At 36.2% G+C, this 121896-nt stretch overlaps 2 protein-coding genes across 3 annotated transcripts; both read right to left on the bottom strand.

Moving 5' to 3' along the window:
- Positions 1 to 2572: 2572 nt before the first annotated feature.
- Positions 2573 to 70470, bottom strand: AdoR (Adenosine receptor). The gene is made up of 2 exons (XM_090164959.1): positions 69687 to 70470; positions 2573 to 4012 (listed from the first exon to the last, which is right to left on the bottom strand). Exons 1-2 carry the CDS (start codon positions 70290 to 70292, stop codon positions 2600 to 2602), a joined length of 2019 nt encoding a protein of 672 aa, XP_090021085.1. The 5' UTR covers positions 70293 to 70470; the 3' UTR covers positions 2573 to 2599.
- Positions 70471 to 97384: 26914 nt separating this feature from the next.
- On the bottom strand, positions 97385 to 113762 carry LOC149958443 (uncharacterized). 2 transcript variants are annotated; one of them, XM_090165849.1, is made up of 13 exons: positions 113639 to 113762; positions 113079 to 113230; positions 112855 to 113014; positions 107003 to 107563; positions 105691 to 105760; positions 102926 to 102969; positions 100105 to 100158; positions 99671 to 99783; positions 99481 to 99610; positions 99133 to 99303; positions 98654 to 98920; positions 97681 to 97759; positions 97385 to 97610 (listed from the first exon to the last, which is right to left on the bottom strand). In XM_090165849.1, exons 1-13 carry the CDS (start codon positions 113649 to 113651, stop codon positions 97571 to 97573), a joined length of 1854 nt encoding a protein of 617 aa, XP_090021975.1. In that variant the 5' UTR covers positions 113652 to 113762; the 3' UTR covers positions 97385 to 97570. The 2 variants fall into 2 exon arrangements, with proteins under 2 accessions (XP_090021975.1, XP_090021976.1); XM_090165850.1 differs by lacking the exon at positions 107003 to 107563.
- Positions 113763 to 121896: the final 8134 nt, after the last annotated feature.

Genomic DNA, 121896 nt, shown 5'->3' with positions numbered 1-121896 from the left:
AGGGAAATTGGACCATGGTGCCCACGTATCGTCTCAACATGATAATTAACTTCTTGATAATACCGACAATGGAAATGCTTTGGATAAATTTAAAAATACGAAATCTTACTCCAACAATTTCCATATTTCTTTGGTAAACTGGTCAATGTTTAAATACGTACGGTAGGTTAATATTTATGAGATATTTAAATAGTGGTATGCATAGTTTTATCCAGTGGCTGAAATCTCAATTACATTAAGTACGACAGTTAACCACTAAACACGCATATTGGAAGCACAAAGATCTTTCATGGATGAGTTCAGTTACATTCAGTACGTTACATAACAATACCATTAAGATTTGATTGGAGCATATTCATCAGAGCCAACATTTTAGCCCAACTGTCAAAACCTTTGATCAACACAGTTGGCCAACCATATAAATGAAAATCTTGTTGGGCTTGACAAACTTTTATAATATTTTTTAATATTCTTCATATTTCAGTTTAAAAATATTAATTAAAATTGATAAACATTGACATTAATGAAGTTCATTAAAATTAATGAATATTAAAATTGATTATCATTAAAATTGATTATCATTAAAATTGATTATCATTAAAATTGATTATCATTAAAATTGATTATCATTAAAATTGATTATCATTAAAATTGATTATCATTAAAATTGATTATCATTAAAATTGATTATCATTAAAATTGATTATCATTAAAATTGATTATCATTAAAATTGATTATCATTAAAATTGATTATCATTAAAATTGATTATCATTAAAATTGATTATCATTAAAATTGATTATCATTAAAATTGATTATCATTAAAATTGATTATCATTAAAATTGATTATCATTAAAATTGATTATCATTAAAATTGATTATCATTAAAATTGATTATCATTAAAATTGATTATCATTAAAATTGATTATCATTAAAATTGATTATCATTAAAATTGATTATCATTAAAATTGATTATCATTAAAATTGATTATCATTAAAATTGATTATCATTAAAATTGATTATCATTAAAATTGATTATCATTAAAATTGATTATCATTAAAATTGATTATCATTAAAATTGATTATCATTAAAATTGATTATCATTAAAATTGATTATCATTAAAATTGATTATCATTAAAATTGATTATCATTAAAATTGATTATCATTAAAATTGATTATCATTAAAATTGATTATCATTAAAATTGATTATCATTAAAATTGATTATCATTAAAATTGATTATCATTAAAATTGATTATCATTAAAATTGATTATCATTAAAATTGATTATCATTAAAATTGATTATCATTAAAATTGATTATCATTAAAATTGATTATCATTAAAATTGATTATCATTAAAATTGATTATCATTAAAATTGATTATCATTAAAATTGATTATCATTAAAATTGATTATCATTAAAATTGATTATCATTAAAATTGATTATCATTAAAATTGATTATCATTAAAATTGATTATCATTAAAATTGATAATCATTAAAATTGATTATCATTAAAATTGATTATCATTAAAATTGATTATCATTAAAATTGATTATCATTAAAATTGATTATCATTAAAATTGATAATCATTAAAATTGATAATCATTGAAATGGATGAACATTAAAATTAATGAACATTGAAATTAATGAACATTGAAATTAATGAACATTGAAATTAATGAACATTGAAATTAATAAACATTTAGGTTAATAAATATTTAAGTTAATAAACATCAAAATTAATTAAAATTATACTTAATATTATAAATAAAATGATTCAATATTAATATTAAAGGGTCACTGAATCATTTCAAATATTCGGCCCGAATTTTAGGTAACTCCTCCCCATACGTACCTCGTGATAGCATAATTTGGCAGTTTTTTAGTCCTATTTCCGAAATTCAAACGCGTTTGTAAGCCTTTACAATATTAATATTGGGTGGATTATCACCATGTGTTTTACAAACTTTGTTTCAAAAACTGTGTTGACCAAGAAAGTGGGGCTAGTATGTTAGCTTAAGCGAATAGTCTTTACCCTTTACGTACAGTAATAAATTCATTGTTTGAATCATATTGATGCTACCATAAAAATCACAATAAAATCCAAGCTTAAAGTTCATATCTACTGACATCAAATTAAACTAAAACATCAAGACCAGCTTGGTTTAAGTAAATCTACTGCCCATCAGAAATTAATTTAAAATTCACAACAATGATGACAAAAGCGACATAAGACAAAAAATGTGTGTCAGTATGGTATAATGTTTAATGAGAGTTTGTCGCGAAGTAAAAAGAGGGAGTGGGAGAGGGGGTTGAAAATACGTCATCAAAATTTGAAATTTTCTCCACTTCAGCGCCGCCGAGTGAGGCGTTTTAGAACGTATGTCTACGGGAAAATCGCGGCAGACCATAGACTAAATATAAAGTTGCTAGTACTATTCCAACTAGTAGTTTATGTAGTCTATTGTGAGACTAGCTCTCAGTAAATATTTTAACGGGCGCAAAGGTAGAGTTGACACACGTTTGGGTCTTATGTCACTTTTGATGATGATTAAATCAAAGTTTGACCTTGAAATTTTGCGTTTAAACTGAAATGTCGTTACATTGAGATTCTTCAGTCGTTACGTAATTGGAACTAAATACCTGATGGGGGGTTATTTCAACCGTAGGAGAGATCAACGAATCATCGTTAAGGTCATTGGTAGATGCGTTCTGATTGGTTGGAAGATTCTTCCATAGTTCGTCCACGGATAATATTAAGCTTCGTTTGGGGGAACTTCCCACTACAATATTTCGCGAATTTGCAATTGGCTCAACCGAAGTCGAAGAACCATCGTGATTGGTTGGATTAGAGATCATAGGACCAATCCCGGATAAGTGAGAATCTAGACTCAACGAATGAGCGATCCTTTCCCTTACTTTTAACGCGGGCAGCCTTCCATTTGGTCTTCGAACCACCGAATTCGCGTCAAAACTAATCGAATGCGTAAATCTCCTGCGGTATTTAGGCGGATCGTTGTTGATTGGCTCGGACGTTGGCCCCCAATCAACGTCGCGGCTTCCGAACAGAGCGTCCTGATTGGCTGACAGGTCGCGGGGCGAATAAGCATCCAAACTTAGAGAATGCAAGTACTTTTTAGAAACTTTATCTCCGTAAAGATTTTCCGCGTACATGTTTCTGTCCTCCGCGATTGGTCTAGACGTTGACGAATCAACATCAAGGTCACCGATTGGCGAATTCTGATTCGTCGATTCGAAACCTTCGTCCAAATCGTCCCTGACAAAGGCCTTATTGACCAACTCATATTGCAGCCGATCGCAATCGAAAAAGGGGTCTTTCGCAACCGGAAATACGTCGGAATTCTTCCTGACGTCACCGGAAGTGGACACGATCTCCGCCCCCTCCGGAACTTCGGATAATCTCGGAACTCGTTCTTTGGGCTTACTACTTCCGGTCGTCACCGTTTGCGGTTGCGAGGAAGTGTTAATGTTCCCGTTGGCCTTCACCAAATGACCCGAAAGCGAGTTTAGCTCGAAACCACGCCCTCTGACCTTGGGTTTGACCCTGAATACGTGTTTCTTCAACGCGTCCCTGAACTCCCGCATATGATAGGCGTAGAGAAAAGGGTTAATAGCCGAATTAGCGTGAGACAGGACGATGAAACAGTCAGTGACGATCTGCGGCAAGGTGCAGATCTTGCAGAACGCCTGGACGCAGTTGACGGTGTAGAGAGGAACCCAGCACACCATGAAGACGAGGACGATGATGAACAGCGTCTTGGCCTTCTTCACTTCCCTTTTCGAGGTGGTGCGCACGTGTTTGTGAAGGTGTCCGCCGTTGGGATTGGCGCAGATGGGCGGCAGAGTCCGGATGGAGCTGTTGAGGCTGCCACTGACGCTGCGGTGGCCAGACCGAGAGCCGCACCGATTCAAAGTGGTGACGCTGCCGTTGTTCGAGTGGTTCAGTTGGTTCTCTATCATGGCGATTTGACGAAGCTGAAATCAGAACAACATGAGATATTAAACCACCGGTTTTCCCTAACCAAATTTCCAAATATTCCCTGACCATTTTTGTAGAATAAATGAAAGGTTTGAGGTAAAAATCTTGAAAGATTTTCTTTAAAAAATTTATTTGCCTGATTTCTTTGGGGTCATTTTAAAATTCCCTTACTTTTTGGGACCATTTTCAAAATCCTTGACTTTTCCCTGACATTTTGGAATTATTTTAAAAATCCTGGACTTTTCCCTGACATTTTGGAATCATTTTAAAAATCCTGGACTTTTCCCTGACATTTTGGAATCATATTCAAATTCCCTGAATTTTCCCTGACCTTTTGGAAATATTTTCAAATTCTCGTGACTTTTCCAGGTCGTGTACGAACCCTGAAGTGATTATTTAAAAAAAAAACAATAGTTTTTTTTAATTACCTATAATTATTCCAAAATGTTTGTACATTTTCTAACCGAAATGATTACATTTCTAAAACATTTAAAAGATGACCACATTTCCTATATTTTCAATACCTTGCTATAAATTTCTTAGGTTGTCTCATGTAGTATAACCCGAAAACATTCCGTCGTCGTGTACCCTTATTCATCCTATATTTCACTTTATTTTAGTTACTGTTTTTCGATAAGAATCCTTTTTTTTGCCGGGAGGAGTGGCTCACTCCTGGAATCCCAGGCGTCCGGGAGGCAGAGTTTGTGGATGGCCGTGTGAGGACGACCACTAATCACGGGTGGTTGTCATACTTCCGCCACGGGTGTCCCAACCCTATCCCCAAGTATCCCCCCGTTGGCGTGGCCGTAACACATATCTCGCACCTGATTAATTAAATGGACGAGCGAACTGTATTGTCCCACCCGTTACAATGGCTCATAACGAGCAAAAAAAAAACTTATTTTTGCTTATTGTTTTTAATGTATTTTCCTTTAATTCGCTTAAAAATTTCCTATTTTTTCTATAAAATTTTGGAGGCATTTTCCTGCTCACAAAATCAAAAATGAAACTAAACTGAAACTTTGTTTTGGTGAGACTTGTAAGAAACGAAACCCAAACTAAAACTTTGTTCTGGTCACGTGTATTAATACTCGTATTAATTTTTAGTTGATTGGTAATATGTATGCACGGTTAAAAAAAATAGATTTAAAGTAAAATAAAGCAGTGTTTAAAAAAACCTGATTTAGATAAAAAAAAAACCTTAAAGGGAATATAACCTGCAAGCAATCTTTATGGAAGACCCCTTCAATGTTTCAAATTTCGCTGTACAGTGGCGCCAAACATTTTTAAAGCGAAAGGCAAGAGCGGTCAGAGCTGCAAGCGTTGGTGTTCCACACCAAATACCTGAGGTTATATTCCCTTTAAGTTTATATAACGCTGGATAAATTAGAGCAGACGAAATTATACCAGGAATTCATACCTCGAACTTGGAATGGTTATCAGGCCGTATTCCCTATGGTAAGATCTCGGGGACCGTTTTCAGTGACGTGTATGTGAAAAAAAAAATCGCCCCCTCGCACGCTTCTCCCCTCTTTAGAAGTTTTTACCCCGCGCAACCTCCCGTTTTTACAACTGTAGGTTTTTGTTGTTCGACTCCCTGGCCATTTCGAAATATAGGGTTTGAAACCCCACCATTGATAGCGACGGGTCAGCTCGCTCTCCCGACCTCTCCATGTGGAAGGATTAAGTCCGGCATTGTTAGCGCTGTCAAAATTGTCAGCAGTGACAATGCCCTTGAGAACCGCGAAGTCCGAATTACGAGGTGACCGTCGCTATCAATACGGGGATAGCGAAGGGAAAAGCAAAAAGATGTTTGAACCCTTTTTCGACACTGGGGGATGAAATTATCTTAAACTAGGATTTAATACCATTGAAAATCGTATGAGAAAACACGTATGCTCTGACGTCAAAATGATGGAAAAAAACGGTCCCCTAGATAGAGACGGAAATCGTCCGAGATAACCATTCCAAGTTAGAGGTATGAATTCCTGATTATACGATATGAAGACTCTTATTGGTTAATAACGACATAGTGCGTTTCTGCAAATTTCCGACGGTCGTTAATGCGTTTCTGCGGCTTATATTTTCGAAACTTTTCAATTTTAATGCGTTTTTGCATTTTCACATCTCGGAAACTAGATCCGACTAGATCAGATAGAAAAAAAACAGACTTCAAATTTAGAATCAGCGCCCTAAAATTAGTACGATGAGCATTCAAAAGTCAAAAATGGTCGATAATGCCAAGGAGCTATCCTCCTTGATAATGCTTTTCTGAAAGGTCGGGCAGTGCAACATGTTCGTCATCAGTGGAATCTCCTCCTGGGGCGAAACGGACGACATCTAACGACAGCTAATTGAACTAATATGGTTTTTAGAGCAAAAATACGATATTACATAGATTAAATAATTAAATAAAGTAACATCTTATATAATACTACATTTATATTTAAATATTAGGATATTATTGAAATAATTAGGGTGAAAATAATCAGGGTTGGCAAGAGCCAGCCAGACTGGATTAAACCACCCTGGTTTAAGCCGGATTTAACCACCAAATAAAATCCATGGTTAAAACCACTTTTTTTATTAAAAAAATATTGAGAAATTAATTAGAAACATTGACAAAACTTAACCTTCACTTTTTGTCGCGAGTAATGAGAGCTAACATATAAGCAATTAGGGTATCTTAAAATTAATTTTGCGCGTGAAAATACGCTGCCATGTTAGGGTATAAAAGCGGGTAAATAAGTCTGCTATACCTCACAATGTAAAGGTACTGTCACGCGCAAAAACGTAATTTTTAAATCGGGAAATTTGAGCAATGAGGGCTTGATATAAGCAATTTGATCATTATTTATTAATGGTTTTAAATGGTTTAAACCACCGGTTACAGCCGGATTTAACCATACTGGATTTTTCAATTTTAAAAAAAGCCGGTTTTTTGCCAAACCTGAAAATAATTATATTGGTACTATAAAATAAATATTCAGCCCGTATGATTACAAATCACAGCCGTTGCTCCGAAATAAAGGTACCGTTTTGACGAAGGCTATGTAGTTGAAGGTACCATTATAGATGGCGCAATACCGTGCAATCACGATTTCTCCCTGTCTCGAAACTGACGTACAAGTTGCATAAAAAAATAGGAGTGCACCGACCTCTCACTAAATAAATCCTGTTGCCAATAAAAACCTTCCTTTAGTTTCTACATAAACTAGAAAATAAATCTGAAATAGTTTGTACTGCAAAATAGCTCTATAATATAAAAGTGGTAGTTTTGTCAGCAAATTGATTCGCGCAATTTTGCACGCGGTCTCTTAAAGGCCTAGGTTTTCTTCTGCCTCTCCCCCTTTAAATTTGGCCAACATATTCAGCGGTTGGCCTACCACCAGGGTATTTGTACTCCACTAAGTTAATTTAAAGGGTGACAGGCAGAAGAAAACCTAGGCCTTTAAAGGCTTAGTATTTCTTCTGCCTGTTTTCCTTTAAGTTTTCTTCCCGCCGCGCAAATATCCTGGTGGTAGGCCAACGTGTTTTGCGGTTGGCCTACCACCAGGATATTTGCGCGGCGGGAAGAAAACTTAAAGGAAAACAGGCAGAAGAAATACTAGGACTTTAAATAACAATTAAACTAACATCAACCGTTACTTTGGCAGTAATTCAAACTCCTTGTTACGACGACTATATGAAGAATATTTTTAGTCCGACTATGTTGAAGGAGGCGCTTCAATTTCAAAATTGCTCGGTGTCACGTGTAAATTGGAACGCACTACGGCTTTAAAATTGAACACTTGGGAATTAATCAAAACATAAGTAACATAATAACAATAAGTATGACACTTCCTATTGCTATAATGCTAATTTTCTAACCGAACCTTTTTTCGGCACTGATACTCTCTTCCAGCTGTGACTTGGACTCGCGACTGACCGTTTTGGATGACTACTTTTTGATCAAAATTTAGGCCTCATATCGGAGAGCACGTTCTGGAGTCGCGAGGGGCCTTGAAAAAAAACATGAGTTCGTGGCGCCGAGAAAAACGTTTTGAATTTTTATCATTTTAGCCTAATATTCCGCCTATCTATCGGAAACCAAATGTTTCGGCTTAGCGGAAGTCTCGCGTATTTTAGACACTAGAGGGCTCTGTGCTGATAAAACATCTTGATTACGCAATAACTATGAAAATCAGTTTGGTTGTAAATCTCGTTAATTGTCATAGTTATTGTTATTATGTTACTTATGATGAAACTGATATAAAATTAAAATTAAACACTTAAGAATTAAATTTTAATTAAATTAAAATTAAAAATCGGACTAAAACGTTTTATTCATCTGTTCCGTGGATGACAATAATGCAGTCAAGCCTATGGCCGAATTCATGAGCTCACTTTAGTGGGAGAGAAGAGAAGACATGGTAGAAGTAGGGAAAAACAGAAAACAAGAACCCCACGTTATTGATAGAAATGCCTATTCAGACGAAATCCACACGAGTATACTAGGAGAGACAACAAAATAAAATTTTGTATTTAGACAATGCTAAAGGCGCGTTTTAGTAGTGTAAAAAAATTACAGAAATAGGAACGGTAAGCTACATGAGAGCAAAAGTCAAGCGGGTCTAAAACTTTATTTCATTTGGTTTGTTTTATATGTAGAATAATTGCAATACTAATCTGACAATGAAAGTAAATTATAATAAAATGAAGGTTAAAGCAAGGTTATTCAATTTTAGGAGGTCAAACTTGTTTTATCGTTATTGCAACGGATTACTATCTTGGTTACCTATTAGGTCAGGGTTGCCACGAAATTTTCAGATTCAAATTCCCTGACTATTCCCTGTTTTCCCTGACCATTTTAAGAGATTTTCCCTGACTTATTAAAGCCAAATTTTTTCTTTTATATTTTACTTTTATCAGAAGTTAATAAATTTAGATGGCCTTATATTTCAGTAAAAAGGTTATTGCAATGTTGAAAAAATTAGCCAAACTTTCAAGGAAATAAATGATAATCGTGGAATTCGTCATACATCTAGAGTTAAATTACCTCCAAAAGTGCCCAGATAAAATTGAATTCCCTGACTTTTCCCTGTATTTTTACCAATTCTTAAAATTCCCTGACATTTCCCTGACTTTTTAGGCCCATTTTTAAATTCCCTGACTTTTCCCTGATTTCCCTGACGCGTGGCAACCCTGTAGGTGGTTTCTTTTCGCCCGTTCTCGGACTAAAAGTGTACTCTTTTTACCCTAAATCGTTTTATTCGTCTGTTCGGGGGATGACAATTGACGGATTTGGAAATGACGTTTTAGCGCGCGACACTACATGTACATGTCTTGGGCACACAGCCTTCTTTGCGTGCTTTTTTGACCATAACATGTAGAGGTATTTTCACGCGCGAAATGAATTTTAAAAGCCGTCAATTACTCCGGCCCATAAACTATTTTACTCCTTCTGAAAAGGAGGTGTAAAGGAGTTAATCGGATTTGGTCGTCTGCTAGCCAGAATAGGGACAAGGCAGTTGGGGGAGGTAGAACGTCACTACGCTCTATCTCACATTCCTGAAAATCCACCCACTGGGGGGAAAGCGCGCGAAATTAGCTATAACGGTACGATGTCGTGACGTTTCCCTCCCTCAAAATGGCGTCAAGTGCCTTGTCCCTATGTATCTGCTGAAAAGGCCACAGGCAGCCATTTTGGAAAATCGTTTTTACTCCGACTCAAACTATTCGCCACCACCGAATCGGAGTAAAATGACGTCATAGCCTTACTCTTCTTCCCTACTCCGAAATCCCGGAACAAGCGAAAATAAACCACATTTATTTCCATAAAATAAAACAATGAAAACAATGAAAGAATAGCTCTTTATATAAAATACGAGAAGTCACGTGATGACGTTAGATTCATCGTGCAGTTAAAGTTGAGAGCGCGCGCATATTTTTGATTTTGTTGAGCTCGCGCGAAAACGCACGAGAACCTCTACACTGAAATATTAGGAAGCGCGCGCTCCAAAAAATAACACTTTTTATACATGTAGGCGTATATATTTTTTTATAGAAAGAGTTGTTAAAAGTATTAAATGTTTTTTTCCGCGTCACGAGCTTAAGATTATTAGCATATGTAACATAATTACTCATAAGTATGGTACTAGCTCTATTTCTTCACTAACGGTTTAATTCACAGGTATTTCGTCATTTGTACCGTACGTAATATTTGACGTCATCGAATCTCAAATGCCGATTATGCCGTCCACAATTAGCTTTACACAATGTCATGCTCTACGTCTGATAAACCGACGGCCATTATTTTAGTAAACAAACCGGTTTGAGCAACCAAGGCTTAGGAGCTAAAATGAACTACAAAATAGTGTCAAGTTCTGTCAATGTAATTAATTTGCAAATTAATGAAGTTCTCGGAGACTCACGTTCTAAAATAAATGTGCATTGTCAAATAAAAGAAGCAGGTTTATTGGAAAAAATAGTTGAAATTCAGGTTGAGCTTTTCTGGCGCATCTACAAGGTTGGAGTCTTTGCAGATTCTTTTGAGCCTAGGCCTAACTCTTCTAGGCTTGGTATGGGTTTTAATTACGCTGGTGGAATATCCCACTTCGACGACTTGTTCCATTTTCGGAAAGCGATCTCTGAACCTTATCTTTTTCTAAACTACTCATTATTTAACTTCATACGCACAAACTGAGTGAGTTTATAAATTTCAATAAAGCTTCATTGGGCTGACTAAAATTCCTTCTCGATTTAGAGGTTTTCCATTGGCTGAAATAAATAGGTTAGTAGCCAATAGTGTGACTCCCAAAATTACTAGGATGAATAAAAAAGTTAAAATCTAACATAGTCCACCTTTTTACTGGTTCGTGGTGAAACAAACCGTTCGTGAAGATTTTTGAATGGAATAAAGGTACAGTGCCATACTTATGAGTATTTATGTTACATATGTTATTTGTACTTAATTGGCACGCGCATTTGGCACGTGGACTTCAAATTTCAAAATCTTTATCTCTATCTTCAATAACTATATAGCTAGTGACCAAAACCATTTTCGGTTGCCATGGCAAATCGAATGGGTAGTGCAACGTTTCCTTTTGGGAAATTTAAAATCTCATATAGGTCTACATTACGGCCGACTTTGAACAAAATCGGCCATAAACACCTCGGGTACTCTCCTTGTTAGTTGAGTCGGAAATAATAAGAATGGACTGCAATACTGTAGGCTATTCACCTCCGCGTTCATATGTTCCAGTCACGTTTTTAATCTTCGCCTAGCAGGGCTCACCGCGTAAATAGAAAACAAGCGCTTCATCCTTCAGAAATGGACGATTACTAAAAAACCCCTATTGCCTACTTTTAATAGTAACGTTTTGTATTACAATTATTTCTGTAGGATCTCGTTATATAGATAATTAATTTATCTCTACTTAGGGATAATGAATATCCATGACTAGGCCCACCCCCGCCGCCACAAGGGGGGAAGGAAATCTGGCACCGGTAGACATCAGTTTTTAATTTAGTTTAATATCAATATAATTCATAAGTGTTTCATTTTAATTTAATATCAATTTAATTCTTAAGCTTAAAATTTTAATTTAATATCAAATTAACTCTTAAATGTTAATTTTAATTTAATATCAATTTAATTCTTAAGCTTAAAATTTTAATTTAATATCAAATTAACTCTTAAATGTTAATTTTAATTTAATATCAAATTAACTCTTAAGTATTTAATTTTAATTTAATATCAAATTAACTCTTAAATGTTTAATTTTAATTTAATATCAATTTAACTCTTAATTTTTTTATTTTAATTTAATATCAATTTAATTCTTAAGTGTTTCATTTTAATTTAATATCAATTTAACTCTTAAGTATTTAATTTTAATTTAATATCAATTTAATCCCTAAGCGTTTAATTTTAATTTAATATCAATTTAATCCCTAAGCGCTTAATTTTAATTTAATATCCATTTAATCCCTAAACGCTTAATTTTAATTTAATATCAATTTAATCCCTAAGCGCTTAATTTTAATTTAATTCACGCGTTGAATTTTAATTTAATTCACGTGTTTAATTTTAATTTAATTCACGTGTTTAATTTTAATTTATTTGAATTTTAATTTAATTAACGTGTTTAATTTTAATTTAATTCACGTGTTTAATTTTAATTTAATGCACGTGTTTAATTATAATTTAATTCATGTGTTTAATTTTAATTTAATTCATGTGTTTAATTTTAATTTAATTCGTGTGATTAATATTAATTTAATTAATGTGTTTAATTTAATTAATGTGTTTAATTTAATTAATGTGTTTAATCTAATTCATGTGTTTAATCTAATTAATGTGTTTAATTTTATTCATGTGTTTAATTTTATTCATGTATTTAATTTTATTCATGTATTTAATTTTATTCATGTATTTAATTTTATTCATGTATTTAATTTTATTCATGTGTTTAATATTAATTTTATTCATGTGTTAAATATTAATTTAATTCGTGTTGAATTTTAATTTAATTCACGTGTTTAAATTTAATTTAATTCATGTGATTAATATTAATTTAATTCATGTGATTAATATTAATTTAATTCATGTGATTAATATTCATTTAATTCATGTGATTAATATTCATTTAATTCATGTGATTAATATTAATTTAATTCATGTGATTAATATTCATTTAATTCATGTGATTAATATTCATTTAATTCATGTGATTAATATTCATTTAATTCATGTGATTAATATTAATTTAATTCATGTAATTAATATTAATTTAATTCATGTAATTAATATTAATTTAATTCATGTGATTAATATTAATTTAATTCATGTGTTTAATCAAATAGCGGCTCAAACCGGTCTCGGACCTTCTTTTCCCCCGTGTGGACGCTCCCTTTTTATCGCGTTCCGAAAACGGGATAAAAGCGAGTTACTGTGGAAACGGCTTAATTTTCAAAAAAATTAGACGAAAATGCCTCTTTCTTTAAATTTGCAAACAATATATTAGACAAATCACGAAATTAAACTTTTTTTATTTTTTTCGGAAAAATACGGAAAGTTTTCCGAAAAAAAAAGGACTCTGCCTGTGACAAACCCCAATAATACGATACAACATGACATACTTATATTTATTACGTTACTTATGGTACATCCTAAGGAAAAACTCTGCTTGAACTGTCTCTGCATGTGGCAGACTGAATGTAATGAAATGGTTGGACATTCGTTTAACAAAAGATGATGTCCCTGTGACGAACGAAAATCGATTAGGCTGACGAGTCAAAAAGTTACTTCCAGGAAAAATCAATATTGAAACGTCTACTTGTTGATTCAGGCCGGACCTTCGCGGCCATTATAGCGTATTAACACGACCCGGGAACTTTCTATTTTAGTTTCTAGACACTTCGGACCTAGTTTCGAGGTCGCCTCTAATAAGCTGGCCGATTAATGGCGCCATCTAGCGAGCGTAATTGGAAATTCGACGGGAAATTGGAGAGAAGTTTAATTTGCGAAGCTATTTGTTTAAGAAAGAGTAGATTCTTGTCTTTATAGACTCACAAGGAGATATCCCGAATTGTAACCCACCGATTTTGTTCCAACTCGGGGGATTGGTAGACCTTCATGTTACTTCAAAAATCCTAAAGGGAATTTATTCAATGGGCAACCGTTTTGCCATGGCAACGAAGGATGTTTTTGACAACAACAAATGGAAATTTTTCCATTGAAAATAACATGGGATTCTGACCGAATCCTAGGACCCCCCCCCCCCCCTTTGAAAAATTGTAACAAATTTCAAAATTTCGAAAATGCCAAAAATAGAAAAAAATAGATAAAAATTTACCAAAAAAACAAGGTCTACCAATCCCCCGAGTTTGAACAAAATCGGTGGGTTACACCTCGGGTCGTCTCCTTGTTAAAGCTTTGGAAATATAGCGCCATCTGTCTTTATAACCATCAACTAAATATGTGAAGAAATTCGGTTGATCTTTCAGCTGTTGTGGAGATAAAATTTTCATTTATTCAATTTAAAACTCAATCGGTAGGCGGCGATACTAATGACCAAAATTTAAACTACGCACGAAGCCTATTGCGTACGAAATAAGGGATTCGCCATTGTAGACGTGACGTAAAAACGTTGGACGTCACGCGCGTATTCATTAAAATGTCATTGTTCCTAGTCCCGGCGGATACTGGTCTCGACGCGATACTTAAATCAAATGTAGATGGCTCTGGAGGTCAGTTGGCTGAGCGGCAGACAGAAAAAGTAAAGTAATTTATCAGCGTAGATCGATTTACGGCCGCGAAATTAAACCAAGCCAATTCCGTGACGTACAATCGAGACTATTATTTTTTCCCCAACTCACGAGTCCTACTGCACCAGAAGTGGCTGTCTGTCTATCGCACGGAATTAATTTAATTCTTGTAAGGCGATTCTGGGGGGAATGGAATGCGCTTTCAGATTGTTTCCAAGCGCCATCTATCAACTGGCGTCGCAATCCATTATTTTTAGACACGCGGGAAATGTAGGATGTTAATTTATTACAGAGCTCTAGCCAAGGCCTAGCGTTGACAAGAAATGTCGATAAAACCTTTGATTGTTTGGATTCAACAACGAAAACCACCACGGTAGATGTTTGCAAATGTAATGAGCAGTGTTGCCAATGTTTAAAAGTCGAAATTCCCGTTGCTGGATAGAAAATTTCCCACCAATTCTCACCGCCCCAACTAAAACTTGTAATTTTAAAAATTAATTGAAAATACAAATATTAAACGTTTTGGTTGTTAGGCCTATACATTTTTCGATTGCGGTATTAGGAATCGCTTCATTTCAATGATTTCTATAAATCCCAAGACTTATGATAATTTTTAGCTTTCTATCGATAGCCAATTTAAAAAAAACACAGAACAAATACCCGCAGACATGAAAATTACCACAAAATCAACGTTTTTGAAAATAAATTACCTTTTCCCCACAGGGCCAAAATGGACCCCAACAATTTCCAACAATATGGGAAATTTCCCACAATCTGACAACGCTGGCAATGAGAACTAGACCGTCAATAGATTGGAAAGAATAGAATTTTCTTACAAAGGTTTTCAAACGTCGCTCAACAAAATATTGACACAAACGTGTGCGGTAAATATTAGGTTTTTCAACTAGTTACGTTGGCGTGAAATTACAAATATATTACCCTAACCAGCAGACTATGCCATTATAAGGAGTATGAACTGCCATATTTCTGGCGAATACAATAATTTTATTTTTATAGTTCTGCCACCAGGTTTAACATAAACTACCGGGTGTAGTTCTGCCACTAGGTTTAACATAAACTACCGGGGTGTAGTTCTGCCACCAGGTTTAACATAAACTACCGGGGTGTAGTTCTGCCACCAAGTTTAACATAAACTACCGGGGTGTAGTTCTGCCCCCAGGTTTAACATAAACTACCGGGGGATTATCGCTAGCTACGTTATAATATATTCGTAGCGCGTGTTAGCAGACGGTTCTTCGACTTAGATACTCTCTTAAACATAATGAACCACTTCCGTTGTAAAGTCAGGCGCCATCTACTAGCAGAAAAGAGAAACGCTTGGTACACAATTCCCTTTCCTACCATTTCTACAAATCGTAAACAATGCATTTACTTTTGAAAAACGATTCTAATTTCCGTTAAAATATCTAATGGTGCCTTTACATATGTAAGGGCCGCTTCAGATGTTTTAACGGAAATTACGAAATACTTTCAAACCACTGTCAAGTTCACTTGACTGCACTATCTCAAGAACAAGGTGGGCATTCGTAGTTAATTATTGGAAAGGCTTATTACATCCAGTCCCGACGTTTAATTGACGAAATAGGCGATAGATGGCGATAATAAAGCGTCGCGTTGTAAATACCAATTAACGCATCACGTGATATCACGCCATGCGTTACGTAATTACGTAGGTAGTGACCAGGGAGTCGAAACCCGCGATTTTTCAACCGTGAAGCAACGTCGTGACGTCGAAGAGAGAGAATTCTGTCCCTTTGACGTCATCGCGCCGCTGTTTGCACGTGCGTGTCGACCCCCTTTTCTGTCAGCCCCCATTCTTCAGCTGGCAACCAGTAATATGGGGAAAATACACCTTTCCAACCACTGCCTTCATTTACTTCTGTCGTAACTAAATAATATATTTTATTATTATACTGCCCATTTTGGGAAGCAAACTTTATCGCCGTACTTAAACCATGATACTTAATACTTATGCTAATAACAATAAAAAAACGGTAGAAAATATTTTGACCTTGGCTTCGAGTAAACTAGCTCTAACATACGATGGATAGATCACTTGTAAAAAAAAGGGTAAGGTTAATAAATAGAACACTAAAATTTCAACAGCCGAGCGGGATAATCTTCAAATAGGAAATGAATGCACGTTGAAATATAAATCACGCACTACGAAAACCGATAAAAATTCTAAACCGGGTTTTAGGCTCGTTTTACAACGCCACCTTACTTCCGACGCAGGAAACGATCGGCCTGCATAATATCTTCCATATTCACGAGGCCATTTCTTAAGAAGCTGACAGGACATTGGTGTACACTTTTAATATCAAGATATATATAATTTCCCTACCCATTCGGTTTTTGTTATAGACGCATTCACATATTGCCTACAGGAAAATATGCAAAAAGGGGCGAAATCCACCCAAGGTACCTTGCTATTTAATAATGTTTGAGGTAGATGGCGACACTATAAAGTTTATGAAAAATAAACTTTTTTAAAAAGTTATTAATTAATTACTAAATTATAGTACTTTAAATTTTAATTAAAAATATATAATTTTTGTAATTTAAGTTATTAATTAATTTTAACAGTAGTTAAAACTCTCCGCCATAGATGGCACTATAATACGATTTTAAACTATCCAATTAGGAGGAGAATTTCGTATTTTAAATCTCGACAATACCGTTCTTCACTAAAAACTGAAAACTTTCAACCAATCGTTGAAAATAAAAATTATGACGTCATACTGCTATCAGAGCGCCATCTACTAACAAATAACGCCATCACCACGTTACCTCGGATGAATTAAAGTCGTCTTTGCCCCTTAAAAATCGTAAATCGATCTATTAGGAGATAAAACTGTGAAATGTATTCTCGAATATTTTCGTTGCAATTTTTTAATTAACCCTCTAGTTACTGTTTTAATAAATCTGAACCTTTAAATCCATTTTCTTATCAGAATGGCATAAAAAATCTGAAACTTGCCTAACCAACTCAAACCGTGCATTTAAATCCATTTTCTTATGAGAAGGGCGTTGGATTCTGTTTTATTTCTTTAAATATGTAATCATTTAAAATCTGTTCAGAGCACGTTTACAATCATGAAATCCCGATTATAAGATTAAATCGTGAAATCCCGATTATAAGATTAAACCGTGAAATCCCGATTATAAGATTAAACCGTGAAATCCCGATTATAAGATTAAACCGTGAAATCCCGATTATAAGATTAAACCGTGAAATCCCGATTATAAGATTAAACCGTGAAATCCCGATTATAAGATTAAACCGTGAAATCCCGATTATAAGATTAAACCGTGAAATCCCGATTATAAGATTAAACCGTGAAATCCCGATTATAAGATTAAACCGTGAAATCCCGATTATAAGATTAAACCGTGAAATCCCGATTATAAGATTAAACCGTGAAATCCCGATTATAAGATTAAACCGTGAAATCCCGATTATAAGATTAAACCGTGAAATCCCGATTATAAGATTAAACCGTGAAATCCCGATTATAAGATTAAACCGTGAAATCCCGATTATAAGATTAAACCGTGAAATCCCGATTATAAGATTAAACCGTGAAATCCCGATTATAAGATTAAACCGTGAAATCCCGATTATAAGATTAAACCGTGAAATCCCGATTATAAGATTAAACCGTGAAATCCCGATTATAAGATTAAACCGTGAAATCCCGATTATAAGATTAAACCGTGAAATCCCGATTATAAGATTAAACCGTGAAATCCCGATTATAAGATTAAACCGTGAAATCCCGATTATAAGATTAAACCGTGAAATCCCGATTATAAGATTAAACCGTGAAATCCCGATTATAAGATTAAACCGTGAAATCCCGATTATAAGATTAAACCGTGAAATCCCGATTATAAGATTAAACCGTGAAATCCCGATTATAAGATTAAACCGTGAAATCCCGATTATAAGATTAAACCGTGAAATCCCGATTATAAGATTAAACCGTGAAATCCCGATTATAAGATTAAACCGTGAAATCCCGATTATAAGATTAAACCGTGAAATCCCGATTATAAGATTAAACCGTGAAATCCCGATTATAAGATTAAACCGTGAAATCCCGATTATAAGATTAAACCGTGAAATCCCGATTATAAGATAAAACCGTGAAATCCCGATTATAAGATTAAACCGTGAAATCCCGATTATAAGATTAAACCGTGAAATCCCGATTATAAGATTAAACCGTGAAATCCCGATTATAAGATTAAACCGTGAAATCCCGATTATAAGATTAAACCGTGAAATCCCGATTATAAGATTAAACCGTGAAATCCCGATTATAAGATTAAACCGTGAAATCCCGATTATAAGATTAAACCGTGAAATCCCGATTATAAGATTAAACCGTGAAATCCCGATTATAAGATTAAACCGTGAAATCCCGATTATAAGATTAAATCGTGAAATCTCGATTATAAGATTAAAAAGTGAGATCCCGATTTTAAGATTAAAAAGTGAGATCCCGATTTTAAGATTAAAAAGTGAGATCCCGATTTTAAGATTAAAAAGTGAGGTCCCGATTTTAAGATTAAAAAGTGAGATCCCGATTTTAAGATTAAAAAGTGAGATCCCGATTTTAAGATTAAAAAGTGAGGTCCCGATTTTAAGATTAAAAAGTGAGGTCCCGATTTTAAGATTAAAAAGTGAGATCCCGAATTTAAGATTAAAAAGTGAGATCCCGAATTTAAGATTAAAAAGTGAGATCCCGATTTTAAGATTAAAAAGTGAGATCCCGATTTTAAGATTAAAAAGTGAGATCCCGATTTTAAGATTAAAAAGTGAGATCCCGATTTTAAGATTAAAAAGTGAGGTCCCGATTTTAAGATTAAAAAGTGAGATCCCGATTTTAAGATTAAAAAGTGAGATCCCGATTTTAAGATTAAAAAGTGAGGTCCCGATTTTAAGATTAAAAAGTGAGATCCCGATTTTAAGATTAAAAAGTGAGATCCCGATTTTAAGATTAAAAAGTGAGGTCCCGATTTTAAGATTAAAAAGTGAGATCCCGATTTTAAGATTAAAAAGTGAGATCCCGATTTTAAGATTAAAAAGTGAGGTCCCGATTTTAAGATTAAAAAGTGAGATCCCGATTTTAAGATTAAAAAGTGAGATCCCGATTTTAAGATTAAAAAGTGAGATCCCGATTTTAAGATTAAAAAGTGAGATCCCAATTTTAAGATTAAAAAGTGAGGTCCCGATTTTAAGATTAAAAAGTGAGGTCCCGATTTTAAGATTAAAAAGTGAGATCTCGATTTTAAGATTAAAAAGTGAGATCCCGATTTTAAGATTAAAAAGTGAGATCCCGATTTTAAGATTAAAAAGTGAGATCCCGATTTTAAGATTAAAAAGTGAGGTCCCGATTTTAAGATTAAAAACTGAGATCCCGATTTTAAGATTAAAAAGTGAGATCCCGATTTTAAGATTAAAAAGTGAGGTCCCGATTTTAAGATTAAAAAGTGAGATCCCGATTTTAAGATTAAAAAGTGAGATCCCGATTTTAAGATTAAAAAGTGAGATCCCGATTTTAAGATTAAAAAGTGAGGTCCCGATTTTAAGATTAAAAAGTGAGATCCCGATTTTAAGATTAAAAAGTGAGATCCCGATTTTAAGATTAAAAAGTGAGATCCCGATTTTAAGATTAAAAAGTGAGATCCCGATTTTAAGATTAAATCGTGAAATCTCGATTATAAAATTAAATGGGAATTTCACAAAGAAACCCCCGCCGTCGTTACAGGAAAGTAACACACGCAGCGCCAAGTCTTGCTTATGGCGTAAGTGTGAACTAATTAAAATATGTTCGAAATCTGTATAACTTTTGTTGGCACGTGTGATCGAACACGCAAAGCCCAACTTTGTCCTTAACAAGGCGCGGTTGTTACACATTCGGAAGTTGGCCGTAGAAAAACCGCGGCAATAAGTATGGAAGCGCAATTTAAGGCCGTAATGTGGAGAAAATACTTTCCCTAAACTAGGTTTTTATGTCGGAAGTAATTCGTCCGGCTCGCTTGTCAAATTTCGTTGGAAAGCGGAAGAGGGTTTCGGGGAATTACCCCCGTTATAAATAATACGAGCGGCGGAATGAGCAGAAACACAACGCCCCTGGAGTGTGTGTTTTCACCGCTCGACACCGTAAGAGAACCAGCTGAACGCCGAAGAGGAAATTGGAGAATTTGGGCCCAGAAGTTGAAGATCGATGACGAATAGAACACTTTTTAAGAAACCTTATCGGTCTCTTTTCACTGTAAGCTAGGAGCGCCTTACATAAGGAGAACGCAACCCGTCAAAACTCGTGCATTTTCTTGCGTACTTTTTCATTGGCTAGACGCTTTAGCGCCTGCTGCCGTCGGAAGGGGAAATTCGAAAATTGTCTTCCCCCCCACCCGTAAAACGTTCAGCGTAAAGGCTCGTGACGCTCGTCCAATGAAATTCGAACACAACCCTTCGTTAGCGTGTTTAAAGGCTAGCTGCGTTCTCCTCGTGTTTGATGCTCCTAGCTGTAAGGATCTCCAATATCTCACAAAAAAATCTACAATCTATATACTCTTTTACGGGGTGTATTTCCCACGCCAACAATCCCCCGCAAGATTATCTACGTGCCGGCTGCCACGGCGTACTACCTTTAACTCTACTCTTCAAGATTGCTTTCCCCCAAACGGGTCCCCTCCCCAGATAGTAAAGGCTATCGAGGCCCCCACGAATGTACGCGCGTAAAATAATCTATAGCTAAACTTTATTTTAGTGTTGTTAATTTTCCGGAGAAATGAAATGCGGAAAAATTTACAGAAAATTTTCCGCAAATCGGAAAACGAAAAATTTTTAACATAAATTACTTATTAAGGGTTTTTAATTTTTTTAAAACTTTTCATCGATGTAAAATGTTCATGTATTTCTGTTAATAGTGTAACATTGTTAATCAGTTTAAAGCTAGTCTAGAGGTTTAGTTTTACTTTTAGATTCGAAAAAATGAGGCGAAAATGCCGCTTTATTTAAATTTGCAAACATATATTAGACTAATCATGGAATGAAAACTTTTTTTTATTTATTTAGGAAAAATACGGAACATTTTTCGACTTACAACACTATTTTATTTATAGTAGTAAATATTACTTCAGTTAACAAGTTGGAAAAACATGTATAATAAATATTTTAAATACTTTTCCGCCATAAATGATTAAACGGCTTATAGGATTAAATTTGAATACTTTTTCTCGTATCGCTTGCATTGTAAATTAAAATTAAATTCGATCCGAGAACGGAAGTATTAAAAAAATTAAAAATATCATAGTGTCCCTAGAAAAATGTCAAAGTAAACCAAATCAATAAAAAATATCCTATTCACATTTTATATTTAGTTAAGTCCAACTGTCCAAACTATATTATTTACATTCGTGTACCTTGCTTTACTATATTAGTATCACTGCCACCATTTGAAAGTTTTAGCCGCAGCAGAACCTAGGAGCAACAAACACAAGGAGAAAGGAGCTAGCCTTTAAACACGCTAACGCAGTGTTGTGTACAAATTTCATTGGACGAGCGTCACGAGCCCTTACGATGAACGTTTTACGGGCGGGGGGAAGACAATTTCCGAATTTTCCCCTTCCGACGGCAGCAGGCGCTAAAGCGTCTAGCCAATGAAAAATGTACACAAGAAAATGCACTTCTTTTGACGGGTTGCGTTCTCCTTGTGTGGGGTGCTGTGTTTGTTGCTCCCAGCAGAAACGAGAATATGGCGCGTAATGAAGTACCAGTACTTACTTACTTTGACATTTCAGTTTCGCTATCGAGATTATTCAAGTCATTGTAAGTCCAAGTATGTAGAAATTTGTGGTAAAAAACACAAAGAAATAAAGACCGAACTAAGGTGATTGGAAATTCAACTTCGAATTAAGTTTTATATAAATTTGATTTGTATCTATTTAAAACATGTGTTCCAATTACAAAACACCTGTGTGGACGTTTAAGCTCATTTTAAAGAAGTCTTAGCCTCATAGGTCTTAGGAAAGAAATTTATATTTAAGGTGCCCCCTTAGGAGTTTGCCGGGCCCTCACAACTGAAAAGTTCTAGCAACAGGCCAGTGGCGTAGCCAGGATTTTGTTTCGTGAAAAAATAAAAATATTTGTACGTACGACCATACGTTTCGGGGGAGGGCATGTGCCCCCTGTGCCCCCCCTGGCTACGCCACTGCAACGGGCCTGCGTAAATGGAATAAAACCTTCTATAAAATCCTCCGTGACTGCTTTCTCCTTATATGAAAATGAATGGACCACTGTTTATCGAAGGTTTTTTCGAAACAGGGAGGCTCACTTATCTGGCAAACCAGCAATCATAGTTCCAGGGTTAAGTATATAGCTATGATTGCGAAACCTTACTTATTTATCGGTTAATGTTTTTAACAACTCATTGTATAAATTGCAATAATTATATTTCATTCATTCTGTTAATATTAGATTAATAATATTGCTATATTTTGAAAATTACCCTTGTCACGTAGGGTACCTTGGCTATATTCAAAATATAGACGTTCTGGTGGGCGCTTCAATAAATTGATACAAAATGGACTAAACACAAGTTGAAATAATAAAGTTGAAGATTAATGTCTATACGAAGAGGCTCTTTACCAGTATAATAAAAACACATTTTATAATAATACTTGACTGATCATTTGATTTATTGCATTTTTAAAGTTAGCTTTCTCGTCACCATCAAAATTACTAGACAGTTACAATATCCTTGTTGATATCAGGTTTTGTAGGCTGATTCAGAGATTTCTCAAGTTGATTTCAAGATTTCTAAATCATTTTTCATTAAAGTGTAGGGGATTTGTACGAATGTCGGACCCATTAGAATTTGAAACCTCCGGGAACATTGTAAAATATCTCCAGTATCATGCCGTATCCCACTTCGATAAATCACTAATTCCGAATGGACGAAAAGCCAAGACATGTCGCAGTTTTCCACAAGAGGAAAAGTGGACGGCCGATCAACAATCTTTATGAATGGTGTAGCGTAAGCGAGACTATTCATTATAGTTAAGTTATCTACGGGTCCGTGTTTGATCAGGTTTTTGGCTTCCTCTCTGTAGTTTTTGATCTTGCAGACTGACACCGCTTTGCTAGCTTCGTTCAATCGCCATTTTTCACCTTGCAGACTGAGACCACTTTGCTAGCTTCGCGTTCACTCACTCTTTATTGACCTTGCAGACTGAACCGCTCCGCATAGGTTCTTAAAGGGAGTAGAACCCCCCTGGTTTGGTAGGGTGCGCCTTAGCTTCTCTCTTTTCTCGCTCATGGCGCTAGTCTAGAACTTGAAACCTTTATTGTTTCATATTTAGTGTTTATTTTTTAAATGCACGCTTATTTACCATATAAACAACAATATCCGCACTATATATTACAGGGTGACCACTGAAAAACCCCAAAAAATTGATAGGAATATAGGAAATTCAACAGTCGATTTATAGGAGAATGTAGGAGTATTATCTTGGATAATATAGGAACATATAGGAAAATTTGCATAAATAAAATTTAAATTGGTTTTAAGCAGATGACGATATTCTTAATTCCATTCAGTGCAGTTCTTTAGAGGAGCAGTTTACATTTTATCAAAGGGATTTAGTACATTGAGCGCCATCTGTATTACGAAAAGCGAACTGGGCACGCGGGAAATTAAAAAAAACCGCGCGAAATACAAAATAATATCTAATTATAGGAAAATATAGGAAAAATGGTTAAACTATAGGAAAATAAAGGAAAGCATTGAAATATAGGAAAAATTAAAAAATAAAGGAAGAATGGTCACCCTGAAATTGATTATTTTCATTATAGTTTGGATATTTATTCAAATATAGTTTCTTAATAATGAGGTACGTGATTTTAGATTCACGAAAGGTCGTTTGTTAATTTGACGATAACTTCAAGCAACGGTCGGCTCTATCATGTAAAGGCTCCTGCTATTTGAGATGACCATGTATCTATTCAATTCTTCGGAAAAAAAGCGACTTTAGTGGAGACCGTGGTGCCATCTAGTTATGGCCAAGGAAGGTAAATACAAAATAGCCAAATGATAACGTCGTCAGAGAGCCATTGTAGAGTATTATAGTTACTAGTTAGACAACGTATACTCTTGTTTAGTATAATTAAGTGTTATTTATGTTACTGAACATAAGCGATCCAATCAACGCGAGGGGTACCTATAAGTACCACCTATTTGATTTCGACGCTAGCGACATCTATTGAAAAAAGAGTTGCTACGCGTCGAGCCGACACTTGCTTTAAATTATAGTAATTTTAACAAACATATTTTGTATGGGATATATAATTCATGGTAAAGTCTACGAAGTAGAGTATAAGTTGTCTAATTATAATACTCTGCAATTGTTCTCTGACGACTTTATTGTCTCGCTATTTTGAATTTTAGCTTCTTTGGCCAATAATAGATGGCACCACACTCTCCACTAAAGTCGCTTTTTCGTAATTCTTTAAAGCAAGAGTCGGATCGACGCGTAGTAACTCTTTTTTCAATAGATGTCGCTAGTGTCGAAATCCAATAGGCAATACCCCTCGCGTTGATTGGATCGTTTGTAAATAATAACATAAATACACAAAATAGTAAACAATATTTTTACACGGGATATATAATTTAGGTTAAAGCCCACTAAATAGAGTAAAAGTTGTCTAACTATAATACTCTAATGACTTTCTGACGACGTTATTATTTGGCTATTTTGAATTTTAGCTTCCTTTTCCATAAATAGATGGCACCACGCTCTCCACTAAAGGAGCGTTTATCGAAAAATCGGATAGAGTCATGGCCATCTCTAATAACAGGGGCCTCTCCATAATACAGGTGGCAATGATAGAGCCGACTGTTGCTTTAAGGAACACTATCACCCGAATGGTGTAATTGGCGAATGCCCCCTAATTTCGCATAAGAACGACTACCCCATAAGTCAACCGTGGCTTGAAAACCTAGTGACAATCAAAGCGAAGAAATCCAATAAAAGCGACACACCATCCTCCTCTGATCCGGCCAATCCCCCCTACGCGCCACCACTCATTGATTTATAGGCACGTGGAAATTGTAACGCAAGGCCTTGGTGGAATAAAATGGCCGCGCTGTTTACGGGGTGCCTATTAAAGAGCAATTTGTTTCCCCGGGCCTTGGTCGTTTATAAGGAAGGACCTTGAAGCGGACTCCCCGATTGCGTGATCTTCGGCCAGCGAATGAGACGGGCCCGTAGCGACACCTAGCGGGGGTTCCATTCGAGTGTCTTCGAACCGTAAAATATTGAGTCGTAACTTCTAATTAAAAGCTGGAAGAACGAGGTGCAACTGCACAAAGGAATCTTATTCATTTAGACTAACAAGCCTGTTTACTACTTATATGATATATGGTCTACGTTATTACAAGGTTGTAGTTCGCAGGTTTTTGGTTAAGATGACGAAATCGTAATTTCTGCGACCTTGAGTTTAAAACATGAAATGTAGAAACGAACAAAAAAATACGGAAAATATTAGAAATCCGGGGAAATACATTCAAAAATCTACAAGTAATCCAGAAATGCACAAGGAATATCAGGAAATCCGGGAAATGCATTCCCAAATCAACAAATATTCCAAAATATCGGGAAATACATTCGAAATCCAGAAATGCATAAGGAAAATCGAGAAATCCGGGGAAATACATTCCAAATCTCCCAGAAATCCACAAGGAAAATCGAGAAATCCGGGGAAATACATTCCAAATCTCCCAGAAATCCACAAGGAAAATCGAGAAATCCGGGGAAATACATTCCAAATCTCCCAGAAATCCACAAGGAAAATCGAGAAATCCGGGGAAATACATTCCAAATCTCCCAGAAATCCACAAGGAAAATCGAGAAATCCGGGGAAATACATTCCAAATCTCCCAGAAATCCACAAGGAAAATCGAGAAATCCGGGGAAATGCATTCCAAATCTCCCAGAAATCCACAAGGAAAATCGAGAAATCCGGGGAAATACATTCCAAATCTCCCAGAAATCCACAAGGAATATCGGGAAATCCGGGGAAATGCATTCCAAATCTCCCAGAAATCCACAAGGAAAATCGAGAAATCCGGGGAAATACATTCCAAATCTCCCAGAAATCCACAAGGAATATCGGGAAATAGTACATTCACAAATCTACAAAAATCCAGAATATCGGTTTTCTTTTCGCGTTTATACTTCGGATTCGGAACCTTTTATAACTTAAAGACGACGCCATATTTCTACTGAGCTAATGTGACACCATAAGTATATAATATTTTTCTATAAGTTTTTCACTTTGGAGCATATTTTACTTAGAGTGACATAATCACAAGAAGAAATTATCCCCCTAGCGAGGCGCTGTCAAAGGCTACGTTAGCAATCGGACGTAAAACGGCGACGAAGCCCGTAATGCAGTCTGACTTTCGAATAGCTCTCAGTAACACTTTTGTTAGTGAACCGCGATAAGGGTTGGCACAATTTTTCCAAGGGTGGACAAAACTAGATTTTTCCGCGGTTTTTCCTGTTAAAAACCGTGTGGAAAATCGTCCTTCCATGGTTTTTCCCTGTAGTGGCAAAATTCAATAAAAAATAAATAATAAAAGCAGTATATTCTTCTATTCTATTCACTCTTCTTCTGGCCTTTTTCATCTCTCCTATTTGCAATGACCAAATTAGTCACTTAAACGCACTCTCGCCAGCTGAATTTTCTCACATAGGTAGCTTTTAGTTCTATTATTAAAAATAGATGGCGATGGAGTCTATCGCGACTCATGCTACGAGCTATTCCAATCTCACTTCAATCTTTATTGCGAAAGTCGAACCTTAGAGTAAAGGTATACGTGGGAAGGAATGAACTATATGCCCCAAAGAGTTAGAAATCAGTCACTCCAGGGGGCTGAAAATCCTCTCTCCGCTACCTTTGGCTGTACAGCGTAGTTAGAGACACCTCCGCTACTCTCATTGCCGCTACTATCTAATGGAAAAAATTGAAAGAAAATAAGTAGTCCCGAACTCGACGCTAACACCAATTTTGAGCTTGCGAGAGTGCGTTTAATAGATATATAAATGATATAAAAACTTGTAGAGGTTAACGATAATAGTTAGTGTATTAGGGAGCTGTTGGCTCGCGTGACTTGCAGGGCTTGCCACCACCCTCCTACGAAATTTACCTCGACCACCTGTTTAAAGGCGTCAAAAGTCGCTAGATGACTTGAGCCTAAACCTCTATCCAAAAATCCCGTTAAATACGCCCCTATAATATACACGAGCGGTCTCAAATCTTTGAATTTCCAAATGATTTTAGAAATCAGAAACTGATTTTCACAATTCAGAGTACAATTTTAGTGTTGATTTTTGAGTTTGGAACTGATTTTCGACGACATTTCAGGACTAAACAATTTTCAAAAAATTTTCAAAAATGTTTAAATTGTTTTTAATAAATAAATATTTACTTACGCAATAATTTCATGTTTTGTTTAATTTAAGAAAAATTAAAACATGTTTAAATTGTTTTTAATAAATAAATAAATAAATACTTACGCAATAATTTAGTGTTTTGTTTTACTAAAAAAACTGATTTACTCTCTTTTACGCCTCAACAAGCCCTTATCACAGAATTAATTTACATTTTTGTAATAATAACGAATCCTTCATTTTTAAATTCTGAAGGTCGTTCCCCTTGGAAACTACTCTTCTGACGTCAGAGCTGAAGTTTTGTAACGTCATCGGGTTAAGATCCACAATGCATTTCGCGAACTCCCGTAGCGACGCTGTTTGTTTTGCAGGGCTATCAGCGCAGTTGCTTAGCTAAATTTTCTCAAAAAATCGACGAATGGACGCTTCAATAAAAGATACTCGGTTTCTACTCCCCTCTCCAAATTCATCTGGGAAGGAACTATTTCCGGTCGGTCGGTTAAACGGTTAGAATGGCTAGCCAAAAAGTCATATTTAAGCCGAGGGAGTCGCGTTTTTGCCCTCATGAGAATTTTGCGTCAGATAAGAAACGCGTCGGCTCACGTGTATAAGGAACATACTAATGTTAATTTTCGATAATATATTTTAAGGTAAAAACATACTAATGTTAATTTTCGATAATATATTTTAAGGTAAAAACATACTAATGTTAATTTTCGATAATATATTTTAAGGTAAAAACATACTAATGTTAATTTTCGATAATATATTTTAAGGTAAAATATATAATGTTACTAAAACTAAGTATAAGAAGATAATATTACTATTATTATCATCCTCTTATGGTATAAATAATTAAAATTATATGTAATATTTTAATAATACCGGGCAATTTTAAAGCTTCTCATGGAGGCAGAGTTAATTCATTTCGTATAAAATTATCTTTCGGAAAAAGATGAAAACTCATTTCTTTAGAAGTAAACGTATTACTTTTGCAGTACGGTATGCAACAAGTGTTTCCTTGTAACTTTTTTGGCATGATAAGGCTTAGCAAAAAACCGAGGTTACGTTCGAGAAAGTTTCCAGCTTTCTAATATTTCAACAAGCACTTTATAAATAATAACTTATGAGTCCTGGCTGCCGGAAATATTACTTCTTGGCAATTTCTGGGAAGGTGTTTTATTTAAGCGCCTATTGGGTTTTTTTACAGATTTTTTTTAATTTAAGATACATAATCAAAAACCTGGCGGCGCGTAAAAATAATCTTCTGTGTACGACCGTAGGAAAATTAACGCATTATTTGTGAAATTCAGTCAAGTAGTTTTTGAATTACACGCGTTAAAGAGATTGCGGACATTTTACAAGATGGCGGAGTATCGTAACCAATTTGGGTCATATGTCCAAATCATAGCACTTTCATCTCGCAGCAAGAGGAGCTGGATTCGATCCCAGCTTGTGGCACTCCGTGAAAACTCGGAACCACTCCTTCCGCGTTGAGTTTGCAAGTTCTCTCCCCACTGGTTTAAGGGGTTTTGTCCCGAGTTCTTCGGTTTCCCCTACCATAAAAACTTGTCAAGGTTAACGGTAACAGTTAAGCCACGTTCGCACTAGAGCCTAAAACCCAGTTTAGGTCGGTTTATATGCCAGTTTTGACCGCCGACGATAATTCTTGGTGCACACGTGCGAAATCGCTTCACCCCGGTTCGCTTATACACCTCTGATATAGTAATATTATTTGACATTATTTAGAATTTTAATCGCATTATTTTTCAAAATACGAGCAATTTAACTTCCCCGCCTTGTCGTTTTGAAAGCGATTCTAAACGAACCGACTTGGACGAGTTGCTTCCCGAACCAACACGAAACGATTTCTCACGTTGGTTTTAAAAACCAGTTATCTAAACAAAGCGAATTTAGGGGTAAGTGTGAACGTAGCTTTAGTGTAGGGAGCAGTTGGCTCGCGTGGCATGCAGGGCTATCCACATTGTAACCCGGCCACCTGAATTAATGGCTTTAAAAGTTGCTGGATGACTTACGTCTAAGTTGGTGCCTAGCTGATTAGTATTATTATTTTACAATAACAAAATAAAGCCGATTTCGGTATATTTACTAATTTCAGGAGTGGCAGTTAAAATTTACTAGTTTTAGTATCAAGGCATTGGCACCACCTATTTATTTATATTTATTATTATTAGGCGAATAACTGTGTAAATACGATATTGAGCGTCGCTAGCAATCCCACTTACGCTCAAACAGTTAACTTATTTCCCCTAATGAAAATCATAAATTATCATATCAGTCAGGTATATCATTGGCTCCCTGCAAATGACGTCTTCCAAACGAATGAAGTACACGCCAATGACGTGTTTCCTGACCCTCACGTCAAATTTCGTGGCCCCGACCAAGGACAGTAGATACAGGGACGAGAAAGCAGGAAACAAAATTCGATTATAAACGTCTTCATATTCACGGGGAGTTAGATGTAAACAAACCACGGCCATTGTTAAGACGTGGTTCACCATGGACAGTATTATTGTAGTTAGTTTTTACCATTTTAAATTAGAAATAAAACTACGAGCGTAAATAAAAAAATGCCCATTTGTTTTGATCACTTAAGCCTCGTCAAGAACCGCTAAAATTAGGTGACCGCCATTTTTTTGTTTACAACTAACTCTCCTCACGTTTAGGTCGTTTTAGGTGATATATTCCAACAGAGGCCGCCAATACACTTCCTCGTCCCTGCATCTACTGTCCTTGCCCCGACGGACGTCTACGTAGCCCTAAAAATAGAGCTTGTGACCCAGCCCACAAATACGAGGAACCGAGATCCCATCTGGGGTGGAGATTCATTCCACGAAGTTGCACGATAAATTCCATAAACTCGATATTGGCTAAATAAAAAGTGCTACTTTCCCAGTATCGCGAACAATTAAGCGGGTTGGAAAACAACGCGGAGCACTCATTGAGATGGAGGATGACGGTGACGTCACTCCCCGGGCGGGTCACGTGGTCCGCGGGCCAATAAAGCGGACGAGAGAACATTTTTTTTTGACGCGGTTTCCACCACAATGTCCTCGAACCATCAGAGCTATTACAACGACTGCAGCAAATGGGTGTCACCCCTTTTCGAAGAACCTTTATTTGCTGTAGACGTTTCTGCGGCGCGAAAACACCTCGTTTGTTTGCTAAACAAGTTGCTGTTGGTGACGTACTGAAAGCTCGACCCTATTGTCGACTTACGTTACTTACGGTGTGGGTTGCGTCATCGTCCTTATCATGTCATACTTACGAGGAGACTACCCGAGGTGATAATCACCGATTTTGTTGAAAATTGGTGGGTGTGTAGAACTTATGGTAATATGAAACTTCACCAAGGGAAAAGTTGCAATGGGCATTAGTTTTGCCATGGCAACCGAAAATGTTTTTGACAACACAGTATGTATATTTTCCCATTGAAAATAACATGGGAATCTGAGCACTTCTAAGGGTCCCCCCCCCCCCCCTGTAAAAAATAATGATAATAATTCTAATTAAAATTATTAATTTTGATCAAATTCAAACAACCTAATTCCGTTTTATTAATTTCGATAAAATTCATTTATTATCGTCGATTCGGCGATTAGTAGGCAAATACAACTTTTTTATCTCCATTTTTACCGATTCTGATCAATTTTTACATATTTTAATCAAATTGACCAAAATTCATCAAAATATCATAAAATTAATTTAATTTGTCAATTTTTATCTATATTTTTTTGTGTGTGTGTGTTTTTCCCCATTGCGCCGAATTCCCATTCGACCGAATTCCGCCAATGTTTTTGATGAAATTAGCCCAAAGGCGGGTTTTGTATTTTTTCTAATCGACCGACGCAATATTCACAATTGAGCGACCGCAAAAATAAAGTTTTTCTTTCTACTCCTTTTGATTTCTCATGGAAGCGTTTTAATATAATTTTAAGTCTGTTGTAGGTTAGGTTAGGTTAGGTTAGGTAAAGTTAGGTAACACTGCATGCTGTTCTGACAGATGCTGAAACGGATAAAACCGAATCCTAAACCCGGAGAATGGGATTCGGCGCAATGGAACAGATTCCCCTTCGCGAGTTAGGGGTTATAGGGAAGAAAACAAGTAGCACCACAAACGGCCATCTTAGGAACTAAAATCCCTTTATGGCAACCAGCTAGGCTCTACAACGTCGATATTTCGAGAGAAAAAAGGTAAATTTACCTCTAAATTTTCAAGATTAAATACAACTATCAATCGTAATAATATATTTATGATATATTGGCATTGAATAGAAAAATTATCCCACGTGGTTCCAAGTTTATAAACGTTCGCGCACGCCTTCTGCGCATTCATCATGCAACGCGCGAAATTCATTTGGGGAAATGCCTAGTTGAGAACATAACCACTAGGAGGGGCATATTTTGAATACCTACCTCTTAATAACGGGTATGTGACCGTCAAATAATAGGCGAAACTATAAAGTAAATTTGGTCTTAACCAACTTGTTAGAATGGGAAAACAAAATCACGTGACTAACATATCACAGCCAACTTCGATTCGGTAACTCGTGTTCATAGTTGACCGTGCAACGGCAAAGAAAAAAATTATTCCTTCCAGATACTGCAGACAGCTAATTAACTTACTTTTCTATTACAAGAAGTTTAAAATAATAATAATAATTGGATAATTTAGATGAATCGATCAAAATTTAAATCGCCATTAGCAAATGAAAATGAAAAAATAGTTCGTATTTCTTAGGATAGATGGCGCTGCAGTTCTCCGCAAAGTCACGTGACTACCATCTTTTCAGCCCCCCTGGACTTTATAGTTTCGCCTATTGGCCTAGACCTTTGCTTATAGGGACCTTATGGCTAGGCCATAAGTTAATGATATCATTAACTTATGGCTAGGCTAATACTTAAAGGCACCACGTTAGGCCTAAGTGAGCTAGCGACTTTTAAGGCCATTAATTCCGGTTGACGGCAGGGCCAGATTAACACTATTGGGGCTTGGATTAATAATAGTAGTTCCTACCTGGATATATCACTTGGAAAGAACCTGACAAGCAAATGACTTTTGCGACAGCAGCGCCGCTTCGGCGAAGTTAACGGAGAATTTCCGAAACTGCCGTAACACGTAGCCTTTTACAAGGCAGAACCCGTAACAAACACTTAGGAAATGCACGCGGAACGCTAGAGTGATATATTCAGGTAGGAACTACTATAATTAATCCAAGATTGGGGTCCCTGTGCAAAGTAGAATTTGGGGTCCATAAAAAAATTTAAAACTTATTTTTTGCCTCTATTAAAGCTAATAAACATACATTGAAATAATAATATTATTAAAAAAAATTAAAAAAACAATAATAGGGACTTGGCAGTGCTACGTCACAGTTTTTTTTTCAATAGTTTTTATCGCGGGGATAAAAATATGACCACAATGGCGGCCATGTCCAAAGCTACGGGTTGCCAAGTCTCTATTAATATCCTCGGGGCCCCCTGTGTCATGGCACACTTGGCACATGCCTAAACACGGCCCTGGTTGACGGGGGTTATAAAGCGTAAGAGAGTGGTGGCCAGCCCTGCATGCCACATAGGAGGATGTCCTCCTAGATACCACGCCACCCAACAATCACTATTACTGTTCACTATTTTAAAGTGCAAAAATTTGATATTTTAATTTTCAGGTCTTTCGTCAGAGATGTAAAATATACTTCTGATTTAAATAGTAGTTGTTAAAATAATAATATTTAACATTCCTGTTTTAGTAATAACGGTTCTACGTGAAAGTATTCCTTTAAAATTCTCGAAGCCAACACGGTTAATCAATAAATTGACATTCCCGTCCACATATTTCCCTCGAAGGAACATTACTTGGCCTCCTGTTATTAACTAGAAAAATTGATTTTTATTCTCAGAAGCGGAACAATTTAGAATAAAAAGATACCGTTCAAAAATACCAGCCAGTCTACCTGTGCATTCTCGCAGCTACCGAATGCCCCAGCTCCGTTATAAACAGGTAATATTTCATTTCTTGACTTAGGTTTTAAGATTTGGATAATTATGTTTTTATTTCTAATTTGGGAAAATGATTAATTTGAAACGATTTTGAGCCATGCTGGCAATCCCCCTCATGCTCCGACAGTAAGCCCTTCCCCCCTAAAAATCGAGGAGCAACAAACACAGCACTGCCCACACAAGGAGAACGCAACCCGTCAAAAGTCGTGCATTTACTTGCGTACATTTTTTATTGGTTAGACCAAGAATGTATTAATTTATACTCAGGGAGAATGAATTTTTAGCGTTTCTCCAATTCCACCCGCTGGGGCCCCCGGTATGCTCCTCCGCTTTAATAAAATCAAATAATTCTGCAATCTCATTGGTTCTTAAATATTACGTTTTTCGACGCGATTAACGCTGCTGCGAGGACGCAAAAAATAAGGCCGCCTCCTTTTTTCCTCCCTTATTGCCTCAACGTGTCCGTCGATAGTCTCGACATATTCATTCTCCCTGAGTATAAATAAATACATTCTTGGTTAGACGAAGTGTTGTAAGTCAGAAAAGTTTCCGAAAATGACCGAGGCCTTTTTTCCATGATTAGTCTATAGTCAGTTGCAGGCTAAGAAAGACAAAATATATAGTACAATCGGCGCAAGGATATCTCAGATCGTTTCCGGTCATTCCACCACGCTATAGACGTTTAAAATTATGTTTTTCTCTTTACTTGCTAACAATAAACCTTTATCGTGATTTTTATAGTAACCTCTTGGGCTACTTAAAATATTTGGAGCTTCCATTATCGAACTTTCTTTAGCAAAATAATTCGGCTGTATTCAGTAATTAAACTCATGACAACATGAACTTAAAAAATAAATTCCAATTTCGGTTCCTAGATGGCGCGAAAAGACGATGAAAATCACGAAATTTGAAATCGACCGTAAAGTGGTCAAATTCAAATTTCGCGCGTTCGACTGGCCGGAAATGGTCTGAAGTATCCTTGCGCCGCCTGTACTATATATTTTGTCTTTCTTAGCCTGCAACTGACTATAATATTATTTGCAAATTTAAATGAAGCGGCTTTTTTTCCTCATTTTTCCGAATCTAAAAGTAAAACTAAACCTCTAGACTAGTTTAAACTGATTAAAAATGTAACTTTATTAATGTTTTGTGGTATATTTACATTTTATATCGATAAAAAGTTAAAAACCTTTAAAAAATAATTAATGTTTAAATTTTTTATTTTTCCGGAAAATTAACAACACTAGTTAGCGCCTGCTGCCGTCGGAAGGGGAAAATTCTGAAATTGTCTTCCCCCCGCCCGTAAAACGTTCAGCGTAAAGGCTCGTCCAATGAAATTTGTACACAACACAGTATTAGCGTGTTTAAAGGCTAGCTGCGTTCTCCTTGTGTTTGTTGCTCCTCGCTGAAAATTAAAAACTGACGTCTTAAATAAAACCTCTTCATGGAAGTCGCCAAGAAATAATATTTCCGAGGCTCAGGACCCGCAAGTTACAGTTTATATAGTGCTTGTTGAGATGATGCAAACTTTCCACCTGTAAACAGAAAGTCGTGTTTTTGCTAAGCCTTAATACAGGGTTGCCACAGTTTTTTCACAATGAAATTCCCTAACTTTTCCAGGTTTTCCCTGACCATCTCTGGAGAATTTCCCTGACTTATTTTGTGCCAAGATTTGGTATTTTTTTAACCTATATTTTAGTAAAGGTTTCCTATTTGCAACCGAAATTAAAATTCCTGACATTTCCATGATTATTATACCCATATTCAAATTCCCTGACTTTTCCATGATTATTATACCCATATTCAAATTCCCCGACTTTTCCATGATTTTTAGACGAATTTTAAAAATTCCCAGACTTTTCCATGATTTTTAGACGAATTTTAAAAATTCCCCGACTTTTCCATGATTTTTAGACGAATTTTAAAAATTCCCCGACTTTTCCATGATTTTTAGACGAATTTTAAAAATTCCCCGACTTTTCCATGATTTTAATACCCATATCCAAATTCCCTGACTTTTCCAGGAATTCTAGGTTTTCCAGGTACCGTGGAAACCCTGTAATATGTCAAAAAAGTTACCTGGTTAAAAGGAAACACTTATTGCATGAAGTACAAGTGAACGGTTTCCATTATTTCAAAAAGGTTTAAATAAACCGTCACTTGTAGTTCCAGGCTCTCGGAAATATTACTTCTTGGCGATTTCCTTGAAGATGTTTTATTTAAGACGTCAATTTTAAATTAAAGCTATCATACCCATAAAGATAAACGTAAAACTACATTCTTTAAGTGTTACCCTATTATCAATTTTATATTAAAGCTATCATATCCATAGAGAATGCAGTTTAACGCTTAATTATCTTTAAAATGTTACCCTATTATCATTTATTTCCATAAAGATTTATCAAAACCATTTAATAATCTTTAGAAATAAATGATGATACTAGTTTTCAGGGTCAAACGACTATATTGATTTCTAATCTTCCTTTTATAGATGTTAATCATTAGAGAATTGAAAACGAGTTTTCATTGTATGAATTTAAAGGAATATTTTCCGAATATTTTAAGATAGATGGTTTCATTCCAATATACAGGGTGAATTTAAAGTTGTAACCGCTTATTTCAGGTGGGTCCGTTTGTGGCATTAAATTAAATTAAATTTACTCAATATTTTCTAGATAAAAATATTATTTTCTAGATAAAAATATTATTTTCTAGATAAAAATATTATTTTCTAGATAAAAATATTATTTTCTAGATAAAAATATTATTTTCTAGATAAAAATATTATTTTCTAGATAAAAATATTATTTTCTAGATAAAAATATTATTTTCTAGATAAAAATATTATTTTCTAGATAAAAATATTATTTTCTAGATAAAAATATTATTTTCTAGATAAAAATATTATTTTCTAGATAAAAATATTATTTTCTAGATAAAAATATTATTTTCTAGATAAAAATATTATTTTCTAGATAAAAATATTATTTTCTAGATAAAAATATTATTTTCTAGATAAAAATATTATTTTCTAGATAAAAATATTATTTTCTAGATAAAAATATTATTTTCTAGATAAAAATATTATTTTCTAGATAAAAATATTATTTTCTAGATAAAAATATTATTTTCTAGATAAAAATATTTTCTAGATAAAAATATTTTCTAGATAAAAATATTTTCTAGATAAAAATATTATTTTCTAGATAAAAATATTATTTTCTAGATAAAAATATTATTTTCTAGATAAAAATATTATTTTCTAGATAAAAATATTATTTTCTAGATAAAAATATTATTTTCTAGATAAAAATATTATTTTCTAGATAAAAATATTATTTTCTAGATAAAAATATTATTTTCTAGATAAAAATATTATTTTCTAGATAAAAATATTATTTTCTAGATAAAAATATTATTTTCTAGATAAAAATATTATTTTCTAGATAAAAATATTATTTTCTAGATAAAAATATTATTTTCTAGATAAAAATATTATTTTCTAGATAAAAATATTATTTTCTAGATAAAAATATTATTTTCTAGATAAAAATATTATTTTCTAGATAAAAATATTATTTTCTAGATAAAAATATTATTTTCTAGATAAAAATATTATTTTCTAGATAAAAATATTATTTTCTAGATAAAAATATTATTTTCTAGATAAAAATATTATTTTCTAGATAAAAATATTATTTTCTAGATAAAAATATTATTTTCTAGATAAAAATATTTAAAAGATGATTAAGTTTAAAAAATATTTCTTTAAGTCTCAGTGCTTTAATTATCAGCCACGAATAGCCGATATATCGGCTGTATCTATATCGGTGCATCCCTACTAATTAATTAGTTAATCGAGAATTTTCTTATTTTTAAAAGTTCTTATTGAAAATATTTTTTTAATACCGGTATTGGCCGATACCGATATTGGAAAAATAGGCCGATATATCGGTGCACCCTTAATACTAATTAACATAGTAAATGACGTCACGTCTGTTGTAACATAAAAAGAAAGCATTAAAAGCGCGTCATCCGCCGGATGGCGCCACGTCTCACCGCGGGGTGGCGCTGGTAACGAACACCCATTCGCCTATAAATTTCGATCGTAAAATAATGTCCCGTAACTCAAATGGCTGTAATCGTAATGAAAGGAATGCTTGTTTTGTAAAAGAGAGCGACAATTAAATCCTTTATGATTTGAAGTGGCGGCGCCACTTACGTTTTGACCTTAAGGAAAGAACTTGGAAATTTTCTTCTCGGGTTACCAATATTCCGCGGAAATTTGCGCGAAATTAATCGCGTCTTAAAAACGTAAAGCTTCAATAACACGGGCGCGCTTCTGTTTATTACAAAGCGTGTGTTGGTTATTAATCGAGTAAGTGTCCTGTTTTTGTCACGCAGCAGCGGCGGCAGAGCCCACGCGATGCTTTTGCCGCTATCAAACAACGTGCTTTACGACTGTTAACTTGTTTAACCGCTTCAAAAAGAAAAGAAAATTTGCGATTTGTAAAACCCATTAAGGTAATTGATTAATCGAAACAGTCAATTGATTAATCGAAACAGTCAATTGATTAATCGAAACAGTCAATTGATTAATCGAAACAGTCAATTGATTAATCGAAACAGTCAATTGATTAATCGAAACAGTCAATTGATTAATCGAAACAGTCAATTGATTAATCGAAACAGTCAATTGATTAATCGAAACAGTCAATTGATTAATCGAAACAGTCAATTGATTAATCGAAACAGTCAATTGATTAATCGAAACAGTCAATTGATTAATCGAAACAGTCAATTGATTAATCGAAACAGTCAATTGATTAATCAAAACAGTCAATTGATTAATCGAAACAGTCAATTGATTAATCGAAACAGTCAATTGATTAATCAAAACAGTCAATTGATTAATCAAAACAGTCAATTGATTAATCGAAACAGTCAATTGATTAATCAAAACAGTCAATTGATTAATCGAAACAGTCAATTGATTAATCGAAACAGTCAATTGATTAATCGAAACAGTCAATTGATTAATCAAAACAGTCAATTGATTAATCGAAACAGTCAATTGATTAATCGAAACAGTCAATTGATTAATCGAAACAATCGAGGAATCGAAACAATCGAGGAATCGAAACAATCGAGGAATCGAAACAATCGAGGAATCGAAACAATCGAGGAATCGAAACAATCGAGGAATCGAAACAATCGATGGCTCGAAACAGTCAATTGATTAATCGAAAAAATCGATGGCTCGAAACAGTCAACTGATTAATCGAAACAATCGATGGCTCGAAACAGTCAACTGATTAATCGAAACAATCGATGGTTCGAAACAGTCAATTGATTAATCGAAACAATCGATGGCTCGAAACGCGCAATCAACGTTTCGAAACAATCAATGAGTGGACGCTCAATCGATGGGTTGAAACGTTCAAACGATGGGTCGAAACAGTCAATTGATTAATCGAAACAATCGATGGCTCGAAACGCGCAATCAACGTTTCGAAACAATCAATGAGTGGACGCTCAATCGATGGGTTGAAACGTTTAAACGATGGGTCGAAACGCTCTATCAATGTTTCGAAACAATCGATATGTCGACGCGCTCAATCGATAGAAGTAAACATTAAGAATTAATAGAATTGTGAATCCATTAATAAAACTGAAAGATGATCGGCAAAAAAGAAGTCGACATGAAAAATCGATTATTGAACTTGCCTACTCAATCAACAAATGAAAAAGTTATAAATTCTTCAATTAATGATGATAAAAAATAATAGAAGTTTATGTTGATTATGATTTTATTATAAATTGATTACAAACAAACTATAAAAAATCGATAAAATAATTGAATTGATAATCGGTTAATAAAATACAAATTTATCGAAAATTGTTTAGCCCTCACTTAATTAATAATAATCAGCTAGGCTAATACCATTAAAAAGACTAGTTAAACCAATTAAACTACAATTCACAAATAATCTCGACAAAAATTAGCAATAGATAGTAAAACATTAACGTAGTTAAAACGTTTTTCTATTAATCGTTTGCCATAATAAGGTATAAACCATTGTAAAGAAATAATATCGAAAAACGTACTATTTATTTTCGATTTTCAATAACCGATCAACGAACTTCGTAGAAATAATCGATCCTAAGAGTTACAGGCTGTCAAATTAAAAAGCATAAAATCCGAGGTTTTACAGCCTGTATTACGACAGGCCAAAAATCGATACAATGACTGTTTTGTTAGAAGGCAAATAAAAACGGTTTTATTCAGGGTCAGTTTCCGAATAAGCCAGAAAGTTCCGAAATTCCGCGGGTCGCATCATCAAATTCCTTTTCATTTCTACGCCATTACCTCGGTGCTATTCAACATTAAAGCGTAACTTTTTTTAAGGTTTCTACCAAGAATGCATTTATACTTGGCCAGAATGATCACGTCAAGACGAATACCAAACCCCCTTTTTGGAGGATATAATGTACTTTTCGTTTGTAAGCTGCGCGGCGCGCGTCATCTATGAGTTTTATCATAAGTTAATGATACCTCTAAGTAGACAAATGGCTATGTTGCCTATGGCGGATATGCTTGTCCAAATCGACCTATGTCTCTCCGTACTGCGTATCAAAGTAGCCTTAACATGCACTTGGAACTTCCGAAGCTGACGTTTCTTTAATCCCGTTTGGTGCAAGGCTAGCTTGAACTTCCCCAAAAGAGATAAATTTCGGTATTCCCTTAGAAAATTCGTTCCCCCCGCAGAGGCAAAAGAACGTTTTTTTTTTGCTATTGGTTTATTTCTCTCAGCCCAATATAGTTTCATTGAAATAAATTATAGTACGCTTGAAAACTAGAGGTAAATTTGAATTTTGTGCGAAATACTTGACTTTAAACTTTTGAACTAAAGATTTTTAATTTTTAACTTCAATAAATAAAGTTCGACCGATTGAAAACTTGTTTAAAAGTCACAGTTTTATCTGGTTTTCAGACGATTTCAATAATTATACTACATTATTGTACACGCAAGCGGAATTATCGAATAATGTGTACTATATTGTACGCCATTGAAAATATCGTACATCCCAAACATTTTCTCGAATTTATCGACTTGTATGATAATTATCGTACGTCTGGCAACGCTGCCTACAACTGACGTCTTCGACCGTGGACCGTCTCGACTAACAAGGAGACATCCCGGGGTGTTTCTCCCCGATTTTGTTCAAACTCGGGGGTTAAGTAGACCTTCATGTACCTTGAAAGCTCCTAAAGGGAAAAGTTTCAATGGCCATTCATTTTGCCATGGCAACCAAAAATGTTTTTCACAACTCAAATTTAAACTTTCTTAATTAATATAACCCAATTTTATCAATTTTATAAAATTTTATCGATTTTATCCAATTTTATCGATTTTACCCATTTGATTTGCCAAATTTTTTTTTAATTTTTTGAAATTGTGATTTTGCCATACTATTTTACGTAGAGAAAGTTTAAATTTGAGTTGTGAAAAACAATTTTGGTTGCCATGGAAAAACGAATGGCCATTGAAAATTTTCCTCTTAGGAGCTTTCAAGGCACATGAAGGTCTACTTAGCCCCCGAGTTTGAAAAAATTTGGGGAGAGTCTCCTCGGGATGTCTCTACGTAAGTTATTCTCACTCAATATAAATATATTCTTGGTTTCCAGCAGCGCTGTGGAGGGGGAGGAGGGAAACCTGTTAAATCCGGTAAATGGCGCGAAAAACGTTACGAGGCGGGAATTCCCCGTCGAGCGTATGCGTAATGGAGACCTTGACTCTACATTCCCAACAGATGTCGCCTCTCAACATTCGACGTCACGGGCTTTCGCTGAGAAAAAGAATGACGAGATGATAGATACGTGCATTTTGCTATTTCGGAATTTCACGCGGCAGTTTTACGCGTGTATGACTGGGAAGGCCACCTATTACTCATAAAATATTCAAGTGTTTGCGACAAATCTAAATAAAACGTTTTTACAATATTCAAATACTAGCTAGGTGTTTTAATTTTGGTTTAGAACTGTACAAATAAAATGAAATATGTTGAAGAAACGCTAACAGGTTAAATAAATTTAAATATTTTAATATATTTTTGGCGTTAAAACTCGCATGTTGGAGAAAATAGCTATGATCTTTATAGTTATAAAAGCTTAGGTTTTAAATATTTTAGTTGCGAATACAGTCTTGCATTTACATTAGGGCGTTTTTAATATTTCAATTTGGGGTACGTAAAAGTTATCTGCGCGAGGGTTGGACATAATTATATTTTTTTAGTAGTCAGCCTGACTTAGTGCTCGGATTTCGATTAATTTTTATCCATGAATAAAATAAGCTCAGCGATATTTAAATAATATTTATTTAAATAACCAATAGTTGAATAAAAATTGTAAAATGTTTAAATAATCGAAAGTGAATAAGCCTATTATTTAAATAAAACAAACAATTATTTAAATAAATGCCACTTTTATTCAAATAAATGCTTGGTTGCGTAAAAAACATAATTAAATAAGTTAAAATGATATTCTTTTTACCAACGTTTTTTAAATAAATTGGAAAATTTGTGGATAATGAATAAACAATTCCGAGCACTAGCCTGACTAGTGAGCCTCCTATCTTAATAGGTCGGTTTACAGGGGCTTCTTTCAATCGAGAGATGGCGCCAATAGTTCCTAAATTGTAGCGAAAACGTACTAGTGGTGCTATCTCAAGAACTTCTGAAATTAAAAACAAAATTCTAACATCGCCCTGCCCCTGTGACTTACTACCCAGTTATACAGCAGTGAACCCACCTATTTATTTTAGTAGTCACTGACTTGTGGGGGCAAAAATGGGGGTATAAAAACAAGAAGGACAGCCAATATATTGCTTTACCCGTCAGAATTAAAATAGGAGTTTATCATCACTTGAGTTGCGTTACTTTGGCCGTTCACAATTTTGAGTCTTTGCCTAGTTTAAAATATGTTCATTGATAATATCAGAGAGGGGGATGTCTATCCGGTGATTGAGAATTTCATTCTCAATCACCGGATAGACACAAAGAGCTTGGCTCCAGCCGTTCACCCGCGCCTATCCCGTTCCTCCCCCACCCGCGCCCCCATCTCAATCACCAGAATTTCTAATCACCAGAATTTCTGCGCCTCTCCCGTTCCTCCCCCACCCGCGCCTCTCCCCCATCTCAATCACCAGAATTTCCAATCACCAGAATTTCTAATCACCAGAATTTCCAATCACCAGAATTTCCAATCACCAGAATTTCTAATCACCAGATTCCCCCGTTCACCGGTTGCTTTCCCCCAAACCCCATTCACTGGATACTTTATCTCTCGTTCACCAGCTCCTTTCCCCCATTGCTTTCACCCCTTCTAATCACCAGTTGCTTTCCCCCATCTCTAGGCAATAAAAACAACCATAATTGTTATCTCTCATACTATCGAACCCAATCGCTAGAAATTGGCTTTTTCCCCATTCGCTATAAATCGCAGCAGTTTGCCAGAATTAGTTTTATCTCTCCGAAATAATTAATGTACCCAAAATTGGACCGCCAGTTTATTATTCTTTTTAGGGGAATCTCTATGGGAGTTTAACATTACAATAAAGCTAAAAGGTCCAGTTTGGGGTACATTTGGTCCGAAATGGGGTACATAGGGCCGAAAATGGTGACTTTGGTCGTTTTTGGGGTACATTTGGTCCATTTTGGTCCATTTTTGGGTACATCCCTGCTTTCCCCCATCCCCATTCTCCAAAATTAGTTTTCCTCGCGCAGATATCTGGAGATTAGATTTTTACCCGTTTGCTTATCGCTTCAGAACTCCTTAATTTTCTAATCTCTAGGCAATAAAAACAAGTTATTTACATTTAATTTTTTATTTTAGAACTTTGTTTTACATGTTGGTAGGTACTATCAGATATTCCATTAGATGGTTATCTTGTACATTACACAATTAAAACAAATTAAAGTAGTTAAGTTTACAGGCATTTAAATGGGGTGAAACGATCTCCTGCAACTTAATTTAATTAAAAGTTCTAACTCACGTATTTGTAGTGTTTAGCAGCAGTATCGTCTTCTTCTTCTTCTTCAGGTACAGGTGAGATGTATTTGTCAGCGACCGTAGTTGCTTTTGGCGTCGGTGGAATGTCCCATTCTAGCGAGATGTACTTTTTTTCCGATGGTGAATTATCCCTCGACGGACAGTGTGGAAAGAATCTGGCATGTTCCCATTCTGGTACGTCTCCTGATTCCCATCCTTCTAATACGCCGTGGCACTTGTAACATCGTACTTCATCGCCCCGCTGAATATAGTAGAATCCAGCCTTCGCTAGTTGCTCCTTAGTAACGTGGGGATTTTTCCAGTGACGAAAAGTTTCAAGTCGATACACTTCGATGTCCATAGCTGATCTAGACCAAATACGTTCTATAGTTTCAAATGATACATTCTCTAAGCCTACATTTACCCCTAAGTCTACTAAACCTAATTTTATCAATATGGTTTAATTTCTACGCTAAAATTCTCAATATAAACGCTTTTTTCAATATGCAAATTGTTTTAAATATGTCTAAAAATATAGTCTATTACAAAGAAAAAAATAGTTACTTACTTACTTTACGGGTAGAAATCCATTGTCGAGCTGTAGAAAAGACTGAGCGATCCGTCAGCAGGTCTTTACTCGTCAATGCGCCGTAGAGAAATGACGCATGGAAAATTAATTTATTCCTATCTTGTTGAGAATAATTCATCACGTGATCTAAACTTCAAATAACCCTCAAATTCTATTGGCTGTCTCTCTCTGACAGTTTAAACTGCCTCTAATGATTGACGACACATATTAACCCACTTGAGTATTTGGAAAAAACCCTTTGCTACTCGAAGGAGAGTTTTGGAAATACCACGTTGACGATATCAAAATCGAGCTCTCACTTGAAAATGTTTACGGAAAACAATCCTCTTGGAAAATTGAGTTACGTAGAAGATTGCTAAAAAATGGCTAAGTGTTAGGTTTTTTTCAATAACGAGTCTTATTTTTACATTTTAAAGTATTTATTAAGAGTGAAAAATCCCATGACTACACTGACGGCATATCTTAAGTGCCGGTGGAAAAAAATCCATTGCTCAAAGTTCAGTTATCTTATTAAACGTGCGCGTGCACAGAAAAATGAACGAGTCACGTGATAGTAACTTAATTTCTACGCTAATCTTACCCCTACTAGGCCTAATTTCTGTCTAATACATTTCCAATATATATATATATAAAAGAATGCCTAAAAATTTCATTTTAAATATAATAAAATAGCCTAGCTGATTATTATTATTATTATTATAACTTACTTTTCAGCGTGACCTTCAATGACTATTCCCAATGCTAAGACTCTTTATTGAGATAACGAAAACTTTTAGTATACTATTAATACCATTTTGCGAACTACAGTGAAAAAAGTTACAATTTTACGGTAGAAACGTTTTCAAAATACCATTCTCATTTTAAACGCTTTTTCAATAACTTAATTGTCTAAAATATATACTCTACAACAAAAACAAAATAGTAAATTACTTTCTACGCTAATCTTGGCCTAAAAAAAAAAAGCAAAATACTAAATTTAATTTTTAACTCTAATTCAGATTCCTACCTGGTAAGCCTAAATTTGATATACTAAGTATAATATGCCTTAAAGTTCAAATACTGTCTAATACAATAAATATTCATGAAAAATTCTTACTTTGTATGTACAATGAACGCTCCAAAAGGCTGAAAATGTAACATGGGACAAGACAGAATTTCTACACAAACCTTTCCGATTGTATCGTCAAATAAAACAAAGTTCAGCTATCTTATCAATGGTACGCGCGCGCTCGCTCGGAAAAATGAACAAGTCACGTGAGAATCGGTACGTCACGAGCCCCTATGCATAAATGTTAGGGCGTCTTACTACCATTAGATCTAATCGCACTAGCACATTCTCGAAAAATAAACCAGTTCTTGGGAATAAGAGACGGTTTTTTTTTATCAAAGATAAGCCAATTTATAGTTTATTGTATGAAAATATTAATTAATTCGGAAATATATTCGATGCTTACTGTTTTTTTTTATAAGAATACGCTGAAATACATTTTCCAATACGTAAAAAATTAAAGCTAGACCTAAAAACCTGTAAAGTGTAAATAGTTAAGACTAAATTTCTAACCCTAACCCATGAAAGTACATTTTCCATAAATCATATCCTAACATGAATGCATTTGTTAAGAATACATGGTTTTTTTTTTTTAAAATACGCTAATTAATTTCGTAAAACAAGCATAGATTTTAGTTAGCCCTTCCTCCAAAATGTCCAATAGAGCTAGTACATTCTCGATAAATATACATGTTCTTGGGGGAATAAGAGACGTTTTTTATCAAAGTAAGCCAAGTTTAAAGCTTATTGTCATTGGTTCCATAACAAAAACCATATTGTAACGTGATAATGGCTGCTCACTAATCCCAATTCCATGTGAAACTCTTCCAGTTTCTTTAAGTTCCTTTTGAGTTACAAAATAGGGTTTTAGAAATAGATTTTTCCTATTTCATTAAATATAAGTATTAAAATTAGAATTGCTTCATTAAATTATGCATTTGTACTGTACTGTACACAATACCTGCATTTGAAATTGTATAACATAAAACACAGTTTTTTAAAAAAAAATATATCAAGGTTTTCAATTCAGTTAAAAATAATTAAATTAGTTGTATTGTGTTTATATTTTTAACTTAATTGCATTGATGTTTTAAAAGCAAACCTCGGGCCTAAGAAACAGGCAAAGTGTAAATTGCTAAGACTAAATTTCTAACTCTAATAATGTGTAAATCAATTATACAATTATCTATTCATAAGTGTTAGAGACTTTATTACAATGAAATAAAACCATGTAGAAATGTATATGTTATAAATTTAAGAAAACTCAAACATTCTGTTTTAAATCAACAATTTTATTATTCTTTCTTATCATTTTTTTTTATATACAACCATTTGTTTTTATATAGATAACCTGAGGACGGCTATAATATGAACATATACCTAAAAAAAATCGGGAATTAAACAAAAACAACCTTAAGTTTACTATTTTTATATATTCACACGTCCTCAATTATGCAAATTTTATATAAACATTTCTACTATACATATTTCATAATTAATATTTACATAAATAATTATTTTTTATATAAAATCGTACAATTCTATCAGAACTTAAACCGGAAGATTCAGGCATATAATTTCCAAAAACACAAACTACATTTGGAGTACTAATATTTATACTCACACAATTATATTTCGTACTAACAATTTCACCATCTTTTAAACTTTCAAATACTGCCAAGTGTTCGTCGCATATTTTTGTACTTCTCAAGGTGTTAAAGAAAAAGTGGTTCACACCAGAGCAAACTTTTTTCAATTGAAAAAGCATTTCACTCCCCGAAACTGTCACTTGCTGACAATGTACAAAATTGGGCTTACGGGATTTCAAGTAATTTAACATCCACGATTTTCCTTCATTTCCATCTTTTCCTATTACAAATATTATTTTTCTGTCTGAGAGAATTAAATGTTCCAATAAACTTTTTTGCCATGGTCTAAGTTCTATATCTTTGTTTATTCGTTTAGGGGTTTTCATTTGTTCCACCCAAGCACTTGTCAAATTTCCAAAGAGATGCGATGGTAGTCCAGATCGAGCAACGGCTTCTGCGCGGATTCGTTGTTTATCAATTTCCGCTTCTACTTTGCCTAAGTTTACTTTGTGTGGGCTTATACTGCAACGTCTAATATGTCGACTCAGTTGTGATTTAAACGATTTATTGCACGTTGTACACGATGTACGTTTACATTTATGGGTTCTTAATCTATAGCTACGTATTCGTTTCTCGCAACTTGGACACTGAATATATTTGTTTCGACCCATTTTGAATATATTCAAAGGAGACAAACACGTACGTTTTACTCGAACCGAGTTTACTCATAAACTGTTATCGATTTTTGTGGGATCTCCGTATATAAAGTATAAAATGTGGGTTCTGAGGGTAGAAATAATATCAGCCCTATTTTGATTTTCTTCCAAATTAAGTGTTTCAGATAACGTTTACTTATTCAACACCTTCATTCCATTTTTTTTACATTAATTTGATATAACCTTGTATCTTCCAACAATTCAGTTTTATGCTATGTACAATTCCCTTATTCATTACATCATTCCAAATTTAGCCTAATTCATACACTGGCGTTGATCTTCTGAAATGGATATTCCAATAAAAACCTTTTCTTATATCATCGCTTCTAATTAATCTGAATGTTGTCAATATAAAAAACATCATATGCTTTATTTAAATATAAAGAATAAACACTGGTTAGGTTAAGGTTAGAGTGAAATGGAATAATTAAGTAAATAAGCATAAATTTTAGATCGCCTTTCCTCCAAAATATCTAATAGCTCTAGTACATTCTCGATAAATATACAAGTTCTTGTGAATAAGAGACGTTTTTTATCAAATAATCATAGACTAAAAACTTTGCTCAACGAAAAACTAAATAACGATAAATAATGTACAATTAATTTATTAAATAACGAGAAAATGTCTTATGGTAATAAAAAAAAATAAAACAAGCGATTAATTAAAAGTAAATTATTATCAATTTGATGATTGTTTAAGGATATCGATTATGATCAATGTTTGTACTACAGTGTTCATATCCGAAATGAAGTTAAATGAAATAATTTCGTAAACAAGCATAAATGTTAGATCGCCCTTCCTCCAAAATGTCCAATAGAGCTAGTACATTCTCGATAAATATACATGTTCTTGGAGGAATAAGAGACGTTTTTTTTTCAAAGTAAGCCAAGTTTAAAGCTTATTGTCATTGGTTCCATAACAAAAACCACATTATAACGTAATAATGGTTACCTCTATCTGTAAACTTATCAAGATAAGAAATGGCATATAACTAGATAATTATGTATTAATTTTTTAATTAGTTAAGAATCATTAATTTTAGTTGGTCTATATTTATTATGCAATAATAAAATATATTTATTTATTTTTCAAATTATTAAGGATATATTTAATCATAGACTAATGTTGACTTATAACCCTAACTTAATAATTTAAGCAATTCTTTCTCTCTCTCTCTCTCTCTCTCTCTCTCTCTCTCTCTCTCTCTCTCTCTCTCTCTCTCTCTCTCTCTCTCTTAAAGAAATCTTATTGTAATAAGCTTAAAAATTTAGGAATAAACTTATATTATAGGATGAAGAAAAGTCAATAGACATTTATTTGTAAATTATTCGCAATTTTATTTATTTATTTATTTATAAAACGAACTACAGTTCGGTCTCTGGGAGGCTTAGGGTAATGACAGTATCCCATGAAATCGAACTCCACGCACTCCTCCTGTCGTCGGCTGCTCTTTAACCCTCTTCTTCCACAGTACGTACAACGAAGATGGGGCGGGAAATCCGTTATCAGATGCCCGGGGATGTGTTTGGAATAGACATTACCATGACGAAAAATTACACTCCTTTGATAATGCTAGCACTCTCTGCCCCAGCAAAGGAAGAGTCCTCCGCCTCTTACAGTCAATTCTTCTGTACATTCGTCACAATGAAAGCAAATCATAGATTCAGTTGTCGTACCGACGTACTCTTCTCCGGATGCCAATTTTATGGAAATATGGTCCATTTACTATACAAATAGAAAAAATAAAATATAGAAAAAAGGCAAATTTTACATATATGGAAATATGGTCCATTTACTATACAAATAGAAAAAAGGCAAATTTTACATAAATTAATTCAAATTTAAATTCATGGTATTAATTTTTAATTCTACCATAAATTATACTGCCAAGAAAAAAGAGAGAGATAAAAGTATATTTACCAAGTTTTGTTTCTACGTTTCTAGAGAGACTAGAAGAATGAATAAATTTGGAGTGCAGTATCGGTTTTTATACTAATTCATAAACACATTTCATAACTTGAGAAATATATTTAAAAAAAGTTTCCAATCATCTCAACACCAATTTTATAAATAAAACAGGAGAAGAGATGTTTTTGTGAATGTTTTTATTTATAAAATTGGTGTTGAGATGATTGGAAACTTTTTTTAAATATATTTCTCAAGTTATGAAATGTGTTTATGAATTAGTATAAAAACCGATACTGCTCTCCAAATTTATTCATTCTTCTAGTCTCTCTAGAAACGTAGAAACAAAACTTGGTAAATATACTTTTATCTCTCTCTTTTTTCTTGGCAGTATAATTTATGGTAGAATTAAAAATTAATACCATGAATTTAAATTTGAATTAATTTATGTAAAATTTGCCTTTTTTCTATTTGTATAGTAAATGGACCATATTTCCATATATGTAAAATTTGCCTTTTTTCTATATTTTATTTTTTCTATTTGTATAGTAAATGGACCATATTTCCATAAAATTGGCATCCGGAGAAGAGTACGTCGGTACGACAACTGAATCTATGATTTGCTTTCATTGTGACGAATGTACAGAAGAATTGACTGTAAGAGGCGGAGGACTCTTCCTTTGCTGGGGCAGAGAGTGCTAGCATTATCAAAGGAGTGTAATTTTTCGTCATGGTAATGTCTATTCCAAACACATCCCCGGGCATCTGATAACGGATTTCCCGCCCCATCTTCGTTGTACGTACTGTGGAAGAAGAGGGTTAAAGAGCAGCCGACGACAGGAGGAGTGCGTGGAGTTCGATTTCATGGGATACTGTCATTACCCTAAGCCTCCCAGAGACCGAACTGTAGTTCGTTTTATAAATAAATAAATAAATAAAATTGCGAATAATTTACAAATAAATGTCTATTGACTTTTCTTCATCCTATAATATAAGTTTATTCCTAAATTTTTAAGCTTATTACAATAAGATTTCTTTAGAGAGAGAGAGAGAGAGAGAGAGAGAGAGAGAGAGAGAGAGAGAGAGAGAGAGAGAGAGAGAGAGAAAGAATTGCTTAAATTATTAAGTTAGGGTTATAAGTCAACATTAGTCTATGATTAAATATATCCTTAATAATTTGAAAAATAAATAAATATATTTTATTATTGCATAATACATATAGACCAACTAAAATTAATGATTCTTAACTAATTAAAAAATTAATACATAATTATCTAGTTATATGCCATTTCTTATCTTGATAAGTTTACAGATAGAGGTAACCATTATTACGTTATAATGTGGTTTTTGTTATGGAACCAATGACAATAAGCTTTAAACTTGGCTTACTTTGAAAAAAAAACGTCTCTTATTCCTCCAAGAACATGTATATTTATCGAGAATGTACTAGCTCTATTGGACATTTTGGAGGAAGGGCGATCTAACATTTATGCTTGTTTACGAAATTATTTCATTTAACTTCATTTCGGATATGAACACTGTAGTACAAACATTGATCATAATCGATATCCTTAAACAATCATCAAATTGATAATAATTTACTTTTAATTAATCGCTTGTTTTATTTTTTTTTATTACCATAAGACATTTTCTCGTTATTTAATAAATTAATTGTACATTATTTATCGTTATTTAGTTTTTCGTTGAGCAAAGTTTTTAGTCTATGATTATTTGATAAAAAACGTCTCTTATTCACAAGAACTTGTATATTTATCGAGAATGTACTAGAGCTATTAGATATTTTGGAGGAAAGGCGATCTAAAATTTATGCTTATTTACTTAATTATTCCATTTCACTCTAACCTTAACCTAACCAGTGTTTATTCTTTATATTTAAATAAAGCATATGATGTTTTTTATATTGACAACATTCAGATTAATTAGAAGCGATGATATAAGAAAAGGTTTTTATTGGAATATCCATTTCAGAAGATCAACGCCAGTGTATGAATTAGGCTAAATTTGGAATGATGTAATGAATAAGGGAATTGTACATAGCATAAAACTGAATTGTTGGAAGATACAAGGTTATATCAAATTAATGTAAAAAAAATGGAATGAAGGTGTTGAATAAGTAAACGTTATCTGAAACACTTAATTTGGAAGAAAATCAAAATAGGGCTGATATTATTTCTACCCTCAGAACCCACATTTTATACTTTATATACGGAGATCCCACAAAAATCGATAACAGTTTATGAGTAAACTCGGTTCGAGTAAAACGTACGTGTTTGTCTCCTTTGAATATATTCAAAATGGGTCGAAACAAATATATTCAGTGTCCAAGTTGCGAGAAACGAATACGTAGCTATAGATTAAGAACCCATAAATGTAAACGTACATCGTGTACAACGTGCAATAAATCGTTTAAATCACAACTGAGTCGACATATTAGACGTTGCAGTATAAGCCCACACAAAGTAAACTTAGGCAAAGTAGAAGCGGAAATTGATAAACAACGAATCCGCGCAGAAGCCGTTGCTCGATCTGGACTACCATCGCATCTCTTTGGAAATTTGACAAGTGCTTGGGTGGAACAAATGAAAACCCCTAAACGAATAAACAAAGATATAGAACTTAGACCATGGCAAAAAAGTTTATTGGAACATTTAATTCTCTCAGACAGAAAAATAATATTTGTAATAGGAAAAGATGGAAATGAAGGAAAATCGTGGATGTTAAATTACTTGAAATCCCGTAAGCCCAATTTTGTACATTGTCAGCAAGTGACAGTTTCGGGGAGTGAAATGCTTTTTCAATTGAAAAAAGTTTGCTCTGGTGTGAACCACTTTTTCTTTAACACCTTGAGAAGTACAAAAATATGCGACGAACACTTGGCAGTATTTGAAAGTTTAAAAGATGGTGAAATTGTTAGTACGAAATATAATTGTGTGAGTATAAATATTAGTACTCCAAATGTAGTTTGTGTTTTTGGAAATTATATGCCTGAATCTTCCGGTTTAAGTTCTGATAGAATTGTACGATTTTATATAAAAAATAATTATTTATGTAAATATTAATTATGAAATATGTATAGTAGAAATGTTTATATAAAATTTGCATAATTGAGGACGTGTGAATATATAAAAATAGTAAACTTAAGGTTGTTTTTGTTTAATTCCCGATTTTTTTTAGGTATATGTTCATATTATAGCCGTCCTCAGGTTATCTATATAAAAACAAATGGTTGTATATAAAAAAAAATGATAAGAAAGAATAATAAAATTGTTGATTTAAAACAGAATGTTTGAGTTTTCTTAAATTTATAACATATACATTTCTACATGGTTTTATTTCATTGTAATAAAGTCTCTAACACTTATGAATAGATAATTGTATAATTGATTTACACATTATTAGAGTTAGAAATTTAGTCTTAGCAATTTACACTTTGCCTGTTTCTTAGGCCCGAGGTTTGCTTTTAAAACATCAATGCAATTAAGTTAAAAATATAAACACAATACAACTAATTTAATTATTTTTAACTGAATTGAAAACCTTGATATATTTTTTTTTTAAAAACTGTGTTTTATGTTATACAATTTCAAATGCAGGTATTGTGTACAGTACAGTACAAATGCATAATTTAATGAAGCAATTCTAATTTTAATACTTATATTTAATGAAATAGGAAAAATCTATTTCTAAAACCCTATTTTGTAACTCAAAAGGAACTTAAAGAAACTGGAAGAGTTTCACATGGAATTGGGATTAGTGAGCAGCCATTATCACGTTACAATATGGTTTTTGTTATGGAACCAATGACAATAAGCTTTAAACTTGGCTTACTTTGATAAAAAACGTCTCTTATTCCCCCAAGAACATGTATATTTATCGAGAATGTACTAGCTCTATTGGACATTTTGGAGGAAGGGCTAACTAAAATCTATGCTTGTTTTACGAAATTAATTAGCGTATTTTAAAAAAAAAAAACCATGTATTCTTAACAAATGCATTCATGTTAGGATATGATTTATGGAAAATGTACTTTCATGGGTTAGGGTTAGAAATTTAGTCTTAACTATTTACACTTTACAGGTTTTTAGGTCTAGCTTTAATTTTTTACGTATTGGAAAATGTATTTCAGCGTATTCTTATAAAAAAAAACAGTAAGCATCGAATATATTTCCGAATTAATTAATATTTTCATACAATAAACTATAAATTGGCTTATCTTTGATAAAAAAAAACCGTCTCTTATTCCCAAGAACTGGTTTATTTTTCGAGAATGTGCTAGTGCGATTAGATCTAATGGTAGTAAGACGCCCTAACATTTATGCATAGGGGCTCGTGACGTACCGATTCTCACGTGACTTGTTCATTTTTCCGAGCGAGCGCGCGCGTACCATTGATAAGATAGCTGAACTTTGTTTTATTTGACGATACAATCGGAAAGGTTTGTGTAGAAATTCTGTCTTGTCCCATGTTACATTTTCAGCCTTTTGGAGCGTTCATTGTACATACAAAGTAAGAATTTTTCATGAATATTTATTGTATTAGACAGTATTTGAACTTTAAGGCATATTATACTTAGTATATCAAATTTAGGCTTACCAGGTAGGAATCTGAATTAGAGTTAAAAATTAAATTTAGTATTTTGCTTTTTTTTTTTAGGCCAAGATTAGCGTAGAAAGTAATTTACTATTTTGTTTTTGTTGTAGAGTATATATTTTAGACAATTAAGTTATTGAAAAAGCGTTTAAAATGAGAATGGTATTTTGAAAACGTTTCTACCGTAAAATTGTAACTTTTTTCACTGTAGTTCGCAAAATGGTATTAATAGTATACTAAAAGTTTTCGTTATCTCAATAAAGAGTCTTAGCATTGGGAATAGTCATTGAAGGTCACGCTGAAAAGTAAGTTATAATAATAATAATAATAATCAGCTAGGCTATTTTATTATATTTAAAATGAAATTTTTAGGCATTCTTTTATATATATATATATTGGAAATGTATTAGACAGAAATTAGGCCTAGTAGGGGTAAGATTAGCGTAGAAATTAAGTTACTATCACGTGACTCGTTCATTTTTCTGTGCACGCGCACGTTTAATAAGATAACTGAACTTTGAGCAATGGATTTTTTTCCACCGGCACTTAAGATATGCCGTCAGTGTAGTCATGGGATTTTTCACTCTTAATAAATACTTTAAAATGTAAAAATAAGACTCGTTATTGAAAAAAACCTAACACTTAGCCATTTTTTAGCAATCTTCTACGTAACTCAATTTTCCAAGAGGATTGTTTTCCGTAAACATTTTCAAGTGAGAGCTCGATTTTGATATCGTCAACGTGGTATTTCCAAAACTCTCCTTCGAGTAGCAAAGGGTTTTTTCCAAATACTCAAGTGGGTTAATATGTGTCGTCAATCATTAGAGGCAGTTTAAACTGTCAGAGAGAGACAGCCAATAGAATTTGAGGGTTATTTGAAGTTTAGATCACGTGATGAATTATTCTCAACAAGATAGGAATAAATTAATTTTCCATGCGTCATTTCTCTACGGCGCATTGACGAGTAAAGACCTGCTGACGGATCGCTCAGTCTTTTCTACAGCTCGACAATGGATTTCTACCCGTAAAGTAAGTAAGTAACTATTTTTTTCTTTGTAATAGACTATATTTTTAGACATATTTAAAACAATTTGCATATTGAAAAAAGCGTTTATATTGAGAATTTTAGCGTAGAAATTAAACCATATTGATAAAATTAGGTTTAGTAGACTTAGGGGTAAATGTAGGCTTAGAGAATGTATCATTTGAAACTATAGAACGTATTTGGTCTAGATCAGCTATGGACATCGAAGTGTATCGACTTGAAACTTTTCGTCACTGGAAAAATCCCCACGTTACTAAGGAGCAACTAGCGAAGGCTGGATTCTACTATATTCAGCGGGGCGATGAAGTACGATGTTACAAGTGCCACGGCGTATTAGAAGGATGGGAATCAGGAGACGTACCAGAATGGGAACATGCCAGATTCTTTCCACACTGTCCGTCGAGGGATAATTCACCATCGGAAAAAAAGTACATCTCGCTAGAATGGGACATTCCACCGACGCCAAAAGCAACTACGGTCGCTGACAAATACATCTCACCTGTACCTGAAGAAGAAGAAGAAGACGATACTGCTGCTAAACACTACAAATACGTGAGTTAGAACTTTTAATTAAATTAAGTTGCAGGAGATCGTTTCACCCCATTTAAATGCCTGTAAACTTAACTACTTTAATTTGTTTTAATTGTGTAATGTACAAGATAACCATCTAATGGAATATCTGATAGTACCTACCAACATGTAAAACAAAGTTCTAAAATAAAAAATTAAATGTAAATAACTTGTTTTTATTGCCTAGAGATTAGAAAATTAAGGAGTTCTGAAGCGATAAGCAAACGGGTAAAAATCTAATCTCCAGATATCTGCGCGAGGAAAACTAATTTTGGAGAATGGGGATGGGGGAAAGCAGGGATGTACCCAAAAATGGACCAAAATGGACCAAATGTACCCCAAAAACGACCAAAGTCACCATTTTCGGCCCTATGTACCCCATTTCGGACCAAATGTACCCCAAACTGGACCTTTTAGCTTTATTGTAATGTTAAACTCCCATAGAGATTCCCCTAAAAAGAATAATAAACTGGCGGTCCAATTTTGGGTACATTAATTATTTCGGAGAGATAAAACTAATTCTGGCAAACTGCTGCGATTTATAGCGAATGGGGAAAAAGCCAATTTCTAGCGATTGGGTTCGATAGTATGAGAGATAACAATTATGGTTGTTTTTATTGCCTAGAGATGGGGGAAAGCAACTGGTGATTAGAAGGGGTGAAAGCAATGGGGGAAAGGAGCTGGTGAACGAGAGATAAAGTATCCAGTGAATGAGGTTTGGGGGAAAGCAACCGGTGAACGGGGGAATCTGGTGATTAGAAATTCTGGTGATTGGAAATTCTGGTGATTGGAAATTCTGGTGATTAGAAATTCTGGTGATTGGAAATTCTGGTGATTGAGATGGGGGAGAGGCGCGGGTGGGGGAGGAACGGGAGAGGCGCAGAAATTCTGGTGATTAGAAATTCTGGTGATTGAGATGGGGGCGCGGGTGGGGGAGGAACGGGATAGGCGCGGGTGAACGGCTGGAGCCAAGCTCTTTGTGTCTATCCGGTGATTGAGAATGAAATTCTCAATCACCGGATAGACATCCCCCTCTCTAATATCATCCAATGACGCGTTCATTTGAGATCGAGATTCTGAATCAGAACTTGTCCGAGGTGCAGCGGACTCTCTGGCCTCTTGCTTTTCTACAATATCTACAAGCGTGTTGTGATTTATTTAAATAAAATGGGATTGATGAATGATGAATTTATGATACGCCATATTACCCATTTTTTATGAATATTTAGATAAATTTTTCACAAGTCAAATTGACTAGTGAGCCCCCAGATTTCGATTAATTTTAGTAGTCAGAGCGTTTATTTTAGTAGTCAAATTCCGTGACTAGTGCCTTATGTCCGACCCGGTCTGCAGCTCCAACTCTTGAACACGCGAGATAAAGTTGACCACGGAAAAACATGGGGTTTCTTGGTTAATACTAACGAATTTAAAAGACTATCCCCTTGCGCTTTATGCATTGTCATCCAGGATGACCACATAATATTTTTAAATCCTTTAAAGGGAATATAACCTCAGGTATATGGTGTGGAACACCAACGTTTGCAACTCTGGCCGCACTTGCCTTTGGCTTTAAAAATGTTTGGCGCCACTGTACAGGGAAATTTGGGTATGCGTGGAATGAAAAAATCATTCACTCATTTCATTTCCCGTCAATACTGCCGTGATTTGCACAAAGGCATTAACGACCATTTTTGACATTTTAATGTTTTAGTTTTATCTGGGTAAGTTGGTGGTGCTGATTCTGAATCTGAAATTAGTTTGTTTCTAGCCCTCTTAGGTTTTAAGATATACGCTTGTCACAAAAGCATTATTTCGGTACTTTCACGGAACTACTTCGCAAATAGGCATTAAGCGCCATCCTTTACTTAGCACAAAAGCATTTTATGGGTTTATACAATCAGTATTAAATGCTTTTGTGCGAATAATTTAAGTAATATGAGATTACCTTTAAATAATTTGCGCAAAAGCATTATTGCCTTTGTGAACATTTAAAACTCAAAAAATACCATGCACATCGGAATTTAACTTAAAAAGCAGGATAAAGGAACCGCTAGTTTCATTTAGGAACTATAAATTTAAAAAGAGCAGAAAAAATACTTCTAGATAGGATATTTTCCAGAACATTCTGAGGGAAAGTTTTTCATTGATAAAAAAAAGCAACAAAACTGAGTTTTTCTTAAAATGACGTTTTGGTCGTTAATGCCTTTGTGCAAATCACGCCAGAATATTGTGGCCTTTATTACCTTCTGTGAGAGGGTTTTAACGCGTAACCTGGTCCTGGTACAGAGCTTAGGAGAATGCACGTTCCTTGGAAGCATTATCCAAATTTTAAAATGTATTTGTGTGGAAGAACTTCTTTGGATAATGAACGGCTTGATCATCTGCTAGAACAGTGTCAATGGAGTGGTAAATAAATTGCTCACCCGGAATTTGTTTCAAGATGTGTGTGTTCACATGGAAAACACTGTCAGCGTAATGCTTTTAACATGTTTCCAGAGATGTGAAGCTTTTAAGCAGGCATTAAGTTCGTCGGCTAGTGTATCCCTTTGAATGACCAGGAGGGTCTGCCTAAAGTCTCCAGACAGTACCACAACGACGGAACCCACAAGACTATTTTTACCTCTTAGATCTTGAAGAGTCCTATCTAGGGCCTCGAGTGCCAACTTATGAACCATCGTACACTCGTCCCAGATACTAATTTGGCATTTTTTGAGAATCCTGTCCATAGATAAAATAACTTCGTATATAGATAGGAAACTTCAATGGGGCAAACTGACTCTCACGAGATTGCCCTGACATCTAGTGACTGCTGTATTGAGAAATTTGAGGTCGGAGTTTTGGGAATAAACGTATTTTGAAAGGTAAATGTCTTCAAATATACTAGAAATAGCCTTAAAAAAAACTTGAAATCTTTACTGAATGCTATTTCTTTAGTGCTATTTTTTTAAATTTGCTCTCAGTTCAAGAAAAAGTACTTTTAATACATATAGCTCGCTTAAGCCTTTGCAATTGGGCAAGGTTCTAGTACGGACTTGGAGTAGTGCGAACTTCACCAAATAATATTATTCGGGTGCCACCACCAGATGTCGGCCAAAATTCTGGCGTCACTTCTACAACATGAAGTTACCTATCTTTATACGAAGTTATTTTATCTATGATCTTGGCTTTAACAGTGCCTTTGCTGATATTGCACGTTGGATTTTCAGCATAGGCTGAATTTAATGGAAGTTGAAACGGAGAATGAGCAGTACGACCACTGGATAAGAGTGTTCCTAATTTTGGCTGAAATTAAATTGGTAAGGAACGTTTTCTCCTGTACTACCAGGGCCATCATGGGAAAAAATCCTGCAGACTCTTCCGAAACTGCGTATAAGACCATCCTGTAGGCGGCTACTACTTGACCCTCAACCAGCCGAGGTTCATGTTGAGAAACGAATGTTTCCAATTCTTCAGCGTCGTAATTGGTTTCTCGCCGAATATCTCGGCATTCAATTGTTGTTTCGTGCGAGGGGTCGGACACTTGCCATTATTTTGTACGGGATTTCGGGATTTCGTAGAGATTTTGGCGATTTAATCATTACTTTTTGAAGTGATTTTGCGATTTCAATGTTAATTTACCATAGACAGAGTTAAAAGATTTTGCGATTTTAGACAAAGTGTACGGGATTTTGGTAAATGTCCGACCCCTCGGTTTCGTGTCTTTGTGGCGATGGAAGACCAAAATGTAGCAGATTTTTCCCGACCATACTTAAACCTTTATCTTCCAATAAAATTAAGGCTTTGTGAAATATTTCCCTCATGAAATCTAACTCGCTAGGTTTATTTTTCCTAGCTCTTATAAGAATCTCTTTGTGTGCCTCCCACAGTTCTATTGAATTTGATATAGCGCAAAAAGCCACGAGAACTGCAAACAATTTCCTTAATTTGAAAGGCGAATCTGCTTCTCTCATGGTAGCATCCCAATAGGCGTCATTTTCTAAGTCCTCTTAGCTGGCAAGCTTCGCAATACGTTGCGCATACTGTCACTTACTGTGTCATAAAGGAGCAACGGACACAAGGAGAACGCAAACCCGTCAAAAGTCGTGCGTACATTTTTCATTGGTTAGACGCCGTCGGAAGGGGAAAATTCGGAAACTGTCTTCCCCCTTTCCGTAAAACGTTCAGTGTAAAGGCTCGTCCAATGAAATTTGTACACAACTCTGCGTTAGCGTGTTTAAAGGATAGCTGCGTTCTCCTTGTGCTTGTTGCTCCTACGTGTCATTAGCGGTTTTAATAGATTATAAATTTAGTACTACATGTAAGCGGTGTACATAATTTAAAGAAGTGGTTAGCCCCTCGAATTTAAATGATGTACAACCTCAAGTAGAAGCATTCGGCGTTAGTGGGGTGTACCTCGCAGTAGAAAAGCATTCGCGCAAAACAGTCTTTCTGGTAAAACTTGAAGAAAGCAGTTTCAGTTGTATTTGGACGGTCTTGAACCCGATCTTGGGCATTGGCTTTTGCGAAATACACCCTTTGACCATTTTCCAAATGGACACTCAAGTGAACCACTGTTGGTAGCGGTTGTGTATGGGGAATCCAAAAATCAGCCATACAGCTTCGTTTCAATTATTATGTAACGGATGGTTCACCAGCCGGGGTGCTTTATCACCTTTTATCCTAACTTTGTAATCATCCGTTGGTATTTCCTCGAGTGCAGTTTTAAAGCTCCTGATATAATTGTTATGTTCATTCAAAAATAATTTCTTTATCTAACAAGGAGACTACCCGAGGTGGTTATCACCGATTTTGTTGAAACTCGGGGGTTCGGTAGACCTTATGGTAGTATGAAAATTGCCAAAGGGAAAAAATGCAATGGGCTTTAGTTTTCCCATGGCAACCCAAAATGTTTTTGACCTCTCCATTTGAAAAAGCATGGGATTTTCTCGGATACCCAAATTTTGTTAAAATTTAAACAAAATTGATCAATTTTACCCCAAATCATTGATCAATTTTACCCAAAATAGGTCAAATTCATCTTTTTGGGTATGTTTTGAAAATTTACTTTTTTCAAATTTTTTAAGTAAAAAAAACCGAGAAAATCCCATGCTTTTTTAAATGGAGATTTTTTTGTTTTGAGAGATCAAAAACATTTTCGGTTGCCATATGGGAAAACTAAAGCCCATTGCAACTTTTCCCTCTGGCAATTTTCATACTACCATAAGGTCTACCTAACCCCCGAGCTTCAACAAAATCGGTGATAACCACCTCGGGTAGTCTCCTTGTAAGTGTAGTATATTGTTTGCCTCTGGTTAATGAAGTTAATCTGAAGAAATTCTGTATCAAGGGGAAGCTAGGATCCAGCGAGGTGGTAAACCTGGCCCTGTACTTTAAAAGCCGGCATAAATCCAGGAGGTCGAATAACTTTTGTCGCGCCAAACGGCGTCATTTGGAAGGTCGAATTATATTTTCTGACGTTCATGAGGAAAGTTTTAGATGGAGTGGTATCACCCATGACGAGGGATTTCAGCGGTTCCCGAAGAACAACACATGCCAGGAGTTTCGACCGTAGGTTTCGCCTTTTCACGTAATTTAAAGATTTCGGACATACCTCCTTGTGAAAATTTTTAATGGATGGAAATAATTTAATTTGTTTGTTAAACTTTTGAGATGATTGAATAAAAGATTTAATTAATTTAGGACTAAGTTTGTTGTCTAGGGAATTTAATTATTTTGGTTATCGTAGTGTCAACATTAATAATAAATTTAATGAAAGCAACTTTGATTAAATCAATCCAGAAGAATTTTAATCGAAATGATAATCATAAAAAAAACAACAACTAAATATTGGCTCTCTGGTGAACATTTAAAAGTTTAGGTATAGACGCATTCACATATTGCCTACAGGGAAATATACAAAAAGGGGTGAAAACCACCCGAGGTACCTTCCTATTTAATAATGTTTGAGGTAGATGGCGACACTATAAAGTTTATGATAATAAACTTTTTTAAAAAGTTATTAATTAATTACTAAATTATAGTACTCCAAATTCTTATTAAAAATATATAATTTTTGTAAATTAAATTAACAATTAATTTTAACAGAAGTTAACACTCTCCGCCATAGACGGCACTATAATACGATTTTTCGCTATCTAATCAGGGAAGTAAATTTTGTATTTTAAATATCGACAAAACCGTTCTAAACTAAAAACTGAAAACTTTCAACCAATCGTTTAAAATCAAAATTATGACGTCATGCTGCTATCAGAGCGCTATCTACTAACAAATAACGCCATTACCACGTTACCTCGGATGAATATTACCCCTGTAAAGTCGTCTTTGCCCCTTAAATATTGTAAATCGATCTATTCCTTACGCAATTTGGTAGTTTGCTGGTTCCGGGCGCCGTCACAGCTAATCGAGGCTTTGTCAAAAAATTTATTTTATATTTTAGTTTTATTAGAAGTTAATAAAATTAATTGGTCTTTTATTTCAGTAAAAAGGTGATTGCAATTTTGAAAAAATTTGCCAAACTTTCAAGGAAATAAATTATAATCATAGAATTTGTCAAAGACCTAGAGTAAAATTACCTTCAACAATTGTCAAAAGAAAATTTAATTCCCTTACTTTTTCGGACGTTTTACAAATTCACAAACGCTCACCAACTCCTGGTCAAGTGACCTAAGTGGTTCTATTGGTTTTAGCACGGTCGGATGGGAAAGTTTGGTTTCAAAACATTGAGCAACACCAGAGGCCCTAGAAAGTTCCGCGGGTGGCACCAGAGAGATTAATCGGGTAAAACCCCAGGGAAAGAGAGAGGCAACACAACAGGGAACGTATATAAAGTTAGAGATAGTTAAATTTGTGGATATAGTGGTATCATATTTATAACGGTACATCCTATAGAAAGCAATGGTACCCCTTCATAATGTCCATCCGCTTGATATTTAAAAGCAGCTTCTCTTAGACAAAGCCCCGTTTTGCATCTTGATATTGCAGTTCTCTCTTGCTGAGATTGTAGTCTAACTTGTCGACCGGGAGGTGTTGCCCGCTACTGCAGTTGTCAGTAAGAAGCATTTGTGTCTCATGCAATCTCAGAACCACTCCTTCCGCGTTGAGTTTGCAAGTTCTCTCCCCACTGGTTAAAGGGATTTCTTCGATTTCACCTTCCATAAAAACTTTCAGAGGTTATGGGGGAAGACTACAGTGGCCATTGTCTACTTTCGCGCTATTTCAAGCTGAACTCTTTTAATTTTGAATTTTAACTTATAAAAGTTATATTTAAGTAAAGAACAGCCTCTTTTTTAGTGACTACAATAATTTTGACATTTTTAAATTTAAAAGTAATTAAGTTATTACGTTTTAATTCGGACCCCCGGAGCTAAACAAGTTGGGCAAACGCCCAAACTACCCTTTAGTTAGGACTAGTGCTCGGATTTCAATTAATTTTTATCCATGAATAAAATAAGCTCGGCGATATTTAAATAATATTTATTTAAATAACCAATAGTTGAATAAAAATTGTAAAATGTTTAAATAATCGAAAGTGAATAAGCCTATTATTTAAATAAAACAAACAATTATTTAAATAAATGCCACTTTTATTCAAATAAATGCTTGGTTGCGTAAAAAACATAATTAAATAAGTTAAAATGATATTCTTTTTACCAACGTTTTTTAAATAAATTGGAAAATTTGTACCAATCTTCAAATGATGCAATCCGTTTAAAATTTGATAAATACTTGACAAAAGCGAAAATAAGAGACTCCCGAACAAAAACTGAAACTTTAGTTCTTTAACCGACCACCAGGGCCGGCCCCTAATTATAAGATTATCAGATTCAATAGTATCTCAACATTGTCATTCTCGCTAAGTAGAAAATACCATTGAGTTGGGAATATTAATCTAGAGGTCCAATAAAAACGTCGGATTTCAGTATTTCGCGAAACAAGTTTTTAAAAATAAGAATACTGTCGTCTGCTCCCATCGGCGTCCCAAATGACGAGAAAACGTTATCATTCTACCCGTGGCGCCGTCTATCTCTCAATGGTTCGTTCAAATAAGACGCGTTTTCAAGCAAAAAGATTTTTTTCCTTCAAAATAATGGATGGCGCCACGGGTCACATGATAACGTTTGCTCGTCATTTTAGAGCAGACGGCACATTCGTATTTTTCAAAAACTTGTTTCGCGGGGAGCAGATTTGATTGGATCTCTAGATTAATATTCCCAACTCAATGGAAAATACATTCTTGGTAATATAAGAAACTACTATGCATAGTAGAAAATATCCTAAATTTCGTACCAATCTTCAAATGATGCAATACGTTTAAAATTTGATAAATACTTGACAAAAGCGAAAATAAGAGACTCCCGAACAAAAACTGAAACTTTAGTTCTTTAACCGACCACCAGGGCCGGCCCCTAATTATAGCGGCCACAGAACACTGTTATAATGTTTCGATGTCTAACGATTTGCACTTAAGATAATTATAACAGATGCCGTCGCTCCCTGGAGGGTGGAGTTGACGGTTCGACCAGCGGCGGCCCCAGTTCTCGTACCCGGGAAACAAGCCGCGCTAGTTGGCGAAGAGGACTCAGTTTCGTAGTTGCTTTTAGGTTAGACTGACTTTAAAAAACAGATTTTTCAAAGGCCGAACGCGAGCCAAGAAATTGAAAAACGGTTTTTTAATTTCCTGAATCACTTTACGTCTAATGAAAATTTACAAGCCATTAAATTGTATATTCCGTGTAGGGCGGCATGAAGTCAATGGCTTGGTGGATGAATATTCAAGATAATGTTTTACGATTTTTCAAGAGTTTCAGTTATAGCGTATTCCATTTGACTGATCTCGAGCACTCTAGATCGCTCTGATCAATATTTTATGTTCCATTAGCGGGCTCGGATCTGCTCCGATCAAGTTTCGCGTGTTCCATTTCGCGATCTCGGCTGCTCCGAGATCGCCCAAAACCGATCTACCGATTTCGACAGATCAACGGATTGAGATCGAGATCGGAGCATATTTTCGGGTGTTCCTTTTAGATTTTTTTGACAAAATGGCAGACCAAGACGCGAAAATTCAAATAACTAGCAGACGAAAAACATCAAAGCGCATGAATATGTAATGGAATGTTCCATTTGCGGTTTTACTCTAGTCGATTGGAGCGAGATCTTTGACGTCAGAGACAGATTCGTTGCGAATCTCGAGCAATCAAATGGAAAACGCTATTAGTGTTGTTAATTTTCCGGAAAAATAAAACGCGGAAAATTTTCCGCAAATCGGAAAAATTAAAGATTGAAATATAAATTACTTTTTAAAGGTTTTTAACTTTTTATCGAAATTAAATATCCGAATTGCGGAAAATTTTCCGCAAATCGGAAAAATAAAAACTTAAAAACCTTAAAAAAGTAATTTGTATTTCAAGTTTTTATTTTTCCGATTTGCGGAAAATTTTCCGCAATTCAGATATTTTATTTCGATAAAAAGTTAAAAACCTTAAAAAATTAATTTGTATTTCAAGTTTTTATTTTTCCGATTTGCGGAAAATTTTCCGCAATTCAGATATTTTATTTCGATAAAAAGTTAAAAACCTTAAAGTAATTTGTATTTCAAGTTTATTTTTCCGATTTGCGGAAAATTTTCCGCAATTCAGATATTTTATTTCGATAAAAAGTTAAAAACCTTTAAAAAGTAATTTATATTACAAGTTTTATTTTTCCGATTTGCGGAAAATTTTCCGCAATTCAGATATTTTATTTCGATAAAAAGTTAAAAACCTTAAAAAAGTAATTTGTATTTCAAGTTTTTATTTTTCCGATTTGCGGAAAATTTTCCGCAATTCAGATATTTTATTTCGATAAAAAGTTAAAAACCTTTAAAAAGTAATTTATATTACAAGTTTTATTTTTCCGATTTGCGGAAAATTTTCCGCATTTCAGATATTTTATTTCGATAAAAAGTGAAAAACCTTAAAGTAATTTGTATTTCAAGTTTTTATTTTTCCGATTTGCGGAAAATTTTCCGCAATTCAGATATTTTATTTCGATAAAAAGTTGAAATACAAATTACTTTTTTAAGGTTTTTAACTTTTTATCGAAATAAAATATCTGAATTGCGGAAAATTTTCCGCAAATCGGAAAAATAAAAACTTGAAATACAAATTACTTTAAGGTTTTTCACTTTTTATCGAAATAAAATATCTGAAATGCGGAAAATTTTCCGCAAATCGGAAAAATAAAAACTTGAAATACAAATTACTTTTTAAAGGTTTTTAACTTTTTATCGAAATTAAATATCCGAATTGCAGAAAATTTTCCGCAAATCGGAAAAATAAAAACTTGAAATACAAATTACTTTTTTAAGGTTTTTCACTTTTTATCGAAATAAAATATCTCAATTGCGGAAAATTTTCCGCAAATCGGAAAAATAAAAACTTGAAACCAATTACTTTTTAAGGGTTTTTAATGTTTTTAACTTTTTATCGTTATAAAATGTCTAATATCAGTAAACATACTACAATCAGTTTAAACTAGTCTAGATGTTTAGTTTTACTTTTAGATTCGAAAAAAAGAGGCGAAAATGCCGCTTTATTGAAATTTGCAAACAATATTAGACAAACCATGGAATGAAAACTTTTTTATTTTTGTCGGAAAAATACGGAAATTTTTCATGGAAAAAGTCCTCGGTCATTTTTCGTGGACAATTTTCCGACTTACAACACTATTTTAAGTACAGGGTGTTCATTATTATTCGCAAATTCCATCTTTTTCGGTGCAAAGGGCGCAAAATTACATTTTTGTTTAATGTGTCGAAGTTTATGGTGAAATTATAAGTAACATAAAAATATAAGTATGTCACTTATTGAATTAAATTTTTATAGGGATGCACCGATATAGATACAGCCGATATATCGGCTATTCGTGGCTGATAATATCGGTGGTAATATTGGACGTTATTAACAAAGTTATCTATCATAACAGTAGTGTATATGATAAAAACATTGTTAAAGACGGTTCAGTTTACTGTCGTACCATATTATCATTTTTCTTGAAAAAAGTTTGTAAGAGCATATTCGAATTATGCTTCTTTGCATTTTACGTGATACATATTTCCTATCACCAATCGAATATCGTTGTTTTTTATTTGTTTACACTCGTAACCTCCGTCTCAAAAAGGTATGATCGAGCTTCTGAAATCTGGCGTACGTGATAAAATATTATCATTAGTTAGCTAATCAAACATTGTCTTATTTTTAAATGGTTTTGTGAAAATATTTTTCTAATACCGGTATCGGCCAATATCGGCTTAAGCGAAGCCGATATTGGCCAATACCGATTTTAGAAAAATAGGCCGATATATCATTGCATTCATTACATTTTTACGATATTATCATTGGTTAGACGCTTTAGCGCCTGCTGCCGTCGGAAGGGAAAATTCGGAAATTGTCTTCCCCCCGCCCGTAAAACGTTCAGCGTAAAGGCTCGTCCAATGAAATTTGTACACAACACTACGTTAGCGTGTTTAAAGGCTAGCTGCGTTCTCATTGCGTTTGTTGCTCCTAGGTGGCAGTGATTAACGTGGTCTTCTTGTTTACTATTTTTCCCCACTTCTAAAATGCTTCCACAGCTCTCCCACTTATGAGAGCTACTGAATTCGTAGATAGGTTTGCTTGCACAATTTCAAGAACAAGTTGGGCAGTCGTAGCGAATTTATGGAAAGGTCTATTACTTTAAACGCTCGAATTCAAGATTTAATTTTTCATTTTTTTGAGTATTATTGAGTTAATTAATCAAACAGACTACTACATTTCTAATGGCAGTAAGAAATTGTTGATTTTTCTTAAATCGAAAATATCAACTTATTTGAGTTAAATCAGATTATTTATAATAATTAATTTTTTATTTTCTTTCTTTAATATCTTTTATGCCATAATTTGCAAATTAAAATTTAAAAGCATCTGAGTAAAATAAAATGGAAAGTCGTTATCCAGTTGGAAGTTACAGAAACTACTTTTGTACATTTTCATAAATATAGTGGAGTATAATTGGTGATTTAAACAGGGTTGCCACAATATTTTCAGATATAAATTCCCTGACCATTTTAAGAGATTTTCCCTGACTCTTTAAAACCAAAATTAGATAATTTTTAAATTATACTTTACTTTTATCAGGAGCTTATAAATTGAAATCAACCTACATTTCAGTACAAAAGTATAATTTGGAACGTTAAAAAAAAATAAGCAAATTTTTAAAGGAACTTAATAATAATCATAGTTAACTATTAAAATGTCAAGATAAAATTAAATTCCCTGACTTTTTACAAATTCTTAAAACTCTCCGACTTTTTAGGCCCATTTTTAACTTTTACCTGACGTGTGGCAACCCTGTTAAATCAGTTCAATATATTTATGATCGGGGCTAAATAAAGTTAAGATTTATATCAATAAAAAATTAATGTCATTTTAAATGGATTAACGTTCATTAAAAATAAAGTTTGGTTGAAAGTTATGGCTTTTTTCAATACTCGTTTTTTATGAATGAATTTAGATTTAAAAATGGAATGGTTCTTAAGATAGCATTCGCAATCTGATACTAACTAGTATCAAATTTCGATTATTTTTATCAAAACGAAAATAGTATTTGATATTGAAGGTAGCATTGAAATCGTTTCGTTTTCTCACCCAAGTACAAAAATAATTATTTTTAAATGGTCTTATATTATTTAATAAAAATTATATTTAATCTAGATTAATTTTAAGTGCCCTATTTAATTGATTGCTCCAAATGTGAATTATTTTAGGGCATTTTGAATCTAATAGGAACGAGACATTCTGTGGTAGAGGTAAAAATAACAATAATTTCTGATAACGTGAAAATTACACGTTTTGTAATCTTTCAAAATGTTTCTCAAGCCCTAGGCTGGAAAGGGGCCCTTGTCAATTTGAAAATTAAAAGCTTGTTTGTGTGACTAAAGTTTAATACTGAAACTTGCCATTCCAATAAAAAACTTTGATGTAGTATTGTCCAGACAAAATAGCGTCGTCGTGTATTCTACTACACACAATAATAATAAGGGTGCCGAAATAAAGAACTTCCAAAAATTGGTTGCAACAATTTTTAAAGGTGGATCATTTCCATAATTAACATTAAGTTTTGGAATATAAATATAAAATTGAAACCAGCAATTTTATTCGCATAGTATTCGTATTCAAAACAATATACAACCCTGAAAAGTCGTTGTTGTTTAGATAACTTTTTTCACATTATAATTGATACCATTACAACTTTGACACTTCACACTTGGTCCGTCAGTAGTTAAACCTCCATACAACCCTACATCGATTGTTCCAACAGTAGTTAAAACTCCATACAACCCTACAACGATAGTTCTGACAGTAATTAAAACCCTTTACAAAATATTACCTTTAATCGTATAATAGTTAAAACTCAATACAACCCTAAACAGTTGGCACTGACAGAAGTTAAATCCCTATACAACCCATTAAATTTGTTCGCGTAGTAGTTAAAACTCTACACTTCTTGGACACTTGACAGTAATTAAACTCCTATTAACTTTGTCCGCTAAATAGTTAAAACTCTACACAATTAAGACGGTTTGTTTTGACAGTAGATAAGCCCACCATAAAACCGAAAAACATTGTTCGCATAGTAGTTAAAACCCACGTAACCTTGAAACTTCATTCGCATTGCAATATCAACCGCATAGAAACTATAAACTTCCTTGTTTAAAAAACCCCCAATTTGTAAAATCCTACTAAAAACGTTACTTAAAACAAGACCAACCTGCTTTAAGACCACCAAGTAGATCCTGATGTAGAAATACGCCATCATAAGCGCCGGGTACACGATCGTGGCGAAGTAAATGAACACCAAAAAGTCGTAGTTCATAATAGGTATGAAAGTACAGTCTTCGCTGTTAGGGCCGGTGTTCGGGCCGTTGTTCCATCCCATCAGGGGCAAAGACCCTATGAAGGCCCCCATGATCCAACACGCCACGATGATGCCGGCGACCGCCCTACCCGACATGAGTCTGTGGTAGGCCAATGGGTGCAAAATTGCCCAATACCTGTCGACGGATACCGCTAACAAATTAAGAATCGAAACGGTACATAAAATCAACAACATTCCTAACATCGCCAAACACGGGGTGAAAGCGTTTTTGGGGTAGCCGTATCTCGTTAAAATCGCCGAAGGTATCCCTACAAGTCCCACTAGCAAATCGGAGACGGCGAGGCTTAGGATGTACAAATTAGTCAGCCGCCGAAGTCTTCTTTCGGCGATAAAAACTATAATCACCAATAAATTGCCGAAAATGGCAATTATTCCCACCGATATTTCCAACGAAGTGTACTCCATTGGAGTTATCGTGGAGTTAAAAGACGCGTGCATTGTCGATATTTTAGATTGTTACCGGCCCGAGAACCATCGACCTTGAAGTTACTAGTTTAACTCGAACGCATTCGCGAGGCATTTGAAAGTTTGATTGTGGAAAACACGCCGACTTGTGACCAAAAAAATGCGAGAAACGCGAAAACACCGGGTACATCGACAGCAGCTGCCGGACTCGCGAAGGTTACGTTAAAAATGATTTCGGAATTCTCGTAGCGCGCGCCTAGTGTTCGGATACCGGCAATACAGACGTGAAAAATAAAAACCGCGCTCCCCGTAGCGCCATCTATATTCATAAAGAGAAACTACGGAGGGAACTCCCACGCTTTGTGGAAAAGGGTTATAATTATCCAAACAATTTGGTTTTCAAGAGAAATTTGAAACTTTCGGGCAATAATTAACGACATTTTACGCGGTAATACGCAATGAATTAATCTCTTTTTAGGAAATCCGAACTTTGGCCACCCGTAATGTAAAAAAAATATATACAATGGCTTTATTGTTTAGGAATTCTGGAATTTTATCAACGTTGATTTTTAGCTTATAACGGTAGAAAATATACATTTTTCACGTTAAATTAGGCATTAATGAGGAAATTAAAATCAAGATTTTGGACGCGATTTTTTCCCCAACATTCACTTCCGACTACGAAAATAGATGGCGCCCCGAGATACCTTTATTTTCCCAGTAACCCAAAGCCGAGTACATATGTCGTGAAGGTTTTTAGGAAAGATTTATTTGTTTAGAAAAAGAATGGCACGCGGATTCAAAGCTCAATTTAACTCTTAAAAACATTTCTATAAATCCCCTGTTCTCTAAATATAAGCTTTTATGGGGAGCAACGTTGAAAACTTTATTGCATAAATAACGGCTCTCGTATGTCGCCCGTTAAATAACTATAAATTCAAATTTTCACGAGTTACATAGAGATGCTTCTACCAACTAAAATAAACAAAATGTAGCTATTTCTTCACGGTGTGAAGGAAACGTTAGATATTCAAATACATTTTATCATGAACGTATTAACTTTCTAGCATTCTATAATCATAAGTAACACATTAACAATAAGTATGACACTTCCTATTGTTTTAAATAGAGCTATTAATTTTCCTAGATTGCGCAATAGCTAAAATAATAATACCCAAGGCACCACCTTAGGCCTAAGTCATTAAGCGACTTTAAAAGCCATTTATTCAGGTGGCCGGCCGGGTTACAATAAGTACGAGGGTGGTGGCAAGCCCTTCATGCCACGCGAGCCTACAGCTCCCTACACTAACTATTACCGTTCACCTCAACAAGTTTTTATGGAAGGGGAAACCGAAAAGCTCGAGGGAAAACCCCTTAAGACAGTGGGGAGATAACTTGTAAACTCAACGCGGAAGGAGTTGATCCGAGATTTGACCCAGTGCCTAAAGCTTTGATCGAACACGGCTCCTCTTGCTGCGAGGTGAAAGTGCTAACCACTCCGCCACCCCATTTTTTATATCATTATAAATCCAAATCAAAGCGAAGTATAAATCTAGTTTTGCCCCGTCGTCAATCCCGCTTTATCACCAAAATTTGCTTGTTCGTAATTTTTTAAAGCAAGAGTCGGCTTCGACCCGTAATAACTCTTTTTTCAATAGATGTCGCTAGCGTCGAAATCCAATAGGCGGTACTTATAGGTACCCCTCGCGTTGATTGGATCGTTTGTAAATTGGTCAATAACATAAATTACAGCAATAATCAACAATATTTTACATGTGATATATAATTAAGGTTAAAGTCCACTAAATGGAGTAAAAGTTGTTTAACTATAATACTCTACAATGACTTTCTCACGACGTTATTATTTGGATATTTTGAATTTTAGCTTCCTTTGTCATAAATAGATGGCAGCACGCTTTCCAGGAAAGTCACGTTTTTCGAAGAATCGGATAGATTCATGGCCATCTCTAATAACAGTGGCCTTTACATATTGTAGGTGTCAATAATAGAGCCGACAGTTGCTTTTTGACACCCATTGACAAGAGAGAAGAATAACGAATTTCCAAAGCCTACAATCCTCCCAAAACGTGCATCAGCGCCGCGAATGATATAAAGTTGAAGCGTCGGTGTGCCAATCAATGTTTAATTAAAATCAAATTTCTTAGCAGAAAGTTTAGCACAGATTGGTATACAAGCCTGTGGCTTTGACTGTACTAAAAAGAGTACGCGTACTGTGTACTACCGAAAGCTGTACTCTCTGTACTCTGTGGTTAGCGTAACTATTTTATACTTGTGCGTTCTTAGATTTACTTTTCTGAAGAATAAACACAGATTGTTTAAAGCAAGTGTCGGCTCGACGTGAAGTAGCTCTTTTTTCAACAGATGTCACTATCATCGACATCAAAACAAGATAGTTAAGCTACATTTTGACCCAAAAGGCGGGTACTTATAGGTACCCCTCGCGTTGATTGGATCGTTTGTAAATTGGTCAATAACATACATTACAGCAATTACAAACAATATTTTTATATGGGATATATAAGTTAGGTTAAATCCCACTAAATAATGTATAAGTTGTTTAAATATAGTACTCTACAATGGCTCTCTGACGACTTTATCATTTGGCTATTTTGTACTTAGCTTCCTTGGGCCATTAATAGATGGCACCACGGTCTCCACTAAAGTCGCTTTTTCCGAAGAATCGGATAGATTCATGGCCATCTCTAATAACAGGGGCCTTTCCATAATACAGGTGGCAATGATATAGCAGCCACTTGCTTTAAGACAAGGCTTACTGGCAACTGGGCCTTTGTAAGACCAATTATGAAGTCACGTATTAATACTCCATAAGATCTTTTTTACACGCGTTCTTGACAAAACATTTAAACTCAAGCTTGGACTTTACAAGGCCTAATGAGATTACGCTTAATCTTTATAGTATGTACCCGAGCTATTCGATTGTTTCGGTGTAGAAATTTTCAGAGTAAATAAATAAATAAATCAGCTAGGCTAATACTCACTTTCTACTCCTTTTCAAAAGTGGGAGTAAAGAGAGCTTACTGATAAAATCGTCTGCTTATCCAGAATGTATCTGGAAAAAAAAGATACAAATAGCTATTTTTACTCTGACTCGAACTATTCGCCACCACAAAATCGGAGTAAAATGACCTCAAAGTGTTACTCTTGTAACCGAACACAGAACACGCGAAAAGTATCCACCTCGTGTTAAATGAAAAGTCCATTTCATTCATTTACCATCCAGCAATTGACAGTTTATTGTAGCCGTATTGTACACAAACTGTTTACTCTAGAACGGGTTTAATAATACCCCTGTAAGGTCACGCGAAGAACGTATTTATTTATAGTTTGGGAGAATGACTATTTGAAGACGATTTTTTGCGTTGCTGGCAATTACACTCACGCTCGTAGAGTAGATCCTTCCCCCTAAACAACAATCATTGGTTCCCTCAGGCTCGTAGAGTAGGATCCTTCCCCCTAAAGAACAATCATTGGTTCGCTCACGCTCGTAGAGTAGGATCCTTCCCCTAAACAACAATCATTGGTTCCCTCACGCTCGTAGAGTAGGATCCTTCCCCTAAACAACAATCATTGGTTCCCTCACGCTCGTAGAGTAGGATCCTTCCCCTAAACAACAAGCATTGGCTCCCTCACGCTCGTAGAGTAGGATCCTTCCCCTAAACAACAAGCATTGGTTCCCTCACGCTCGTAGAGTAGGATCCTTCCCCTAAACAACAATCATTGGTTCCCTCACGCTCGTAGAGTAGGATCCTTCCCCTAAACAACAATCATTGGTTCCCTCACGCTCGTAGAGTAGGATCCTTCCCCTAAACAACAATCATTGGTTCCCTCACGCTCGTAGAGTAGGATCCTTCCCCTAAACAACAATCATTGGTTCCCTCACGCTCGTAGAGTATGATCCTTCCCCTAAACAACCATCATTGGTTCCCTCACGCTCGTAGAGTAGGATCCTTCCCCTAAACAACAATCATTGGTTCCCTCACGCTCGTAGAGTAGGATCCTTCCCCTAAACAACAATCATTGGTTCCCTCACGCTCGTAGAGTAGGATCCTTCCCCTAAACAACAATCATTGGTTCCCTCACGCTCGTAGAGTAGGATCCTTCCCCTAAACAACAATCATTGGTTCCCTCAGGCTCGTAGAGTAGGATCCTTCCCCTAAACAACAATCATTGGTTCCCTTAGGCTCGTAGAGTAGGATCCTTCCCCCTAAACAACAATCATTGGTTCCCTCACGCTCGTAGAGTAGGATCCTTCCCCCTAAACAACAATCATTGGTTCCCTCACGCTCGTAGAGTAGGATCCTTCCCCCTAAACAACAATCATTGGTTCCCTCACGCTCGTAGAGTAGGATCCTTCCCCCTAAACAACAATCATTGGTTCCCTCACGCTCGTAGAGTAGGATCCTTCCCCCTAAACAACAATCATTGGTTCCCTCACGCTCGTAGAGTAGGATCCTTCCCCTAAACAACAATCATTGGTTTCCTCACGCTCGTAGAGTAGGATCCTTCCCCTAAACAACAATCATTGGTTCCCTCACGCTCGTAGAGTAGGATCCTTCCCCCTAAACAACAATCATTGGTTCCCTCACGCTCGTAGAGTAGGATCCTTCCCCCATAAACAACAATCATTGGTTCCCTCACGCTCGTAGAGTAGGATCCTTCCCCCTAAACAACAATCATTGGTTCCCTCACGCTCGTAGAGTAGGATCCTTCCCCCTAAACAACAATCATTGGTTCCCTCACGCTCGTAGAGTAGGATCCTTCCCCCTAAACAACAATCATTGGTTCCCTCACGCTCGTAGAGTAGGATCCTTCCCCCTAAACAACAATCATTGGTTCCCTCACGCTCGTAGAGTAGGATCCTTCCCCCTAAACAACAATCATTGGTTCCCTCACGCTCGTAGAGTAGGATCCTTCCCCCATAAACAACAATCATTGGTTCCCTCACGCTCGTAGAGTAGGATCCTTCCCCCTAAACCACAATCATTGGTTCCCTCACGCTCGTAGAGTAGGATCCTTCCCCCTAAACAACAATCATTGGTTCCCTCACGCTCGTAGAGTAGGATCCTTCCCCCTAAACAACAATCATTGGTTCCCTCACGCTCGTAGAGTAGGATCCTTCCCCCATAAACAACAATCATTGGTTCCCTCACGCTCGTAGAGTAGGATCCTTCCCCCTAAACAACAATCATTGGTTCCCTCACGCTCGTAGAGTAGGATCCTTCCCCCTAAACAACAATCATTGGTTCCCTCACACTCGTAGAGTAGGATCCTTCCCCTAAACAACAATCATTGGTTCCCTCACGCTCGTAGAGTAGGATCCTTCCCCTAAACAACAATCATTGGTTCCCTCACGCTCGTAGAGTATGATCCTTCCCCTAAACAACAATCATTGGTTCCCTCACGCTCGTAGAGTACACGGGCGGATTAGGCCTAACCCTTTCGGCGCCTTTAGGCACAGAAAAATTTGGCGCCCCTTCGCATTGGTCAGCTAAGGAGTGGCGTATCGGTTTTTAATAAATAAATAAATATATTTTAGTTTCCCCAAACCTTTTCGGCGTTATTTTGAGTAGGGGCAAGCCAAGTACATGGACCGTGGGGCTTTATCAGAGTTTTGGCGCCCCTAGAAAAATGGCGCCCTAGGCACGTGCCTACTTTGCCTAATGGTTAATACGCCCCTGGTAGAGTAGGATCCTTCCCCCTAAACAACAATCATTGGTTCCCTCACGCTCGTAGAGTAGGATCCTTCCCCCTAAACAACAATCATTGGTTCCCTCACGCTCGTAGAGTAGGATCCTTCCCCTAAACAACAATCATTGGTTCCCTCACGCTCGTAGAGTAGGATCCTTCCCCTAAACAACAATCATTGGTTCCCTCACGCTCGTAGAGTAGGATCCTTCCCCTAAACAACAATCATTGGTTCCCTCAGGCTCGTAGAGTAGGATCCTTCCCCTAAACAACAATCATTGGTTCCCTTAGGCTCGTAGAGTAGGATCCTTCCCCCTAAACAACAATCATTGGTTCCCTCACGCTCGTAGAGTAGGATCCTTCCCCCTAAACAACAATCATTGGTTCCCTCACGCTCGTAGAGTAGGATCCTTCCCCCTAAACAACAATCATTGGTTCCCTCACGCTCGTAGAGTAGGATCCTTCCCCCTAAACAACAATCATTGGTTCCCTCACGCTCGTAGAGTAGGATCCTTCCCCCTAAACAACAATCATTGGTTCCCTCACGCTCGTAGAGTAGGATCCTTCCCCTAAACAACAATCATTGGTTTCCTCACGCTCGTAGAGTAGGATCCTTCCCCTAAACAACAATCATTGGTTCCCTAACGCTCGTAGAGTAGGATCCTTCCCCCTAAACAACAATCATTGGTTCCCTCACGCTCGTAGAGTAGGATCCTTCCCCCATAAACAACAATCATTGGTTCCCTCACGCTCGTAGAGTAGGATCCTTCCCCCTAAACAACAATCATTGGTTCCCTCACGCTCGTAGAGTAGGATCCTTCCCCCTAAACAACAATCATTGGTTCCCTCACGCTCGTAGAGTAGGATCCTTCCCCCTAAACAACAATCATTGGTTCCCTCACGCTCGTAGAGTAGGATCCTTCCCCCTAAACAACAATCATTGGTTCCCTCACGCTCGTAGAGTAGGATCCTTCCCCCTAAACAACAATCATTGGTTCCCTCACGCTCGTAGAGTAGGATCCTTTCCCCATAAACAACAATCATTGGTTCCCTCACGCTCGTAGAGTAGGATCCTTCCCCCTAAACCACAATCATTGGTTCCCTCACGCTCGTAGAGTAGGATCCTTCCCCCTAAACAACAATCATTGGTTCCCTCACGCTCGTAGAGTAGGATCCTTCCCCCTAAACAACAATCATTGGTTCCCTCACGCTCGTAGAGTAGGATCCTTCCCCCATAAACAACAATCATTGGTTCCCTCACGCTCGTAGAGTAGGATCCTTCCCCCTAAACAACAATCATTGGTTCCCTCACGCTCGTAGAGTAGGATCCTTCCCCCTAAACAACAATCATTGGTTCCCTCACGCTCGTAGAGTAGGATCCTTCCCCCTAAACAACAATCATTGGTTCCCTCACGCTCGTAGAGTAGGATCCTTCCCCCTAAACAACAATCATTGGTTCCCTCACGCTCGTAGAGTAGGATCCTTCCCCTAAACAACAAGCATTGGTTCCCTCACGCTCGTAGAGTACACGGGCGGATTAGGCCTAACCCTTTCGGCGCCTTTAGGCACAGAAAAATTTGGCGCCCCTTCGCATTGGTCAGCTAAGGAGTGGCGTATCGGTTTTTAATAAATAAATAAATATATTTTAGTTTCCCCAAACCTTTTCGGCGTTATTTTGAGTAGGGGCAAGCCAAGTACATGGACCGTGGGGCTTTATCAGAGTTTTGGCGCCCCTAGAAAAATGGCGCCCTAGGCACGTGCCTACTTTGCCTAATGGTTAATACGCCCCTGGTAGAGTAGGATCCTTCCCCCTAAACAACAATCATTGGTTCCCTCACGCTCGTAGAGTAGGATCCTTCCCCCTAAACAACAATCATTGGTTCCCTCACGCTCGTAGAGTAGGATCCTTCCCCCTAAACAACAATCATTGGTTCCCTCACGCTCGTAGAGTAGGATCCTTCCCCTAAACAACAATCATTGGTTCCCTCACGCTCGTAGAGTAGGATCCTTCCCCTAAACAACAATCATTGGTTCCCTCAGGCTCGTAGAGCAGGATCCTTCCCCTAAACAACAATCATTGGTTCCCTTAGGCTCGTAGAGTAGGATCCTTCCCCCTAAACAACAATCATTGGTTCCCTCACGCTCGTAGAGTAGGATCCTTCCCCCTAAACAACAATCATTGGTTCCCTCACGCTCGTAGAGTAGGATCCTTCCCCCTAAACAACAATCATTGGTTCCCTCACGCTCGTAGAGTAGGATCCTTCCCCCTAAACAACAATCATTGGTTCCCTCACGCTCGTAGAGTAGGATCCTTCCCCCTAAACAACAATCATTGGTTCCCTCACGCTCGTAGAGTAGGATCCTTCCCCTAAACAACAATCATTGGTTTCCTCACGCTCGTAGAGTAGGATCCTTCCCCTAAACAACAATCATTGGTTCCCTCACGCTCGTAGAGTAGGATCCTTCCCCCTAAACAACAATCATTGGTTCCCTCACGCTCGTAGAGTAGGATCCTTCCCCCATAAACAACAATCATTGGTTCCCTCACGCTCGTAGAGTAGGATCCTTCCCCCTAAACAACAATCATTGGTTCCCTCACGCTCGTAGAGTAGGATCCTTCCCCCTAAACAACAATCATTGGTTCCCTCACGCTCGTAGAGTAGGATCCTTCCCCCTAAACAACAATCATTGGTTCCCTCACGCTCGTAGAGTAGGATCCTTCCCCCTAAACAACAATCATAAGTTCCCTCACGCTCGTAGAGTAGGATCCTTCCCCCTAAACAACAATCATTGGTTCCCTCACGCTCGTAGAGTAGGATCCTTCCCCCATAAACAACAATCATTGGTTCCCTCACGCTCGTAGAGTAGGATCCTTCCCCCTAAACCACAATCATTGGTTCCCTCACGCTCGTAGAGTAGGATCCTTCCCCCTAAACAACAATCATTGGTTCCCTCACGCTCTTGAGTAGGATCCTTCCCCCTAAACAACAATCATTGGTTCCCTCACGCTCGTAGAGTAGGATCCTTCCCCCATAAACAACAATCATTGGTTCCCTCACGCTCGTAGAGTAGGATCCTTCCCCCTAAACAACAATCATTGGTTCCCTCACGCTCGTAGAGTAGGATCCTTCCCCCTAAACAACAATCATTGGTTCCCTCACGCTCGTAGAGTAGGATCCTTCCCCCTAAACAACAATCATTGGTTCCCTCACGCTCGTAGAGTAGGATCCTTCCCCCTAAACAACAATCATTGGTTCCCTCACACTCGTAGAGTAGGATCCTTCCCCCTAAACAACAATCATTGGTTCCCTCACGCTCGTAGAGTAGGATCCTTCCCCCTAAACAACAATCATTGGTTCCCTCACGCTCGTAGAGTAGGATCCTTCCCCCTAAACAACAATCATTGGTTCCCTCACGCTCGTAGAATAGGATCCTTCCCCCTAAACAACAATCATTGGTTCCCTCACGCTCGTAGAGTAGGATCCTTCCCCCATAAACAACAATCATTGGTTCCCTCACGCTCGTAGAGTAGGATCCTTCCCCCTAAACCACAATCATTGGTTCCCTCACGCTCGTAGAGTAGGATCCTTCCCCCTAAACAACAATCATTGGTTCCCTCACGCTCGTAGAGTAGGATCCTTCCCCCTAAACAACAATCATTGGTTCCCTCACGCTCGTAGAGTACGATCCTTCCCCCATAAACAACAATCATTGGTTCCCTCACGCTCGTAGAGTAGGATCCTTCCCCCTAAACAACAATCATTGGTTCCCTCACGCTCGTAGAGTAGGATCCTTCCCCCTAAACAACAATCATTGGTTCCCTCACGCTCGTAGAGTAGGATCCTTCCCCCTAAACAACAATCATTGGTTCCCTCACGCTCGTAGAGTAGGATCCTTCCCCCTAAACAACAATCATTGGTTCCCTCACGCTCGTAGAGTAGGATCCTTCCCCCTAAACAACAATCATTGGTTCCCTCACGCTCGTAGAGTAGGATCCTTCCCCCTAAACAACAATCATTGGTTCCCTCACGCTCGTAGAGTAGGATCCTTCCCCCTAAACAACAATCATTGGTTCCCTCACGCTCGTAGAGTAGGATCCTTCCCCCTAAACAACAATCATTGGTTCCCTCACGCTCGTAGAGTAGGATCCTTCCCCCATAAACAACAATCATTGGTTCCCTCACGCTCGTAGAGTAGGATCCTTCCCCCTTAACCACAATCATTGGTTCCCTCACGCTCGTAGAGTAGGATCCTTCCCCCTAAACAACAATCATTGGTTCCCTCACGCTCGTAGAGTAGGATCCTTGCCCCTAAACAACAATCATTGGTTCCCTCACGCTCGTAGAGTAGGATCCTTCCCCCATAAACAACAATCATTGGTTCCCTCACGCTCGTAGAGTAGGATCCTTCCCCCTAAACAACAATCATTGGTTCCCTCACGCTCGTAGAGTAGGATCCTTCCCCCTAAACAACAATCATTGGTTCCCTCACGCTCGTAGAGTAGGATCCTTCCCCCTAAACAACAATCATTGGTTCCCTCACGCTCGTAGAGTAGGATCCTTCCCCCTAAACAACAATCATTGGTTCCCTCACGCTCGTAGAGTAGGATCCTTCCCCCTAAACAACAATCATTGGTTCCCTCACGCTCGTAGAGTAGGATCCTTCCCCCTAAACAACAATCATTGGTTCCCTCACGCTCGTAGAGTAGGATCCTTCCCCCTAAACAACAATCATTGGTTCCCTCACGCTCGTAGAGTAGGATCCTTCCCCCTAAACAACAATCATTGGTTCCCTCACGCTCGTAGAGTAGGATCCTTCCGCCATAAACAACAATCATTGGTTCCCTCACGCTCGTAGAGTAGGATCCTTCCCCCTAAACCACAATCATTGGTTCCCTCACGCTCGTAGAGTAGGATCCTTCCCCCTAAACCACAATCATTGGTTCCCTCACGCTCGTAGAGTAGGATCCTTCCCCCTAAACAACAATCATTGGTTCCCTCACGCTCGTAGAGTAGGATCCTTCCCCCTAAACAACAATCATTGGTTCCCTCACGCTCGTAGAGTAGGATCCTTCCCCCTAAACAACAATCATTGGTTCCCTCACGCTCGTAGAGTAGGATCCTTCCCCCTAAACAACAATCATTGGTTCCCTCACGCTCGTAGAGTAGGATCCTTCCCCCTAAACAACAATCATTGGTTCCCTCACGCTCGTAGAGTAGGATCCTTCCCCCTAAACAACAATCATTGGTTCCCTCACGCTCGTAGAGTAGGATCCTTCCCCCTAAACAACAATCATTGGTTCCCTCACGCTCGTAGAGTAGGATCCTTCCCCCTAAACAACAATCATTGGTTCCCTCACGCTCGTAGAGTAGGATCCTTCCCCCTAAACAACAATCATTGGTTCCCTCACGCTCGTAGAGTAGGATCCTTCCCCCTAAACAACAATCATTGGTTCCCTCACGCTCGTAGAGTAGGATCCTTCCCCCTAAACAACAATCATTGGTTCCCTCACGCTCGTAGAGTAGGATCCTTCCCCCTAAACAACAATCATTGGTTCCCTCACGCTCGTAGAGTAGGATCCTTCCCCCTAAACAACAATCATTGGTTCCCTCACGCTCGTAGAGTACGATCCTTCCCCCATAAACAACAATCATTGGTTCCCTCACGCTCGTAGAGTAGGATCCTTCCCCCTAAACAACAATCATTGGTTCCCTCACGCTCGTAGAGTAGGATCCTTCCCCCTAAACAACAATCATTGGTTCCCTCACGCTCGTAGAGTAGGATCCTTCCCCCTAAACAACAATCATTGGTTCCCTCACGCTCGTAGAGTAGGATCCTTCCCCCTAAACAACAATCATTGGTTCCCTCACGCTCGTAGAGTAGGATCCTTCCCCCTAAACAACAATCATTGGTTCCCTCACGCTCGTAGAGTAGGATCCTTCCCCCTAAACAACAATCATTGGTTCCCTCACGCTCGTAGAGTAGGATCCTTCCCCCTAAACAACAATCATTGGTTCCCTCACGCTCGTAGAGTAGGATCCTTCCCCCTAAACAACAATCATTGGTTCCCTCACGCTCGTAGAGTAGGATCCTTCCCCCTAAACAACAATCATTGGTTCCCTCACGCTCGTAGAGTAGGATCCTTCCCCCTAAACAACAATCATTGGTTCCCTCACGCTCGTAGAGTAGGATCCTTCCCCCTAAACAACAATCATTGGTTCCCTCACGCTCGTAGAGTAGGATCCTTCCCCCTAAACAACAATCATTGGTTCCCTCACGCTCGTAGAGTAGGATCCTTCCCCCATAAACAACAATCATTGGTTCCCTCAAACTGACGTCTATCGAAGACCACGCCGGTTACGTTTCACACCCTTTTAGCACAAATCTTATACAAAGGGTAAATTTCGACCATGATGGCCACGGATTAGTCATTCTCCTTAAAGGGAGTATAACCTTTTCAGGAATTTGGGGCAATACATAATTCCCTCCCCTCATTTTTCTAACCACGTGTTATACGAAGTGTGAAATACAGTGGTTTCTAAGGAATTATCCCACCAAAAGTATCCCCTCTTTGGTAATGCTTTAATTTCTCATATCTACTAGAATGCCTTTCGTGAATCTAAAACCACGTACCTCATTATTAAGAATAAATATCCAAACTATAGTGAAAATAATTAATTTATAGCTCGGATATGGTTGTTTATATGTTATTTAAGGGTGCATTTAAAAAATAAACACTAAATAAGAAACAATAAAGGTTTCAGGTGAGGAAACCTCTTCAGGGCGGGCACGCTTCCTCTAATAGAAGAATAGTTGATTTTAAAAAATAAAAAGTGGTTTTTCCCAACTTGTTAAAATGTTGCTCTTGCGTCACAGGACCCAGCTTTATTAGTATATTCTTCGCACGAGCTATTTTCACGCGCACTAGAAAAAGCTATATTTCTTGCAACTGCATGTAGCGCGTGCTCGTAGACTTGTAAAAGAAAGAGACTGTAACGTAAGAGCCACATTTAAACAAAAAGGCCACGTTACTTTATAAAAAGAACTATTGGGTGTTTCTACCATTGAGTTGGGAATATTAATCTAGAGGTCCAAATGAAACGTCGGATTTCAGTATTTCGCGAAACAAGTTTTTAAAAATAAGAATACTGTCGTCTGCTCCCATCGGCGTCCCAAATGACGAGAAAACGTTATCATTCTACCCGTGGCGCCGTCTATCTCTCAATGATTCGTTCAAATAAGACGCGTTTTCAAGCAAAAAGATTTTTTTCTTCAAAATAATGGATGGCGCCACGGGTCATATGATAACGTTTGCTCGTCATTTTAGAGCAGACCACACATTCGTATTTTTCAAAAACTTGTTTCGCGGGGAGCAGATTTGATTGGATCTCTAGATTAATATTCCCAACGCAATGGTTTCTACTATCGTTCTACACTAGCGCCATGAGCGAGAAAAGAGAGAAGCTATGGCGCACCCTACCAAACAAGGAGGGTTCTACTCCCCTTAAATAGAAATAACTGAATTGTTAGTAACGCTTATCTTATTATTAAACGAAGCTGACACTTTCATTGAACGGTTTTCGTGCGGACCGAAAATTGTATTCCTGCATCAAAAGAATTGACTTTTCAAAACGGCAAATACGCATCATAATGACGAAGTTCCAGGCAGTCGCCCATGATCGCACCACGGATTCGTAAATAATTAAACGCTGCAAAGGTTTCGACAATGAACTTGACGCGAGACTACGCAGAAACACGCTTCCGCTGTTTTCGACAATTTGATAACAAAACTATTGTGTTTTTTAATATTTATTGAGTTAACAGTCGAAATAATGTCGAATGTTTAGTTGCTATGAAAGCTATTAAATGTATAATGTTGAATATAAAACACGTGCGTTAAAACGTTAGATTATTTTTTAATATGGTAATTATGTCACTTTTGGTAAAAGTACAATTTCGGGGAACATTTTTAAAACCAAAATAGCGGAATTTGACACGCAAATGGCATTTTTAAGTTCATCTTCATCATCTGAGGAAGAAAAGGAAATAATTGATACCATTTCTCTAATTTCCCGTAATTTTAGAAATGGTATATTAAATTACGAAGCAAATGTAATTAAAAATTATACCCCTTACGAGTTTAAAACATTTTTTCGTGTTAAGCCTCGCGTATTCCAAAGCTTAGCAACCCGTTTCAGTGAATCTGGATACATTTTGGCCATTGAAAGCAGCCTAAGCAGGAACTCAAAAGGAACCTTAAACCTCAACGGGTAATTCATTGATATCAATGGCGGTAATTGGAACAATATTGGTTGGAAATACTATTCCCTTAACAATAATTCAGAAAAACTGCTAAACAAAACGTATTACCCTCTCCAATGATATGATAATTATTGTTTTCAATGTAAATAAAACCATTAACAGTCTTTGGAAAAAATTAATAATTGGTCTCATATAATTAAATTCGTGAAAAACTTCCATGTTTGAGCTATCGCTAGACGCTTCCATGTTTGAGCTATCACTAGACGCTTCCATGTTTGAGCTATCACTAGACGCTTCCATGTTTGAACTATCACTAGACGCTTCCATGTTTGAACTATCACTAGACGCTTCCATGCTTGAGCTTTTGCTAGACGCTTCCATGCTTGAGCTATCGCTAGACGCTTCCATGTTTGAGCTATCGCTAGACGCTTCCATGTTTGACCTATCGCTAGACGCTTCCATGTTTGACCTATCGCTAGACGCTTCCATGTTTGAGCTACGCTAGACGCTTCCATGTTTGAACTATCGCTAGACGCTTCCATGTTTGAGCTATCGCTAGACGCTTCCATGTTTGAACTACGCTAGACGCTTCCATGTTTGAACTACGCTAGACGCTTCCATGTTTGAACTATCGCTAGACGCTTCCGTGCTTGAGCTTTCGCTAGACGCTTCCATGTTTGAACTATCGCTAGACGCTTCCATGCTTGAGCTTTCGCTAGACGCTTCCATGTTTGAACTATCGCTAGACGCTTCCATGTTTGAGCTATCGCTAGACGCTTCCATGTTTGACCTATCGCTAGACGCTTCCATGTTTGAACTACGATAGACGCTTCCATGTTTGAACTATCGCTAGACGCTTCCATGTTTGACCTATCGCTAGACGCTTCCATGTTTGAGCTATCGCTTGACGCTTCCATGTTTGAGCTATCGCTAGACGCTTCCATGTTTGAACTACGCTAGACGCTTCCATGTTTGAGCTACGCTAGACGCTTCCATGTTTGAACTATCGCTAGACGCTTCCATGTTTGAACTATCGCTAGACGCTTCCATGTTTGAGCTATCGCTAGACGCTTTCATGTTTGAGCTTTCGCTAGACGCTTCCATGTTTGAACTATCGCTAGACGCTTCCATGTTTGAGCTATCGCTAGACGCTTCCATGTTTGAGATATCGCTAGACGCTTCCATGTTTGACCTATCGCTAGACGCTTCCATGTTTGAACTACGCTAGACGCTTCCATGTTTGAACTATCGCTAGACGCTTCCACGTTTGACCTATCGCTAGACGCTTCCACGTTTGACCTATCGCTAGACGCTTCCATGTTTGAGCTATCGCTTGACGCTTCCATGTTTGAGCTATCGCTAGACGCTTCCATGTTTGAGCTATCGCTTGACGCTTCCATGTTTGAGCTATCGATAGACGCTCCCATGTTTGAGCTATCGCTAGACGCTTCCATGTTTGAGCTATCGCTAGACGCTTCCATGTTTGAGCTACGCTAGACGCTTCCATGTTTGAACTATCGCTAGACGCTTCCATTACATCAGCCGAATTAGTCGGAGCAGACTACAAATCAGACGCGTTTTTGAGCTATTTACACCGATAACCCCTACTACCTAGGTGGAGTAAAAAGTATAACACCAAACGTCCCACATATACCGAAACTCTACCAATAGTTTACGGTGTAGTGTATTTGGTGTAAAATTGGGACGCGAATAATTTCCAAAAGTGTAAAAAGTATACACTTTTCATCGCGGTGTAAGCGAATAATATTCGCCTTATAATATTTGTTGTAAAACATATATGAAAAATTTATTTTATGTTCTGCTATTTTACTATAAATTATATTCCCAAAAAGAAACAATACCCCAACGAGCCTAACGTCGTTCACTTAAATTGCGCACGGTTTGTATAGTTGGGTGGAAATCGTTCCAATATCAGACACCATGGCGCTGCTCTAAAAGAAACAAGTACGCAACCTAGATTCCAGTCCATTAGTCTATTCGTCTAAGGTTACATGTTTATGGTGTGTGGATTAGTTTACATAGAGCCACACAGCGGCGAACGTGACAACAGGGAACACTTAACAGAGGGAAAGGCAATGACCCGGCGGAGAGCGTCCGAAAATACCTTCTCGCTCGTTTCTAAACGCGCAGGCTTTTTTACCTTTGCGAATGCGCGCGCTTCGAATAAGTTACGTACTTATATTGATAGCGACGGTCACCCCGCAATTCGGACTTCGCGGTACTCAAGGGCATTGTAACTGCTGACAATTTTGACAGCGCCAACAATGGCGGACTTAATCCTTCCACATGGAGAGGTCGGGGGAGCGGGGAACACTTAACACCTGGCGCAGTACGTCACTCGCGCCTGCGCTTTACGGTATAGAGCCTGATATTTGGCGAAACGGGAGAGGGAAAATTCAGCCGGGTTTTTAACGTTGTGCTCCCTCTGTTAAAGGCCTAGGTTTTCTTCTGCCTGTCCCCCTTTAAATTAGGCCAACATGTTCAGCGTTTGGCCTACCACCAGGGTATTTGTACTCCACTAAGTTAATTTAAAGGGTGACAGGCAGAAGAAAACCTAGGCCTTTAAGTGTTCCCTGGTACCAGTTAGCCATAGCGTTTGTTAAACCTGGTGGCAGATATGGTGAGAAGTTGATAAAATTGTGACTTTTTCTTCTTCTAAGCAGCCGATAAATAGCAGACAAAACTGAAAAGTCCAATTTATCATATCTGCCACCAGGTTTAACAAACGCTATGGCTAACTGGTACTAGGTCGGCAGAAGATTTTTCGATTTAGATTATATTAACTTTAAGAAACGTACGCTGAAAAGCTAAATTATCTAGAAAATACTGATCCGTACAAAACTTTAGGTTTACCCCCATTTCGCCCAAAATAGTTATCCCAATTCTAATTTCTCCCAATCCCATTTCTCCCAATTCCCATTTCTCCCAATTCCCATTTCTCCCAATCCTATTTGTCCCAAAATAGTTATCCCAAATCCCATTTGTCCCAAAATTACACTTGGTATAAACATGAATCAAAGTTTTATTTTAATATGCAAGTACATCAAATTTTGCCCATTTCATTTTACATCGAATCCCCATTTTATCGCTTCGAGGAATTCTTCTGGTGTTTTGGATCCTAACCTAACCTAACCTAACGCCAAGTCAATTCACATATTCACAAAACGGTACACTTACTTTGTTTACCGATTCCAAATAATGATTGGGAGAAAGGGGAATCCATATTTTTGGGAATATTGATCGTTGGGAGAAATGGGAATCAATTTTTTTGGGAAACTTGATCGTTGGGAAAAATGGGAATACATATTTTTGGGTTAAATGAACTCCGGTTCGGAGAAATGGAATTGGGACAAATGGGACACCATGTTTTTGGGAGAACTGATAACTTTGGGAGAAGGTAAAATTGGGTTAAATGGGAACATACCAAACTTTACAGCCAAAGTGCGAAAACTTTGACTAAGTTGGCTAAGGCTTAATCAGGGTCGGAAGGTCTCTGGAATTTATCGATGAAATGACCAAAAATGACGCCTTACCGAAACGGTCTAGTCTATCGTCTCCCTATTACTCTGACCCTGAGGAATAGTTAACGGTGTAGAGTAATTTTATCCAAGCGAATAGTTTAATTCAGAGTAGGTGTACACCTTTTGTTTTAGAGCAAGCGATTAGTTTAATTTAGCGTAGAAGGTGTACACCTTTTTGTTCTAGAACAAGCGAATAGTTTAATTTAGCGTAGAAGGTGTACACCTTTTGTTCTAGAACAAACGAATAGTTTAATTTAGCGTAGAAGGTGTACACCTTTGGTTCTTGATCAAGCGAAAAGTATCCACCTATTTAAACAAATTTGCGAGGCGTTATCAAAGGCTACGCGATGACCATAGAGCCTAAAGTCCGGTATAAAGTCTTTGTTGTGAATAGCTCGTAGACAGTATTTTTATTTTGCTTGTGAATAGGTAGCGTCATCCCTATGGAATAATATTTAAGGTTTATGGTAGATTGTAAAGGGCGGGGGGGGGGGGATACGCTCGTAAAATAGTGTACAGTCTTTCTTAGCTTCTCAGCCTCATGGGTACGATCAAGATAGGGGCGTGCCCGAGCTCATTGTATTCATTTTAAAAAACGCGTTTTCGGATTACCGAATAATCAGGCGTCGTCTGCTTAAATTACCTCTAGCTTGGTCACGCCACTAGCTAATAAAATTTTTGTTTGATTACCCATTAAAATGATCTAACAAATAAATTCACTTTTTTAGAAGTTGGAAACCAAACTAATTTTTTGCTTTTTGAAGAATGCAAAATTTACAAAGTTGAACTTTAGATACTGTCACTGGTTAGGTATAAAAAAGATAAAGCAACGTAACGTCGTCATTTTTGAACGAGTTTCGGAGTTTGGTTTGTACTTCATAATCCCATATTTTAGAATTATGCCATGCGTGATAACAAGTTGCCAAACGGGAAAATTAGTCTGGCGCTTAGATCGCCATCTATATTCGTGAAACGAAAGTTTCGTGGGAAACGTTCTTCCAGTGTTCCGAGGTAGCACTTAGGATCTATTATCTGATATTATCAAATTAGAGGAAAATGCCTAATTATTCTATAAAAGATGGCGCAGCGATAGCTTTCGGTGGCGACTCGCGAATCATGCTTAAATATTAAATTCATTAATTTAATGTTAGTAAAATTCAAAAATAAGGCTTTTAAGTTTAACCACTAGACTAGATAGAAAGCTGCATATTCTTACAACAGACACCTACGAATCTAGCGCCGTTACATCACCTAGACTCGTTTCGGTCGTGAATAATTCGGCGCCAGACTTAAAGCAAGTGTCGGCTCGACGTCAAGTAGCTTTTTTTCAACAGATGTCGCTATCGTCGATATCAAAACAAGATAGTTAAGCTATATTTCGACCCAAAATGCGATAATTATAGGTACCCCTCGCGTTGATTGGATCGTTTGTAAATTGGGGTAATTATTTCTAAAATCATCAGACTTTGCTGCATAATTGACGGATTTTGAAATGACGTTTTAGCGCGCGACACTACAGGTACTTGTCTTGGGCACACAGCCTTCTTTGCGTGCTTTTTTGACCATAACATGTAGAGGTATTTTCACGCGCAAAATGAATTTTAAAAGCCGTCAATAGTAACAGATTTTAAAGAGATAATGTCAGCTTCGACAAATTTCGAATTTTGTGATTTAGGGTACATTATAAGATAGATATTTATGTCTAGAATTCTAAAATATATATTTTATGGCACTTAAAACAAATATTTAGTTATGAAAATTAACTTTATAATATTTATATGACAATAAGTTCGCCGAAATTTTACCCATTGTTGACGTCATAAATTGTTGCTGAGATAAAGAAATTTAGAAGGTTTCCTACCTAATTCCTACCGTTCTAGTTTTTGTTAGGATTAAATGCGTGTATAAAATTATGTATTGATTCTTTGGGCACGCGCTTTTAATATTTTAGATGAGTGTGGCTCGCGTGATTTTGCCGTCTCCATTTAATAATAAAAACGCGCGCGATCAATAACATTAACAGTACATCGGAAAATAGCGAAAACCACCAATATTTTTCGAAATCTTATTACATTAACGTTTGTTTTGGAAATGATGTATTGATTTCTGTTTATTGATAATTAAATTTCCTTTTACGTAAAACAATTATATGACTTTATTAAAGGTAGAATTTCGATTCCGATGTCGTATTAGTGTTCACCATAAGAGTTAAAATGATTTTGTAAAATCCTAAAATTAGGCTTAAGATATTAGGCTTGAGAAATTTTTCTCTTATTAGTTTCTCCCTGGAGCACGTCAAAATTCCAAGAATTCTTCCCTTGATAGTGAGAATTCTCACTTCTCAAAATTTTGACGGTCCTTCTCACAGGAGGTGACGTAATATCTTCTCACGAGTTAAAATTACAAATAAAAATGGCAGCTAATATTCTAATAAGTTTACTTGAAAATAAACATTATGAATATAGAATGGTTAGTTAATTTCCTACGAAACCTTTCCTTTCAAATTAAAAATAAAATCTTTCCTTCCTTCATATATTGTCGTGAAATCGTCTAAAAATAATATTTATTGTCAAAGGCTTAGTTTACTAAGTTCGTGGGATTATCGTAACTTCGTAAGCCGCCATCTTTAGAAGAGTCTTTTTACATTTGACGCATTTTAGCGAATTCTCACGGGGAGAAAAATTCTAACGAAGAACTCTTCTCAAGAGAAGAACTCCTTCTCAGAATTTTGACGCGGCCCTGGTTTCCCTCTAAACATTCTCTCTAGGCTCGCTCTAGTAGCAACCAATATAAAAATCTGCCCGCAAATGACGTCAATAATAGGCACCCAAGAAATGCAGTGAAGCCCACCATTCCATCAAGAATGTATTTATTTATAATCCGGGAGAATGAATATGTCGAGACTATCGACGGACACGTTGAGGCCCTAACCCCGTCACGTTAAGGGGGGGATTAAAAAAAGGAGGTGGTCTTATTTTTTGCGTCCTCGCAGCAGCTGCGTTAATCGCGTCGAAAAACGTAATTTTTAAGAACCAATGAGATTGCAGAATTATTTGATTTTATTAAAGCGGAGGAGCATACCGGGGGCCCCAACGGGTGGAATGGACGCTTCAATAAAAGACACTCGGTTTCTACTCCCCTCTCCAAATTCTTCTGGGAAGGAGCTATTTCCGGTCGGTCGGTTAAACGGTTAGAATGGCTAGCCACAAAGTCATATTTTAGCCAATTGGAGACGCGTTTTTGCCCTAAGATAATTTTGCGTCAGATAAGAAACGCGTCGGCTCACGTGTATAAGGAACATAAAAATGTTTATTTTCGATAATATATTTTAAGGTAAAATATATAATGTTTTTAAAACTAAGTATAAGAAGATAATATTATTATTATTATCATCCTCTTATGGTATAAATAATTAAAATTATATGTAATATTTTTATATTACCAGGCAATTTTAAGGCTTCTCATGGAGGCAGAGTTAATTCATTTCGTATAAAATTAACTTTCGGAAAAAGATGAAAACTAATTCCTTTAGAACTAAACGTATTACTTTTGCAGTACGGTATTCAACAAGTGTTTCCTTTTAACCGGGTAACTTTTTTGGCATGTTAAGGCTTAGCAAAAAACCGATGTTACGTTCGAGAAAGTTTCCAGCTTTCTAATATTTCAACAAGCACTATATAAATAGTAACTTATAAGTCCTGGCTGTCGGAAATATTACTTCTTGGCAATTTCTAGGAAGATGTTTTATTTAAGCGCCTATTGGAGAAACGCTAAAAATAATCTCGACATATTCATTCTCCCTGAGTATAAATAAATACATTCTTGCCTCCATTTAAAAACTTCAATTTGCTCGTGAACATTTATTTTTCAAGTAAAATCATCATGACCATTATTATTATCATTATATATTTATATACCTCATGCAAAAATCTAATACACCAAAAATATTCTGACATCACTATCTCTTTAACCAAACTTTTTTATGGGTTCATCTATCTCTACCATGAAGATTCCCGAAGTTTACCGGAAAAAATTTAAAAGTTATGTTATACCGAAATTTGAGTTTTTTTGCCTAATTTTGGTGTATGTTATTGACATTTATTTTAATATTGCGTTCGCTAAAGGTTGGAAGAACGTAAAAAAGGGGGATCTTAAGGTAAAACCGTACGCTGAAACAGAATTCGAAATCTATTTCATTTTATCTGCCATAAATTTTGATATACGAGCCAAAACGTGGGGTGACACAAAATTTTACTCACTATTCGGCACACCTCCAATATCAAGAAGACTTTTTTTCAGTGCATCATCTTATACACAGAAACATCGTTTTGGGCTAAGCATTACTTCTATTTGAAAAAAAATATTACATTTTACTTTTGTTTCGTAGAATTGGTCAAGCAATTGATAAAATCGACAGCACCATATTTCCATCATGAGAAAGTACGTTGCCACAATTTTGGATTGTAAGTTATATTTCGGAATTGTTAGATAAACAAATGAAGAATGCACAGTCATTTAATAGTTTCATTGAAAAAGGCCAAAGCACTGTTCTTAAAAATGGAATAAATTGCAAAGAAATAGTTTAGTTTAACCATTAGTGTTTTTTTATATTACTTCAAAAAAATTGCAATGAATAATTGGTCAAAAATGAGAAAAATGTAATATTATTTTTTATATAGAAATAATGCTTAGACCAAAACGATATTTTACAAGAATGTTTGTGTATAAGATGATGCACTGAAAAAAGTCTTCTTGATATTGGAGGTGTGCCGCCTAGTGAGTAAAATTTTGAGCGTCACCCCACGTTTTGGGATAAAATGAAATAGATTTCGAATTATCTTTCAGCGTACGGTTTTACCTTAAGATCCCCCTTTTTTACGTTCTTCCAACCTTTAGCGAACGCGATATTAAAGTAAATGTCAATAACATACACCAAAATTTCGGAAAAACATAACTTTTAAAATGTTTTCGGTACACTTCGGAAATCTTCATTGCAGAGATAGATGAACCCACAAAAAAGTTTGGTTAAAATCTGTTACTATTATGCAGTAAAGTCTGATGACTTCAGAAATAATTACCAATTGCTCAATAACATACATTACGGCAATTATAAACAATATTTTTCATGGGATATATAATTTAGGTTTCAAAGTCCACTAACAAGGAGACTACCCGAGGTGTTACACACCGATTTTGTTCAAACTCGGGGGATTGGTAAACCTTCATGTACCTTGAAAAATCCTAAAGGGATTTTATTCAATGGGCAACGGTTTTGCCATAGCAACGAAAAATATTTGATCAATTTTTAAAAATAAATTCACAGGGAAATCGGTCAAAATCCAATGTTATTTTATGTTGTCAAAAACATTTTTCGTTCCCTTTAGGATTTTTCAAGGTACATGAATGCCTACCAATCCCCCGAGTTTGAACAAAATCGGTGTGTAACACCTCGGGTAGTCTCCTTGTAAGTAGAGTATAAGTTGTCTAAATACAGGGTCTTTTTTTTTGCTCGGAAAAGTGTTTTTTTTCAAAAACTATTTATAGTACCGATTTCAAATTTGGAAGGTCAATTCTCTATACCGGGGGACATCAGTTTGAGAAATTTGAGCGTTTTCGGTAATGTTTTTCACCAATTTTGAAAAATTATTTTTCGACCACTAGGTGCGAGATAAAAAATTTCTATTATAAAGTTGTAGGCCGTCATCGAAAACCCTTAAAAATTGTTCACTCGACGAAAAACAATTTATTTATCAGTGAAAATTCGAGCTTGAAAAATTTACAAGTTGGTGAAGCCAAATTATGATTGTTTGAAACGATAATTGAAACCGAATTACCTAATCCAGTTGAAACTTTGGTTAAAAAAACGACCGGATTTAAAAAACACGAGGCTATAGGTCAATCCTAAACATGCATTGGGTATTTAAAGGAAAACTTTGGGAGATTATTATCAGTGTTTGATAATATTTCGAACAATGCCTCGTTATTCAGTAGCTGAGCGTACCGAGATAGTTGCCATTTACTATGGAGAAGCAGCGCAAAACCTTAGAAGAGTGACTGAAATCTTCGCAGAAAGACATCCAAATGGAGCACCATCTGTAAATACAGTAAGACGAGCAATTCACGATTTCAATCAATTTGGTAACTTGCAACCTAGGTTTCGCGGATTGGGTCAACCGGATTTAGACTTCGAGAACAATGTACTCGCGTACTTTGTGGCATATCCTCGTCACAGTTGCGCTAACGCCGCTGCTGATTTGGGTTGTTCTGCAAATCGTGTGTGGAAAATTCTTCGTAAGAATCGCTATCACCCATACAGAGCTACGCTCCACCAAAGACTAATTGACGGAGACCATCAAAGACGTTATGAATTTAGCAACTGGTTACTAAATGCTGTCCAAGAAGATAGACAATTTTTGCGCCATGTTTTGTTCTCCGACGAAGCGTCATTTTCTAGAGATGGGCCCTTTAATCATCAAAACAGCCATCTTTGGTCTGACATCAACCCACATTGGGGTTTTGAATATCATCACCAGGTTCAATTTGAACGGGTCAATGTTTGGGTTGGACTTGTTGGAAACCGTTTGATTGGTCCCTTTTTCCTGCCGACGAACCTCAACGGCCAAAGGTATTTACATTTTCTACAGAACGAACTGAGTGACGCAATCGACGACCTTCCATTGGTTGTGGTTTCAGCAAGATGGCGCAACTCCGCATTTTCCCCGGCAAGTAACTGAGCACCTCAACAACGAGTTTCCTGAAAGGTGGATAGGGAGAAATGGTCCAGTGCATTGGCCAGCAAGGTCACCTGACCTAACACCGCTGGATTATTTTCTCTGGGGATTCGTTAAAGCAAAGGTATACGCCACGCCCATTGAAACTAAGGAGGAACTCATTAGACGAATAATCAGTGCTTGCCGAGACGTCACACCAGAAATGGTAGAGAAAGCGTTTGAGAACTTAATTGTCCGCGCACAAACCTGTGTTGCAGCCAATGGTGATATTATTGAAAATGTTTTGTAAAAATTTATGTGAATAAAATATCTGCATTTAAAAACCAAACGTGTACATTTTTTAAGTGTGAAAACTCTACTACGTTTGTATTAGACTTGTTCCTTTTTCAATTATCGTTTCAAACAATCGTAATTTGGCTTCACCAACTTGTAAATTTTTCAAGCTCGAATTTTCACTGATAAATAAGTTGTTTTTCGTCGAGTGAACAATTTTTAAGGGTTTTCGATGACGGCCTACAACTTTATAATAGAAAATTTTTATCTCGCACCTAGTGGTCGAAAAATAATTTTTCAAAATTGGTGAAAAACATTACCGAAAACGCTCAAATTTCTCAAACTGATGTCCCCCGGTATAGAGAATTGACCTTCCAAATTTGAAATCGGTACTATAAATAGTTTTTGAAAAAAAAACACTTTTCCGAGCAAAAAAAAAGACCCTGTATAATACTCTACAATGGCTCTCTGACGACGTTATCATTTGGCTGTTTAAAATTTTAGCTACTTTGGTTGAGGTTAGAGGTAACAAATACTTTTTTTACTTTTTTATTTCAGGATTGATAAAGTGGGATACACTTATTGTGCTCCTGAGTACGCACAACAGGTAGTCTATAGGGAAAGTAGAAATACAAACAAAAATACAAATTAGGAGACTTAAGGGAGAATTTACACACACACTATGGAAAGTTAATGAATTGAAAAGTGACACTCAAGGGTATTTACAAAGAGTGGATGGAGGTAACCAAAAAAATATATACAGAAGTATTATAATAAGGCGGAGTAGACTAAAAAGTCCAGCCACAAAACTTGTCCAGACGGGATTTAAAAGCACAGACCGAGGATTTAGCTTTTACAATAGAGGGAAGCTCGTTCCAGTCATTAATCACACGCTGCGTGAAAAAGACGATTTTGGTTAGACTTTTGCATCTGGTTTTGAACAGAGTTGGAGCTTTACGGCCAGTCCCGAGACAAGTTTTGTAGCTTTCTGCTGTACCCGCTTGAGTCTCTCAACATCTTTAACTAGGTGAGGGGACCAGATACTTGAGCAGTAATCAAGGTGGGGACGGACGTAGGTACTATATAATATCTTAAAAGATTTGGCACAGCAGGAGTTCATACCTCTACTTAGAATGCTTATCGCGTCAGATTTTCATCTCGATGTGGTTGACGGTTTTTTTTTATGTCACTATGTTAACTTAACAACAATGTGAGATGGAAGCGCGCGCAGAGGGAATTTTTTTATCTCGTAGGCGGGGCCAAAGCCGTCAGAATGATATTACCATACGCGATACGCCAGGATAAGAATTCCAAGTACAGGTATGGATTCCTGGTAATAGTTAGTATAGGGTGCTGTTGGCTAGCGTGGCATGAAGGGCTTGCCACCACCCTTCTACGCATTGTAACCCGGCCACCTGAATTTATGGCTTCGTCGCCGTTTTGCGTCCGCTTGCTCTCGTGTCACCATAGAGGGTAGAAGGGGAGGAGCAAGGCATTTTTGGAATTCTCGGATTTTGACTCGAAATTTTTTCCTCTTAACATCCGGTTTCCTACTATTGGTCTATTCTATAAGGAAATAAGCCGCGGGCATATTCCGGAAGTTCCGGGGGAAATTTTAAAGCGAGAACTCTTCGGGAGAGCCTTCTACTCCTCCCCTTCTACCCTCTATGGTGTCACACATAGCCTTTGTCAGCGCCTCGCTAGGTGGAGATTTTCTTCTTGTGATGACGTCACTTCGTTACTAGCTCTCAGTAATATATTCTCCAAATTGACAAACTTATGGAACAATATTATAGACTTATGGTAATACCCAAAATATCTTAACATGGCATATCCCACACCTTATCTAACAATAATCAAGATATAACGTAGCATACGCGGTGGGCTAAAACGAACGCCGAAATTATCCAACGCCCTGTAGGTTTCCAAAGCCGAAGATCAAATATTTGGAGACATGGCGCTTTTATTCCGAATCTATAATTGGCACGAAATTCAAACATCACAGTAGCGCGTATACCGGTTGTATTGACCAGAAGTCGCACTTAAAATGTTCTTAATGCTACCATAAACGTAGTTCAGAAATTATCATCACCAACAAACTATAATTTTCAAGTATATCGGCCTTAATTTAAAAAAGTATGTAGATATAAAAATCGAAAATCGGCAAATGACCAACTTGTGTGCTCCAGATCTCCCAATTCATAACGGGCTACCGAGGGCATAATATATTCTTTCGATTGAGATATCACTGGCCCTTCTAAGCCTAATTCGTTTAGTTATGTGGATTACGGTGGCGGCATCGGCTACACCATACGTGAACCCAGTACACAACAGCCTACCAAATTACTTATTTCAATTGAATAACAATAAAGGAAGGCATTGAAAATAAGCAGCTTCTTAGGCTATTGTTCAATATAAATTAAAGTTTGATCAAATTTATTTAGTAATTATTTAAAAATTAAATAGCTTAGGGATAAATTTAGTACTAACGGAGTAATTTTCTAGTACTCGAATGAGCCCAATTTTCATAACCCCAAAAACTAGAACTCGCACACCACTAATGTTGCTACTTAATAAAACTACAAAGATGTACAAAAAATTCTACAATGACATTTATTTGTACAATAAAATGATTTACACCATTGAAGGCTTGCGCAGGCTTTTGAACATGATGAGATAAAATAAAATTACACAAAATGGGGTGGTCTTCAAAAATTGATGACAGAATGTACAAAAACAACTTATCATTCCACGTTCGCGATGTGATTGGAATTCCTTAATAAGGTCGTGACCTTCGGTCACCTCCTCTATCACCACTGAAATATAAGATAAATATTTCTAAACCTGTATTTCATTCAAATATAAATTGGTACAATTGTAACTTACCCTCTCATTCCACCTCCGCGTCCAGGACCACCTCGTCCTCCTCCTCCACCAAAGCCTCCACGTCCGCCTCTTCCTCCACCTTAAAGTAAAACCAAGTTTTAAAGATAAGATACAAGATTTCCCCACCAAATTCCATAGGCCACAGCCACCTAGGAGCAACAAACACAACACCCCACACAAGGAGAACGCAACCCGTCAAAAGTCGTGGATTTTCTTGCGTACATTTTTCATTGGCTAGACGCTTTAGCGCCTGCTGCCGTGCATGCCGTCGGAAGGGGAAAATTCGGAAATTGTCTTCCCCCCGCCCGTAAAACGTTCAGCGAAAAGGCTCGTGACGCTCGTCCAATGAAATTCGTACACAACCCTTCGTTAGCGTGTTTAAAGGCTAGCTGCGTTCTCCTTGTGTTTGTTGCTCCTAGCAGCCACTAACCAATACTTTAGGATTGTAGGCTTTCAAACTAAAGAATTATGATAAAGTAAAATTTCGAGGTAATGTCGGATATCTGATAAGACACAGGGTTACCACAGTTTTTTCACCATCAAATTCAGACTTTTCCCCAACCTATATTTAAGCAAGTTTCCTATTTGCAACCGAAATTAAATTCCCCCCGACATTAACCTAATTTTTAAAATTTAGACTTATAGACCATTTTTAAGATTTCCAAACTTTTCCCTGATTTTTAGACAATTTTTAATATTCCCCTACTTTTATACCCATATTCAAATTCCCTGGCAACCGTGGACAAAAATAGCTTCAGACTTAACTATACAATTCATTTAAGTTAATTCTATATTAATAAAAATTAAAGCCAAAGCAACCAATGTAATTAAAATTGACATTCAATCTTAAGGAAAACTCCTACTCATGGTATGTCTCTACTAAAATTTGGCACATTCTACTAAAGAGCTCTATTGTGATTAACACTCTAAGATTCCTTATAATGTTATTTAGTTTAAACATAATTTAACGTACCTCTGTCACCACCACCACGTCCACCTCTCATTCCTCCTCCACGGCCTCCGCCTCTCATACCATCCATTCCACGATCATCTCCACCACCCAGACCTTCTGGTTTTGGAGCTTTGCAGCGGTTGCAAGCTTGCCTCCATGAAAAATTATTGTTTCCACATTCGGGGTTGGGGCATTTCCAGTCGCCTTCACGGCCTGGTCCTCCAGGAGGACCTCCACCGCCGCCGCCGCCCATTCCTCCTCCGCCTCCCATGCTACCTCCTCGGCCACCTTAAAATTATTATAATTTCTTAAGTTTTGGAGAAAAGAAAAAATAATTGTTGGAAAGCTACTTTCACTAATCTTGAACATAATTCAAGACAAGTACTTGGATACTAGCCATTTCGATCTACTTTCCCTTTGTCAAGAGACAGCCAATGTAGCGTATGCTTTGGCTACTCCCAAAGATGAGAAAGAATAAGACCAATTAAATATTTTAGTACCTCTCATTCCGCCGCCGCCGCCTCCTCCTCCTCCACCGCTGCCACGTGGACCACCTCGTCCATAACCGCCACCGCCACCACCGCCGCCCCCGCCACTGCTACCTCCGTCTTGTGATGATACTTTCCGCTGCGCCAATTGCACAGATATTTTTCCACCATTGAAATCTTTACCTATAAATAATAATATTGGAAAATGCAAACTTGAACTTAATGTACATAAGCTTTGTGATGTAATGCCTTAATTCTAAAACTTGGGTTTTGTTTTTGAACAAAATGCAAAAAAATATAAGCCTGAAATGGCCACCAAGTCCAAAGATTAAAATTGGTTTTAATATCAAGGTCTCGCACCGTCAAACCAATCAATTGCCGACATGGCAGTTGGAGGGTCATCGTAAGTAACTGTGGCTTCGCCTTTCCCTTTGCCACTGTTTTTGTCACGATAAATCCAAATTTTCTGTTTGTTGTGTTTTTTGTCAATCTAAAAATGTGCAAAAAAAGTTTTAAAAACCAAAAGGTAGCACATTAAATACTAACTTACCTTAATGACACCAATGGATCCAAAATGTTGAGCAATTTCTTGTTCCGTTACTTCTTCAGGTAATCCAGTCACAAAAATGGTATCAGCAATTTCTTCACCATATTGTGCCTGGCCTGCAAAACATTCAACATTTATTAATATTAAAATGAAATTTTTTTTAACCATCTCAAGGTATTACACACTATACCAAATCTATCAATATTTTAAATTACTAGATTAAGAAATATTGCAATAAAATTTATAAAGGGCTAATAAATATTAAAAAAAATGATAATTATTTTAGCATTAATACTTATCATTAAATATCTTACTTTCAAAGAAATAAGCCATAAATACTAAATTTAAATCACATTACAAAATGAAAACCAGTTTAAAACCTTTAGGACTTGGAAACCATTTATTAAAATTGAAACAAATATGAGAAAGAAACTTACGCCCACCGCCATATCCACCTCCACCACCCTGAGAGTATCCACCTCCTCGTCCACCTAATTAAAATCGAAGGTAACAATTTAGATTTAAGTCAAATCAAGTTCCCATCTTTCACCTAACACCCTTTTTAATCCCCATTAAACCTCGAAACCTTCAATTGTTAAATGACTCTTAACAGTGTCATTATTATAGACACAATTGATACCCTGATACTTATTTCTTAACACTAAGTTGTAGGAAAAACCCATAAATTTTACTCAGGGGGAAGTGTTTACTAGAACACTGGAAAACCCTTATCACTACCCGACAATTTGTTACGATATGGCTTAGAGCTTGGTTGCATTTCTATTAACCTTTACAACTTTATGCACTACGGGCACAAATAATATTACAAAAACCATGACTTCATATTACAAAAATCTTCCAAGGATTTGCTGCACCATATTTTTCCACCAACTTCCAAAACAGGGATTGAAGATAAATTTGAATATTTACACACAAGGTGACAACAACATTTAGTTCTCATATCATTAGAACTTTTTTTTACGATAATATATTCAAGATGAAATGAAAATTCCTCATTGCATTCAGCACATAACACAGGTTTTTAAACTCAATAACTGCCATTTGCAACGATGATTTCTTAAACATAGAAACCTCTTGTTTAACCCAATTGGACTTATTTAAGCTAAATAATTCCTTGAATCTTGATAGTGGCGGTTTGTACACCTTGTATTTTTAAGCGCATCATAGCAAAACCACTTGTACTTTTTCTACAAGCAAGGAAATACCAAGATGATTTTTTTTCATTTCTTGAAGTACCATGATCTCTCAAGATGCAGTTGATGAAACCCCATGATTATGAATGATCTGTGTTGGGGTACCAGCAGTAAAACACAGCTTCAATCATGTATTTATTATTAGAATAAATTCATGATTCAATTCACTGCAAACTTCAAATATTTTTTTAGTCATTTTAATTGATTTTTTGGGTGAAGTGTAGTACAGCGGTCTCATCGAATTTGATATTAATTTTGGTTGCGCCTGATAGACCTTGTCACGTAGATGTCGAGGGTATTTTTTATTTTGGCCGCAAATGATTATTTAATTGTTTAACTTAATTTTTTTAATTTTAAAAATTTCTCATTTTCATTGAATTTAATATTAATTTTGGTTGCGCCTGATAGACCTTTCTTTTGTTTAATTTTCATAAATTTACAGTTGTAAGACTCTGGTACCTCCGCAAGTACTCTTTAAATGTCTTCAAACACACTGATACCAAAGTTCCCAAATCCAATCACGAGGAAATAGGATTGGCTTTTGAAACGTGCAATTTTCCCAATTTATATAAGCAGTTGAAATATATAATAAATTAATTAATTTTTATATACCTCGAGGTCCTGTGTCACAATTCTACTCCAATATTTAAGAAACAACAAAAGGATTTTGTTTTCATTACCATTTTAACACTGAGAAGTAGAATCGCAGCCCAGAAATTCCCTCCTTATTTTACCAAATATTTACGACTAAATTAGATCCAATAATTCGTGACCCAGCAAGAACATGACCAAAAATAAAAATCTGGGCATTCTGTAAATTTAAATTATTTGAAAACTGAATTATGGTTTTGAGTTAAAGGAACTTTTAAATTTAAAGTGAGCCGCAAGCAAAAAGTTTTTTTAACATGATTTTAAAATAAAACAAATCATCCCAACATTTCTTGATATGAGCAATGCTACACAACAGGGTTCGTACAAAAATTTCAAATCTAAAATCCTCGACAAATTTTTTCCAATATTCCTTACCTTTTTGGTTAAATTTGACATTTGTTTTTATTAGTTTAGGTAAAAAATTCGTTGTTTATGTGTGGTTTGGTTGACTAACTAAAATCCCTGACTTTCTACGAAATTATTTAAATCCCTGACATTTTCCCTCCATTTTACAGATCCCTGACTTATCCAGATTTTGTACGAACCCCAACTTCCGTTTACATTGAAATACTTGTTTTCAAAAAGTTATCTGAAATTAGTAAATTAATTTATAACCACTAAACGTGATAACAAAAACTTCAGAATTTTTTTTGAGTTGGTCAGATATAGCAAGTTACGGGTGTGGGTTTACAAAGTTGAAATATTCTTAGAAAATTAAGCTAAAGCAACCTATATCTTACACTGTAACCTCAAATGGTAATAGCCAATATAAATGGCAAAAAAAACCACATGTATTTAAAATTTGGAGTAATATACTTTATTACTGCAATCGATAACCATAAAAATGTACATTTCTTCACAAACCAGAGGACCCTAGAAATGCATTGACCAAGCTCTAGCATTTATAGTTTCAACCAAACACATTTTTCAACCCTTTATGGCAATAAACCACCAACACTGATACAAGTTTTATAAACTTACAACCACGCCCAATTAATTACAATATGTTTAACCAGCCTTATTACCCCTGCGTTAATTTACGTTACTCCTCTATGAACAGATAAATTAAACTACAAATGTTACAAAAAAGCTGTTTCTTTAGATAAACGAGTATCTCTTATTAACATTGTAAGGTGGTCTTCTAAAATCAAAACATAACACAAATTTTCAATATTTACCATCAATATTAGTGGAAAAGAACACTATCCATTCAGTATAAAAAAAACGTTTAATTGTTCATAATTGATAGAGAAATATACGTAAACAACTGTCACCCTAAAAACCCTATGTAACCAAGCTTTAAGGGGCCCGCGAATGTAGAGTATGGAAAAACCTTGATATCTAAAGTTGTTTTAATGAAATGTGTTAAATTGTTCAGCGTGAGAGCTGTTACCTTTGTTGAAACCACCTCCCCGTCCACCTGGACCACCTTGGTTACTATAAATGAAGATTTGGATTGTTCAGATTAACGTTGTCCATTTACATAAGACACATAATTGGATCAATTCGGATTGAAAACCCAAATTAAAGCTTTAAAAAACTACTTTACAAATAAACAAAAACCTGCGTTTTAAGTTGGGATTAAAATTGTATTAACACATTAGGACAAAATATTTTATCATGCAGAATGTAGAAAAATCCGCCAAATTCTGTGTAAAATGGCGTATACAGACCTCGTGGTTTAGACTCTGTTAAGGCTATTTTTCAGTACAATATAACACAACCAGCAGGTATATTTTTACCAAAGTATTTATTTCCAGCATATATATTTGTTGAATGCCAGCAAGCTACCCAGAATTAATATGAAACCGCAGAAAACTTAAATCATTTCACAGTTTCAATTACCCATTGTTAACGTTTTAACCAGTTTGAAAAGTCACGTTGAACACTTGGATTGGAATAATAAGGGCCAAATAAAGCTAAAAACGCCATAAAAGAAACATTCCAACATAATTAATATTACTGCTTTGGTTTTTATTACACAGGGTTGCCACAATACTTAAGATTCAAATTCTGACCATTTTAAGAGATTTTCTGACTTTTTAAAGTCAAAATTAGGCAATTTTCCGCCTTACATTTACTTTTATCAGAAGTTTATAAATAGAAATCAGCTGATAGAAAAGTAATATAACCTTCCTGACTTTTAAAAATTTCTTAAAACTTCCTGATGTGTGGCATGTGGCAACCTTGTTACAGAGTCAACATAGGGAGACAATATCACTATCGGTTTCGAATACTGTAGAAAACAAGCAGTTTAGATTACTTAAAGAAAAATACATTGTCTAAGTAAAAAGTTTCATAGGGCAAAATATATCACTATAAGATCAGCTATTATTACCGAATTAGGGCACATAAAATGAACTAAGACGGTGCAAAGTAATACTTCTACCTGATAAGATATCAACGGAATTACGTTATCTGGCAACTAAGAATCAAATTGTAAATTGGCAACACAATTTAGAAGTTTTTCTATTTAGACCCCAATATACAGGGGTTTTACTAATAACGCATTTTTTAAATTAGTTCGTCTTATTCCCATTTTGACAGTATTTTTTATGTCAAGCACATTGGGTACCAACAGTGGGGCCCACTAAATTGTGCAGGACTTGTCTTGGTAGTTTACCATAGATCTGCTATTATTATGAATAAAGTAGCGTAGGCAAAGATTTGAATTTATTCACATGTGTTACTGATTTCATGTATACCCTTAAAATTGCTGGACCCACAACCTTAAACCACCCTGCTAGCTTAGAACAGTACACTGGAGCTTTAGAAGTTGAAAAAAAAAAATCATATGGTGTTTTTCAATGATGTAGCGTAACCTAATCTTAACAAATTCTGATAGGATTTAACATTTAAAACATTTGATCTTTCAAGTTATTACTAAATTACTGAACATAAAGAGCCCAGATAATTACAACTACCACCCAAACTTTTCGGTCCTATGTGAAAGGTGGTTTAGGCAATACAAGAAAGAGCAGTGGAAGCCAGAAGTAGATCAGATAATCGCAGTGCCGTTTATAAACCAATAGTGATCATCAAAGCCGCTACACAATTCATATCACAATGGATAGCCACGGAAATGGATTAAGTTATCAGATATCTCATTATGAAATAAAAATCCCAAATCCAACGACAAAACTATAATTGACTTATTTAACTCTTCAAAGACTTATAAAACTGATTTTTTTTCCAGTGGAATTATCTGGGCTAAATAGATCATTGCCAACAAGTTATTTTCATAAATCCATCGCTCTTTTCAGACCAACTTGACAGTAATCCCTATTGAAATATTGTCATACCAGGAACAATGAGGCACTGGAGCCTGATTAACACCATTTACAGTTATGATAGTTCATTGGTAGGGTAGTACTCACAAAACCATATTAAACAAGTATAGGTAGCATCATAATGTCCCATAAGTTAAGGTCTAGCATTGTCCATGTGAAAAGAAAATTAACGTACGACGATTCCTACACCTAAAATATTATTTTACTTGGTAGATCAGCCACACTCTGGTTGATAAATGCCACACAAGACGCTTCTAAAATCTCAAATTTTAAAAAATAAATACCTTCAGAAACACAACTAAATAGCCAGTTTAAGGTTCTGATGAATCATTTTGCAAAGATAAGTATTAATTTTAAGTTTTTAAGTGATAAAATTGTGAATAAGCCTTGGCTACGGCGTGGTTCAAAGTTTTAAAATGTTGGCTTGTGCACATTCATAATGCATATTGCTAAATTTATTTCAGAAATGCAGAGTTGAGAATGTAGCCACTAGGAGGTGCAGATTTTGAATACCTACCTCTTAATAATGGGTATGTGATCGTAAGAAATTTGGCCTAGACCTTTGCTTGCGGGGACCTGATGATGTGCTTATGGTAGCATTTACGCGTTTTATCTAATTAAAGTGAACTATCAAGATTTGGTTGAAATTTGACAAAGAAGTTGAAAACCTTAATATAAATTTTTGGAATGAGGTTACTCTTAAACTAACATAAGCTTCTAAATAGCAGCAGGACCAATTATATTCGTAACATTTGACCGCACCTCTTGATATACAGTAGATTTTGTTAATAAAAAATAACCTCCACAAGAAACACTACGTCATGTAAGTAGAAACGCTTTAGCTACAATAAAAAGAAAAATAACTGACCCAAATCCTCCGCTTCCACCACGACCTCCGCCTCCACTGCCACCTCTATCTCCGCCATATGAACCAGGACCTGCAAAACCAAAATTAACTATTAAACATACAGAAAAACAGCAAATAAGATATTTGGTCAGAGGTAATAATCATAACTGACAACTAACATCATGGAAGAGTTAAGGTTTCAGGATTTATAACATTTCCAAATCTTTCCTACCAGCACCACCACGGTTTTCTAATACTTAAACCAAAATTTAATTTTATTACTTCAGTGTACCATTTAACCAGAATCATTCAAGAGTTATCTGAAATGAGAGATAATTCTTAATCTTGATGTGGTATCCTGATACAACCAAGATGCTTAGAAAATAGCTCAAAATTTTAGATAAAACTATACACGTTGAACACCTCAAAAAAAGGTTTTAACCCTTAAGCACAGTGTCTACTTTGAGTTAGATAACCAGTGGCCTTAAATAATTATAGGGAAGTTAATGCTATCCAGTAACTTAGTTCCTAATACTTGCACCAACAATAATTCACAATGGTGAGATGGACCTCCTGCGAAGTAGCGCACACCAGCAGTGCTAATCAGTATTAACTTTTGCCAGTTTGTTTTTCATCTTCTAGAAAGTTTCTTTGAGAGTAGGGTACATATATATTGTTAAACACGAGTCCCTTATTTAAACACAGTTTTAGATATTTAAGGCCTTGGTAATTTACTTATGGTAGTGCTGATATGAATTTGGTCCGTATTTTACAGACTAATTAGTTTAAGCTAACTCAAAACAAATGTTAATCACGGAATGGCGAAGGCGATAATTTACAGAACTAAGTAACATTTATATAGTGTTTTGTTAAGACCCTTAAAATTCCACACCTTACGCCTATTGTCAAATACAGTTCTACCGGGTATTCATAAATACTACTTCAGACAATTATCTCGAGTCTTTCAGTAAATTAAATTACAATGGACAATCATTACTAGTAAAAGTATTAAGTTCCAAGAACAAAAAGATCACTAGAACCAAAAACCTGCTAGACAATATAAAACCAAATATCAAAATTAACCATCCCTAAAAATCTTTGCGCAGTATTACATTCATTTCCTTCCACAGTAATATATTAGATAGTAATTTAGTAATAGGCTTATGTCTAGTTACGGCACAACAAAACCAATATCTCAAGACTAAATTTGTATGTTGGCACAAATCAACACAAACCTCGTTAAAAAAAACAAACTTAAAATCAACTACATTCCATCACAAAAGCCAAGAAATTAAATAAAAACCAAATTTTCTTCATTTATTGAACACATTACCTGGCCCACCAAAGCTGCCTCTACTTGGCGGACCACCAAAAGCACCCGGAGGTGGTGCACCAAAACCTCCCGGTCCAGGAGGCATATTAGGTTGCAAAGGAGATGAGCCTCCACCTTGTGCGGCAGGGCCACCAGGAAATGCACCGGGTCCACGTCCAAATTCTTGGCCAGGTGGACCACCCGGGAAACCACCAACTGGAGGAACTCCTCCAGTTGCTGGTTGAGATTGTGCAGAAGGAACTTGAGGTGGCATACCACCAGATGGCGGTACAGCGCCAGGCCCGGTTGGGGGCAGTGGTGCTTGATTGGGATATTGCTGACCATAATTGGGTGCTGTTGAGCCTGCATATGACCCATATGGACTTTGCGTCGTAGCACCGTACACTGGCTGGGCTGGCGTCGTTGTGGCAGTGGTACCGTAACTCGCAGCCGGTTGTCCATAACCTGGTTGGGTTTGTGGAGTAGAAGATGGCTGAGTGTACGTTGCTGGTGTTACCGGTTGGGCTCCGTATGTTCCAGTTGCTTGAGTACCATACGCAGCAGGGAAGGTTCCTGTTTGAGCTGAAAAATAACATGGCATACAGGTTAGATCACATTGCAATATTGAGTTAAGAATATTGCAGAAATATTAATACTGCATTTAAAACCTTTAAAGTAAATATGAAGTGTTTTCCTTATTAAATAATTCCTCATTCTGAAATAGTTCTATAGGGCTATAAAAGGTTTTTTTGATTTTCTATTGAAGCAGTAGTTCAATTATGCAATATGCAAAGAAATAAAAATATTATGAAGTCTTTTGAATCGCGTGGGAAGATAAAGGTTTTTTTGATTTTCTATTGAAGCAGTAGTTCAATTATGCAATATGCAAAGAAATAAAAATATTATGAAGTCTTTTGAATCGCGTGGGAAGATGAAAGAAAGAAAAGTACCCAATAGAAAATTAAAGCCGCTTGCAATTTTGTTAAAGGTATATTTCGAAGCATGGCAAGTTAACGATTTTGGCCAAATCTTGGAAAAATTACACTTTTAGCAAGGCTAAACTAAAGATGATATTTAAATTTTAAGGAGCTTTTATCTTATTTTAATTTTCAAAAATTACAGTAACAAAATTACTTGTATAAGCAGTGTAATAACAATTAAGTTTCAGACACTGGGAATACAAAAAACACCCACAGCCTTTTTTTATCTCCCTGATACAGGACAAAAGCAGTTAAAAAAATTATTGTGTTTCTAAACATTTCAGGGTGCTACTAACTTTGTGCAGTGAGTACCGGTAGTAGAAACCTTTGTCTTAACGGTAACGAACATTCATGCCTATGATAAGTGATAATAAGGAAGAATAATATCTTCCAAAAAGCAGTTTCAAAGATTGTGTAATCACAATTAGTTTTGTCTTTAAAATTAACAACATAACCCCCCCCTATCCAAATTATGGCAATACATCTACAATTAGAATATGCTTAATACTTCAGTCAATTTAAAAGGTGGACGTTTAAATATGCAGATTTAGAACAGAGATACAATTAAACCGATGCTGTTATACCCGATCATATTGAAAGCCAACACGAATTTTTCATAAACTCACATAAAACAAGAGCAGACATTTTTAACATTACAATTTAAACCCTTCAAACTCTCTTGCTAAATGACATTGGAATAATTAAAAGTTTCTTAAAAAAATGAAGTCTTTAAAAATAAAAATTCTAGGCCTAATTTAATTAAAAAAAATAATTCCAAAAGATTTGGTGTTAAAATGAAAAAAGCCTAATTTAAGTTAGTTTATTTTTTTTAAATATACTGCAAATAATTTAACAAAAGCTTACAATAATCTAATGTATTTATTTTGACACTTACCAAAAAGACCTTTGGGGTATGGAACTCCTCTTTATTTAGTAGAAACGTAACTTCTTTCCGACTAAACACCTCAAAAAACGGTTCAACAGCATCATTAACATCAAAATTAATTTATGTCCACTCAAATTTTACGTGAGGTCAGAAAAGACTGGACCGCAGGAACACAACTGCGAGGTAGTGCCACTACCATACTCAAGCGTTTAAATTTTTTCCGCGCGAATCGTAACGCGAAATATACCGTTCCAAATGAAGTAGGATTTAAAAACTATTCATGACCTCACAAAACTACCAGCACAAACTACGGATACACCGATACGGGTACAGCCGATATATAAGCTACTCACGGCCAATATCAACGAAGTTACCTATCATTGTAAAAGACTTCAGTACACTGTCATACCTTTTTTTTCTTATTTTTCATGAAAAAAGTTCACATGAACATATTCGAATGTTTCTTTTCATTTTACGTGATATATATTTTCTATCACAAATCGCATATCGTTGTTTAATTGCTTTACACTCATTATCCCCTGTCCAAAAAAGGTATGATCTAGCTTCTGAAGTCTAGCATTCATGGCGCAGCCAATCAAATAAAATATAATTAGTTAATCGAGAATTTTCATATATTTAAATGTTTACTGAAAATATTTTCTAATACCATTATTGGCCAATACTGGTATTAGAAAAATAGGCAAGATATATCGGTGCATCCCTAATTAAAACTACTAGGAAGTTTCGATAAAATCCAAGATATTTTAGTGATATTGTGAAAATTTATTTAGGTGTAAATTTCTACAGTCATAATAAAACACTTAAAATTGCCTTTGATGAAACCAGTCTCATACATCCTTTGCTTTGACTTAACTACATTTACAACCCCTTTTATAATTTCCCATAGTACACTTTAGGGCTACAGAGTTGGCAAAAAACTTGCTTTTTTTTAAAGATTTAAAAATCCAGTATTGGTACAACCGCATGTAGCCGCCGGTAGCTTAAACCAGTTAAATCCATTAATAAAAAATGCTCAACTTGCTTATATTACTTCAAAAATGCTTAAATTGCCAGATTTCAAATAGCTCTCATTACTTACGACAAAAAGTGAAGATTAAGTTTGTTTTTCAATACTTCTAATTCTTTTCACATTTTTTTTTAATAAAACAAGAAGTAGTTTTAACCATGGATTCACCGATACGGGTACAGCCGATATATAAGCTATGTGGTTTAAACCAGTCTGGCTGGTTCTTGCCAACCCGGCTACATCACTTGGGTGAAATTCTTATTAACATACTGGTTGAATTATTTGTCATCTTAAAACTAACAGATAGACGAAACTTACTTTTCTTAATCTTTTAAGATTTAGTTTAATTTAAGCTATTTTTGGGATAATAGCAAAAAAGTGACACGAGAGTTGATTCAGGTAAAAAGACTTATATTGGAGTCAATTCTATTGAAGGTGGTTTATTCTTAAAATAAATAACTTCACTAATTTGTGAAATATTAAGTCAATGAGAGGGCTAGTCACTTTAGTAATCAGGTGTTAAAAATTGAAGGTTATCACAGCAAATTGATTTAAGAAAATCACTGGAAATCAGATGGTGTACATGGTGACCAGTGATAGACAATTTTACAGGAATTTCAGAGGCGATTTATAGGAAAATAAAGGAAATAAAATAGGCGAATTATAGGAAAAATAATATGGTAATTATTGCTTATCAGTATACTTTGACTCAAATCACCTAGAATATTGATAATTTTTTTGTACACTGCTTTCTTGCATTATTGGACCACTAAGCGGATTTACAGAACCCGAATATGTCCAGATTTTATTCGAAAGTGGCAGTGTTTTCATTAGATGTTCTACAAAACACTTAAGGAAAATAGGTAAAAATAAAGGAATTTAAAGGGAGGCATTAAAATATAGTCTGGTCACCCTGATTGTGTACCAAGATTTTACGAGTGAGTAGACCCTCTAGTCAATTAACTAATATTACTAAATTGTAAAATGTACCTTTGCAATGCATTTAATAGGGTGAATGAGCAAGTTGAGACGTGTGCATCATGGTCTAGCTGCCCCTAGCACAAGACTAAGCGAACTAATGTGCAGCCTTGATTGGATTTAAGGAGGAGCTTACTCTTGGAGCATAAAAGAGGATTGGGAGTATTACTAAATATCTTACCAACATTGTCTTTCTCCCTTAACTATTAAATACATTCTCGCAGGGATGCAATAGAAGTTCTTAAGTATTTATAAGAAAAATATAAGAAATTTGCTCATTTGAAGGAATAAATCGTCACCCAAGTATGTATTTCTTAATATATAGTTTTATGGCTATTTTGTACAGTATAGGCCTTCCATTCAAGTGGATAGGTACTTAAAAGGTTTGTATAAAAAATTACCGATATTCAAAATACCTTGAGATTTCCAATACATTTTTCTTTGATTGTCAGTGATTTTTAACAATATTTCTGTGATTACTACACCAGATTTAAATGCATTAAAACCAACTAAATGACTTGGGTGGTGCCTTATTAAATTAGTGTACCCCCAACTTTCAATTAAAATATTCCCAAGAGATTATTGCTGCAAAAATTTTTTCCACCAAATTAAATTTAATGCATATGCAGCTATAATTATCAGTTACGCTATTACCCAAGGCACCACCTTAGGCCAAGTCATCTAGCAACTTTTAATGCCTTTAAACAGGTGGATGGGTTACAATTCCTAAAAGGGTGGTGGAAAGCCCTTCATGCCACGCAAGCCAACAGCTTCCTACAGATATTATTATGGTTAACCTCTGTAAGTTTTTAAGGGAAGGGGAAACCAAAGAACTATGGGGAAAACCCCTTTATCCAGTGGGGAGAGAACATGCAAACTCTGTGCATAAGGAATGGTTCCGAGATTTGATCTAGTGCCACAAGCTGGGATCAAACCTGGACTCCTCTTGCAGAGAGGAGAAAGTGCTAACCACTCTGCCACCCCACCAAATAAACAGCTACTAAAAATGCTCAAACCAGAGCAATAAACAAGTAGGGGTATTATAAAACAGACCCCCCCCCCCCCACCGTGCGTTGTAAATAGGCGATATAGGAAATGACTGATCTAAGGTTCTACCACTGTCCGATTTCACATACACCCCTTACATAATGGCAACACAATTAGCCAGTAACTTCAATGCTCGTTTAATTTTTATTGATAAAAAAAATTAGTATTTGCCTCAATTTTTCATTTATGACCTTAAGAATAGAGTACATACAATCTGAATAGACTGAATTTGAACATGGCTGTGTCTAAATCTTAGACACGTTCTTGGTTAATCCCAATTGCTATTAAAAGTGTATTGGGTACTTTCTTGTAGCATCATAGGCATACATCATAGCTAAGCCACACCTTAAAACAGCCGCCACAACATTTAATTTGAATTTAAATTCGCAGATCAATAGGCGTCAGACGATCTTGCGAAATAATAACGTGACCGATATTAGTCTTATTAATGTCATGGACGATCTTAGCGCGTTACCAAGGCAACGAAAATAGGCCACACCCACGAATAGTTCAATAATTTGAAATTAATCGTAACTTTGGATAATTGGGTTAGTAATTTTATACTGATGCAACTAGGATATCAGGTCATCCTATATCATTGGTACACTAATATAAATCATACTAATTGAAAAATGAGAAACTGGAAATTCAAACCAAGTCAAATATCATTTGTATAAATTGCAAATGAAGGGAGGCATTGAAAAACTTAGTGTAGCAGGCTTTGTGATCAACTAAGCAATATTTACTCAGCCGACGCATAAGAACAAGCAAGTTTGCTTTTCGAAGGTTTTAAGCGCCCATTAAGGAAAGAATCCTTATGGGTAACTCTAACTTCGGTATAAACTTAAAAATACCTAATTAAGCCTGGACATAATTGCGTACCTTCTACCTTGTAATTATTATTACCTTTGACCAAGCTGAACTATTAGTTTAATACAATAAAATGCAAAATTACCCTGCGTATAAGCTGCACCCGGTTGCGAAGGTTGTTGTGGTTGTCCATAGCTGTATTGCTGCTGTTGACCAGTTGGTTGCTGACCATACTGGTCTTGACCATAACCACTGTAAGGTGCATTTGGTGCGTTACCAGCAGGTTGGCTCCAATTCCCAGCAGCCTAAGTTGATGAAGAAATAAAATTAGTATTGGGAATTATAAGACTTATTTAGCATCATACTTACAGCGTAATTTGCTGCAGGTTGTGCCCCAGGTTGCGCTGGTGGGTTGGTGGCATAACCGCCTTGGGCATACGCATTAGTATCTGCACCACCATAGCCTCCGTACTGACCATACGTTTGTGGTTGAGGTGCAGCACCACCATAATTTTGATATTCTGTTAAATTAAATTCTAAATTATGCCAGGAGCTTGAAAATTGGTTAAATGATTATCGCTAAATCTTAAAAATCAATAACTCCACAAAGAAAAATTGATTTAATTCTAGCATTTTAATATTCGAAACTGTTGGCGCCCAAAAATGCAATATAAACATTATGGGTAATTTGTATTTCGATTATTGACAAATAAATAGGATTAAGATAAGGCTTACAACGTATTAAGTAAGCCTAACTTAACCGCCATTTTTATAAACCTCTGACAAAAGAAAATGGCCGGCTTTCATTTTGGGCGTTTCAATTAAAGCCTAAGAAATCCGAAATAATCGTAAGCAAAATTAACGCATACTATAAAAATAAAGTTAAGGTAGTGGAAATATATTACAAACATATAAAATTAAACACTTACGAGTGTCACCCATTCTAATATTGTCTAAAAAGGTGAAAATGAATTACGAAAATTCGAGAAATAGCCAAGTAAACCGACGCACCGCAGGCGCCGGATTGAGAATGGTTCAACCGTTAAAGCAGAAGTGCGTTGCAACGGACTGTGAACAGGCCAAGCGAACTTGCTAAGCAGCGTTGCCAGGTGATAAAAATGAAATTACAGAAAATTATCGATTGACAGAATAAAGGCTTAAAAGTTTTTATTTTCCGTACAAAATTAATGTACACTCTTTTAAAACTGAGCGGCTCTTAGAGAAGAGTGCAGCAAGTTACAAAAGTTTCAAACATACACTACACAAATTTTCAAACGTTAAAATATTGCTAAAGGTCCCTAAAATATTACTAGAATATTGAACTGAAATATTAAACTGAGATATTTACACAACATACTTGTTTTGACAAAGCAACTGTCAGCTATTATGCCCGAGATAATTTTGAATGAGCAGACAGCTTTCATATATTCCATTTAAAACTCTGTCGGTAGGCGGCGATACTTAAGACCAAAATTTAAACTACGCACGAAGCCTATAGAGTGTTGTCGTCTGATACGATTTTGAAAACTTGTAACGTCACAGCTGTAGTGTTAATAGTGGCCGCCATGACAGTTACCGTTTTTTATCAATAGGCAAATTACAATGGTGACGTCGCAGGGTTTCAGACGACAACACTCTATAGATAAAACCACGGCCAACTTAGATGACGTGCAGCGCGTCATCAAAGTTGATCATGGGTACGTTCAGCAGCAGTCAACGGAAACAAACCCGATGGATTTGATATTTTCCACCGATGAGCTTTTTCGTCATAATGACGTCGTAAGTTGCTGAACGCTTTTATTCAGTCATCGGTGTTTTTTAAAATGCCGTAGCTTTTATAGTAGTTTTACGTCAGTAATGACGTCAGTCATCGGAAAAACCGACTCTTCCAGCCGATGACTTCGGTGAGTAACCGATGACTATCGTGACGTCAAAACCGGAAACGAGAAAAAGCGTACAGTAGGAAACCGATGTCACCGATTAGTAATCGGTGAGTCCGATGAGCTTTGCTGAACGTAGCCCATGATAGGACTATTTCAGCGACCGATGGAGATTTCGGAAGTGGGTAAACGCTTCTTATAAACTCTCAGAATTCGAATCTCTCAACCGAGGGACTAAACACTTACAAGGAGACAGCCCGAGGTATTTTTCCCCGAGGGGCTAATCACTGTCCGTAATCGGTGTAGGAGTCCGTAGCTTGGCTTACGTAATTGAATACATATTTAGCACTGCCAAAGGCTGTACTCGCTGTAATCAGTGTACATAATTTAAGGAAGTTGTTAGAACCCTCGGTTCTCCCCGATTTTTTTCAAACTCGGGGGTCGAGTAGACCTATACGTACCTTGAAAGCTCCTAAAGTGAAAAGTTTCAATGACTATTCGTTTTGCCATGGCAGCCAAAAATGTTTTTTACTACTCAAATTTAAACTTTATCAACGTAAAATAGCATGGGAAAATCACGGGTGGTATATGATTGATTTAACCCAATTTTTTCGATTTTACATAATTGTATTAAAGTTTAAATTTGAGTTCTCCCCTAGCTTCTATCGTAGCATGGAAGAATAAAGCTAAGTAATAGAATTGAGTATCGATAATCGAAGTTCTACCTACGGTTTGAATGCCAACTCCCACAAACGGGTGAATGGGGTGGGTTGAAAATATGGGGATCGCAACGAGGTAAAATTGACAAGTGATTGAAGTGACAGCTTGGAGTAGAGAAGTTGACTTCTCTACTCCAAGTTAGAACTTAGAAATCTTAACTTCGTAACAGCGTGGGAAGTAAGGCGGTGGCAGTGGGCAAATGACCAGTTTTAAAATTGCCCGGACCAGTTTATTAATTAAATCGGAGGGGGGTCAGTGGTCCACTGGACCACTTAATTATTCGAGGTGTTTTAATTTTATTAAGTGATTCTGCTTGAATATTAGTCTTTGGATTTGAAGGTCTGTGTAACGGTGGCTGTGGCTGCATGTCGGCTGAGAGCAAAATCCACGTAATTTCTTAGAATTTGTGTACATTGTTACGTGGATTTTGCTCTCAGCCGACGGGTCACTCCAACTACACTCCAATTCGAATTCACTAGGGCTTTGCGAGTAGTGGTTTCAGGCGATCGAGTCGGGTTTCGAGTACGAAATTTTTTTCATCGAGTATTCAAGTCGAGTCGAGTAATCGAGTACTTGATTAAGGGGAAATTTTCTCTTATTCGAGACAAGTAATTCAGAAAAAACCTCGAGTAATATTTTTAACGAGTAGGGTTATCATAGAAATCTCATAGGTAACTAGAATGCTGCCGTGTAACTGGCAAATGGGCCAAACGCCGTGGCAGACGATAGCCAGATCTCAGCCAATCAGAGCTCAAAGAGTGGTTCTGCCAAGAATTTAATGTCACCAGAGAGAATGACGTCACCTATCTCCCGCTATAGTAGCGGATCCAAGGAGGATTATTATCCTCCTTGGCGGAACCACTCTACGGCCTCTCATTGGCTGAAGGTTCAAGGCGAACTGGCGTCAAGCTCGGCCGTAGGCGGCAGCATTCTAGTTACCTATGAGATTTCTATGAGGGTTATCGAGTATACTTGATTAGGAGCTGGTTTTATTCGAGTCATTAGGAAATTAAATTTAAAATGAGTATAAACTAAATTTCATTGCCGAAAAATATTCCTTTAATTTAAATGAACCAGTTTCCAGAACTTAAGTAATTATCTTATAGTGACTAGTGGGATATAAAAAGACTAGTATACTAGGCTACTAGCCTAATTATTGTAATTAATATCAAAATATCAATAAAATATACTTCTTTTAAATTATTAATGTACCGTCTGTCCGTATATTGCTTACGAAGTTAAGATTTCTAAGTTCTAACGCCGGCCGACATCCGAATTCGTGAAATGACACTCCAAACCAAAACTAAAACTTAAGAAAACCGCGCAGGCGCACTACGAGATCCATCCCCAAGGTCATTCAAAGCATTTGTTGTTTGTACGTCTTGTACTTACCGTTTATTATTTCCACCCCAAAAAGTTCGAAAAAACCCGTGAACTTACAGCAGCTTATTCGAGTAATCGGGTACCCGACTATTAAATTTTTTTGGTACTCGATAATCGACGAGTGTTTTCCAATTACTTATTCGAGGTCCAGTTCGAGTATTCGCACGAAAGAAATAGAAATGAGACTAGAATCAAGATTGAACTGTGGTGAGATGTACGAGTAAGAAGGCTGCCATGCGAGTGGAATCGCCTGTATTCTTTAAAGTTTAAATTTTTCTTAATAGATGGCGCACTCCAGTGTGGATTAGTAGCGATTCCACTATCATGGCAGCCTTCTAGCTTGCCCGTTTCCCTTGAGATTACCGGATAGCGCAGTGGTTCTAGTCTCATTTCTATTTCTATGACTCGCACAGCCCTAGAATTCACTCCATTAAGAACAGTTAAAACTTAAAACACGCTATTCTAATGTAGCAGACGACGTGCACTGGTCATGGTCCAGTTTATTTATTCTAGGCTAGGGGGATCACTGGTCACCTGTCCACTTTCAAAAAAATCCTTATTTCCCACCCTGCCTCGTAAGCAATATACGGACAGACCACGCATTAAATATTTAAAAGAAGTTATTTTATTGATATTTTACTATTAATTACAATAATTAGGCTAGTAGCCTAGTATACTAGTCTTTTTATATCCCACTAGTCACTATAAGCATGAATTTATTCATTTTAAAATGAATAAATTCATGCTATAAGATAATTACTTAAGTTCTGGAAACTGGTTCATTTAAATTAAAGGAATATTTTTCAGCAACGAAATTTAGTTTATACTCATTTTAAATTTAATTTCCTAATGACTCGAATAAAACCAGCTCCTAATCAAGTATACTCGATAACCCTACTCGTTAAAAATAGTACTCTGAATTATTTGACTCGAATAAGAGAAAATTTCCCCTTAATCAAGTACTCGATTACTCGACTCGACTTGAATACTCGAAATCCGACTCGATCGCCTAAAACCACTACTGGCAAAGCCCTAGTGAATTCGAATTGGAGTTTACAAACATGACACAGCCGCCGTTACACAGACCTTCAAATCCAAAGACTAATAAGACTAATATTCAAGCAGAATCACTTAATAAAATTAAAACACCTCGAATAATTAAGTGGTCCAGTGAACCACTGACCCCCCTCCGATTTAATTAATAAACTGGTCCGGGCAATTTTAAAACTGGTCATTTGCCCACTGCCACCGCCTTATTTCCCACGCTGGTTTCTACAACAAAAACTCCCTGGCTATACACTCTCGCGGTATTTTCCTGGGCGCGTCCATGTTTGGTTTTCCCACTTTCAGCCCCATCTTCCATTACGGATGCTCAAAGAGTGGATGCTAGACTCCTCGCTGAGAGCAGAGGTAATGGGGAGGCAAGTAAGAGGGGTAAAATAAAGGCGCAAAAAAGAGTGTATAGGCTTCAGTTCAGTTCAGTTCACTTTTCCACTCTGAATTTGGTCCCTTTTAAATCAGGGAGGCTCACTTAAACTTTCGGAGAAGGGGCGCAGTGGGGGGACATGGTGTGTGTCACCACGCTGGTTGTTTAGTAGTTTTCCGGAGCGACCAGCACCTGCGTTCCCAAGGATCTCGGACTGCCTGGCTGCCGTTGGGAGGGCGCCGGTGCGTGCCTGGAACAGTAGGCAGCTTCCTCGGCAGTAGCCCCGCCAGGGATTTTATGCACGTAGGCCCAGCCTGAATTAGAGGCCCCATCTATAATGTTTATTTAAATAATCGCCGAGCTTCAAGGATTTTTTTATTTAAATGTTTTAAATTTTGACATGATTTCTATTTTCCCATTGAATTTTTTAAAGGCATTTTAGTCAAGGAATGACACTCTTCGATTAGTTTTTTTTTCCAAATTCGTCGACTACTAACTTTGGGTTTTCTTTTAAACAATACGACAAATCACGATTTATCGACAGTGTATCCAGATTTGAAAGCCTAAATTATCCCATAGTTGTCTTTAGACATGTTTCAATTCTTTTGAGTGAACTGAAACTTCTTTCTGAGATTGTATTTGCCACAGGAATGCAAGAAACAATTTTGTAGTATTTCACTAGGTCGGGGAACCCATCTGCCATTTTAATTAAATAGTTTTAATCTCTTGTTAGGGATTATTTTACGTTTCCGTAAAGCTATCGGTTCGCTGTTACGATCAGGTATTGCAATAAAAGCAGATTCTGCGATTTTAGTAGCTTCTCCCCAAATTAAATCAAAGCGTTCCGAGTTCCTACATTCTTCTAAGGTCTTAACGGTAGCTTGGCAAATGGCAACGACTGCCGTTAAAATAACTTTCGAACTTTGCAAGTATTCCGACAGGGAATTCGTTACGCCTAATACTTCGTCTAGTGCGACAATTAATATTAAGTTGTTAAAGTTATGTAATTGGGATATATACCCACGACACTGAGCAGCTTCCTCTGGTTTTCCGTTTTCAATTAGATTCTCTAACGTTAAAACTACGGAATCGAGTCTATTTCTAAAATAACTAACACCTTTTTTTTTACTCCACCACCGAGTGTCGCAGCTTTGTGGCATTTTAAGTATCTCATAGCCCAGATCTTTTTGGCAGTTTTCAAAATATTCGCTTCTAATAACCGAATTGCTTTGAAAATTGTATATGGCCTGAACCAAAGCAAGTAGTTCCCTAACTGCCAATATTTTGGAGCAACAGTCAACTAAAACTAAATTTAAGCGGTGCGCGTAGCAGTGCACGTACGGACAATGTCCGTCTACTGCCTCTTCTGATTTCACCTTACTCCTTTTACGTGTCCGCTCATTACACTTGCCCCGTCATATGTCTGTCCAACGCAATTCTCCAGTTTTAAACCACCCTCTGTCAAAAGATTTATAATTGCCAAGCTGATATTCTCAGAATCGAACTTATGTAAATCAGTGAAACCTAGAAATCTTTCTACGACACCTATTTCTATTCTAGTATATCGAATACAAATGCTTAGCTGCTCCACCCCTGCATTGTCTCGGGTTTCATCGGCAATTACAGAGTAAAACCCACCGGATTCGATGACCTCTTCGACAATCATTTTCCTTACTAAATTTGCACAAATGTCAATTATTTCATTTTGTACAGTGCTGTGAATATATTTTGCATTATTGGGCATACTCTCGCATTTGACTTTCAAATCAGGACATTTTCTTTTCAGAAGTTCTAAAATTTCAATAAAATTTCCTCTGTTTCCAATTTTATCGGCAGATGTATTCCCCTGAAGTGCTAAATCTTGTTGAGAACATAAAATTATGACTTCCACGTGTGCAGATAATACCTCTCTATTTCTAATTACGTCAAGTCTATGGTGGCCCTTAACCTGACACGCTATTGATCCACGAGATTTTAATTCAGTGTAGTCTAAATACATTCTATAGGCTAGTTGGTGGGAAGACTTAATCGAAGTGAAATGTTCTTCGAATTTTTTCGCCATATTTTTCCAATCCGAAAATCCGTTCACAAATCCAGTATTTCTACTGCCTAGAAAATGACGGCAACAAAAGCAGTAAACTGCATTTTTTGCAACTGAATACTCAAGCATTCGATATTTGTCGTACCAAGAAGAAATGAAACCACGATTTTTACCACCCATTAAAGTTTTAGGAAAAGGATTGAGTTTAGGCTGAACTGGAAGGCAATCTTTATCTAAACTAATATCCAATTCGTGTAAGCGCACTTCTGTTAAATTAGTTAAATCTTGCACATCGGCAGATATAGTAGGGTTTCTAATAATTTCGGCTTCATTACTTAGTGCAATGTCTAAAGCAGAACTGACGTTTGGAAGAACCTCAGAAATATTACCACCTTCGAATTCTAAACCCTCTTTATTTCCCAAGCTTTCCCCGGGACTATCATTATGACTCTTGCCTGACGATTTCAAAAACCGTTCCATTGCGCCTTTCTGACTACTAACAACACCATCTTCTCTCTTGCGCTTGTGGCGTTTTTGGGCCCCAGATAAAAACTTTCGGGTGCTCATATTTTAAAACTTAATTTAAAACCTATTCTAAACGAAGCTTGTAATAGCTTAGTAGTCTCGAAAAGACTGTTTGGATAAAGCAAAGCTATAGTATATGTAAATATAATAGCTAATTAGGTTTCAAAAGGCAGTGGGAAAATCAGCTATAAATAGCAAATTAGCCTTGAAAAAGGCTGTTTGGAAAATTAAGCTACAAATAGCTTATTAGCCTTGAAAAAGGCTGTTTGGAAAATTAAGCTACAATAGCTTATTAGCCTTGAAAAAGGCTGTTTGGAAAATTAAGCTACAATAGCTTATTAGCCTTGAAAAAGGCTGTTTTAGGAAAATTAAGCTACAATAGCTTATTAGCCTTGAAAAAGGCTGTTTGGAAAATTAAGCTACAATAGCTTATTAGCCTTGAAATAGGCTGTTTGGAAAATTAAGCTACAAATAGCTTATTAGCCTTGAAAAAGGCTGTTTGGAAAATTAAGCTACAATAGCTTATTAGCCTTGAAAAAGGCTGTTGAAAAATCAACTATTAAATCTAGTTAAATTCTGGCCAAAAGAGATTCGAAATTGAGAACTATCTTGCTCAGGAGACGAAAACGAAATGACGATTGACGAAACGCGATGCCCTAATCACTGACGGACCCCGTTCGATGGTCACTGAAATCAAGTGACTTCGCAAAAGAGGGAAAAAGGGGAAACCCAAATTCCTCAATATTTGAAATAATAACCCCTTCCTATCAAAGCAATAGGCTTGGGCTTTACCTCTGCTGGGACGAGAAAGAGAGAAATCCAGTTTTGGCAATCCCCCCTCCGGTCCTCTTCACTGACGTCGTCAAATTCCAAGAAACTAAATGTCTTTGTTGTGTGTTTTGTAGCTTCTCACTGACACCGAGGCAAAAAGACAGATGTCCCTGCACTTTGCGGCCTAGCATGACGTATTTCCCTCTCCCGGCGTCACCATCTCTTATCAGTAAATTCAAAAGAAAAAGTTTTTTCAAGGGGAAAATCTATAATCACGGACAGCGTTGCCAACCGTACTCTAATTATAGTACATTTCGATAAAATTAACTTTCGATTTTCTTCGTTTCCAATTTGTTATATTACTCTCAGTAGGCTAAAAATGGAAATATCAAATCTTATTTTACAAACTAAAAACAAAAATATTGAGGGTTATAATATTCA

The sequence above is a fragment of the Leiobunum rupestre genome, chromosome 2, assembly GCF_980474605.1.
Source record: "Leiobunum rupestre chromosome 2, qqLeiRupe1.1.hap1, whole genome shotgun sequence".
In the NCBI taxonomy this organism is placed as follows: domain Eukaryota; kingdom Metazoa; phylum Arthropoda; class Arachnida; order Opiliones; family Sclerosomatidae; genus Leiobunum; species Leiobunum rupestre.
Note: the sequence above shows the minus strand (reverse complement) of the source record. Positions and strands in the feature narration are given on the sequence as shown.

Excerpts from the sequence above, each read along its gene's own strand:
- AdoR (XM_090164959.1), bottom strand. The coding sequence starts at position 70,292 with ATGCACGCGTCTTTTAACTCCACGATAACTCCAATGGAGTACACTTCG. Across the intron at positions 4,013-69,686 it reads ACTTGGTGGTCTTAAAGCAG|CTTCGTCAAATCGCCATGAT; the intron begins GTTGGTCTTGTT and ends TTCTGATTTCAG.
- LOC149958443 (XM_090165849.1), bottom strand. Across the intron at positions 107,564-112,854 it reads GGGTGCAGCTTATACGCAGG|CTCAAACAGGAACCTTCCCT; the intron begins GTAATTTTGCAT and ends GTTATTTTTCAG. Across the intron at positions 99,304-99,480 it reads GGCAATTGATTGGTTTGACG|GTAAAGATTTCAATGGTGGA; the intron begins GTGCGAGACCTT and ends TATTATTTATAG.